General features: G+C 32.7%; 12 protein-coding genes and 1 long non-coding RNA gene across 19 annotated transcripts in view; 10 read left to right on the top strand and 3 right to left on the bottom strand.

Moving 5' to 3' along the window:
* Window positions 1-21,132: 21,132 nt before the first annotated feature.
* Window positions 21,133-23,264, top strand: LOC145316121 (uncharacterized). The gene is made up of 3 exons (XM_080156434.1): window positions 21,133-21,263; window positions 22,143-22,247; window positions 22,519-23,264. Exons 1-3 carry the CDS (start codon window positions 21,204-21,206, stop codon window positions 23,062-23,064), a joined length of 711 nt encoding a protein of 236 aa, XP_080012560.1. The 5' UTR covers window positions 21,133-21,203; the 3' UTR covers window positions 23,065-23,264.
* Window positions 23,265-29,764: 6,500 nt separating this feature from the next.
* On the bottom strand, window positions 29,765-34,370 carry LOC145318228 (vesicle-associated membrane protein 3-like). The gene is made up of 4 exons (XM_080159561.1): window positions 34,268-34,370; window positions 33,428-33,510; window positions 31,590-31,664; window positions 29,765-29,874 (listed from the first exon to the last, which is right to left on the bottom strand). Exons 1-4 carry the CDS (start codon window positions 34,301-34,303, stop codon window positions 29,781-29,783), a joined length of 288 nt encoding a protein of 95 aa, XP_080015687.1. The 5' UTR covers window positions 34,304-34,370; the 3' UTR covers window positions 29,765-29,780.
* Window positions 34,371-36,962: 2,592 nt separating this feature from the next.
* On the bottom strand, window positions 36,963-41,366 carry LOC145316119 (uncharacterized). 2 transcript variants are annotated; one of them, XM_080156433.1, is made up of 4 exons: window positions 41,207-41,366; window positions 39,030-39,090; window positions 38,462-38,520; window positions 36,963-38,428 (listed from the first exon to the last, which is right to left on the bottom strand). In XM_080156433.1, the coding sequence occupies exons 1-4, from the start codon at window positions 41,294-41,296 to the stop codon at window positions 37,049-37,051; spliced, it is 1,590 nt and encodes a 529-aa protein (XP_080012559.1). In that variant the 5' UTR covers window positions 41,297-41,366; the 3' UTR covers window positions 36,963-37,048. The 2 variants fall into 2 exon arrangements, with proteins under 2 accessions (XP_080012559.1, XP_080012558.1); XM_080156432.1 differs by having other exon boundaries at window positions 36,963-38,520.
* Window positions 41,367-44,599: 3,233 nt separating this feature from the next.
* Window positions 44,600-48,448, top strand: LOC145316128 (uncharacterized). Of its 2 annotated transcripts, none has more exons than XM_080156442.1 (8): window positions 44,600-44,736; window positions 44,947-45,007; window positions 45,415-45,494; window positions 45,638-45,700; window positions 45,883-45,918; window positions 46,807-46,850; window positions 47,427-47,604; window positions 48,068-48,448. In XM_080156442.1, the coding sequence occupies exons 1-8, from the start codon at window positions 44,716-44,718 to the stop codon at window positions 48,092-48,094; spliced, it is 510 nt and encodes a 169-aa protein (XP_080012568.1). In that variant the 5' UTR covers window positions 44,600-44,715; the 3' UTR covers window positions 48,095-48,448. The 2 variants fall into 2 exon arrangements, with proteins under 2 accessions (XP_080012568.1, XP_080012569.1); XM_080156443.1 differs by having other exon boundaries at window positions 47,427-47,614.
* On the top strand, window positions 48,416-51,319 carry mRpS25 (mitochondrial ribosomal protein S25). The gene is made up of 4 exons (XM_080156441.1): window positions 48,416-48,635; window positions 49,100-49,182; window positions 50,499-50,586; window positions 51,049-51,319. Exons 1-4 carry the CDS (start codon window positions 48,468-48,470, stop codon window positions 51,232-51,234), a joined length of 525 nt encoding a protein of 174 aa, XP_080012567.1. The 5' UTR covers window positions 48,416-48,467; the 3' UTR covers window positions 51,235-51,319.
* Window positions 51,298-62,091, top strand: AP-1mu (adaptor protein complex 1, mu subunit). Its single transcript, XM_080156438.1, has 13 exons — window positions 51,298-51,440; window positions 51,652-51,815; window positions 52,045-52,188; window positions 52,423-52,502; window positions 52,909-52,986; window positions 53,264-53,342; window positions 54,521-54,606; window positions 54,937-55,187; window positions 57,584-57,666; window positions 58,046-58,147; window positions 58,325-58,413; window positions 59,602-61,293; window positions 61,682-62,091. Exons 1-12 carry the CDS (start codon window positions 51,338-51,340, stop codon window positions 59,609-59,611), a joined length of 1,269 nt encoding a protein of 422 aa, XP_080012564.1. The 5' UTR covers window positions 51,298-51,337; the 3' UTR covers window positions 59,612-61,293; window positions 61,682-62,091.
* Window positions 62,048-71,984, top strand: LOC145316124 (nucleoporin Nup43-like). Its single transcript, XM_080156439.1, has 10 exons — window positions 62,048-62,174; window positions 63,177-63,227; window positions 64,295-64,358; window positions 68,001-68,091; window positions 68,545-68,689; window positions 69,345-69,451; window positions 70,019-70,103; window positions 70,695-70,801; window positions 70,943-70,994; window positions 71,715-71,984. The coding sequence occupies exons 1-10, from the start codon at window positions 62,091-62,093 to the stop codon at window positions 71,964-71,966; spliced, it is 1,038 nt and encodes a 345-aa protein (XP_080012565.1). The 5' UTR covers window positions 62,048-62,090; the 3' UTR covers window positions 71,967-71,984.
* A 266-nt stretch (window positions 71,985-72,250) lies between these two features.
* Window positions 72,251-77,988, top strand: LOC145316129 (uncharacterized protein C14orf119 homolog). Of its 3 annotated transcripts, none has more exons than XM_080156447.1 (5): window positions 72,251-72,309; window positions 72,941-73,101; window positions 76,854-76,929; window positions 77,226-77,281; window positions 77,708-77,988. In XM_080156447.1, exons 2-5 carry the CDS (start codon window positions 73,012-73,014, stop codon window positions 77,804-77,806), a joined length of 321 nt encoding a protein of 106 aa, XP_080012573.1. In that variant the 5' UTR covers window positions 72,251-72,309; window positions 72,941-73,011; the 3' UTR covers window positions 77,807-77,988. The 3 variants fall into 3 exon arrangements, with proteins under 3 accessions (XP_080012573.1, XP_080012572.1, XP_080012571.1); XM_080156446.1 differs by having other exon boundaries at window positions 72,251-72,310; window positions 73,027-73,101; XM_080156445.1 differs by lacking the exon at window positions 72,251-72,309 and adding an exon at window positions 72,516-72,637 and having other exon boundaries at window positions 73,026-73,101.
* Window positions 77,943-85,244, top strand: LOC145316126 (tRNA (cytidine(32)/guanosine(34)-2'-O)-methyltransferase-like). Its single transcript, XM_080156440.1, has 12 exons — window positions 77,943-78,040; window positions 78,611-78,689; window positions 79,113-79,190; window positions 79,479-79,565; window positions 79,900-80,014; window positions 80,763-80,856; window positions 81,044-81,140; window positions 81,441-81,466; window positions 81,706-81,792; window positions 82,714-82,788; window positions 83,094-83,174; window positions 85,090-85,244. The coding sequence occupies exons 1-12, from the start codon at window positions 78,000-78,002 to the stop codon at window positions 85,214-85,216; spliced, it is 987 nt and encodes a 328-aa protein (XP_080012566.1). The 5' UTR covers window positions 77,943-77,999; the 3' UTR covers window positions 85,217-85,244.
* On the top strand, window positions 85,239-101,255 carry park (E3 ubiquitin-protein ligase parkin). Of its 3 annotated transcripts, none has more exons than XM_080156436.1 (16): window positions 85,239-85,374; window positions 86,369-86,433; window positions 87,381-87,423; window positions 87,804-87,881; window positions 88,174-88,243; window positions 88,658-88,767; window positions 89,349-89,435; window positions 92,531-92,628; window positions 93,530-93,668; window positions 96,166-96,272; window positions 96,739-96,975; window positions 97,278-97,329; window positions 97,797-97,945; window positions 100,022-100,051; window positions 100,507-100,591; window positions 101,100-101,255. In XM_080156436.1, the coding sequence occupies exons 1-16, from the start codon at window positions 85,270-85,272 to the stop codon at window positions 101,142-101,144; spliced, it is 1,500 nt and encodes a 499-aa protein (XP_080012562.1). In that variant the 5' UTR covers window positions 85,239-85,269; the 3' UTR covers window positions 101,145-101,255. The 3 variants fall into 3 exon arrangements, with proteins under 3 accessions (XP_080012562.1, XP_080012561.1, XP_080012563.1); XM_080156435.1 differs by having other exon boundaries at window positions 86,369-86,437; window positions 87,385-87,423; XM_080156437.1 differs by having other exon boundaries at window positions 86,369-86,437; window positions 87,385-87,423; window positions 88,174-88,244; window positions 88,662-88,767.
* A 3,475-nt stretch (window positions 101,256-104,730) lies between these two features.
* On the top strand, window positions 104,731-121,144 carry LOC145318227 (uncharacterized). Its single transcript, XM_080159560.1, has 9 exons — window positions 104,731-104,814; window positions 108,111-108,185; window positions 108,578-108,647; window positions 109,925-109,988; window positions 112,480-112,579; window positions 114,769-114,843; window positions 116,283-116,326; window positions 118,456-118,545; window positions 119,666-121,144. The coding sequence occupies exons 1-9, from the start codon at window positions 104,766-104,768 to the stop codon at window positions 119,726-119,728; spliced, it is 630 nt and encodes a 209-aa protein (XP_080015686.1). The 5' UTR covers window positions 104,731-104,765; the 3' UTR covers window positions 119,729-121,144.
* Window positions 121,145-127,605: 6,461 nt separating this feature from the next.
* LOC145318226 (uncharacterized) lies at window positions 127,606-128,125 on the bottom strand. The gene is made up of 2 exons (XR_013879260.1): window positions 128,011-128,125; window positions 127,606-127,722 (listed from the first exon to the last, which is right to left on the bottom strand). It is a non-coding gene; the product is annotated as an uncharacterized LOC145318226 (long non-coding RNA).
* Window positions 128,126-143,515: 15,390 nt separating this feature from the next.
* The window catches only part of LOC145318419 (cytoplasmic dynein 2 intermediate chain 1), a 14,702-nt gene continuing 14,401 nt past the window's right edge, over window positions 143,516-143,816 (top strand). The window contains exon 1 of the mRNA XM_080159705.1: window positions 143,516-143,646. Within this exon, the coding sequence (XP_080015831.1) occupies window positions 143,530-143,646 (117 nt within the window). The 5' untranslated portion in view covers window positions 143,516-143,529. The remainder of the gene's footprint in view (window positions 143,647-143,816) is intronic.

Here is a 143,816-nt window from a genome sequence, read left to right as displayed (position 1 = left end):
CCTCCTACGTCGAGATGATTAATCCCATACTTGAATAAATATTAACACTTTGTAGGAACAATTCAACTACTTTATTGGTTTGATAGTACAACACATTTTAGATTAAAGTGAAGTTATTTTTTCATTATTTGATATAACTTGTCAGCTATAATTGTTGAATTATTATGATAAAGTTTCGCGTTGGGAAAATAATATCGCAAAAAAAATGCATTGGTTCTATTATAGGATTGAATCATTTGTGACTAATCATAAACCGAAGTCTACGTCTGAAATTCCTATTTGTATATAACTTTTGTAAATACATTTTGCAAGCTGAATAAGGTTATAGCCCTCTAATTTATTGACTGACCAAAGGCAGATTCTAAAGACACATTAGACTTGGGTTATAACATATGTATTACACTATAAAATGACAATGTTTGAGCTTAATTTTGATGTTATATTTTAATAGTTTCTTTCTTTAGAAACCAGAAAGTCTGGAAATTTTATTGGGTACTATGTATGCATTCCAGTTTAAATAGTATGCACAATGTCGTAATAGGCGTATCTACAAGAATAAAAAATTCCATAAAAACCGAAATCAATGCAGGTTAGTCTTGATTATAAAGGTCCCTAGAGGCAAAAGATTAGTATCGCCTTTTAGTATTTTTGTTCTGTTTTAAACAACAAAATATATCATTACCTTGATATCTTATACTCTTAGACTAGCGGCTACGCCCCTAGAGGCCTCTAGTGGCACTTTAAATGTTTTTGTTTGTTAAAGTTAATTTTTTATGTACGATAACTCTTTATTTGACGTTGAAGTCTCCCCTAAATTTAAAAAAAAATTAGATTTTTTTGTCATTTCTCTTGGGAGGGTGGTGGTACCCTCCCCCAAAATAGTTATAAACCTTCCCGGGACTTATGAGAAGCTACCCTGTTAAGGAAAACCCGATCGATTCAGCGGTTAGCGAGATCCTTCGGTACAAACACACAGACATCCTGTTACTTTAGTATAAGGATTGTAAGATACAAAATTACACTGCAGGGGGGGGGGAGGAGACATTTGGGCTGTTTATTAGACTAGTCCCCAAAGTTTTCTATGTCGTCGGCTCAACAAATTGGGGACTTTTATTAATTTTGATTGGTTGGTTCTTTATGTTGAGTATCATTACGTTTCAACCATTAATTGTAATCTTCAGAAAAGGTAATTTTGTGTATCATCACTAGGTATGTACGTTAATTTACTGGTCATTGTCTTATCCCTTTAGATCACTGATTACACTGTCACCAAAATATGAAAATATAAGTTAATGTAGTTATAGTTTCTTTCTAAGTTGATAACACCAATAAAATAAAACAAATTGAAATTTGAATATTTCAGTCATGAGCAAAAAATATTTTCTTACAAGAGCGCGTGCCAATAATTTGCAGTAATAGTTTTATGTTTTATTATTATTTGCATGTCTGCAAGGTTCTAGAGAGATAGATAGATAAGATAATATAGCGGGAGAGAGAGAGAGAGAGAGAAGTAGTTGAAGCAATATTAAAGAAATTCCAGTTTTGTATTAATTCATTGCTACAAAACATATATCCTGATATTCAGGGCGGGGTTCACACACTCACACACGCACACACACACTCACACACACAAACACACACACACACACATACATACATGTACAATGAAACAAGCAAAAAAATTCTTGGATTCGTCAGTTGAGAAAACCTACCCCAATCATTTATCACAAAAAGTTTTCTTTGCAAGAGTTTGAAGCTTAAACCCTGCGGGACCATGACCATGGCGTGCATGCCTAAACAAAAACTATCCCCACCCCTCTTTTTTTTCCCTCAAATTAGATAAGTCAAGGAAGGTGTATTTTCTACCCCCTCTCCCTTATGTTCACATAAAATGTAAATCACTTTTTTCTACAAATTTTAAGAGATAGGGGGGGGGGGTATAATTTATGGTGTATTGGGATTTTGTTAAAGTTTGTATAAAATGTATATTATGAGGTTGTATGTATATATATTTAAGTTTTACAGGTGTAAAAAGTGCTCTGATATAGTTTCTTTGTGCTATGTGTTAGCTAGGCAAATAAAAGCAGAGTCCTCAGCCAACTCAAATTTATCAAATTTTTTGCTCTTTAACAGCGAATCTATTCTTTAATTTGGTTTTGGACGAATTGTAGCTTTACTAGTATTTTTATAATGCGTATGTAATATCATAATTGCATAATCAATAACGAGTGTTTAGATGCCACTAGGGGCACTTTAGTTATCGGGGCGGAGGGGTAATAAAACTCTTAGTTTTAGTTTTTAAAAAAAATTTAAGGTGGAAATTTATTTTCCAGGGGCGATTTTTCCGCAAAGAGGTTTTAGGAAATATTAGGCCATTGTGTATTCTGTCATCCTTGTCTTATTGTTTTTATGTTTTATGTAACAAAATAATAAAGTTTTTCTTTATTTATATAATTTTTATCTTGGCGTGTATCGAAAATAAAATATCTTGTGTACTTAAAAGAAAAGTTGCACAAATTAACAGTTAAATTAAAACCTATTGTTCTAAATCTGCCATTAAAATTCATGTTATTTATATTTTAAAGAGGGATAATGTAATTTCCCAGTGAGAATCTCTCTCATTTTTACCCTAAAAAAATTTTCAACCCCCTTAAACCAAAATTGAGGGGGGGGGGTTTGCTTTCGGGGGATGTAATACAGACAAAAAAAGGGGGTTTATTTTTATTGTCAAAGGGGTGAATACACCACCGTAAATAATTAACTTAATCAAAAGTCAAACAAGCACGCAGATTTTCTAACTTGACACCCCCTTGGTAATTTTAGGGATGTAGACCGGACCCTTGTCAAAGAGGTTGTAGGGGGTGTATACAACCCCTTTCTTTACGCCTCTGCTTTATACAGTACAAGCAAAGCTGTTCTTTATAAAAAAAAGTCTCAAAATATTAGGAATTTTCATTTTTTTATAGACAAAATTCCAAAAAATTAATTAAGTATTTAAAATTCCAACCAATGTGTCTGCAAAAACACTGGCTTGGTGGTAACCATGGATGCAGGGATGGATAAATGGAAATAAACTATTATTCCACAACTGAAAAGAATAAAAGTTTGCCCTTAAAAAACAATATATGTATATATTCATAATTTTTCTTTGAGTTGACCTATTACCATGATACTGGCCGCGACAAATAAAAACTGGTGGCCTGCGGCTCTATATGAATCATTTGTGGATATTGGTACAATAATCGGTAATTTCCCATAAATCAAAGTTGAACCATCTAAATCCCTTGACTCCATATTTTCTAGTTTTAGTTTTGTCTTGCTGGTAATTCTAATCTTGTGGTACACTAGCTTTTTTTTATTGATGTTATGAACCTTATTTAACTTGGAATCAAACAACATTAATTTAGATTTATCATTGTAAGCAGCCAAAAAAGCATTATATTTCTAATAGCAGTCAAGACAAATAACTTTGCTCCAAAAAATTGTATTTATCCTCCAAAAGAATTACAGACTGACCATCCATCGAAGTAATTTGTATGGTACAAAAATATTTGTTATGTAAATCTTTACAAAAAAATACATTTTTTATGATATCAGTCAATTATCAATTTATCAAACTGGGATATACAGGCCTCTACAATAAACAAGATTTGTTATTCAAACGTATTAAAGGAAGGGCTCACTTATAGTCAGTTAGAAATGTAAGGAATATTGTTGAATAATCTAACATGCTTAAATCTGGATTATGCCCGCTCTCGTGTCATGCTAGAAATGCATCATTATGTGTGTTAGCTAACAAGGATAACATTGTACAAAGATATTATTGTACAAGGATAACATTGTACAAGGATAATATTGTACATGGATAACATTGTACAAGGTTAATATTGTACATGGATAACATTGTACAAGGTTAATATTGTACAAGGATAACATTTACAAAGATAATATTGTACAAGACATGGATATGTACAAGGATAACATTGTACAAGGATAACATTGTACAAGGTTAATATTGTACATGGATAATATTGTACATGGTTAATATTGTACATGGATAACTTTGTCCAATGATAATATTGTACAAGGATAATATTGTACAAGGATAACATTGTACATGGTTAATATTGTACATGGATAACATTGTCCAATGATGATATTGTACAAGGATAATATTGTACAAGGATAACATTGTACAAGGATAACATTGTACAAGGATAATATTGTACTAGGATAACATTGTACATAGCACTTAAAAAAAGTTTATCCTATTACCTAAAGTTCCAATCGTTTTGTTTTGTTTGTGCGTTAAAATTTCGACAACCTCTGAACTGATTATTTTCTACATGTTAAGGAATCTTCCAATTTCAAGATATTTAATTTTTAAATTACAGTATTGGGATGGGTTTAAGCTATCTTTCTACCCCCCCCCCTCAAATACAGAGCCCCTAGATGGTACATAGATGGTACATGGTACATAGTTAAGAGATCTTGTAGGTAAATAACATAAAAATTTAAAAAATATTCATGTAATAAACATACATTTATTTAGACAAAGTGTCTTAAAAAATCAGCCATGTGACGTCATAAAAATGAGGGATTATCTATCAATTTTTTAGGGGTTTTCTTTCCCACTCGTCCTCTCATCTCACTCATTTTTATGACGTCACATGGCTGATTTTTGAGACACGTTGTCCCCCTACTGTTTCTCGTTTTTGTTTGGCTGTTTGTTTTCAACAGGTCTCTTAAATGAGTTAATAACTTTAACTATATATTGTTTTATCCTTATGATTAAATGATAAAATCTAATCTGTTTTTAACATGATTTGCGTGCAATCTCTTAAGCATTATCGCATTGGAAGATTAAGGTGTTAAATACAGGAATCTGAAAGGATAAAACAATGGCCAATAAATTGATGTACAACATCCCCAATGATGAAACACAAAATTATCCCTTCTGTAGATTACAATTAGTGATTGAAACGTTTGGACACTCAACTAAATAAACCAACTAATTAAAATTCAATAAAAGTCCCCAAATTTGTTGAGTCATCGAATAAGAAAACGTTATTTTGAGACTTTGGGGACTAGTGTAAAAAAAATAGCTCATTATCCCCTCCCTCCATGTGTCAAATAATTACCTTAACAGAAAATTTTCTATTGACTCTTGGTTCGTTATGACACAAAAAATTTAAATCATTGTTATTTTTTTTAAGCGAAGCTTTTCTATAATTAGAGTCGGTCAGTCTGTCCGTAACGGATAGCTTTTTTCGTTAATTTGGGCATGTTAGAATTGTCCTATCGATTTCAAACTTTGCATGATGATTCCTGTAGTAGTTAGGTACGATTTAGAAAGCGTAGCAACTCTATAATGGTTACTAGAATGTCCGTACGTCCATTTTAAACATGTTGATTTTTTTTTTTACTTTTTAACAACAATTATGTGATAAAATCCTCCGATTGGTCTGATTTATGGATTACTGATTCCTATTACAATAATGTACAATAGGGTTGGGCCGGATATCCGGCCAACGCCGGATATCCGGCAAATGTCCGGTTATCCGGCCAAATTACCAGATATCCGGCCGGATAACCTGCTAAATTAACAGATATTAAAGTAGCAAAAAAATTTATTTTGAGATTTCATATATAAAATTTACATAAAGATAAACATATTCAAACAAGGATGACAACATCCATAAAAGCGAAGCTCTGAAACGGTAGGACAAACGGAAATTAACACTTGTATAATGTCAGAACTGAATAATCAGAATGCGAATGTTTAAGAGTCAAAGCAAAATTGTAAGTAAATTTGTTGAAAAACGGCTTGATACAGGATAATGATTATGGACATACTTACATTTTTAGGACTTGATTATAGAGTTGCTTCGCTTATAATATTGTACTTTGTTGTCTCAGGAATCAGTATACCAAAAATCAGACCAATCGGATAATTAGGTCACATACAAATTTGTTGTTAAAAATGTAAAAGAAATCAACATGTTTAAAATGGACGTACGGACATTCTGGTAATGATTATATAGTTGCTACGCTTTCTAACTCGTACCTAACTACTAAAGGAATCACCATGCAAAATTTGAAATCGATAGGACAATTCTAACATGCCTAAATTAACGAAAAAAAAACAATTTAAAAAAGTAAAAAAATCAACATGTTTAAAATAGACGTACGGACATTTTGGTAATGATTATAGAGTTGCTAAGCTTTCTAAATCGTACCTAACTACTAAAGGAATCACCATGCAAAATTTGAAATCGATAGGACAATTCTAACATGCCTAAATTAACGAAAAAAACTAATTAAATTTTTTTTAATAATCAACATGTTTAAAATGGACGTACGGACATTTTGGTAATGATTATAGAGTTGCTACGCTTTCTAAATCGTACCCAACTACTACAGGAATCACCATGCAAAATTTGAAATCGATAGGACAATTCTAACATGTCTAAATTAACAAAAAAAGCTATCCGTTACGGACGGACGTACGGACGGACCGACCCTAATTATAGAAAAGCTTCGCTTTTAAAAATGTTCTTCTAGCTTCAATAATAAGAAAATTATAGCCATTTAAAATTTTAAAAAGCAGAGATTTTTGGTGTAAAATATAAAAAAAAGTTATAGCCGGATATCCGGCCGGATAGTTTCAATATCCGGTATCCGGCCGGATATTGAAAATGGCCGGATATCCGGCCGGATATCCGGCCACACCGGATATCCGGCCCAACCCTAATGTACAATATTTTGAGCGAAGCTTCTCTATAATACAGTCCTAAAAATGTCAGTATGTTCTTAAACAGAATTCTGCATTTTGCAACAAATTTACGTATAATTTTGTCAAAACTTATATATTTATATGTTGTATATTCAGTTCTCACACTTTACAAGAGTTAATGTTTTATGGATGTTGTCATCCTTGTTAAAGTTGCGAAATATCCGCAAATTATGGATAGGACCTCGATTAAGAACAATTCATATTGTTGCAATGCTAAGACTTCCAGATAAATAGTGTACTATTAAAAGGTTGAATTGTTTATTTAACCTGGTAACATTGACATTCAGTGCTAAGAACATTAGCCAAATCCTATAAAATTTCTTGGGGTTTCCTTAGTCTCATGTGTTTCCTTTGTAAGGTTAAGGAAACTCTAACTCCTGAAGGCTATCCTAGGAAATTTTGAAGGATTTAGCTTATTGATAGCAGCCTCGATTAATAAAGAAAAGACGACGATATTTTCATTATTTCAGAAGAATAGGTCATTTCCCAGCTCAAACCAAGCCCAGCAAAACTCACCTTTTTCAATTTTGAAAAAGTATACTTTTAGCGTCTGTGTGACCGCTCTAATCCAGCCAGGCCCTATCTATCCCTATGGGGTACTATCCCATCCTATAACATTGCCTTAACCTAACATAACCTAAATAAAGCCATAAAACGCCCCTGTTCAAAAAAGTGTTTGACGCCCAAGTTACAAATTGGCCAATGTCTATACGGCAAGGATTTAATCTTTTTCCTAAAAACCTTGTGATGCAATAAAGATACAGAGACACAGTGGAGTACAACTGGAACTGAATGTCATTAGAAAATAAAAAAAATAATTATCTACAAGAAATTTTTTTTCGAATTTGGCCAAGTAATTTAATGTTATTTTTGACTGATTTGAAGGTTCTATCTAGAAATTTTCTTTTCTATTTTTCATATGGCTTTAAAACCGATTTATATCCGCTGGATTATTGTTAAAGGCTTTGCTAAGTTCAACAAAATAAAAAAAAATATACTTGTATTTCAGCAAGCTGTCTTGAAAGCAAAGTTGTTAAGCAAGAAAGGAATGTCAAATTGCATGTTTTCTCATTTACTATTTTTTTTGCAAATTTATAGGAATTCTTGATTCCACTGTAAATTAACAGTGCAGGGAGATAGAAATGTTGCAAAATTCCAAGGTCAGAAAGTATAAATTGCAAGTATGCAAAATTACAATATACACACATACACACACACATTTACATACACAAACACACACACACATACATACACACACACACACAATCTTCCGCAGCATATACAATTTCTGCAACAATTCTGGCGCTCCTGATTTTTTGGCTTATCATTCAAATTATTGAAATTTGAATAAATTCTGCAGATTCTGGTAAGTAATATGATATTTCATACTTGCCTACCTATGATATTCAGGGAGAGGGGGGGACATTGGACTTAAAATAGTATTCGTCCAAAAGTTTTATATACAATTTCTCTATTTCGTTAGCTAAAAAATCTTTGGGGACTTTTGATCACTCTTGATTAGATTGTAAAGACTTGCACCAATAAAATTAAACTTCAGATAGGTAACTTTTTGTGATTAAGGGGTGTACATAAATTTATCATCTTATGATCATCCATGAAGAGAATAGTTTTAAGCTAGTAAAAGTGACGGAAAAAAGGGAACAAATGGTACAATGTTTGGCCAAACTATTCCGAATAACGTGATATTAGAAGAGAAAATAGGACGTCTATCGGGATACTTTGGCCTAAAGTTTTATTTTATTTGTAATTTTACCAAGTTTGTATTAATGTATTTGTGTATGTTCAGAATGATCTCTATTATGGTTGTTCAAATGTTAGGGGGCTCTAAAAACAAACATATCTAACTCAACCTTAACCCTAAAAGAATAAAAAACAAACGTTTTTTAAATAAAGTCGGTTAAGGAAGCAAAGAATAATGAAACACTTTCTTAGAAGAGAAAACCAACCAATAATTTTACTCCAATGGCTATAATTTAAGTCTAAGTACTAGGGATGGGAGAGCGTTTTGACCGCTTCCCCCAACTCCTATATTAAGATCTTGATGGAGGACCAATCTGGGTTAATCTTTTTGGGGGATAAAAATTGAAATAAATGAAAAAAGCAAGCCCCGGTAAAATTGAAATCAAAATTAATGTTTTTTTTTTAATTTACACCCTGGTCCAATGTGCTTAAATATTCGTATGAGATTTCACAAAATTAAAATATTGCAATTTGTAGATTGAGGTTATCCACACTAAATTACAGTTTCTTGGTTAACAGGGAGAGAGAGAGAATAGTTGACACTAAAATAATTCTTTCTTCTATAAATATTTTTACCCTTCTATTATAATATTCAAGGACGTCCAAGCTTTTTGTTGGGGGGGGGGGGGGGCAAAATTCAAAATTTAAATTCAAACTGATTTTTCGTCAATTGTCAAATCCCTCTACCCTGCTTGGTTACTTATATAACAAAAATTTAGAATAACAAGACTGAAAAGACTGCCTAGTTGTTTTTATGATTTATGTGATGTAACTTAGAATCAATAACATAAATTTTTAGAGTGAGAGAGAGGAAGAAACGAAATATTGAATATTGATTTCCTTTTCGACTTTTGTTGTCATCTGTTATCTCCCTCCTGGGAAATTCGAAGAATACAACTAATAGGTTTGAATTTTTCAACGTTTCATATTGTACAATCTAATTAAAGGTTTGGCTCTTAGGGCACTCTAATAGCATGTACTTTTATTATGGAAGGGAAGTGGGTACTAATTTTACTCTTCAGAAATATAAAATTATCTTCAAAGCACCTCCGACAGACTGACGGATCAAAAAAATTATTGGGTGCTCATTGATCAGATGCATCTTCATTAAAAAAAAAATCGGCCAATGTCTATCTTAAACAGAAGCCTAGAAAAAGACATTTTTTGACTTTTTGAGTTTAAGAGTTGCTTAACCACTAAAATGAAGTAGAAACTTGTAACCAAATTAGGTTACAACCCGCACTTTCTTACCACAATGGTCTAACAGTGATTTCTAGTAGAATAGAAATTATTTTTATGTTCATTATGCAAAAAAATACAGTTTTGTTAAAGTCAGCATTTAGATTTAAAATTATTTTCTCTTCTTTTTTAACCCTTTCTTTTTAAAAGTAAAGCTTTTCATAATTAGGGTCTGTGCGTCCAACCGTACGTAACTGTTAGCTTTTTTCGTTCTTTAAGGCATGTTATAGAATTGTCGATTTTAAATATTGGATGATCATTCCTGTAACAATTATGTATGATTTTGAAATTAATTTTTTAGTAATTCTTTAATCGTTACCGGAAAGTCAGTACTTCCACTTAAAACATGCTGATTTTAAACTGATTTTTGACAACAGCTATTGTATGATATAATTATCCTATTTATCTGAGTTTTAGAAAATGCTTCCTAGGACAACAAGGTACAATATTTTAAGTTAACATTTCTTTAAATCTATCCAGTTTTAAAAATGTAAGCATGTTTTGTTTAATTTTATTGATATTTATTCCGCTTACTATGGTTTGATACTCTACAAGTATTTATGTTCGTTTGTTCTACTGTTTGATTTCAGAGCTGTGGTGGATAATGCCATCCTTGTTTTTATTTCATCATATACGTTCTATATACTTTGTTTTATGCCTTTTCGTTTTCTAATTGGACTAAATGTCAATCTTTCTAATATTGATAATTTTTTCATCTATAAATCGTTATTGTCATCTTTCTACATAAAAAAAATTATACTAATATTGATAAGACTTCCAGCATATAAATCGTTGGTTCATGGAAAGAAAACGAAGTAGCGGGTTTCGTCGTATTCTCACAATAGCTTTTGTTTGGTTATTTTAGTTTATGTTAATGATTGCCCCTGCAGAAATAGGAAATAGGCCAAGCAGAGGCTGGAAATAGGAGAAAAGCTATTGTAGAAATACGGCAAAACCTCTTACTTCGTGTTCTTTCCATAATCTAAATCTTTTGACTATAAAAATACCGACAAAAGACGATGAAAAGGAACAATGGCTAAAAAAATATGTATAAAAGTTTAATGATTCTGTCGGTTGTTAATTTGCAATGAAAAATTAAAATTTCAAATGCAATTGTTCTGTGTATGAACTATGAATACATAAATCACTATATTAATCAAGGCTCGGCAGCCGCAATTTCTGCAATATCTGCGGTTGGTAAAGCTGTGTCTGCGAAAAGGTGTGGATTTTAAAAAAAGAACTAGAACTAAGAAAGCAGCTTTTAGTGCCCATAAAAATGACGTCATACAATACAAATGACAAATTATTTTACCATTAGTTCAATTAAAGTGTATACTGGCCTCTCAATGGTCATTTATATTGTATGACGTCATTTTTTAAATGCACTCTTAGCTGCTTCATAACTAAGACAAACAAAAATCTAGGGTGCGGATTTTACCAAACATCTACTGCTGCAGCTTGTTTTAACATGGCGGCTGATAAGCATGTCAGCTATGGCGGCTATTAATACTCAAAAGATTGGATGCCAAACCCTGATGAATGCATTCCATATATGCATACCTAGAAATAAAAGGATAGGTAAAATGTTTGAAAAATAAATGTAGAAGTATAAATATATAATCCAGATAACTACCTGGATACAGTGTTTGGGTCCTTTTTTGTCTGCTAGCAAATTGTTTTCTCCTCTTTTGTAGCACTTGGCTGTGTTAATATTTCCGACGCTATTGGCTGATATTCAAATATCCAATTGTGAGTCGCCACGGGTTCCACGGAGTGGGGACATACAGTTATTAAGCCCCTTTCCCCCCTACTGTTTTACCTTAATGTTTAATATGCATTTTAAAACTCTATTTTTATTATTTGGGAATAATAATAAGAAAGCATTAATGTGACTGTGATTTAATTACACTTAATTACATTTACTAATAAATATATAAGATCATAATTTAAATAGCATAAAATAATTTGGGATCTCGGGAGATAAGTTAATGGAAGATTAATTAGTGTATATATATTCCCAAATACAATAAACAAAGTTACCCTTTTAATCATGGAAACTGCTAGTATTTGTTCAACCAAATCAAGATTAAAAAAGTCATCAAAGTTTTTATTTTAAGCCAACGAATAAGGAAACTTGTTTATCAACTTTGGGGACCAGTATAATTTACAGTCCAAATTTACAAATTCATATTTTCAGTTAGAATGACATTTCCTTTATATCAGCGTAGCTACTATACCTTTGCCAATTGCCGAACGTCCAAGACGTATTTGTCGTCAACTCAATCATTTCAGCTTTAATAAAAATTTACTGCAAAGAAACTAACAGTAGTAATAATATATATCAATAGCTGGTTCACCCCTACTATGTAGGAAAGCGAGATAGATAGATAGATGGAGTGAGGGAGGGTAATCAATAGCCTAAAACCATAACAATACATTTATACAGCTTCCCTGAAAAGTATTACACGATCAGACCAACCATATTCTTAATAAATCTTTTTTTTTTTAATTTGCAAATTGGAAATACATGAATTTATCAAATAAGACTTCATTAAATGCCGTATTAACTAAAATACATTTGTCTTAAACTTGCTGTCGCGCTACTCAAAGACATATTTGTCCTTGTTGATTCTATATTTGTAATGTATAGACATAGGATTATAGTAGTCGGGTAGCACAAACAATTCTATATCTCAAGAAAGATTTTTAAAAAGATAGAACTCAAAGGTGCCTTAAATAACTTTAAAGTAAATATCCAGGACTTGTATTTGTACCTTTTTTTACTTCCCACCCATATACAATTTCTAGGCTATTATAAGTATATTTATCGTATAATATTATGGACAGTCTTCCGGCCGCAATATGAATATGAATATTTTTTGGCCCTTGAATTTTCAGTATGGATCAGAACTGGTTTTAATTCCAGCGGAAATTAATCCTAATCTTAACCATACTGGAAACAACAACCAGCATTTTTGCACAGGGATCTTAAGGGAAAAGACAATGGCCGATAATGGTTGGAACGTTTGGACACTCAACTTAATGATCCAACCAATAAAAATTAATTGAAGTCCCCAAAGTTTTAAAGTCAACAAATGATAAAATACTTGTAAAACTTTGGGGACTAGTGTAATAAACAGACCATTGTCCCCTCTTTCTCTGATATTTACCTAATTATTGGTCGTATTTTAAAGAAATAATTTAAAATGGGGGGGGGGGGAAATAAAGTGGCACCATGCAATTCCCAAAGAAACTGGTTCCAAAAATAATGTCTAAGCTATAGAGGCTCGTGACAAAAGCTGAACTATTAATCATATTTATGGCACATTTTACAAATACCAGATCAAAACACAAATATGCCTAATCCTAATCTTTGACTGCCTTTAGCTTCTTCTTAGTAGCGAAGCTAAAATACAATTATAAAAGTCTGTCAGTCTGTCTGAATTTATTAAGAAAAAAATTATTTGTATTTGCAGGGGTTATTTTTCCTAGTAGGTTTTAACTACCCTCTCTAATTAAAGACAGTTAAGAAATTTCCTAGTTCGTATCTGAAGCTTCACTGTTTAGGAGGACCAAATAGAACCATCGGTTAGCAGAACTTTTTGTTTAGACATAAAAACATACAGTTACACAGAAATTAGACGGACATACAGACATCCCATTTTTATGTTTGTAAGGATATAATAATAGAGCACGTATTATTAAAATTTTATGCTTATTATAATGTCTTCTTATAAAAACAAGGATGACAACATCCATGAAAGCGAAGCACTGAAACGTCAGGACAAACGGACATTAACACTTATATAGTGTCAGAACTGAAAATCAGAATATAAATGTATAAGTGTCGAAGCAAAATTGTAAGCAAATTTGTTTAAAAAACTGCTTGATACAGGATAATGTTTATGGATATACTTACATTCTTAGGACTTGATTATTAAGTTGCTTCGCTTATTGCATTATACTTTGTTGTCCAGGAATCAACATACTAAAAATCAGATCAATCGAATGATTAGATCACATAAAAATTTGTTGTTAAAAAGTAAAAATATCAACACGTTTAAAATGGACTTACGGACATTCTTGTAATGATTATAGAGTTGCTACGCTTTCTAAATCGTACCTATCTACTACAGGAATCACCATGCAAAGTTTGAAATCGACAGGACAATTCTAACATGCCTAAATTTACGAAAAAAGCCATCCGTCTGTTACGGACGGACGGACCGACCCTAATTATAGGAAAGCTTCGCTTTTAAAAACACAGTACATTTATATACATATTTATCAATAAAAACCCTATAGCTGTTAAGAACTATGGATTTATATCATAGAAAGAGATGTTTTATTTGAAGAAATCTAATCTTCTGCCTCTTACTTTACATATAACTTTGTAAGGATGACGATTATCTATTTAACTTTAGGTCCAGCAACTAATTTTAATCTCCATTTTTAAGGTTAAGTACTATGAAACAGACAATGAATCCTTTGGTTGCATGGCAGTTGTCTGAATGCCCTAGCTTTGCATGGTAATGAGTTGTGCCTGTTTATGTATCAAGGCATTCATCCTTCTCTAACATGACTTAGCATCAGGTTCTCTTTTCAAGTTCTTTAATGTGACGCGGTGTTAACCAGTCTCGAACCCGACACCATCTTGGCAGCAAGCAAGCACATAACTTGTACAAATAAAATTTAAAAATAGTTTTCCTTCAGATTGCATATCCCTCCCTTTGTATAACCGTATAATACATATATATTTTGACCACAAGATTTGTAATTCAATCCTAAATGGTTGTTTCAAACATGAATAAACTTTTGGAGGTCTCCATTTTGAATTGAGTGTCTCCCAGCTGAATTTTTATGCCAGGGGGACATCAATCAAAATAAACAAGATTCCAATCACGAATACACAGGATAATATTTTAACATAAAAATATTATATCTTTAAATCAATGGGTCTAAACTCTATAAGAAAAAACATGAATTTGTCATTTGGGTTCGAATTATATCCAGTAGAAACTGAAAGTTAAACATCAAGTTGGTAATTTTCAACCTGGATAGATCTTTAAAGAACCAGTAACTGAACCAATTCTTACTTTATAAATAGCCATATTGACAAACGTCAGACAAAAAAAACCTTTTAATTGCGTATTTCTTTTCTGAAAGTGTTTAATTGTGTAGATATTGTAATACTACTGTCACGCGCTAGACTTAGCAGAAACCGCATCAATATTAATCTCTCCTTGGTTATGATGTTGTTTTGGCCCATTATATTCCCTACAACATACCTTCTCCCTGTTTTAACAGTGTGTGTGTGTGTGTGTGTGCGTGAGGGTGTGTTTAATCTATACATAAATATATGTTGTTTTAGGGATTTAAATAAATTCCTTAAAGCCTTCATAATTCAAAATATTTTTATAGGGCAAACAAAATTTGCTGTATTTTCTAAAATGAAATGTGTAATTATGTATTCCTTATAATTTAAAAGACGGAATGGCCCTGTTTGTTTGTTTGTACCAAAGAACCGATGTGGTTCTCATCCTGGGAAAGTTCATAACTACTTTGAGATCTCCCATAGAAAAAATTACCCTCACCCCCCCCCCCCCCAAAAAAAAAAAAAATATAGTAGTAATGTTGGTCCTTTATACTCAATTGTCCCTAGATGCTTCTATGGGCGAAGCCGCTAGTCTTAATACTTAATAGGTATGGGAGAGGGGGGTTGATATCTCAGCGAGGGATAACAACATTTGTGCATGTCTGTGCAAAAGATCTCGCTAACCGATAAACCGCTATAGTTCTCCTTTACAGTAAAGCATCGCCTAAAATTTTTCTTTTAAAACCAAAAAATTTGTTCGCGGAGGGTTGAGTTCCGCTTCCTCTCCTACCCCCCCCCCCCCCCTTAACTTTAGTATCCCAAGTCCTCTAGGGGCGTAGCCTTCATGGCAATTTTGAGTACAAAGAAGGGTGTATGGGTTTAAGTTTAGGGCTAAGCTCTAGCACGTAGTGAGAATCTGTCAATTAGGACAGATTTATACACTATCCAATGTCAACAATCACACAAAAATTCAAGGTGTATTTTAAAATAAAGAATTATCCAAGATAAAACTTACAGTACTCAAAAGAGTTTCAGTAAAAATAATTTGAAATAAATCAAAAACATCAAATTTTTGTTTTAAATTGTTAACCCTCTCAAGATTTCTCCTAGAGGCTAGGGATGCAGCTGCTATTGTTTAAATAAACCTATATATAGTAGGCTGATAGTAATCATTTGCCTCGTTTGGTCTTTTCTTTAGTACATTTCAATTTTCTAATTTTTATTGAGCTTTTGGAAAGATTAAAATTAATTTTGTTTGAAGCTAAAGATCTCGAAAAATGCTGGTTCGAATTGGTTGTACTTTTCATAAATGTCTTGGGATAGTTTTAGACTATTTTCTATACCAAAAAAATCCTACTCTAGAGGCTAGGGGCTATGATCAATAAACTTTTAACGAGTAATTTATAATGTTTGTTTTTTTAAGGCCAATTTACTTTCTTCATTGATTAAATTTGTTTTAAATTGACCTATCCCTGAAGAAATGAGTCTTGTTTGAAGGAATTTGAATCCTTGTTTTATAATTTGATTCTGGAACAAGTAAGTGCCACACCCTAGCTTAGACAGATCATAATAATTGATATATAAAATAATTCGTAATTTTAGCTAGCTACAAGTTTCAGTTTTATTAGTATACATTATAATCTGGTGTTTGATCTAAGTAATAATAAATCCATTTATCCAGTTCCCTATAAGTAACTATGGCTGACCAACGGACAAATCCCTAGTTATAGAGAAGCTTCGCTTTCAATAATGATGATATCAGCTAAAGTAAGAGGCAAGAAAACATCATTCATTTTAGGAAAGATTGATTTACTATTGGCCTGGGGCAAATCTTCATAACAGAGCTGTTGTGGGTTAACATATTATATATACTCAACAGAAACAGTGAGCAATTTCAGTGGATTATCAGTTGTGTGACATTCTTCGAATATATATTATAAATGTACAATATATCTATCTATTTATCGGTTTGTCTGTCTGTTTGTCTGTATATCTGTCTGAAGCGCTAGAAAGCTTCATTTGTGACGTCATAAAAATACGTCAATTTATTTTTAGGTGTTTCCTTTCCCACTTCTCATCTCATCCCCACTTTTTAGACGTATTTCATGACGTCACACATGATACTTTCTATTGCTTCTATCTGTCTGTCTATCTGTTTATCTATCTATCTATCTCTCTATTATGCATCTATATATATTTATCTGTAATTTATTGTGTAAAAACACTCACATAATTATTTAGAGACCCAAAATTCATGAAAAAAACAAAAGTAGAATAGTCACTTTAGTAATTAGTTATCAATCTATATACTTCACTAAAAGATACTTTTTAGTAAAAGATAAAGAGTAAATTCTTTAGTTAAAGAAATAAAGTGGCTTTTTATCGACATTTCATAATACAAAAGCTATGATAGAAAGAAGTGACATGAACCATAAAATACTTTTTTTCAGGTTGAATGGTTAGTCTAAATATTTATTAATATTGAACTTTTAGAGATTTTTTTGTAATACAAAATTTGTTTATAAAGGGATAGTCGTATGAAGGGCATTTCATGCGAAATGATTTCAATTATAAGTTTCAAGTATACCACCAAACCTATATCAATTTGTATAACAATAAATAACAAACTAGACATCACTAAATTAGTCGTCATGTTGTTTTTGTGAAAATAAAAATAAAAATAAAATACGATTTTTAAGTATTGATATTTTTAAAACTATATCGTAGAAAATTTAAATTCTTTTATATATAAGCCCTATAAATGTAGTTCAAACAATTAAAAATGCAAAAATATGCAGTTCACTAAATTCAAGTTTAAATGCATTTCGTGCAACTACCCCTTTAAATTTGATTATACTAGTGGTTGCGCCCCTAGCATATTGTTTAGGGGAGGGCAGTAATTGCCTAAAACAATCCCAATACTTAAATTTAGAATTAAAACATCCCAAAACTATCCCATGACCTATATAGAGCTTATCTAAAAATAGAAAAAGGAACAGAGTTTAGTAAGATCTTAACGGACACCTTACTTCTTTTTAAAAGTCCGTCCGTCCGTCCGAGCTTTTAAAAAAGCTTTCTTTTGGTAGTTCGTGGCTTATAAGCAATACTAGTTTACTGGCCCACAATCTTACATTTTACAATTTATGATTCTTATTAAAATAAACATTTATAAATTGTTTCATGAATTATAATTTAAGCAAGTATAATAAACATAATATACACAAACACACACACGCAGACAAAAAACGCACAGACCTACACAAACAAACACACCCCCACACTCGACATGCAAGTCTGCTAAAAATAGAGTTGTAAAAAGTAGCATATTAGTTTTTTATGTGTCTTAGAACTATATGTAAAATAAGCAAGTATAGCCAAGCAACAAATACCAATAACATTTATAGCAAGCCCAACAGCTTCACATTTTGTTGAACCTGAAGCTGTACGCAGCTTAAATCAACTGTTAGCAAGTATGCGGTTAGTATGTTTCGTAGACAGCACATAAAACAAGATATCTACACATCAAAATTTTTCATCATTATTTAAGCAAGAATGTTAAGTAGATCATATTATACAAATGTCTAAATGACCTGCAAAATGACTGGAACGATTGGATTCTCCTTTCACATAAGTTTTGCGTATCCATTGCTCCACATTATATGCCAAACAATACTATGGGCGCAGCCGCTGGTACCAAATCTTTAAAGTATATTTCTGCTAGTCTAGTTACACTATAACCTCTATTATTGTATGTTTGCATTTATCTGGGTTTCAATTACCAGACAGATAATCCCGCCATGGGTCTCAACATTTATAAAATTAGATTAATTACCACCAACACGACCTTACACTGATAACATTTAACCCTCACCTTGGGAGTAGCGCAGCGGATTTATAACTGAGGCATGTCCGTTCGTCCCTCCAGTAAAAGGGGTAGTTAAGAAAGTTTCATGGGTGTATATAAGATATATATGTGGATATATTGACAGGGAAAAATTTAGCTTTCCAATATGGACCTCATTTATTGGTCACTTATTGGTCAGTAGAAGAGGAAGTGGATGGGGTAAAGGGTGTGGATGGAGGGTATTTCAGCCAAATACACCAGAGAACATGAAAATCTGATGCAGCATCCAAGTAATAATATATTGATTGTTTCATGACACTTAAAAATATTTATTTCCACTATGAAACCATGAACAAGGTTTACAAACATTTCTGTAATAAAGATAAATAATGGTGGTTCCAAACGGTAATAGTAAATCAAATTAATATCTTTGTTGTATAAAAGTTACGGCTCAAAATATTATTTCAATTTACATTTTTTTAAAAGCGAAGCTTTTCTATAATTAGGGTCGGTCCGTCCGTCCGTCCGTAGCGGATAGCTTTTTTCGCTAATTTAGGCATGTTAGAATTGTCCTATTGATTTCAAATTTTGCATGGTGATTCCTGAAGTAGTTAGGTACGATTTAGAAAGCGTAACAACTCTATAATCATTACCAGAATGTTCGTACATCCATTTTAAACATGTTGATTTTTTTTACTTTTTTTACAACAAATTTTTATGTGATCTAATAATCCGATTGATCTGATTTTTGGTATACAGATTCCTTGGACAACAAAGTACAATATTATATGCGAGGCAACTCTATAATCAAGTCCTAAAAATGTAAGTATATTATTCTGTATCAAGCAGTTTTTCAACAATTTTACTAACAATATTGCTTCAACATTTATACATTTATATTCTGATTATTCAGTTCTGACACTATACAAGTGTTAGAGTCCGTTTGTCCTACCGTTTCAGTGCTTCGCTTTTACGGATGTTGTCATCCTTGTTAAAGTTAAATGTTTAGTACATTATTTGGTTACGTAAGGAATTTCTTAGACATCAATGTAGACCCATGAACCAATAGTAAAAGCCAAGAGAATTTTACTCGAACTCTGTCTCCACACAGCAAATATTTGTCCTTGCTTATGCTAAGTTATAATTCGAATATTTCTAGATCGGAGGTATGGCACCTGAATTAAAATATTTGACAAACCCCAAACTGTCCCAGTTTTGAGCAAGACGATTCCAGTTACGTCATATACGTTTCGGGAAAGAAAAAGGGAAGGGGGGAAGAAAATCTCTTCAAAAGAGATGGGAGAAAAGGGAAGAGATTTTCTTTCCCACTTCACTTTTTATATGACGTCACAGGAATCGTCTTGCTCAAAACTGGGACAGTTTGGGGTTCGTCAAAATATTTTACCATTACGTTACATGTCTGTAATAATTTTTATTATTGAGACAAATTTTTAAAGGAACTTATAGAGAAGCAATAAGAATATGTTGACAAATATTATTTGTGGATTTCTATCGCAAAATGGCCAAGCTAGCCGCAGGCAGCCACGGCTGACTCTGGTAAAACTTACTCGCAGACTTAAATTTTTAAAACATTACAGAGAGAATTGAAAATTTTAACTTTAATATTGCATAAAATCATAAAAATATGTAAGTAAAAACTATGACACGAAATGTTTTTTCCAGAATGGCAAAAAAACGATAAATATCCTCTGAAATATAGAATCGGTTCTCAGCCAAACTGATCAATCGTGTAAAGCATCGTATTTCCGACAATTTTCCACGAAAACTAAAATAAAAATCATAAGATTAATACAAGTTATTGTAATAATTTTACATTTTAATACATGAAGAAAGCTGTCTTTGAAGAACTATAAACTAAAAATGATAAAAAAGGCATTGTTTTATAATTCAATTATACTTTTAATTTTTTTTTAATATCCAATGTGAAAAAAATCTATTTAAATTTTTAACCTGTCAAAAAATTTGTTTTAAAACTACAAGTAAAATTTCTGAGCACAATTTTGAATAAAGAAGAAAATAAATTGTGCTGGATGTCAAATTATCCAAAATTCAACATCCCAAATTTGTTTCAATATTTTGCATTTTGGTGTGAAAGTTTAAATTTTGAGAGACCCGAAAATTTGACGAAACAATAAATTCAGTTAAAAACCATATTTGCGTCTCGAGGTTTTATCATGTGCGTGTGTGAGTGTGTGTGTGTGAGTGTGCGTGTATGTGTGTGTATTATTCACAATGGGCGTGGATTTTTTGGGTTTAACATACGCACCAACATCTGCATGGTATGGGCGGGGTACGAGAAGTGGGGGGTGGGGGGGGGGGGGCTCAAGATTTTCAGAGTCTCAGAGACGCCCCCCTCCAACCACCCCCCCTGCATGACGCAAACCCCGGCCACCAGAGCAACCACCCCGTGCGTCAGACACGAGAGTATATATGGATGGGAGTGAGCCATGATTCCTCAGTCTCTCACTGGATCCCTTCAAACAAACATACAGAAGATGGCATCAAAGGTGGCAAACACAATAATATCATTTATTAGACAAAATATGTGATTCAATACGCTTTTATATAACTTCAAGTGATTGAGAGAAAAAAAATCCTTCGGCAAAAACTGCGAAACAAACCAGTGAAGTCCAGTGAGTGGAAAATGTAAAAAAATAATAAAAGTTACCTACCCCAAATATTTGAAAAGTGATGGACTTTTAAACATCCCAATTAGAAAATAAATTTTCAATTCTAATTTTTTTTACAATTTCCACTTACTGTGACTTTATTAAGCTTGTTTTGTATTTTTTATTTATCCTTACAAGAAATCAAAACAGAAATTCTATCAAAAATGATTTTCACGTAATTTTGAAATTTTTTTAACAAACTCGTAAAAAGATTAAATATTCATAAAAAATGACAGCTAACTTAGCATTTTCTGCTTGAATAACCTTCATTATTATCTCATCAACAAATTAATTGCTATTTTCATTATCAGGGAATATTTCAATCAATTTCACGCCGTTTTACTTCAATAATTAACCCGCAATAAAAATATAGATAAAAAGATTTATCAAAAAAAATCTTTTGTTTAAGCAACAATTTGAGAATAGTTATTTTCTTATTAAATTTGATTATTAATAAATTACTATTAAGTTTCTGGCTGACTTTCTAACTGATTTTATTATAATTTGTCATGCCTTCTGGATATATAATTTCATTAAATCAATCATTTAGACAAAGTATATTAAAGTCTTATTTGCTTTTGATTGTAAAAATTTAAAAAATGCAAATAACCACTTTGTTCTGTCAAAAATAAATCAAGAACAAAATTAATGTCTGAAACTTTAGCAAAAAAACTTCGCCAAATTGTGTAAAAATAAACAAATTATTCTCTTGTTCAGGTTCTTTTCGCCGCCCTTGTTGGCGTAGCTTACTGTGCTGGCCCAGCTCCTGCTCCCTATGGACAATACGAGGATCCCTATCCCGCTGCCCCTGTCAACTACAACGTAAGTTCACCAGGGAGGATAGGACACTAGGCGTTACAATTTTCTCATTCCTAAATTTTTATTTGTAAAAATAAGTATTACTACTCCATACTTTTCTCTTCAATAAGATACGCTAAAAAAATAAATTCATAGTATTTTGCAATAAAAATTATTATAAATTCGTGACATGTTGTAAATTATTAATCTATAAATAACAATCAAACTCTTTTCTCACACAACAAGATATCCTTTTCTTAAAATAAAACCGCATAATGACAGAAATCTATTTCAGTACCAGTATGGAGTCAACGATCCTCATTACGGTCCCGTTTTCTCCCAGCAGGAGGAGAGGTCCGACTACAACACCGCTGGTGAGTACAGAGTGAACCTTCCTGATGGCAGAGTACAGATTGTTACCTACAGTGCTGGCCCTGACGGATATGTTGCCGATGTCAAGTACGAGGGAGAGCCCGTGTACCCCGAGACAAAGCCCTACGTCCCCGCCCCCGCTCCCGCCTACAAGGCCGCTCCCGCCCCCGCATATAAGGCCGCCCCTGCTCCCGCCTACAAGCCCGCTCCCGCCCCCGTGGCCTACAAGCCCGCCCCCGTTGTGTACAAGCCCGCTCCTAAGCCCGCCTACCACGCTGCCCCCGTCTACCACGCCGCCCCAGTGTACCACGCTGCCCCCGCCTACCACGCCGCCCCTGTCCCAGCCTACAAGCCCGCCAAGAAGTACGGATTCAGCATTGTCACCACTGCTGCCCCTGAGGCCAAGGCTGTTGAGGAGGTCGCCACTGAGGCCGCTACTGAGGCTGCCGTTGAGGCTGCTGAGGAGTAAACTGCCAGATGCAAATTTTTACCATTTTGTAGCTGGCGGGTAAAGCCCGCTCCAGTCCTCTAGTTTGCAATACCGGTTACCTTGACATAACATTATGATACCTAGTCAAAATCAACTATCTGATTATTTATTTATTTAATTTATTATCTTATTCTTATAGTTGTTAAATTCGGTTATCCACAATAAACAGTAAAAAGAAATTTGGATTTATTTTGTTTGCAATAGAATTTATAAAGAGCAAATGACAAAAATTGATACTACCTTCATTTAGCCAATGTTTTAAATCTAGATTTAAAACTATTTAAATTCTTGTTATCAAAATTTAAACGCTGACAGCCTTTGATTAAAAACTGTGTTTGGAGACTAAAATTGCCAGGCAGCCACATATATTATCATTTACTAAATACTCTGAACAGTTTGTTGACCAACCACACAATTAAAATTAATATTCTAACCCGCCCTCTAAACTGCCTCGCTACGGTAATTATCTTCCAACACAAAATTAAGTTCTCTGGTATCCTTAAATTGATAATTACTTTTTCTTCTTTGGATTAACATCTGCGAGATAGAAATATTTTACATATTTATTATATTTTTCAAAAGTTTATTTTACCCTTTTTATAGAAAAAAATCTAAAAATATCAATTGTTTTGAAATTGAAAATAATGACATATCAAAATGATTAAGATCTGATAAAAATAACAATGGCTTTTTTTCTTGTAAAAATTGAAGTACTATAGTCTATAAGTACAGATTATTGTAAGAAAATTTCCCCCGCGGGTCCAATCTTTTTTGGTTAACAGTTATCATACTTAGCGCCGTCGCCGCGACTTCTCATTGTTGTTGCAGCAGTTATGCCGCCGGTAGGGATGGGGGGGGGGGGGGGGGAGGGTATGTATTGTGCATCGGGGTGCGGGTCAAAGCTTTTATTCGTGTGTATTTATTATATAAGGGCTGGTTAATTGTATAGATCCACCGCACTGCGAGACAACGCCCTTATTAGTGGTTACACTAACTGAGATTTTTTACAAGAAAATTTGTATTCATAGTTGCGAAACAAAGAAGAAATTTTTTAGAAACTTTGTTATTTTGCAACATACAAAAATAAAATTATTTGTTTATACGCCCCGTGTCCATTTAGAACAAAAGATCCTATCACCTGCCAAATATAATTTTGGTTTCTGCTTCTGGAAAACTTCAGACTTATTAATACATAGTAGATCACTTATCCTACCATGGGTTTAAGCTATTTTATCCTGTTTATCAAATTATAGTTAAACCTTACTACATTGAAGAAAAAAAATTAATTAGGTCAAAATCTAAATATTGAATATTTCTAATCTAGCTATGCAAGAGGTTAGGGAAGAAGTAAAAATAGAATATTACTAAAATCTCTAAATCTTGGTGTTTGTATTTTTATTTAGTTAAGAGAGGGGTAGGTTTCTGGTAGAACTCGTAAAGGTGTGTGTTTTAAGGCTTAAAAATAGTAGTAGAACGATAATATTCACTAAATATATGTATTTCTTATTGAAAAGAACTATAGGCAAAAATTTTTTTTAAAAAGTTAATTTAAATTTTTATCGTTCTACTACTGTTTTTTACTTATAACACATAACCTTTACGGATTTTACCAGAAACCTACCCCTCTCTTTGTAAAACTTTTTGTAATTTTTTATTGTTAGCAAATAATCTGATCCTACAACATTTTTTGTCAAAACCAAAAGTAGAGCACCTAAAAAATAAATTAATAACATCCCAGTTTTTTCTAGTTCAACCATGATGAATGATTTATCCTATAATATAAAGCATTAAAGTTATTTTGTCTGTAGCTTAAGATTTCAATAACTACTGAACTGATTTTTAGGAAGGCTTGACATAGATCTCGGGATGGTTTTAGGCTAATTTATCTTTTGATTTTGATGGTTTTAGTATATTTTCTGCCCTCTTTCTTAACCCTTTAAACTTAGAGCCCCTAAATGCTAGGGACGTTGAGCGGATTAAATAAAAGTAGTCGCAAATTCAAAATAAATAAATTCAGTTAAAGGATATTTAAAATGAAAGAAGAATGACGCATGAATTAATTTTAATGTATTTTACAAATAGGCAACAAAAATGTTAAACATATTATGGTTTGCAAAGTCACCCTTACTCAATGTTAACAAGGCCGCACACGTCCAGAGATTCGTTTTGCACAATAATTTGTTGAAAGAATACAAATATCATTCAATAAACTATAGTATTACTGTTTGCAAATTTTTTTTTTACACAAATTGAAAATTGTGTAACAAAACTGTTTTAGATATTTAATTTAACTGTTATTTTAATAGACTCACTATTGCTAGCTTTTTGATGTTCTAACTTAGCTACTAGAAAAATTTTTGAAATTTGAAGAAAATCATTATAAAAAAAATTGTATTCAAACAAAATCAAATGAGAAAGAATAAGAAATATTATAGAAATACTACGTATCCATAAATATTTATGTCATTCATATTTTATTGTTGTAATAGTCATACAAACATAATTAATTATAAGAACAATTCGATATTTCATTAATTGGATGTTGCGCCAGATTTTCATCTACTCTGATAAAGTGATGCTCACAGCTGGCTAAAATAACGATACCCCTCCCCCATCCCATTCATGAGTTCGTTCTATAGGATGAACGAACTCATCATCAATAAATGAGGTCCATATCAGCATGCTAAACTAAAGAAAAATTTTCTTCTATCCTCTTATATCCTACTAGCGGTTTCACCCCTAGCCTCTAGGGGCTTTGCCCCAAGAGGTAATTAAAGAAAAAAAAATAATTACCTCTGGAGATGCCCCCACAAATTTTAAATAATTTTCAAAAAAATTGAGGGGTGATTTTTTTCATTTTTTGGGGGGTTGGGGGTGTCCCACCCCCTAAGAAAATAGCCTAAAACCACCACAGGACCAGTAGGTATATTCCCTGAAGAGTAGAATCTGATCGGTTCAGTGGTTACTGAGATCTTAAGGGACGGACAGACGGACAGACAGACAGACAGACGGACGGACAGACATCATTCTACTTTGTATTAGAAATATCCATTTAGGTACAATATCAGAGTAATTAATATTTGCTTTGCTTTGCATTCTTATGATGATTTATCTCAGTGTAGGTTAATCTATCTTATCAAATAGTTATATATACGTAATTCCACTTTTATCATTAAGTAAATCTATTAATTTAATCAGCTCTAGCTTAATGATTTTTTCAATTACCAAGCTATTAAATATTGTCCCGCCACCTTTATTTATTTATTTATCACAGCAACTCTAATTAATTAATCCTTTTTATAGAAGAGATAGGATGTTTGTCTGTCTATGTGTGTGTGTGTGTGTGTGTGTGTGTTTGTTCTAAAAGACCTCGCTAACTGGTGAACTCCTTTACTGTGAAGCTTCTTAGGTTCTAAGAAAGCTTAAAACAATATTTTTCATAACGTTTTCTTTTTCGTTTTTAAAACCATTAGGTAGGCCTTCCCTTTATTTATATTCATACTGATTTTCTATTTCTTTAATGTACTAGTAATATTGTTAGCTTGTTTTTGCTACGCTTCTATAGACAATATTGTTTTTGTATATGTATAATTTAATCCTCTGTTGTCTATAACAAGAACAAGTATATTAGAAATATCTTAAATGGAAATTCAAGGAAAAATTTATTAAAAAAACATTATTAGAATAATTTGTTGTTTTTATGTCTACGTAAGAAAGTAGTCATATAGATCTATGTCAGCTAGACTACTTTTATGGTTTACATAGATTTTGTAAATACAAAAAATTGCTCTTTAAAAATAATTTGGTATTTTTTCTGCAAACTGTTTAATAAAATATTTTTAAAAATATGTTTGAACGTCTAATCTGACATTATGTAGAAGAAGAAAAATTACAGACACGATGAAAGAAAAGTTGCTCCACTACAAATATTAAAATTATTGTTGTGTTGGTTTTCACACATTAATCATGAAAAATATTTTCTTAATCAAATTTTATTAAAATCAAATTTCCTTAAAAACAACGTAAATCTATTATGAGCAAAGCTACTTTATAGCTTCCAATGTTTTGTTCTGTACGTCTGTAACGGATAGTAGGATTAGGTTCAGAATTCTTTATAGAATTACCCTAAACTTTAAGACATCTAATCTCTAACAAAGTTTTATTTTTAGAAACATATATATAATTTTTTGTGAAGATTCCCTAAACCAGCAATTTGTCGATCTGTCTGTGAACACAAACTGTTTTTTAAAAGCGAAGCTTTTCTATAATTAGGGTCGGTCCGTCCGTCCGTACGTCCGTCCGTCACGGATAGCTTTTTTCGTTAATTTAGACATGTTAGAATTGTCCTATCGATTTCAAATTTTGCATAGTGATTCCTTTAGTAGTTAGGTACGATTTAGAAAGCGTAGCAACTCTATAGTCATTACCAAAATGTCCGTACGCCCATTTTAAACAAGTTGATTTTTTTACTTTTTTAAATAGCTTTTTTCGTTAATTTAGGCATGTTAGAATTGTCCTATCGATTTCAAATTTTGCATGGTGATTCCTGTAATAGTTAGGTACGAGTTAGAAATCGTAGCAACTCTATAATCATTACCAGAATGTCCGTACGTCCATTTTAAACATGTTAATTTTTTTACATTTTTAACAACAAATTTATATGTGACCTAATTATCCGATTGGTCTGATTTTTGGTATATTGATTCCTGGGACAACAAAGTACAATATTATAAGCGAAGCAACTCTATAATCAAGTCCTAAAAATGTAAGTATGTCCATAATCATTATCTTGTATCAAGCAGTTTTTCAACAAATTTAATTACAATTTTGCTTTGACTCTTATACATTCGCATTCTGATCATTCAGTTCTGACATACTACAAGTGTTAATGTCCGTTTGTCCTACCGTTTCAGAGCTTCGCTTTTATGGATGCTGTCATCCTTGTTTTTATATATCTAATATTTGTTGTATGACCTTCCTAATATGGATGTTGTCATACTTGCAATACTAATACTTTTAAAATCGAAGTCAATGATATTTCTAATTAGATTATGTAAGTTGATTTTGAATAAAGTTTGTATATTAAAACTATTAAAATCTTGTTGACGAGGTTTAGTGAGTTTTTCTCACAAAAAAATAAGTAGAGTTACTTATCGCGTCGTATTATAGAATGAAAAAAAAATGGTATTCATTTTATGATTTTTAGTAGCGAAGCTACTCTATAATTTCCTTTGTCCGTCAGTCCGTCCGTCCGTAACACTATGGGGGAAACGTTATTTTCTCGGCTCCAATTCAAGATAGACAGCTGAAATTTTTATTGAAGTTTCCTATGACATATACCCATCTAATCTCTACATTGTTTTGTCCATCTGTCTGTTATTTGGGGTGCTAGATCGATCTCTAGATTTTCAAGTTTTCGTGATTTTCTCAATTCCTTTTCAAGAATGATGGCTGAAAATTTCAGGGATTAATTAATTTTAGATTGTACTTATTTTCACGAAGTTTTGATAAGATTTGTATATTAATTGGGGTTCTTAGTCGATTCCTAGATTTTTAGGTTTTCTTGATTTTTTCGATTCCTATTCAGGATTGACGGCTGAAATTATCAGGCATTGAATATGCTCATATTACACATATTTCCATGAAGTTTCATTAAGATTTGTCTATAAATTGGGTTGCTAGATCGATTCTTATGGATGTTGTCATCCTTGTTTTTACTATTCGTTCGAAATTGTCTAAAACACGATATTATGATATACAGGTTCTAATCCAGCGAAAATTAAACTGTTTCGCAGCTTTATTGGGATATGATTTTGATATTGTTTATACATTAAAACTATAAAAAACCTCAAGTTAACGAGGTTTAGCGAGTTTTTGTCACAAAAATATAAGTAAGTTGCTTATGTTCAGACATATCCTATTTATAAAGTAGTAGGATTGTTTTTTTCTGTGGCAAAGAATCTTGCTAACCGCTGAACATGGTTTTCCTTTAGAGTAAAGCTTCTTATAGGTTCCAGGCCAGGTTGATTGTAGGCTGTTTTTTTAAAAGTCTTATGGTTTCAAGCCATTTTTTTAATCCCTCTAATATTTCTAGACACTAGGTGACTAGGGACGCACCCGCTATTATGATTTGAAATTAAACATCGAATTAATTAAAGGCCAATGGCTTGGCATTTGTCTAGCCGGGAATTATCAATAAATCAAAAACTACAATGTCCCTGAAATAAACTGTCCTATTCTTATATTGACATAAATGATAATAGTAAACACGAAATATCCATCAGAAGCACAGCTAATACAATATAATAACAGCCATACAGACGTACAGACAAAGTGCGTTATAGAGTAGATGATTATTGGTCTTTGGAATCTTGAAAACCTTAGTTTCAAATAGCATACGAAAAATTTACTTTTATCAATTTAAGGATTAAATATCTATATTAATTGACAAACGGATAGACAACGTGAGATATAAAGAAGATGCTTATTTATCATAGGAATCTTAATACAAATTTTTAGACATATTTCTTTGATAGCATATTTAAATCCCATTTTTTCATTTAATTCCAATCGCACAAGGTAAGGTGTAAAGCATAACAAAAGGTCATATGTATCCTTGTACAAATCTTCAGTCAGAAGGACATTCGGAATTATAGAGCAGCCCCACTATTACAAATAATAATGTTTGATTGTTTTTATTTTTTAGTAGAAACTACAATGATAACAATAATAATTATAGCCACAAGTAGTAAACCAGATCCAATTAAGCACCCTTTCATCTTCATATTTCTAAAACATATATAGTACACTAGCGGCTTCGCCCCTAGCCTCTAGTGGCTTTGCCCCAAGAGGTATAATTACATCTTTTATTACCTGGAGATCCCCCACTCCACCACTATTTTAAATAATTTAAAAAAATGGCGGTGGGATTTTCTGTTTTTGGGGGTTTGGGGGTGTCCCCTCCCCCCCCCCAAGAAAATAGCCTAAAACCATCACAGGACCAGTAGGTATATTTCCTGAAGAGTAGAATCTGATCGGTTCAGTGGTTACCGAGAACTTAAGGGACAGACGGACAGACAGACGGATGGACAGACATTATTCTACTTTGTATTATAGATTATTCAATCAAAAAAATGATCTGACGAAAAATATATAGTTTGATACAATTTCATAAACAAAACGCTCGAAGAATGGTGAAATGCATTGATTAAATGAAAGAATAAATACAGAAAATATTTTTTTTTTAAATAAACCAACCTGATTATTTACATACTTACATACTTACTCACGGTACGTAAGAAAGGAACCGAAAATTTATAGAATTACCTATTTTTTTAACTTAATTATCACTCCAAAGGTAAAATTTCAAAGGAAAAAGGAGAGAGGGAAGATTATAAAATCATTATCTGACCTATTCCTTCATTACTGAAAAAAAGACAATTTGATATATTTATAGCTCAAAAAATAGAATTTTAGAGTTGTCTTTTTTATATTTTGCATGATTTCGAACCTTTAAAGCTAAAAACAAAAAAGTGCTAAATAAATCTGATTTTTTTTATGAACAACAAAGTTGTTAACTAACAAATGTTACAAATAATGCATTACAGACAAACAGACAGTGTACGGGATCCAAATCTTTATAGAACACACTTTGAATGTTAAAATGGCTTACTGGTACCCATACTTCTTAAAAGCGAAAAAGCGAGACTTTTCTATAATTAGGGTTTGTTCGTACGTCCGTAACTGATAGCTTTTTACGTTAAATTTAGGCATGTTAGAATTGTCCTATCGATTTCAAACTTTGCATGATGATTCATGTATTAGTTAGGTACGATTTAGAAAGCGTAGCAAGTCTATAATCGTTACTAGAATGTCAGTACGTCCATTTTACTTTTTTTTACTTTTTTAACAACAAATCCGATTGGTCTGATTTTTGTTTTGTTGATTCCTGGGACAACAAAGTATAATGTTATAAGTAAAGCAACTCTATAATCAAGTCCTGAAAATGTAAGTATGTCCATAAACATTATCTTGTATCAAGCAGTTTTTCAACTTTTTAACAACAATTTTTTTGTGATATAACCATCCAATTGATCTGATTTTTGGATTACTGATTCATATTACAATAAGTTACAATACTATAAGCGAAGCATCTCTATAATCAAGTCCTAAAAATATCAGTATTTCCTGAAAAAGTATTCTGTATTTCAGAAGTTTTGAAACAAATTTAGGTAAAATTTTGTCAAAACTTATATATCTATATTTTGTAAATTCAGTTCTGACACTGTATAAGATTTAATGTTCGTCTGTCATATTATTTCAGAGCTTCGCTTTTATGGATGTTGTCATCCTTGTTTTTATTTAGCCGAACATACTAAATTACAAATACACCCTGTTTAGATAAACTACACTATGAACAAGGACGATTATGTCCAAGACCGACAGACCGACCGATAGAAAGACAAAAACACTTATAGAGTAGCTTCGCTACTAAATTGACTTACTGGTACCAATACTTCTTTTTTAATTTGGCAGAACTGGTTGCAAACATGTTACTGTTTGCCTCCAATGATGAGGCTCTAAATAATTTATTGGATTATTGGATCATGGAAAGAAAACAAAATAGCGGGTTTCGTCGTATTTTCACAGTAGCTTTTCTCCTATTTCTAGCTCCTGCGGGGGTCTCTAATCCAGCAGGCCAATTTCCTAACACTGCGGGGCAAACATTAACATTTATCTAACCTAACCTAAAATAACCTATCAAAAGCTACTGTGAAAATACGACGTAACCCGCTACTTCGTTTTCTATCCATGATTCGAATTATTACTAGAAGGAAATGCGCTCAATAACTGATAAACGTCCGTATGTCGTTATTTTGTCAAAACTAGTTAAAAGAACTGTATACACATTACTCATGCTGCAAAATATAATTTATCTAATCTCATTGTCATAAGTTTGGTAATTTTAATAACAGCTTTAATTTTTAAATTTTTGAAGAACATATTTCTAATATTATTAAACTCGACCTGGACTGGTTTGGTTCCGTTTACTTAATCCTTAACTATGATTTTTTTATATATCATATTTTTCTCATATTTTTTTGAATCTTATACCAAAAGTATGTTACGAATGGACAGACAAAAAAAGTGTTTAAATTGTAATTGATTATTTTGGAATGACAGACTAGTTTTAAACAGGAACATCCAAGCTTTTATTTTGAGGAGGGTGATTTCTTTATTATTTCTGGGTGAGTAGAATAAGAAATTCAAAATTTGAGAGGGATATAAACCCATTTACCCCCACATCTATGGCATTAACAATAATTTTTAAAAGCGAAGCTTTTCTATAATTAGGGTCGGTCCGTCGGTCCGTCCGTCCGTCCGAGATAGATAGCTTTTATTCGTTAATTTAGGCATGTTAGAATTGTCCTATCGATTTCAAACTTTGCATGATGATTCCTGTAGTAGTTGGGTACGGTTTAGAAAGCGTAGCAACTCTATAATCATTACCAGAATGTCTGTACGTCCATTTTAAACATGTTGATTTTTCTACTTTTGATTCCTGGGACAACAAAGAACAATACTATAAGCGAAGCAAATTTACCTTCAATTTTGATTCGACATTTATACATTTATGTTCCGATTTTTCAGTTCAGATACTATACAAGTGTTAATGTCCGTTTGTCCTACCGTTTCAGTGCTTCGCTTTTATGGATGTTGTCATCCTTGTTTTGCTTAAAATCAACAGAAAACTTCAACTTGAAATACAACCCACAATCAAAATGCTTTATTATAAACTAGCGGCTTCGCCCCTAGCCTCTAGGGGCTATGCCCCAAAAGGTTTGATCAAACCAATTTTTTTTGTAATTTAGATTTTAAAAATAAACCTAAAAAAAAACATTTTCTCTTGGGGGGGGGGGGGGGAAGTTTTTTTTTATGGGGGGGAGTGGTAGTCGTCCCCACTATTTAAATTTGAGTTTTAAATAAGTGAGCCTCGACTCGTATCGATGGAAAGTTCATCGATACAAGTCAAGGCTCACTAAAGAAAAGAAAAAAAATTTGGTGGGGGAGTATTTTCAATTTTTTGGGCGGGTTTGGGGGGGCCCACCCCCCAAGAAAATAGTTATAAACCTTCCCGGGACCTATGAGAAGCTACCCTGTAAAGGAGAACCCAATCTGTTCAGTGGTTAGCGAGATCCTTCGCTACAAACAAACAGACAGACACACAGACAAACAGACAGACATCGTTCTACTTTGTATTATAGATATAACAATTTAAAAACGGATCGAATGGATTGACGAAGAAAATAGAATGAAAAAACAGCTAGATAATCTGTCATACCTGGAATCTAGGTCAGATAATTTAGAATCTCTTTCTAATACTTTATCAATATTATTCTTCATAATTCCAACTACATCATTGACCTAAATACAGACAGATTTTAGACAGAGAGGACGATTTTAACGACCACAAAGAAATTGGCCAAACATCATTGAGGGAAGGAAAAATGATATGTTATAATTTTACTAATGGATATAGAATATACGTGGACATTACGACAGGGGAAAAACTGTCGTCAATGTTTTACTAACATGGCATCACTTATTGGTCAGTTTGTTCAGAAAGTAGGGGATGGGGTAAAAGAGAGATCGTAATTTTAGCCAGCTACTAGGTTCACTTTATTAGATAATCTGGTGTAAGATCCAAGTAGAAAAAAACCATTATTATACTAGTCTCAAAAAGTTTTGAAAACTTTTTAAAACTTAAAATTTTAAAATAAAATTATTATTGGTTTGTATAAACCATCATCGTCCAATTATTTTAACATCACTGATCTTATGGTATCCCTTTAGATCCCTGGAGACAAAGTTACCTGCCAGGGGCATCCAAGCTTTTTATTTTTTTTTTGGGGGGGGGTAAAATTTTTTTAAGGGGGGGGGGGTAATTTGTTTTTGGGGGGATAAAATGGCGCGCGAAGCGCTGCGCAAATTTTTTTTACCCTCCCCCCCCCCCCCAAATTTTTTGTTGTTAGGGATTTTTTATTTTTGGGGTTATTTCCCCCAACAAAATTGTCTGGGGGGGGGGAGTAAATACCCCCTCCTAAATGGTTGGGGTAAATTTTAAATGGGGGGGAGGGGTAATCACCCCTTTACCCCCCCCCCCCTTGTACGTCCTTGTCACCTGATTTCTAGCATCCTCTACAGCTTTGTTGTCCATTTTTATGTCTAATTTAAAACAATATTTGTCTGAAATCACAATATCTGTCTGCCGTCTATATTAGCTCAGAAAGAACACAGTAAAAGTGTCTGACTGATTATGACGTAACAAAAAAAATTAGCCAATGAAAGGCCACTATAAATTTTACCATTGGTCAATAATGGCTGGCCTCTCATTGGCTAATTTTTTTTGTTACGTCATAATCAGTCAGACACTTTTACTGTGTTCCTCAGAAACAAACCAGATGAAATCTCCAATTTAGATAAACATCTGTGATTAGATATTTTTTTGTACAATCCATATTACATGGTATACATATTTTAGCTCTCTTATTTGACGTTTAAAGCGTGCGATCGTTTTATCCGTCTAGTCTATAAATAACTTAAAATAAAAGATTTTATAAATCTTAAATAAAAAACAAAAAAAATTGACAGTTTCAATAGCTTATCAATACAGGATTATTTCTACATAGTTTAAAATTGGTAGGACGATTCACAAATACGCCAAATCTGTAATTAGATCAATTTGTTGCGGGAGGACGGATCTTAAATGTTAAAAAGATTTACTGTTACAAGTAAATTTATGAAAAATGATATTTTAAAAAACAGTGATATGAATGTATATATATATCTGCAACAACAAAGCTAACTATATACTAATTCTAGTCAGCTATATAAAAATCATAACTCCCACTTTACACACATTTATATATTTTCATATCTTACAACTTGGATATCATAATCAATCAATAACAATAAGTTTAGAATTTGATTGGTCTCTAGTGTCTTTTACAAAACTAGCGGCTACGCCTCTAGCATCTGGGAGCTCTATATTCGAATGGAAGGACATAAAATAGCCTAAAACCACACCCAGACTAATTTATAAAAATAATATAGCCTAAAGCCATCTTAGGACCTATAAAAAGCCTCACTGTAAAGGAGAACCATATCGGTGCAGTTGCACGACCTTTGCCTAACAGTCATAACTGTTGCACATGTTTTTGTACCAAGACATTCTCCCTACTTAGTCATAGCAGCAGAGGATATAAATATTAACTTAATTAATTGCACAAGATTTCTCATTTCATATTTGCATATTATGACCCAAAAAAGACTTGTTTTGATTTCACTTAAACTTTACGTTTTTGGGCATTTTTAAAATAAATTTTAAAATAAATTACATACTTTTTTTTAGGCGAGGCTTTTTTATAATTAGGGTTTGTACGTAACGATCAGCTTTTTTCGTCAATTAAGTCATGTTAGAATTGTCCTATCGATTTTATACGTTGTTTAATGATTCCTTTTACAGTTAGGTATGATTTAAAAAGTTATACAGAATTTTGTTTATACCTTTTTAATTAATATGTTGCTTATAACGTTGTAACACTTTTTCGTTTATTCCACCGTTTGATTTCAGGGCTTGGCTTTTATGAATGTGTCATCCTTGTTTAAAATTCAACATTAAGAGATATAAGTTTTCCGGAATTGTAATGTAGGGAGTAGATTTGAAATCTGCATCAAATTTTAAGGATTTTTTATAACATTCGTTTTTTGTAAAATTCTTTATCTAAAAGCGGAAATACAAATTAAGTTAATTAATTTTGGCATCTGTGATTGGTGGATTTAAAAAATCTGCGCTCTGATTGGATGTCGTACATCATTCAACCAATTAGAGCGCAGGTAGTTTAAAATCCACCTATCCTATTGGTCAAAATTAATTAACTTAAAATGTATTTTCGCTTTTAGATAAAGAATTTTACAAAAAAACGAATGTTATAAAAAATCCTTAAAATTTGATGCAGATTTCAAATCTACTCCCTACATTAAAATTCCGGAAAACTTATATCTCTTATTCAACATGCCAACATCCATAAAAGCGAAGCTCTAAAATCAAAAAGAAGGACAAACGAACAATAAATCTTGTAGAGTATCAGAACTTTTAAAACACAAAAGCACAAAATTAATTTGTAAGGCAGAACAAAATTGTACATAAATTTGTTGAAATATTGCGAAAATACTGGAAACAGTAAAAGGACTTTCATTTTTATGAGTTCATTATAGAGATGCCTCGCTTATAATATTGTACTATGTTGTCCTATGAATTATCATTCCTAAAATCAGTCGAATAGGATAATCATATCACACAAAAAGTAACAGCATTTTTTACTAGAAGTCCGGACTTTCTGATAACGATTATACCTTACTGTCATAGAAATCATGCAAAGTTGTCTTAATCAACGAAAACAGCTAACCGTTACGGACAGGCGGACCTAACCTTATTATAGAAAAGCTTCCCTTTTAACAAGGGTATAATAAAATACTTAAAAGCTAAGCCCAGAAAATCACACTGACAAACGAACATTGAAAAATGTAGAGTGATTGCTACACACACACATGATATTTACAAAGAACGTAAAATCTGCAGAACACTTTTTCCAGCATGGCTTTGAAACCGCTGGATTATAATCAGTTCTCAGCTATACAGAAAAATCCTGTATAGCATCATATGAAAGATTTTTCTCCACGAATATTAATATGAAATCCTAAAATTTTTATATCTTCTATTTTTAAATCTGCGGAACTGTCTGTGATACATTGCGATAAATAACTATTATACATCTCAGAGTTTTGTGCTTTACTTTTCGAATTAATAAGATCTATTACATTGACTGTTTTTATTTATTTGAAATCAGCCATACAATAAATCATTACTTGTACAAATAAAAAATATTGCATCATAATTAATTTAATATTCATCCATGGGCATTGAAAATTCTGATTTGTAGTTTTTTCTTCTGCAGCAAATAAGTGCAATTGTTGCCACAACCCCCACCAAACCTCCCGCGGCTAGACATCCATAGATGAAAATTGGCCAATCCCATTCATCGGTTTCGCACTCGCAAATGTAAATGTAGTCATCAATTTCACGTGTGTAAACATGTTTGCTTGTGGAAAAGGCACTTGAAATGAAGTGGAGGGCGTTTGATTGGGCATTATGGAGGAGTGTAAATGATGCTTCGGACTTTGGAATCTTTGATTTAGTGTTTTGGGATTTTTGTGTTGCTTCGTTTTGTAGGGTTGTTGTACTTTCTGTAGTGTCTGTTGTAGATTCAGAAGTTTGTATTGAAGTTGTTGAGGCTGCAGCTGTAGTTGTTGTTGTTGTAGTTGTTGTTGTTGTAGTAGTTGTTGTACTTGTTGTAGTTGCTGTACTTGTTGTAGTTGTAGTAGTTGTTGTAGTTGTTGTTGTTGATGATAGGGTTGACGTATCTTCTGTAGTGTCTGATGTAGATTCGGTAATTTGTGTTGAAGTTGTTGAGGCTTCAGCTGTAGTTGTTATCGTTGTAGTTGTTGTTGTAGTTGTTGTTGTAGTTGTTGTTGTAGTTGTTGTTGTAGTAGTTGTTATTGTTGATGATAATGTAGGTGTTGAGGCTTCATTTGTTGCACTTGTTGGGAGTGATGAAGAAACAGTTGTTGTTGTAGTTGTTGTTGTAGTTGTTGTAGTTGTAGTAGTTGTTGTTGTTGATGATAGGGTTGACGTATCTTCTGTAGTGTCTGATGTAGATTCGGTAATTTGTGTTGAAGTTGTTGAGGCTTCAGCTGTAGTTGTTATTGTTGTAGTTGTTGTTGTAGTTGTTGTTGTAGTTGTTGTTGTAGTTGTTGTTGTAGTTGTTGTTATTGTTGATGATAATGTAGGTGTTGAGGCTTCATTTGTTGCACTTGTTGGGTGTGATGAAGAAACAGTTGTTGTTGCTGTAATATCAGCTGTAGTTGTGGGGGCTGAAGTTGTACCTGTTGAGGGTGATGAAGGAACAGTTGTTGTTGCTGTAATATCAGCTGTAGTTGTTGGGGCTGAAGTTGTATCTGTTGAGGGTGATGAAGAAACAGTTGTTGTTGCTGTAATATCAGTTGTAGTTGTTGGGGATACTGTTGTAGTTGTTGGGGCTACATTTGTAGTTGTTGGGGCTACAGTTGTAGTTGCTGGGGCTACAGTTGTAGTTTCTGGGGCTACAGTTGTAGTTGTAGGCGCTTGTGTCGTTGTCATTGGTGAGACTTGTTTGACCCTGGTACATGTACACTTTTTATCAATGAATGCAGGTGTTGAATACGTTGTAGTAGTAGTAGTAGTAGTAGTAGTAGTTGTTGTTGTAGTAGGAGTAGCTGTTGTTGTTGAAGAATCAGTTACTATGGTTGTGTCTGAGTCTTGATCCTCTGATTCATCTAACAGTTTAGTTTATGATTATTACGCAGATTTTAAAAATGTTTATTGTATTTACAGAGAAGGGACAATCCGCAGGGAGAAAGGGGACATTGAGCTGTTTGTTACTTTAGTCCCCATTGTTTTATAATATCGTTGTCTTATTCATTGGCTTTACACGTTTGGGGACTTTTATAGAATCTTTATTGTTGGGTTCATTAAGTTGAGTGTCCAAACGTTTCAAATACTAATAGTTCTCTACTGGGGAGTAATTTTGTGTATCATCAAATTGGATGAACATTAATTTATCGACCATTGTCTTATCCCTTTAGATCTCTGGACAATCCTTCTGAAAGAAATATTGGAGGATAGGCATCTTTTATTATTTTTGATAATATTAGCAGAGAATCAGAGCTATTTATTTCAAATTTTAACAAAGATGACAACATCTATTTATGAGTATCTTCTATAATTTACAAAAATAATTTAAAAATTCTTTTATAATGATGTTGCTGTAATAATTGACATATGCCTTGTAGAAGTATTTGAAAAGGTTCTTCTTTATTGTGAGACAGTTTCTCAATACTCCTCTCCTGAAAAAATATTGGATATTCATTTTTAATAAAACTAGCGACTACGCTCTAAGATACCTTTAAGGGCACAAATCGAAATTTTAAAAAGAAAAGTGAAAACATTTTTTGGGGGAGGAGATTTTTTCTACGCCCACAACTACACTAACAAGACAACTTTTTAATGGGATAGAGGGGGGTATTTATTTTGTAGGAATTACCTCCTATACCCAAAAACAGAGTATAACATTTCCATAACCTGTATGCAGGTTTCGTTTATAACGAGTAATGAAATAATGAGATAAAAAGGCAGACAAAGAGACAAAATACATCCGATTTCCTATTTAAGTGACTTTTAATTTCAAATAGATAAAACATTCTTATTATCTTGTTATTCTACTTGTTGGTCTGTTCGACACAAATTGGTAATAATTTATTTTCTCGTATTCATTCGAATCCGGTGGATATGAACCGGTTCTCATCCATACGAAAAAACTATGTCTAGCATCATATTATATCCAGTTTTCTACGAATATAGAAATGTACAATCATAAGATTAAAACCAGTTTTTTTAGCCGGTGCCTCCGGCACCTCGGGGCTAAAAAAACTAGTTTTAATCTTATAATTGTACACTCTATATCCGCGGAAAGCCGTTTATAATACGATACGAGAAATAACTATTCCAGTATGGCTTCAAAACCGATTAACATTCGCTGGATTAGAACCGGCTCTCAGCCATACTGAAAAATCATGTCTAACATCGTATTACAGAGAGCATATATGCAGAGAGCTGTCTATATTACGTTGCAATAAAATAACTTTTCATTAAGCTAAATTTGTCCTTAAGAATTTATTTCTCTAGTAGTAACCATCTGTCTGCCCTTCAGTCTGTCCATCAGTCAGTCTGTTCGTCAGCACGAAACTTTACTGGGGGAAATGTCATTATCTCAGCTTGAGATAGACTGCTGATTTTATAAAAACAAGGATGACAACATCCATAAAAGCGAAGCACTGAAACGGTAGGACAAACGGACATTAACACTTGTACAGTGTCAGAACTAAATAATCATAATATAAATGTATAAGAGTCAAAGCAAAATTGTAAGTTAATTTGTTGAAAAACTGCTTGATTCAGGATAATGTTTATGGACATACTAACATTTTTAGGACTTGATTATAGAGTTGCTTCGCTGATTACATTATACTTTGTTGTCCCAGGAATCAATATACCAAAAATCAGATCAATCGGATGATTAGATCACATAAAAATTTGTTGTTAAAAAAGTAAAAAAAATCAACATGTTTAAAATGGAGTTACGGACATTTTGTTGATGATTATAGAGTTGCTACGCTTTCTAAATCGTACCTAACTATTAAAGGAATCACCATGCAAAATTTGAAATCGATAGGACAATTCTAACATGCCTAAATTAACGAAAAAAGCTATCCGTTACGGACGTACGGACGGACGGACGAACGTACGAACGTATGGACGGACCGACCCTAATTATAGAAAAGCTTCGCTTTTAAAAATACCCATTGGTCTAATAAAGGTTTCATGATTTTACATTATCTATTAGATCCTTCATTTTATGCACATTGAACATTTGATCTATAATTGACTTTGTCCGTTAGTAAATCCATGATTTTTTTGTCTCTACTTCTCGTTGTCATCCTTGTTTATAAATTATACTAGTTTATTCGTCCCTAGCCTCTAGGGGAAGGTGGAGGAAGTCATAGAAAATAGCTTAAAACCACTCCAAAATATTTCTAAAGTTTCCCTTACTACCCCATCGGATCAACCATTTCCAAGATCTTAAGCTTCAGACAAAAAAAATGACTACTTAATGTTATTGGAGGATATAATTTTAATTTAGCCAGAAATAATTTTATATTATTCTATTATATAAAGTAGTAAGGTTTTTGTTGTTGTCTGAAGCATAAGATTTCAATAACTACTGAACCGATTTAGTTATCCATTTTAGGGAAGATTAACATAGGTCCTGGGGTGGTTTTAGGCTATTTTATTGTTAAGATTTAATTCTTGAGATGGTTTTAAGCTATTTTTCTTTACTTTGCTTCTTTTTCAAATACAGAGCCCCTAGAAGCTATAGGTGCATACACTAGTTATTAAATTTACCTTTAAATATGAAGGAACCCTTGTCTGCGAAGGAAGAACAAGGCAAAGTGCGAGCAAAACAATAATTTTATTCATTTTTAAAACTATCATCGACACACAAATTTATTTTCCTGTAATAAATAATATTTACTCTTGAGTAATGGCGAGGTGTGACTGATATGTTAATGTTTGATTAAGCTAAACCACATTATCTATTATCATTTTGTTCATACATATATCCTATGTACATATAAATATGTGTTAACAAAATACTTACACCATCAAAGCTAGTGCAATTTAGAGGACAGAATAACAAGGACGAAAAACTGCAGGACATCTAGAATTAAAAACATAATTAAAAAACAGTAATTCAAAATTCATTTGTTTGTGTACACTATGTACTACGGCTTATAAACGTAATCCCATTTCATAATAACGGAGGATCGTGTCACCATTTTCAGGAAAGCTTAGTATCAGTCCAGGGCTGGAAAACTATTTTACAATAAATTTTTTTTTTAAAAATTGGTTGGATAGTATCCCCCATCTAAATCCTTAAGCAAAAATATATATACATACTAGAATCTACTCCCCAGAGGCCTCTATGGAAACTTGAAGGAAGAAGGGTGGAAATCGACCCTCTTTTTAAGTTTAGTTTTTAAGAAAGGAATTTTTTTTAATTTGTGGTAAGACTTTTTCTCTAATAAAGCTTCCCTGGACCTGTGAGAGGCTTCGATCAAGAATTTGGCGGTAAGCAAAATCCTTCGCGTTTAAGTGTTTATAGAATAACATGTGCGTGCTAAAATTAGAGATAGGGAATTTGTATTATCATACTTTTGACACAGGTATTAGCACATCAATACAAGGATGACATTTTCCATAATTAGCAACAAACAACAAAAATCATGGATAGACTAACGGACAAAGTGATCTATAGAGGACATATCCAAAGGTTATAAATTTGAAGGAGATGAAAAGAAAAAGGGGAAAGATTGAAATTAATGGCCGGACTGATGGACAAACATAGGAACTTATAGAGAAGCTTCGCTACTAAAAACATATCGTTTTAATATGTGTAAATGCATAAAAGTAACAGTATGTTTGTTTGTTTGTTTGTCTGTGTATCTGTGTGTCTCGAAGGATCTCGCTAACCGCTGAACCGATCGGGTTCTCCTTAACAGGGTAGCTTCTCATAAGTCCCGGGAAGGTTTATAACTATTTTCTTGGGGGGTGGGACACCCCCCCCCAAAAAAAAACGAAAAATACCCCCCCCCCCAAAAAAAAAAAAATTTTTTTTTTTAAATTTCCACCCCCCAAAATTTTTTTTTTTTACTTTTTCTTTTAAAATCTAAAATAAGAAAATGGGTTATCAAATTCGACTTCCCTCTCCTCAAGTGCCCCTAGAGGCCTTTAGGGGCGTAGCCGCTAGTATGTATAAAAGTAACAGTATGTTTGTTTGTATGTACTTTATTCACTTAATTTAAAGCTACATAACCAAAGCACAATATCAAAATTTATCGGAAATTATCGTATAAACTATTTTTTTCTTTCTTCATTTCATTTACGTTCATGCATATATTAATTATCCAATGTAATATTTCCAAATAGTTATTGAGCAATCAATAAGTTTTCAAATATTTCAAAGTTCAGATTATCTATAAGAATCTGATAATATCGTAGATTTTTATAGAATTGCTAATTTGAATTAATATGTTATTTTGTCTGTCGGTAGTTGTTAAATTTTTATTGTATTTTTTTTATTGTTTCTAGTCGAATTTTGAAAGTTTTTTTTTAAGCAAAGCATTCCTGAAATTTAATCCTCTTTCGATTTCAATTTTAAAAGCGAAGCTTTGCTAAAATTAGGGTCAGTCCGTACGTCCGTCCGTCCGGAAAGGATAGCTTTTTCCCGTTAGTTTAGGCATGTTAGAATTGTCCTAGCGATTTCAAACTTGTAATGGTGATTCCTGTAGTGTTTAGGTACGATATAGAAAGCGTAGCAACTCTATAATCATTACCAATGCCCGTACGTCCATATTATAAGCGAAGCATGTCTATAATCAAGTCCTAAAAATGTAAGTATTTCCATAAACATTATCCTTTATCAAGCAATTTTTTAAAATAAATTTACTTACAATTTTGCTTTGACTTATACATTTATATTCTGATTATTCAGTTCTTTCACTATACAAGTGTAAATGTCCGTTTGTCCTACATTTTCAGTGCTTCGTTTTTATGGATGTTGTCATCCTTGTTTTCACTATGAATCCTGTATCTAAAAGATATGCAATGTTGTTTTCATGATAATTTTTTTTTTATCAAAGTCTCTTCTATTGCAAAGTTTGAAAATTGAAAACGATATACGATTCTTACAACTTAACCCTAAATTAACGTGATAAGAGTTGCCATTTTTAACATACATACGGGCGGACTGATTTTATATAGGAAAGTTTAACAACTTTTTAAAAATAGTATAGTTTTTACATTTTAAAAAGTATTCTATAATAAGCCAGCTTATACTAACAATTAAATCAATTCGGAAAAAAATCACGAAACCTATACGTTATTTCAGCTGTCGTTGGGGGCCAACACTTGACGACCTCTAATCTGCCCCCCCCCCCCCCAAATATTCTTTTAAATTTATATCGCTTGTTGGCTATACCTTATACCTTGGATGAAACCCTTAGAAACTAAGCCACTAGTCTGTAATACACAAATTAGAACAATGTCTATCTTTTCGTTTGTAATCTGTATGTCCGTCCTCTTGTTCACATCACTAACCGATATAAAGATCTGCTTTTCAGAAAATATTCCTACTGGCCAAATCATAGTTCTGGTTTTTTTTTCTGGGTGTGAGACACACTCCTGCTGAAAAATCCCCCCCCCCCGCCTGCCTCACAGAAAAAAATATGACGCTGATGATATAATTATGTTTTGAAGGAGAAACTTGTCCCCCGACCAAATTTTTAATTTTGTGGGTTACCCCATACCAATGGGATTTTTATAGCTTATGTTATTACACAACAGATTTAGCTTCCAAAATGAATTAGTACATTTAAAATTCAACGATTTAAGGTAATCCAAATAAACGAAGTGTTGTCGTTGCCTTATTGTAGTAATATTTTTTAAAAACTGTGTTTTGCCGCGTATATTTATAACAGCTGATTTTGTAAACATTCGTTTGTAGTACGTATGTACGTTTTAAAGATAGCAGCATCTAATAATGTAACCAATCAGTCAAAGTAGTAAGGTTTTTTGTTTGTCCATGAAGATCTCGCCAACCACTGAACAGATCGAGGTTTTAAATTTTAATGAAGCTATGCTCCTGGGATGGTTATAGGATGTTATTTATATTTCTAAATTAAAGGTTTTCTGGTTTTAGGCTATTTTTCGGCCCCTTTCTTCCCCCTTCAAATAAAGAGCCCTCAAAGGCTGGGGCGAATCCTAAGTTTTGTATTATTACGCTAATTAATGCTGTAAAATATGATGGAAGTCCTAAAATTTTCTAATTTTATTTCAGAATATTGTTTGTTGAAATGGACAGACATAAGAACAAGGTTACAAAATTTATTAAGAAGCAATAAACTGTAGCTTGTGATGTATAGTTTGTTACTTAAAATCTCAAAACAGTTAAGCTACCAACCTTTAGATTTCCTCCAACCCGCATTGCAAAGCCGTTTTCTATCGTGTTTATTAAAGATCGTTGCTTCACTTAGATCTTTTCAAGTAACGTTTTTTTTAAATTATTATTTATTAATTCTTTTTAGGCGCCACCAGCGGCCTCCCTGCTATTTGTTCGAACTCCAACTGATTTAGTTTCTCCTCTAGGAATTAATATTTTTAGTTAGCAATTACAAATGAAAGAATTTCTGAACAGGAGTGGAGACTTGTTCTATCTCTACTTGTTAAAAACGCTCTATTTTGTTTATATGTGAATTAATATTCCTGAAATGTTATGGTTTAATCTAAGAATCGTAGCCATTCTTTAGTAATCTTCTTCGTTAGCACAAGTTGGTTCAATCAAATGGTTGATTGTCTTTTGGGCTAGGTTTATCGGGCTGTTACTTAATCTAACATTTTTTCATTTAATGTACAGCAACTTTACACTTTTTAATTAGATGTTCTTTAAATTCAAAGGCGACCACTCTGACTCTTGCTTTCAGGTTAGAGGCCATAAAGTTAGCACTCTTTTAGTCATTAATGAATGATGCTAAAAATATTAATTATGATTCTAGTGAGCCCAACAGTTAGATTTTCTTTTGATGAAATGGATTGGAAACCTCAGAAATCCTCACTGAAGAAACCTGGCATGAAGGTAAGCTTTTCAATTTTAGGATGCATTAATATCGCCGATAGAATTATTCGGTACTGATTTCTACGGCTGGTTTGTTCAGGCATGTTTTTTTTTGTAATTCGCTACTTGTGATGTTGTCATCCTTGGTAATGGTCCTATTTTAGAATTCCTGTTCTTCAACTCCTAGCAAGGACAAGAGAGTTAGATTCAGCAATGTGTCTGCTAAGGTGAATATCATTAGAAATATCGCTACTTTATAATATTGAATATCCGACTGTCTGTTTGTTTGTCCGTCAGAAACGTTATTGTTTTATTGGATGTTAATAATACTTCATAGTTTTAAAATATTTCTGTGCTTCGCTACTTTTGGTTAATGTCATCCTTGTTATATTTAATTGTTTAATTTCAGATATTTTATCCATCGGCTGTTTCTAATTTCTACCAGGCAAGTTTTTTTGGTTCCTTCGTAATAGCTCCGTAATTTGCTAGCTGATCAACCATAAATCATCCCTTACTTCGTTTATTTTATTTTAAAAATCTTTTAGTATCAAAGCCACCCGCGACCGTGGCTCAACACGTAGCACATCCGCTCGTCGTCGGGAAGGTGTTAGGTTCGAATCTCGGTCCGACACCGCGTCATAACTAAAGACGTTAAAAATGGTTCCCACTGCTACTATGTCAGATGCGCGACGTAAATAGTTAGAGTGGGGGGAATGCCTTGGCCCAAAACAGGCGCAACTCGTTACCATGCACAGTTAGGACTTCTCAGACAAAGGTCGTGCATCACAGAGAGTTGGTTGTCTGTAATGTACTGTACCACGGGTATGAGGTGAAGGACCAAGAGTCTGGCCTTGAGTTGACAAGTTGACTGTTCAGTCCAGGTGCAACTCACCCATACGACATTAGCACATTAGTATCAAAGCTAATTTATAATTAACTTTTGCTGTCCGATCGTAACTCTAATATGATTTTCTCGGATGCTATTTAAGATACTGCTTTTTTTTGAAGATTAGGTCCGTCATTTATGTTTGAAAAAACATAAATTTTCTGAAATTAGCTTTCTTTTTTTATCACGATTATCTACCCCATAACATTACTTTGTTGTCGTTCATCCATGCTTTGTTACTAGTTCTTATGGATGTTAAAGTCATTTTTTGGTTTAAAAAGTCAAGAAAGTCTGCAAGTTATTGAAACTAGATTAAGATCAATGTCCATTTATGTACGTCTATCCAATGAAGAAATTGGGTATTGTCTGTCAATTTCGTGACATCGCCTCTTAAGGGGTGTTCATCGTATTTTCACAGTAACTTCTGAATGTTATATAACTGTTAAGACGAATGGTGGCTTATTCATCACTCCAGACAATCAGATAACCAGGTACCATCTCATATTATTTGGCCTGACATAAAACATAAGATTTTGGAAGAGGACAATTAAAGCTATTTTATTCTGACCCTTAATTTGTGAGGGGGGGGGGGGGGGAGGATTTTTGTAATGATACCGAAATCCAAGTATCTATAACAGTTAAAAAAAACCAGGAATATTAAAAAACTAAAAATCATAGGATGGAAAAGAACTACGTTTAGCATTATATGGATTGGAATTATCAGGGATCTAAAGGAATATGACAGTTGACGATAACTTGATTTACATCCCTAATGATATTATATAAAATTACTCTTTCTGTAGATTTATAAGTTTTTCGTTGAAAGTTTGGACATTGCTAATTTGAACCAACCATCAATATTTGATGAAATTACCCAGAGTTTATAAACCAACAAATGAGAGCGCATGTTTTTACCTATACTTTAGGTCACCAGTATAATTTTCGGTCCATTCCAATTTGGGTATGAGGAAGGTGAATTGCAATTCTAATATTTTCTTCAAAAAAAACTTAATTAATTCTAGTACCAGAAATGATATCTAAGTATAAAATTCATTATTTGATTTCAGGCCCGGCATGTTTATGATTTTATTCATCTCTTTCTGTTGTGTTGTGTCCGGGTGCCTGGCCTACTCTGGTGGACTTGTTCTACTGGCTGTTCTACTATTTGGCCTGTCCTTCCTACTGCTGCTTGTCATAGTCACCCTAATCTTGCATGATATTGCCCATAGGCGCTCTAGTCTTAAGGTAATTTAAGGTAAAATTAGTGTTATACAAAATTGCGGTGTTTTTTCTTCAAAATTTTCAAAATTGAAAATAAATTCTAAGGGGATAGCGCCATTTAATGGTTTAAACTACATTTCTGGTCGTATATTTTAAAGAATTTCAATTTTCTACCATGTAATTTTAAAATATTACGACTTGAAAATCGTATTCTTGTGACAAATGCAATTTATGTAGCTGGCTTATTTTTACAAAAATAGCATGTCGAATAATTTAGTGATGTCCATTTGTTTGTTATTTTTTGTAATACAAAATTATATATGTTTGAGGGTATACTTGTAACTTATGCTTGAAATCATTTTTCTGAAATGCACTTCATGCAACTATCCCTTCTAGGGAAAAACCATGCAAAATGTCCATCTTTTATACTGAAGTAATTTTTTATTAGTTTTTGCCTGTATTCACTATTTTCTCTTCATATTTTCAGGTTCGCTGCCAGAAATTGGGACCTTAGCATGACAAGTGATATTATGTTATTGATTGATTTACAAAATAGGAAGGGAATATGATACGTGGCATGCGCGCGTAATCTGTCCGCAAGTGTGTTCGTGTTGTTATTTCTTTTTGAACTAGTTACAAGTTTCACAATTTTAGGTGATAAAAACACGAAATTTATGTATTTAATGTTAAGAAATAATACCTCAAAAGTTTTATGTAATCTAAATTTTTATAGACGTTTTATTATCTAAAAAAAAAGTTATTGTATATTAAATCTATTAAGAGAAACATATGTCGCCCAAATATTTCTAAAATAATCTATCTAAAATTATTGTATATCGCCTGTATTTTAATTATATTGACTTTCAGACTTAAAGAAAGGACATAAAATGGTGTTTATGAAAGGAATATCGCCTATACGAAGAACAACAAAATATTTAAATTCCACGCCGCTGGTATTTAAGCCGCGAGTAAAAGTTATGACAGTTAATTTTAATGACCAGGGGGAACAACACCATGAAGGAGCCAGAGATTTTGTTTTCTGGAATTTACCTCAGGAAAATTATTAACTTCTCACTCCATATTTTTATATTAATTTTAGTTTCATAAGTATATATCTTTAAATGATCTAATAGAAACTTTGACATGAATTAACCTATAATTTAGTTTGAACTAGCAGCTACACCCCTAGAGTACTCAAGGGGAGTGACACTATAAAGATGAATAAAAGGGGGAGTGGAATGATGCAACACATTTTAACTTTAATTTAAAATACATTTTTTTTGGGAGGGGGGGGGGGGAGTTAATGAACTAACATTTATTCATAACAGGTTGGAAGTAATACCCTCCTTCGAAATATACTTAAAAACCTTCATGGGACCCAATTCTAGATGAGAATTATCGGTGCAAGCGGTTACCGCGATATTTTGGTACAGACAAGCATACTAACCTCCTGTTACTCTAACATGAGGACAAAGTTCTAAAGAATTTACAAAGAAGTTGATAGATTATTACTGTTCAGATTCAATATAAAAATCCTGACGTTCAAATTGTAACCTTCAAAAATATGACTCCAAGTCCATTTATTACCTGTCTTCTCGAGGAAAGACAATTATTTTCTTATTTTAGAATCCACCATTTTACATCCCAATGATTACAGAAATTTCATATTGCTTTTTTATGGATAATTCATACAAAATCGCATACTTACAGGGTGTGCCACATATCCTCGGACTTTTTCTATATTGTAAACAAATGAACATAAAATCGTCAATTTTAAAGATTTTATTATATTTTAAAAACTGGGAAGCAAACTAGGTATATGACTTTTAGATCATTGATTAAAATCGCCGCCAGCATCAATTACCGCCTTTACCCGCCTCCTCAACCGCCGGCAGGCCCAGGTCAAAATGTACCTGTCCAAGATAGCGAAGTTCTCCTTAATAGTGGCAATGAGGGAGGCCTTTGTGGCATGGGCACGTCTATTGGTGCATGCTTCAAAGTAGCCCTAGGCACAAAAGTCCATTGAATTAAGATAGGGCTGCTGGGAGGCCCACTTTCCTTAGGAATGTGAGTAACCGCAGGATCCTAATTCACCCAACTTTCAAGCTACCATTTGACACGGAGGCCTTTATATAGACCACAGTTGAGCTAGAACGACGTTCTATACCTTTTAAGAAATGGCATGAAGATTCAAATAGGGTTGTCAGCACAATCCATAGTCTAAAATAAGTTTTTAAGTTCCATATGGGTCTCTAAAGTCGACAACCGAGAAATTTTCACGATTTTACATGATTTTTGACGTTTTTGACATCTCTAAATCTGTTACGTTTCACTTTGCCGGAGTACTACAGCCAAGCCATTTTAGATAAAGAGCTCTAGTCTTTTCTAGTGTCTTACTTATGTATCTAACAGAATCCCCAGCAAGTTGCATAACTCTACCTCATCTACAGATGGGCTGAGGTCCAATTTATTGGGCCCTAGTCGAGAATCCAGATTATACCACCGGCGCAACTCGAATCTGCCTTGTTGAACATAAGCGCGGCCAGCTCGGAGTACGAGCCTATCTTCGTACAAAGATTTTTTTGTGCATAAAGGTCATTACCTAAGCTTTTTATAGTGGGGTCAAACGTCCTGATTGGTCAAGTAGTTTTGACGCTATGGCCGTTTAAAGAATGTCCGAGGATATGTGGCGCACCCTGCACCTCGTCATACATTTATTTTTTGTCAACTAAGGTTGGCTATGGCAACGGTTACTTTAAAAAAATATATATATGATTCTATTTTTAGTAGAAGGTTAGTTTCATCTTATTCACTTGCTTAATTTTGTACAAAAATGAAAATAATTCTAGTTAGGTACTTACTGTTTGAAATTTAAACTTATGTTTAAAGTTAAAAATAATTGTTTTTGTAAAACAGGACACATCTAAAGTATATTTTGATGTAGATTCACAAACCAATAAAGAAATTGTTGACAGATTAGTTAAAACTCTTGGTAAAACTAAACAGGTTTGTTTATTATTTGTATAAAAATAATAAGAGTAAATGTTATAATAGTTATTTCTCGCATCGTATTATAAACAGCTTTCCGCGGATATAGAATGTACAATTATAAGATTTGAACTTGTTTTTTAGCCCCGAGGTGACGAAGGCACGGGCTAAAAAAACTGGTTTTAATCTTATGATTGTACATTTTTATATTTGTAGAAAGCTGGATATAATAAGATGATAGACATAGTTTTTTTGTATGGATGAGAACCGGTTAATATCCACCGGATTCGAATGAATACGAGAAATACGTTTAATGGCTGAGTAAATAACTTTTTCCTACATAGTATTACCTATGGATACATAGTCGGACGGATGGAAGGAGTTATAGTGTAGGCTCATTTCGTCATGACAATCCTAAAATAAAATATTTTACAGTCCTACCCGTTTAAATGTTTAATTTGATATCATTTTGTTATGTAGGTTTTGGAACAAGAAGCTATAGAATCTGAAGCCAAATCTAACCCTGCAAATTTCTGTCGTCGTCTTGGGTTTGACCGTCACTGCATCTGTGAAATGCCAGGTCAAGTTCCGTGTCCCAGCATTGTTCCAGTTCCCAGGCATTGGAGGGGCAAGTGGTGGAACTCTGGTCATCGTTGGGAGGAATAAACATTTTATATTATTATTTAAGTTTTTCAAACTATTTGAATTCTTTGTTAAACCTTAACTTTTATTTGTATTTTGAAATTTCAGAGGTGAAAAGAGTTTAAAAATGGCTTGCAGTGCAATTTACTTTCTGGATATGAAGGGGAAGGTGTTGATATCCCGGAACTATAGAGGAGACATTGATAATTCGGTTATTGATAAGTTTATAGGTAAGTTTCAGCCTTTTAGTAATGAAGAGGGAGACGGGGTGGGAACTCTATTGAACTCGGCCTAATTGTCTAGAAAGGGAAGTGAAAAAAGATAAAAATATCCCTTCCTCATTACACCCACACAATCTCTTTTCCTAGACAAATCACATCAAATATAAATATTCCTCCATTTCCTCCTGGATGTAAAAGTAATTATAACAATTTGTTTTAGGTCTTGTAAATGAACTTGATGATGACAACAATATGACACCCCTGATCAAGACAGAGGAGTGCACCTTTGCGTTTATCAAGCACAGCAATGTTTATGTTGTGGCCACCACGAGAAAGAATTCCAATGTTTCCATGCTTTTCTCACTACTCCATAGAATATGTCAGGTAAAGATTAGAGTTTACTTGTTCTCCTGTATACAGGGGTGTATATTCTGCATAAGATTGATTTTTCCCACGGCTGCAAAATATTCCCTTCCCAAAAAAATTTTCTTTCTCAAAATACAATTGAAAGTAAGAAGACGACTACTTCCCCCCCCCTCCACCCACCACCCTCAATGGCCTCTAGGGGCAAAACCACTAGTATTACTTAACTTATTAAATGATTATTTTTTAGGTGATGAAAGAATACTTCAAGGAAGTAGAAGAAGAGTCAATAAGAGATAATTTTGTCATCTGCTATGAATTATTGGATGAACTACTGGACTTTGGATATCCACAGACAACGGACGCAAAGATTCTACAGGAGTATATAACACAGGCGAGTTTTATTCAAATGAAAATATAGAAAAGTTTTCTAAATAATACTTAATCCTAGCCTATGTACTTTACTCATTAGTTGTAATCTTGGGTATTTAAAAATTTAAATCTTGAAAAAAATCCGGTAATGAATCAAAAATAATAATATAATGAATACCTACCTAATAATTTATAATCCTTAGTTTCAATAGGTACTTTTTCATTGTTCCTTAATACATTTTGATTTTACTTTTAGGAGGGTTACAAGCTTGAAGTAGCTGCTAAAATTCCTTCCACCGTTACTAATGCAGTCTCTTGGAGAAGTGATGGAATAAAGTAAGATTTGTTTATTTTTTGTTTATGTTTAAAGAGGAAGGAATACGGAGATTAAGTATGTATGTTATTAAATAAGTAAATATTTTCTGAAATTTGCTCAAAAGCTCCGTATTAATATTGGTTAGAATTAAGATTATAAACTATTGCTGTAGAAGCTCTATTTTTCTAACACTCTTTCTCTTTAAAATGCCATGTTGTTCAATTGTACTGTTTTTTTCTTATATGGAAGGTGTCATATTAATACTAAATAACGCCCCCTGCAGGCGTAATGTTACTTAAATGGATTGTGTGTCTCTAAATTACTAGTTTATATCTGTACATTACTAAGAGATATTGTTTTCCTAATATGAGTAATATAAGAGTAAAATATTGAATGTTTTTCTAACACGTTTTCTCTTGTATTCAGATACAGAAAGAATGAAGTATTTTTGGATGTGATTGAGAGTGTCAACTTATTAGCTGGGGCCTCTGGTAATGTTCTCAGGTCTGTATTAATCTTCCAGTTACCTATCTCTCCAGTCAGTGTTCATATTAAATGAGGATATTGCGACAGAGGAATTTTTGTCGTCAATTTAGTTTGCTAAGTTAGTCCTGAGATATTGGTCTGTTCGTTTCTCCATGGTTAGGGGGTGGATTAGTTATAAGGGGGAGGGGTGTCATTATAGTAGACAGCTGGGAAAAACATTTTATTAGGGTTTGCGAGAATCTCTCATAATATCCGCGTATTTTTTAAAATTAAATTAAAAACTTTTTTATCTTAGATCCGAAATCGTTGGAGCAATAAAGATGCGAGTGTACCTGTCTGGTATGCCTGAACTCAGGCTAGGTCTCAATGATAAGGTAAATATATATGAGAGTGTACCTGTCTGGTATGCCTGAACTCAGGCTAGGTCTCAATGATAAGGTAAATATATATGAGAGTGTACCTGTCTGGTATGCCTGAACTCAGGCTAGGTCTCAATGATAAGGTAAATATATATGAGAGTGTACCTGTCTGGTATGCCTGAACTCAGGCTAGGTCTCAATGATAAGGTAAATATATATGAGAGTGTACCTGTCTGGTATGCCTGAACTCAGGCTAGGTCTCAATGATAAGGTAAATATATATGAGAGTGTACCTGTCTGGTATGCCTGAACTCAGGCTAGGTCTCAATGATAAGGTAAATATATATGAGAGTGTACCTGTCTGGTATGCCTGAACTCAGGCTAGGTCTCAATGATAAGGTAAATATATATGAGAGTGTACCTGTCTGGTATGCCTGAACTCAGGCTAGGTCTCAATGATAAGGTAAATATATATGAGAGTGTACCTGTCTGGTATGCCTGAACTCAGGCTAGGTCTCAATGATAAGGTAAATATATATGAGAGTGTACCTGTCTGGTATGCCTGAACTCAGGCTAGGTCTCAATGATAAGGTAAATATATATGAGAGTGTACCTGTCTGGTATGCCTGAACTCAGGCTAGGTCTCAATGATAAGGTAAATATATATGAGAGTGTACCTGTCTGGTATGCCTGAACTCAGGCTAGGTCTCAATGATAAGTAAATATATATGAGAGTGTACCTGTCTGGTATGCCTGAACTCAGGCTAGGTCTCAATGATAAGGTAAATATATATGAGAGTGTACCTGTCTGGTATGCCTGAACTCAGGCTAGGTCTCAATGATAAGGTAAGTATATATGAAGTGTACCTATCTGGTATGCCTGAACTCAGGCTAGGTCTCAATAAATATGAGTGTTTACTTTTAAACTTAAACTAAACTATATTTACAGGAAAACTTTATTTTCATTTAAATAGTTTTATAGATCATTTTAGTTACCTACCTATTTAACGAATATAAGACCAATACGTGGTTCCTCGTTTTGTGATGGGATGTCTGGCCAAAATTATTAGGTAGTTCTTATTTAAATATCACTCGTCAGACAATTAATTCTTATATATCTTGACTTTTGTCTGCTTTGTCTGAGGGTCCTAACAGAGCATGGTAAATGCATCTGACTTAAAAATATTATCTAGGTTTTGTTTGAATCTACTGGACGAGGAAAGAGTAAATCTGTAGAATTAGAAGATGTCAAATTTCATCAATGTGTAAGGCTCTCTAGGTAATACAATTCTATATTGGGCATTGCTTACCAAATATTTGTGAAACATGCCAATACAACAGGCATTATAAATTATAACTATAACCAAACTTTCAAGTCCGGTTTGATTTACTTATTCAGTCAAATAAAAATAGTTTATGTTAAAACCATAAGACATACACATTTTATTGTTAATTTTATTTAAATTGCCCACGGATTCGCAAAATTGTGAGCGAAATATTTATATTACTAGACACTTTGGCTTTGGGAGCCAATAGTTCACCTATTCATGTCTATTTTATTTTCATTTGCGAAACCGCGGTCAACTATCTTAAAATAAACAATGTTTAGATTTGAGAACGACAGAACCATATCCTTTATCCCACCCGACGGAGAGTTTGAACTCATGTCCTACCGACTCAACACCCACGTCAAGCCTCTCATCTGGATCGAGTCTGTGATAGAGCGCCACGACCACAGCAGGATCGAGATCATGGTTAAGGCCAAGTCTCAGTTCAAGAGAAGGTCCACGGCGAACAATGTTGAGATAATGATTCCAGTGCCTAGCGATGCTGATTCACCCAAGTTTAAAACAACAATAGGTACCTATATTATCAGTTATTTTTGTCTCTAAATTTTTATTTAAAAGTATTGTTTAAATATGTATAGGTATTAACCTTTGAAGGTGATTTAACTTACTCCTAGTTTACTGGATTATGCACAACGTTAACAGTGATGCTAATACAGACTCAAGTGATGCTAAAACAGACTCAACTCTTTCATATTTATTAATCGCATAACCGTTTTTTTGATGGTCAAAACCTATTTATATATATTCTGTTGTTGTTGTATTGGTTGCTCATAGTCCATTTTCGTGTCCAGGGTCGTCATCAGTAGGTGGGGGAGGGGAGGCTTATGGGGGAGGCTCTGGAGGGGGGCGTTGAAGAGGAGGGAGCCTGGTGAAACTTGGGTGTGATGATAGGAAGGCAGCTACAAGGGCGGGATTATGCCAGAGGTCAATGGGATTAAGGTTGGTGGGGTTATTAGGGCAGGAAAAGAGGTGTTGGACATTTTCAGGGGTAGGATTGTTGGGGCAGGATGGGCAGTTGGGTGAAAGAGAAGCGTTGATGGAATGCAGGTAACTTTGGAGCTTAAGACAATAATTGGATCTCAATTGGGAGAGGATGGTTCTGTAGTGCCTAGGAAGTTGGATCTCAGAGGGGTTGATGTTGGGAGGGGCGAGGTTAAGGACAGGATTAGGGGGATAGGAATTGATTGCTTGGGTAACTGCAGAGGTGTGGAGTCGGGAGATGGTGGATTTGTAATTTGCAGGGAGGAGGGTGTTCTCAGGGGTGAGAAAAGGTTGGAGGGTCGGGAGGAACACAGAACGGAGGGTGGTGAGGGTGTGCCAGGAGAAGTCAAGTGCAAGGTGGGCAGAGCATAGGGAAAGGTCGGGGGAGGTAGGTTGGCCGTTGGGGGGGAGGCGAGTGGGGGAGTCCTCGTTGAGGAGGCAGAGGCTGCTCTCATTGAGAGCTTCCAGCAGAGCCTCCCCACGATTCATGGCAGATTGGTCAAGGGTTATGGAGTTCCAGGCAGGGTTGTGGGCATTGAAATCACCGACTAGGATAAGGTCATTTGGGTTGTCAAAGAGGAGGTTAAAGTCAGGGGTGTATTGGGGGGGACAGGAGGAATGTGGAGGAAGGTAGAGGTTGATGATTTGTGTAGGAGAGCCATTGCGGGAAATTTGGATACCATCAATCTCTAGGGGGCCATTGGAAAGGTGATAGAGGTCAAGGTGGGTGAAGGGGATGTCATCGGCAATGAGGAATGCTATTCCTCCACCAGGTCGGTCTTGACGATCCTTCCTGAGAAAGTTATAGCCAGGGAGGGGTTTGGGATTGAATTTGCTGGAGAGTTTGGTTTCTTGGAGGCAGGCGATAGGGATGTTATGGGTAGAAATAAGGTTGTGGAGTTCATCTTGGGTGGTAAGGAGGCCATTACAATTGAATTGAAGGACAAAAGGTTTACCAGGAGGTTTTCGGAGGGCAGGGGTGGGTGGGGGAGGGGGCGGGGGTGAAGGAGGAGCTGAAGGGGAAGGTGGGGGAGACGGGGAGCTAGGTGATGGGGGTGTAGGGGGTGATAAGTTAGGAGAGGGAGGGGGTGAGGTTGGGGGGGAACAGGAAGGGCAGAACCAGAAAGGAGAGTAGTGGGTGGCAGATGGGAGGAGGGAGCATTTGGGGTGGATCCATTGGAGGCAGGAGTTACATTGGAAGGAGCCAGTGGATTTTGTAACACCTAAGGAACAGACTGTGCATGGGAATTTAGGACCGCGGGGTTTGGATGGGGGTGTTGGTGGTTGGGGGGAGATAGGTGAAAAGGGAGTTGTTGAGGCAGAAATGCAGGGTGGGCAGGACCAGTTGGAATTGTAATCGGATTTGGATGGAAGGAGGGAACATTTAGGATGAACCCAAAGTTGGCAGGAGTTGCAGAGGAAGGCACCAGTGGAGCGGGTAATATTGCGGGAGCAGGTGGAACAGGGGTATTTAGGGCCAGGATTTGGATGGATGTCGCCAGAGAGGATGAGGGGAGGAGGGGGAGGGATGTTGGAGGGTTGGAGTTGAAAGGCCTCCGAGGCCTCCAGAGCTGACAGGGGCTGACTTAAAAGCCTGTTAGGCCGGCCCCTTGGTGGAAACCCGGACAGGGTGAATGGTCAAGCAGGTGTGTTTGATGCAGGTTTGCCCGGGGACTTCTTCTCCATCTCCCCGGATAGGACCACTCCGGAAAAGCTTGCATCCTCGGTCCTTCTAAATATATTCTAAATTATAAATATAAAATATAAATATATTCTAAATTATAAATATAAAATATAAATATATTCTAAATTATTTCAATATGGCCTTCTAATACCTACCTACTTATCTTTTATAGGCAATGTTTTTCAGTGTCCTTGATTATGTCATCTGTATAATAGTAATAATACCTCCCTAACTTATTTAAGGACACTGCAAATATGCACCTGAGCAGAATGCTGTTGTGTGGACCATCAAATCTTTCCCAGGAGGAAAAGAGTACTTAATGAAGGTAAAATATCATCTATGGAAATGTATTTTCTATTACTTTATGCCCTCCTCAGCTCTCCTACTGGATGAACATACTTATCAATAGATGATAAGTGAAATAGCAACCTAAATTGATGTCAATTTTTTCCCTGTCATAATATCCACGTTTATATAACATCCATTTCTCTATGGATTTCATGGCTGTTCTTTAGAACTGCACAATGAGAAGATTAGTTTTCAGTTCCAAGAAGATATCCTATTATATTAAGTAGCAAGATTTTTTATCTAAATGTTGGTTCAGCAGTTAGCAAAATCCTTTGAAAAAGACAGACAGATATCATGTTACTTAGATATTAGGATTCAGATTGTTAATGTTTATTGTTTAAATATTCCTTGTTTAGGCTCACTTTGGATTACCCAGCGTTGTTGGAGATATAACCGAGGGAAAACCTCCCATCAACGTCAAGTTTGAAATTCCTTACTTTACAACTTCTGGTATCCAGGTATGTATTCTAGAGTATATTTGCTGCTTACAAGATTTTGTTTCATTACATTAATACATATTCTTTAAATTATTGTTTATTAGATTTGAGGATAAATCGGGTCCCAACTATTTTCCATTTTACACATATTTTAGAACTTTTTTTTCATAATCAATAGCTGAATTTTTCCTTGTTTAGGTCCGTTATCTGAAGATCATCGAGAAGTCTGGGTACCAGGCCCTGCCCTGGGTCAGGTACATCACCCAGAATGGAGAATATCAGCTCAGGCAGAATAACCAATACAAAGTTGTACGATAACCCAAGAAAATTGTAATACTAAAGCCGATTCAACGTGTAGCTCATTTCTGTATGAGTGAAGAGATCATAACTTTTATCATGGTGATTGGGAAAAAAACAATTTTTAAGTTTTAAGCTTTTTCCGGGGTGTATATTTTGCATGGTTGACTTCGTAAAGGGGGGGGGGGGGAATAAAAAATATGTGGTTGGATGAAAAAAATGTAAAAATTAAGAACTGAAATTTTATTTTTTACATTTTTCTCCTTTCCTTGGTGAAAAAAAACTAAAAGAATATGTGGGAGGGGGGATGATATGAATAAGGGGGGGGGGGGAGTTCTGACACATTTGCGTAAACCTGGTGTATAGGCTTTATCTTTGGACTGAGAGGATAGGCTATTAGGGATAAAATCATTCTTATATGATAAATTTCTCCCAGATTTAAGCTTTTTTGGATAGGCCTCCAGGTTCCGGAGCTCCAGGCCTCCAGGTGGTCTCTGTACAGGTAAAAATTAAAAATAAGATTTTTTTTTTTGAAGAGTTAGAGGTTAACTTATAAAACAAAATATGCTTCTTTTTGATTGTTATTCACATATTTGAAGAAAAAACATACATATTTTGTCTCATAAGCTGACATCTAACTCTTAAAAAAAATTTTTTTTTTTCATTTTTACCTGTAGAGAGACCACCTGGAGGCCTGGAGCTCCGGAACCTGGAGGCCTATCCAAAAAATCTTAAATCTGGGGGAAATTCATCATATAAGAATGATTTTATCCCTAATAACCTATCCTCTCAGTCTAAAGATGAAGCCTATACACCAGGTTTACGCAAATGTGTCAGAACTTCCCCCCCCCCCTTAAAGAGTTCTGAAAATATTTTTCCATTTTTTCCCCTTTCTTGAAAAAAAAAACTAGATGAGGAAAAAATTCAAAAATTTTGCAGCAGGGGAAGAAAATGAATCTTGTGCAGAATATACACCCCTGAACTTTTAAAAAGTCTACCGCAAAACTTGGGCTATTTCAATTTAGTTGAGAATATATTATTTCGGTCTGACTCTGACTAGGAGGAGACTTAAAGCCTTTGAAGTTTATCTAAACTTCTTTTTATCGATAAAGCTTTTCGACTAAAAGCTAACTATTTTCTTTCTTAATATTTTTGTTACTTGGCAATTCTGAAACTAGAACTCAATGATATAAGATGATTCCTGCCAACTGGTTCAAAGATTACACTGAAGCAGAAAACAGGCGCAAGATAGAAATCAAACAATTTCTTGAGGAGAACATCATAAACTCTCCGCTATTTTGAGTGTATGTTGTACTTGTTTTCCAGCGTTTTCTTGTTCAGTGACATTTGTAAACAAAAATAGCTCTTCTCTTGCAAAATTGGTACTTTTATTATGATAAACAAGTTAGATTATATTTCAGTGTGTTTTGTGATAAATGTATTTATAATATATATAAAAGGCATCAGCTTGTGATTTTAATATTTGGTGAAATCTGGATGGTAGAACTTTTTTATCAACTCCGTTTATAGATAAATATTTATTATTAAATTGTTAATATAATTTTTGTTTTTTAGCCTTAGTTTATGATTAATGTTATGATTTTATTGCTAGTATACCTAATGTATTTTGAGTATCATTATTATGATTTTTTTCTAAAAGGCATATATTTTCACTTCATCCACCAATTCAAAAAAAATTTCAATACTTTCTCGTCATTTTTAGGGACTTCGGGACATCTAAGGGTCTATATAATAGAGTTAGAAGAATAGTTTTTATAGTTTAGCTTATAAATTTCATGAAAAGATGATAATATTTTTTCTTTTCAAAAAGCATCAGTTTTCATGAAAATTAATCTTGTTTTTCTGAAAGTTACATTCCTTTCTTATACCAGTTCTTTTAAAAATGTCGGGATTTAAATAACTCTCTTATTTGTTCACATAAATTGCATTTAGGATAAAACCAGTATGAGTATTTTTTGGCCAGTAAAGGGATAGTTGCATGAAGTGCATTTCTGAAAAATGATTTTACGAATAAGTTACAGGTATACCTCAAAAATAAATAATTTTGTATTACAATAAATAACAAATAATAAGACATCACTAAATTAGTCGTCATTCTGTTTTTGTGAAAATAAGCCGGCTATATAAATTGCATTTATCACAAGAATACGATTTTCAAGTCTTGATATTTTAAAACTCCATGGTAGAATATTGAAATTCTTCAAATATATGCCGTATAAAGATAGTTTAAACCATTGAACAGAAAAAATATGTAGTTTACTAAATTCAAGTTTTAATGCATTTCGTGCAACTATCCCTTTAAGCTAATGTTTTTTTTTAATTGTAAACATATTCATAATTTATGTACTTAAAACTTTTGTATTCTAATTATAAAAAGTATATTTATTAATTTAAATATGTACATTAATTTAAGTTATAATTTATGGTTTAATCATGTTATAGCAGTTTCTTATTATTTTTTTTATATTTTGGTTTGCATAATAAAATTAACTTAAATGGGCCAACAAACAAACAAATTTGGTATAGATATTTCTCAGTAAATCAAGCAAAAACCGCAAATAGATGGGTCGTCGTTGATATTACTGTTTTTTTGGCCTGGCTTTTCGAGCCATAAAATCCAAATGTAAGCTGTTCGGATAGTCGTTTTTGCTGCTAGTGGTCTTTAGGTTAATATAAACAGGATTAAAGGGGAACCTTCGTATTGCCGGGGAAGGAGGGGACATTGGACTGCAAAATATACAGGTACCCAAAGTTTTGCCATCACTTACATATTTATTTGTTGGCTAAAAACATTGGGTACTTTGGCTTGTTCAAGCTAACAATTTACTAATAATTTTAATGTACAGAAGGTCAGGGTTTCGGATCCGCATTGATTTTATGTGGATCCGGATCCGGATCCTCAAAATTTGGTCAGTGCGGATCCGGATCCGGATCTTTGACAATAAAAATAAAATCACCAAATTTTTCAAAAAAATTTTATTCTTTAATTCGAAGTCAAAAATACTTTTAATTTTCAAGTCTGAACCTAAACCTTAAAGATTGGCTCTCATCAAGAGAATGTCTGAGATTTTATATAAATTTAGGTAGATTTTTCCATTTTTTCCGCATTTTTTGGAGTCTAAGGATCCGGATCCGGATCCGCATTTTTTTGCGGATCCGGATCCGGATCCTTGGACTCAAAAATATGCGGATTCTTGCGGATCCGGATCCAGATCCGGATCCGAAACCCTGCAGAAGGTATAATTTTGGTTATCATCATTGGGGATCTACAAAATTTATTAGCCATTGTCTTACCCCGGAGTATTGCACTTGATTTAACTCAAGATTAATTTAAATGTGTACAATTTTTATTTTAATAATATAAAACATTTTTCAATCAATAAATAAAGACTTTTAAAAATTTTTGGAAATATCTTGAATAATTTTTGTTTTGTTCTATTTAAGTCACTAAATTTGAATAGTAATTGACAAGACAGTAGTTTAATCTGTATTTATTTTTATGTAAAATGAAGAATAATAAATCATTACTATAATATATCACTTACATATTTTTTAACATTTCATTCTAGATTCCAGTTGTTTTAAGCTTTTAATTTTTATAATTTTATTTATTGGACAACTAAACAAGTTTCAGATAAAACCAAAAATGACAGTGTCCGGTGGAACGAGTAGGTTTGTTTCTAAAAAGTTGAGGAAATTACGTTGGAAACCAAAGTCAGATTCTTTACAGGAATGGAGATCTTATTCGGAATTATTGGAGAAAATGCAAAAATGGATATATTGTCACTTGTATCTTAAACCAGATTTTCATGTTCTTTAATAGTGATTCAGTGAAACTTTATCAATTCCCCTCCAAAATTGACGACAATTTTCTCCTTGTCATAATATCTATGTATGTATTGTATATATTATACATCCAAATATGCTTATCATACTTTTCAGAAGATGACAAACTTATTCGGTATGTTATATATTTATGCTTTACCTACATTGTTCACTATTCTGAAATAATATGTGAAAATATAACGAGTTTTATGTTTTCATTGAAAAGGTTTAAGTTAATAAAACTTTTACAAATAATAAAATTAGTCTTAGGTATAGGTATATTAATTTGAAATCCAAACATTAACAAATATCTAAAGAAAGTCATGTTTTTTTGGCTTTTAAACCATTACCTAACAAATCTGGTGAACAGAATATATGCGTAATTTTAATACTTTTTGTTTCTGGAATAACGTAGTAATAGAAAAAAAACCTATCAAGTTTGAAGGGGGAGTGAAATAAGATTTAAATATCTTTTTTTTGAGAAAAAAATCTCAACCTTAGCGAACTAAATCTTGTCTATAAAGGCAGCTTATACTAATAACGAAATTAATTCGAAATATCACGAAACCTATACGTGTTTTTCAGTTGTCATTAGAGGGCAAAATAAAGTAAAATTGACAACCTCTCCATTTGCCCCCCAAATTATTTAAGATTTATTTCACTTGTTGGTTATACCTTATACCTGCTATTAAGGTCTTGGCTCAAATCCCTTTTTTATTTATATTGGAAGGTTTTAAAACTATAGTTCTTAGATTTGAAAAGCAATCAACTGAGTAGAGAACAAGTTTATAACCATCTTTGAAGCTTTTCATTTCATTCTCAACAAAAGGTAAATTGCACCAGCCCAGAACTGCCCTAAATACAAACATGTATTTAAACCTTGAAATAAACCCATTAAAATGATTAGACGAGCACAGATATATTTTCAACTGGATCCTGGGACGATGAGGTCAATCAGGTGTGAATTTAAACAATTTAAACAAGAAGTGCAACTGCTCTATGATTATCTTTGAAAATTCATTGTTAAAGGGAGGGGGGTTTTTAATGCAACCATCTCGTAATCAGTGAGCAAATGGCACTTAGATTTAGAATTTCCATCTGAAATTTTGCATGAGTAATCCTTGGTAGGTCTATTTTCCCTAAATCGAACAAAAAGTTGAAAAAGTAACGGCTGGCGGCTCAGCCGTTTTGCCATTTTTTTGTATCTATATAGTGGAAATTAGTTACGAAACCTATCTCCCCATAATGCTCTTTGCCACTCCAAAACACTATCAAACGGTTCTAGACGGTAGCTGTTGGTACTAGAAGTTTTAAAAATGAATGGTTATTGCTATCATTTAACATGAATTAAACCAAAAATATGTTTTAAAAAGTTGATTACTACGTAATTGATGATGGATTTACCCTGAAAATAGGCAAAAAACGGCTGAGCAGCCAGCCGTCACTTTTCCAACTTTTTGTTCAATTTAGGGAAAAAAGACCTACCAAGGATTACTCATGCGAAAGTTCAGATCGAAATTCGAATTCTAAGTGCCATTTGCTCACTGATTAAGAGATGGTTGCATTAACCCCCCCCCCCCCCCCTTCATTTTTGTAATAATTAAATAGGTAGGTATTAAACATTACAAGGTGCTTGCAAATATCTTTAACAATAGGTACCTCTTACAACCTTTCCTTTTTATCGTAAAATACCTTAAATGTTTCTGTTTGTGATTATTTTATTGTCACATAACGTCCCTTACTCCCTGTATTTAGAATAGGTTAGGGGGGAGGGGGGTGATACCATACAACTGAAAATAATACTGGTACTCAAAGTTTTTAAATGAATTTCCTCATGTGTTTGCTTTGGGTGCTTTTATTAAATCTTGATTGGTACAAACTAACAGTGTCAAAATTTTTTAACTAATTTTAATTTTTAAAGGTGTAATTTTGATATCAACATTCGGGATGTAAATTTTGAGCCCATAGAGGTTAGGTAATAAATAGTTATTGTTGCAAAATTAATAAACTAATAAATATATTTAGGTTTGTCTATGGAAAACTACAAACACTGGAGAATCTCAGCTTATCACAGCGTTGGATCATAGAGGTATCTCTTTTTCAGGGGTGCATACTGTATACCTAGTTTGTATGGGATTCCTTGATAAGGGGAGCGGGGAGAATGAAAAATATTTGAGAGCTAGGGGGAAAAAAAATAAAGAGTACTAAAAACATTTTGAACTAAAAAAAATTGTTAGAGGGAAATGAATAAAATAAATAGTATTGAAAACCTTTTTCAATTTTTCCCCCTCTCTTGGAAGACTAGGGAGAAATAGGGGGGAAGTTAATGAAATATTTTATTGCAGCAAAAAATTATAAACCTGCCCATGCCCTCGAAAATTGCAATAATTCTATTGAGCTCCTTAGTTTGGAACTTAAGATTATAAGGGGGGGGGAAGTTCTGACACATTTGCGTAAACACTGATTATAGGCTTTGTCTTTGGAGTGAGAGGATAGGTTATTTGACAAAAAAGTTTCCTTTTGGGATGTAGTTTTCCTATTTTTAAAAAAATTTTGGATTCGGCCTCCAGGTTCCGGTACTCCAGGCCTCCAGGTGGATTCTGGACAGGTAAAAAAAAAATTTCAAGTTAGAACAAAACTTATTTAACAAAAGTTGCTACTTTATGGATGGTATGAACTAATTTGAAGAAAATTTTGAAATCGGGCTCCAGGTTCAGGTACTGCAGGCCTCCAGGTGGATCCTGGACAGGTAAAAATTGAAAGTTTTTACTTTAAAAGTTAGAACAAAACTTATTTGACAAAAGTTGCTACTTTATGGATGGTATGAACTAATTTGAAGAAAATTTTGAAATCGGGCTCCAGGTTCAGGTACTGCAGGCCTCCAGGTGGATCCTGGACAGGTAAAAATTGAAAGTTTTTACTTTAAAAGTTAGAACAAAACTTATTTAACAAAAGTGGCTTCTTTATAGATGGTATAAACTAATTTGAAGAAAATTTTGAAATCGGGCTCCAGGTTCAGGTACTGCAGGCCTCCAGGTGGATCCTGGACAGGTAAAAATTGAAAATTTTTAGTTTAAAAGTTAGAACAAAACTTATTTAACAAAAAATGCTTCTTTATGGATAGTAGGAACTAATTTGAAGAAAATTTTGAAATCGGGCTCCAGGTCCAGGTACTGCAGGTCTCCAGGTGGATCCTGGACAGGTAAAAACTGAAAAATTTTTCTATTAAAGTTAGAACAAAACTTATTTAACAAAAGTTGATACTTCATGGATGGTATTAACTAATTTAAAGAAAATTTTGAAATAGGGCTCCAGGTTCAGGTACTGCAGGCCTCCAGGTAGATCCTGGACAGGTAAAAATTGAAATTTTTTACTTTAAAGTTAGAACAAAACTTACTTAACAAAAGTAGCTACTTTATGGATGGTATTAACTAATTTAAAGAAAATTTTGAAATCGGGCTCCAGGTATAGGTACTGCAGGCCTCCAGGTAGATCCTGGACAGGTAAAAATTGAAATTTTTTACTTTAAAGGTTAGAAAAAAACTTATTTTACAAAAGTTGATACTTTATGGATGGCAGGAACTAATTTGAAGAAAATTTTGAAATCGGGCTCCAGATTCAGGTACTGCAGGCCTCCAGGTGGATCCTGGACAGATAAAAACTGAAAATTTTTCCTATTAAAGTTTGAACAAAACTTGATTTTGTCTTTTTCTTCAAATTAGGTAATACTAGCTAAAAATTAACAACTTTTGTTAAATAAATTCTTGATCCTACCAGTACCTTGACCTGGAGCCCGATTTTAAAATTTTCTTCAAATTAGTTCCTACCATCCATAATGAAACCACTTTTGTTAAATAAGTTTTGTTCTAACTTTTAAAGTAAAAAAATTCAATTTTTACCTGTCCAGGATCCACCTGGAGGCCTGCAGTACCTGAAACGGAGCCCGATTTAAAAATTTTCTTCAAATTAGTTAATACTATCTATAAAGAAGCTACTTTAGTTAAATAAGTTTTGTTCTAACTTTTAAAGTAGAATTTTCAATTTTTACCCGTCCATGATCTACCTGGAGGCCTGCAGTACCTGAACCTGGAGCCCAATTTCAATTTTTTTTTTGTATTAGTTAATACCATCCATAAAGTATCAACTTTTGTAAAATAAGTTTTGTTCTAACTTTAATAAAACAAAAATTTTAGTTTTTACCTGTCCAGGGTCCATCTGGAGGCCTGCAGTACCTTGACCTGGAGCCCGATTTCAAAATTTTCTTCAAATTAGTTCCTACCATCCATACTGAAGCCATTTTTGTTAAATAAGTTTTGTTCTAACTTTTAAAGTAAAAAAATTAAATTTTTACCTGTCCAGGATCTACCTGGAGGCCTGCAGTACCTGAACCTGGAGCCCGATTTCAAAATTTTCTTCAAATTAGTTAATACCATCTATAAAGAAGCTACTTTTGTTAAATAAGTTTTGTTTTAACTTTAAAACTAAAAATTTTCAATTTTTACCTGTCCAGGATCCACCTGGAGGCCTGCAGAACCTGAACCTGGAGCCTGATTTCAAAATTTTCTTCAAATTAGTTAATACCATCTATAAAGAAGCTACTTTTGTTGAATAAGTTTTGTTCTAACTTTTAAAGTAGAATTTTCAATTTTTATCCGTCCAGGATCTACCTGGAGGCCTGCAGTACCTGAACCTGGAGCCCAATTTCAATTTTTTTTTAAATTAGTTAATACCATCCATAAAGTATCAACTATTGTTAAATAAGTTTTGTTCTAACTTTAATAAAAAAAAAATTTTTTTTTTACCTGTCCAGGGTCCATCTGGAGGCCTGCAGTACCTTGACCTGGAGCCCGATTTCAAAATTTTCTTCAAATTAGTTCCTACCATCCATACAGAAGCCACTTTTGTTAAATAAGTTTTGTTCTAACTTTTAAAGTAAAAAAATTCAATTTTTACCTGTCCAGGATCTACCTGGAGGCCTGCAGTACCTGAACCTGGAGCCCGATTTCAAAATTTTCTTTAAATTAGTTCATACCATCCATAAAGTAGCAACTTTTGTTAAATAAGTTTTGTTCTAACTTGAAATTTTTTTTTTTACCTGTCCAGAATCCACCTGGAGGCCTGGAGTACCGGAACCTGGAGGCCGATTTCAAAATTTTCTTCAAATTAGTTCCTACCATCCATACAGAAGCCACTTTTGTTAAATAAGTTTTTTTCTAACCTTTAAAGTAAAAAATTTCAATTTTTATCTGTCCAGGATCTACCTGGAGGCCTGCAGTACCTGAACCTGGAGCCCGATTTAAAAATTTTCTTCAAATTAGTTAATACCATCTATAAAGAAGCTACTTTTGTTAAATAAGTTTTGTTTTAACTTTTAAACTAAAAATTTTCAATTTTTACCTGTCCAGGATCCACCTGGAGGCCTGCAGTACCTGAACCTGGAGCCCGATTTCAAAATTTTCTTTAAATTAGTTCATACCATCCATAAAGTAGCAACTTTTGTTAAATAAGTTTTGTTCTAACTTGAAATTTTTTTTTTTACCTGTCCAGAATCCACCTGGAGGCCTGGAGTACCGGAACCTGGAGGCCGAATCCAAAATTTTTTTAAAAATAGGAAAACTACATCCCAAAAGGAAACTTTTTTGTCAAATAACCTATCCTCTCACTCCAAAGACAAAGCCTATAATCACTGTTTACGCAAAAGTGTCAGAACTTCCCCCCCCCTTGTTATAAGGTGATGTAACTGGTATGTGCTGGCAGACATCAGATATCCTGGTCACGGCCTCTTCTGCTGGACAAGCTCAACTTTTTAAATATGAACACAAGTAAGAATTTGACATTTATAAAAATTTATGAAAAATCACATTATAGATTATTACAAGTGTTCCACGATTTATGTCATAAAAATGAAATATGAGCTCGTTAAGTACCAAACCTATTGCATTGAGGTCTCAGTTTTAGAGAAGCTTCACACTAGTACCAGGATGGTTGTAGGTTTTTTTTTTCTTCAAGTTTTAAGTCTTCCGTTGGTTAGAGGCAAATAGTCTACTCCACTCGGCCATCTCCCCCCTTTTTTAATACAGGGCCTCTAGATGCTAGTAGCGGCTGCTAGTATTAAACATTTTATTGATGGTCATAAGTTTTACCAGGCAGTTTTCAAAATATCTTGTAGGTTGTAATAATACCATTTATATTCTAAAGAAAGTTTTCAAATCTTCAAATTTATATCTTCATGAAATTGCACAATTAAAACAAAATATAGACTAATTTTATTTTAGTCAGTTGGTATCGAGTCAAGTATGGTCTGACCTGCATGGATCAGGAGGCGCATCCTGTGTGGCCACGCATGGAGAAACTCTGGCAACAGCTGGGGAAGATGGAAAAGTTAATGTTATAAACATCAGACAAAGAAATCCGGTTAAGGTATATTTTTTGATAGGGTACAGTAATCGAAAATAAATAGGTAGGTAATAACATGTTACCCAATAAAGAGTTAGGATATGTTTTTTTTTGGGTATTGAAACAGTTTTGGCAGGGAGGAGTAGATACGTGCATTGTATTTTTTAACTTAATTTTATGCAATATGTGTATTTGTTGGTGTGTTGGCGATATTTTTTCAAGGTATAGGGATAAAACAGAATGTTATGGAATGTTTTTGGAATTTGCAACTTGTTACTATGCACTTAAAGACTTCTAGATAAAAGTCGTGCAATCAAAGAGTTTGTTGTTTGAAGGACGTTTGGACCGTATAATCATGCACTTAATTACCAAAATTTTGTTCAGGGTTCACCAAAATAAGATCTCTATAGTGTATATCTATAGGTTATCCAGGTTATTGGCTCCATCGTTGACTTATGAATATAGCAACTTGGCAAGTGCCCTATTTTATAAATCATAAATAAATGGTTTTACAGAAAGACTTTGGGGTAATTAAAATAATCATGACACATCTTTTTGATGCTCTGTGTAGACTCGAACCATCTAACTCCACAACTTTAAGCTAGCACTCTAATCACTGGCTCAATGAAATCAAATGCATTGTATTTAAAATCTTTGCCTAAGATTTATTTTTCATCAGGTATTTGAGAAAGCAGACAGTTGTTCCATCAATGATATTGTATTTTCAAGATCCTCAGACATTCTGACCGCAAACATGCGAGGTCAGATGAAATTATTCGATCTCAGGTCAATTTTCAAAATATTTTGTCTTACGCAAATTTAATTTCCAATAAGTCTTCATTGTTTGTCTATAAATAAAGTAGAAGGTTGTTTTAACCTATGTGAGAGTGAGTGTCTTTCACAATTAAATTTTTTTGTTTATTCTTCATTTAAAATTAATGTTTCTAAGACTGTTACTTGTGTAGTTTGTATGACTGTACATAAAGGGACAGATGATGGCTTTATTCAATTTAAATGATACAAGTTTTCATGAAAAGGGATTGTTAATCGTTTTTTAATAGTTAACAATAATACTTTGATTGCATAAGAAAAAAACCTTCAGAAGCAATTTGAAAACAAACTGTTCTTATTATGAGAACAACTAAAAAAAATGTTGGATCATGGGAAGAAAATTAAGTAGCGTGTTTCTTCGTATTTTTACAGTAGTTTTTCTCCTATGTCTAGCCCCTGCGGGGGGCCCTAACCCTGCGGGGCAATCATTAACATTTACCTAACCTCGCTATGAAACTCGCTACTTCTTTCCATGATCCAAAATGATTAAACCACGATCTCTAACTTGAACGTATGTGACAGGTCAAACAAGCAGGAGGCCAGCTCTATATACTTGTTATCCAATGACCAGGTGTCCATCAATTGCCTCTCAAAGCATCCCTCACAGGTAACAGTTTATAATTTTATTTTTCTTATTAACAGGGGCCGTCATTCCATTTAAAATTGCAAAAAAATGGATATTTTTTTGGAGGTAATTTTATGTTATTAGGTATTAAAATCATACTTTTAACCATAAATTAAGATTTTTGTAACGATTCGGTTTTAATCTTGGCATGGTTATATCCAGGACAATGAAAAAATAAGTTTTGATCTAAGCTATTTATCACAAAATCTGACTCGTATGGGATTGTCACAATACTGGCAGATTTACAAAAATCGTAATCCTAGCAAAACCCAAATTATTCAGATCTTGGAATTAAAATCCTTGGTTATAATAGTGCTTTCCCTCAAAGTGCATAGCGATCACAGAACCTCTCTCCCCTTTATTTTTAATATAAATTGAAAATAAGAACGGGGGTATTTTTTATATCATTATTTCTAACCCAATTGCGGGCGGTCTAACCTAGCCTAAGGTAAAATACAAGCCTACGAAAAAACTACCACCCAACCCCCCTTATGTTCAACTAATTTCAAATAAGAGGGTGGGGGACAATGAACTGTAAGAAAACTGCCTTTAAAATAAAAAAAAATGATTTAGGGCCACATAGTCATTACTGGAGCAGAGAATGGATTACTGGCAGTCTGGGATCTGAGACAAGGAAGGCATCCAACAACCATCCTCTCTGCTCATAAGTCTCCTGTCAGGTAAATATAGCTATTCTACTTTTATCTACAATGGAACATGCAATACAATAAAATGTTGCAATCCATCACCAATTTAAAGATTGTATTATCTTATAAAAATTCAATAAGTAAGCTTTTATTCTAATTATATATAAATTCTAGTGAGGTGAAGTTCCATCCTGATCAGCCCGACCATATTTTTACTTGCTCCCAGGTATAATATTTTATTATAAATCTTTCAAATTGTCTCCTCTTTTAACTGGGGGGGTAACCACCATTCCTAATGTGTGGCCCTGCACTGGGGGAATTAGAGAGTTCCTCCCAAATTTTCAAAAAAAAAATTGCCCTTTTGCTTGAAAAACTATAGGACTTTGATTAAATCTTAATTATTACAAACTAGAAGTGTCAAAACTTTTCATCAATATTTTAAGCGACAATATAGACATTTTTGTTTAATTTAATTGGTTGGTGAATGTGGTGTTTTATTTATTGATTCATTACTTATTGTCTTATCCCTTTACATCCTAGGTTATAATTTATGTATTACCCTTTTCAGTAAAGTACCCCTTAGATTTTTATCATAAGATTAAAGGGGTAGTTTCACGAAATGCATTTAAACTTAATTTAGTGAACCGCATATTTTTTGCTAGCTAATGGGTTAAACTATATTTATATGGCATTTATTTGAAAGAATTTCAATTTTCTACCACGTAGTTTTTAAATTTCAAGACTTGAAAATCGTCTTTTTGTGATAAATGCAATTTAAAAAGACGATTTTCAAGTCTTGATATTTTAAAAACTACGTGGTAGAAAATTGAAATTCTTTCAAATATATGCCATATAAATGTAGTTTAACCAATTAACCAGGAAAAAATATGCGGTTCACTAAATTAAGTTCAAATGCCTTTCGTGAAACTACCCCTTTTGATATTAGGGAGGAGAATTATGGCACTGGAATGGATCAAGCATCAGATCAGCCGGAGTCCAGGTATCCTCCATGAATGCCAGCCTGGACACCACCAGCTCTCCCTGGTTGTCCAGCGAGGCTGTGAAGCACAAGGTGGAGACCACCAGCCTGGTCACCAAGCAGCCTCTACCCATCAACAGTGTCGATGTTTTGGGACACTCGGTTCTTTTCGGAGGAGATAATGAAGCCTTTTATATCCTTAATAATATTGTCATGTAAACATCACATGTAAAGCATTTTTAATAACTAAGGGGCAAAGATTCTGTATGTAATATTTTGCATATCAACGCTAAATTATGATATTCTCATTTACTCTTTTTTCTATAGAAACAAGTCAACTTACTTTTTTCCTACCTTTTTCCCTTATTATTATTTTTTTTATGCCAGTTTTAAACTCATGATATCTGATTTCTCTGGTTATGTAATTATTATATTCATCACGAAATTATTTACTTTAAAATATAAATAAAATAATAAAAATATGTAATTTTTCTATTTTTTGTAGGTAGCATTGATATTCTTTCAGATTTAATATGTGGAGAAGATTGCCTTATGATATTAGGAAAGAAGAGTATTTTATTATTTTAGGTTTACATTACTTTAATAAAAAAAAACGTATTACATTAGAGGGGTGATGGTACTATCAACAAATAGAAAAGAAACTTAATGAGTTACCCAGTATAATGCTCTGGACTGTAACGTAGCGCATCCGCAGGGAGATGATGGGTTCGAATCTCAGCCTAAGCTTAACTTGAGGTGTTAAAAGTTGTAATATATGCTTCTATGTGGGACGCGCAGATTACTAGATTATTAGTAAGTGAAGGGGTAATAGATCTATCTTATTACCATGCACAGTTAAGACTTCGAGACAGTGGGCGAGCAATCAAAAGGTTGGTTGTCTGCAATATTTGGGATGTCAATGCTTTTGGATATACAATAAATTTTCGTTATCAACCGTCCTTAGAGGTATTAATCGTAGGTACATCTAGTTTCAATTGCAGTTCCAAGCGCTACTTTCTATAGCTGAGCTATTCACAAAATGATTAATTTCTTGTTCGATTCTTGGTACCTAATCAAATCACCTAGTTAATTTTTGCATGCTGGCCCCTTTGTGATGTATGCCTTTATTTTAAAAGCAGAATAAAAAAGAAATACCTTTTGATCTAAGTAATAAATAAATATGCCTTCTCCAGATGAAGAACCAAAAATCACGATAAATAAGACCTATAAGGAAAATCTAGTGTTTTATAATTGATGTAAGAGAATGAATTACGGCAGGTGTAGCACCCAGCAACTTTGTATCCTGTCCTGGAGGGAGGGATGGTCTCCAGACCAGCTGGTCACATTTAATCAGGTACTGGCTAAACCTTTGGAGATTTTGTCTTTGTAGTAATGACGACCTTTTCATCTGCCCCCAAAATTTGATGTCTCATTTAAGGGGGGGGGGGGGGAAGTTCTGACACTTTTGCGTAAACAGTGATTATAGGCTTTGTCTTTGGAGATAATGGATAGGTTATTTGGCAAAAAAGTTTCCTTTTGGGATGTAGTTTTCCTATTTTAAAAAAAAATTTGGATTCGGCCTCCAGGTTCCGGTACTCCAGGCCTCCAGGTGGATTCTGGACAGGTAAAAAAAAAAAATTCAAGATAGAACAAAACTTATTTAACAAAAGTTGGTACTTTATGGATGGTATGAACTAATTTGAAGAAATTTTTGAAATCGGGCTCCAGGTTCTGGTACTGCAGGCCTCCAGGTGGATCCTGGACAGGTAAAAATTGAAAATTTTTAATTTTATAGTTAGAACAAAACTTATTTAACAAAAGTTTGTACTTCATAGATGGTATGAACTAATTTTAAGAAATTTTTGGATTCGGCCTCCAGGTTGCGGTACTCCAGGCCTCCAGGTGGATTCTGGACAGGTAAAAATTGAAAATTCAAGATAGAACAAAACTTATTTAACAAAAGTTTGTACTTTATGGATGGTATAAACTAATTTGAAGAAATTTTTGAAATCGGGCTCCAGGTTCAGGTGCTGCAGGCCTCCAGGTGGATCCTGGACAGGTAAAAATTGAAAATTTTTACTTTAAAAGTTAGAACAAAACTTATCTAACAAAAGTGGCTTCTTTATGGATGGTATGATCTAATTTGAAGAAAATTTTGAACTCGGTCTCCAGGTTCTGGTACTGCAGGCCTCCAGGTGGATCCTGGACAGGTAAAAATTGAAAATTTATAATTTAAAAGTTAGAACAAAACTTATTTAACAAAAGTGGCTTCTTTATAGATGGTTTGAACTAATTTAAAGAAAATTTTGAAATCGGGCTCCAGGTTCAGGTACTGCAGGCCTCCAGGTGGATCCTGGACAGGTAAAAACTGAATTTTTTTACTTTAAAAGTTAGAACAAAACTTATTTGACAAAAGTGGCTTCTTTATAGATAGTATTAACTAATTTGAAGAAAAATTTTGAAATCGGGCTCCAGGTTTAGGTACTGCAGGCCTTCAGGTGGATCCTGGACAGGTAAAAACTGAAATTTTTACTTTAAAAGTTAAAACAAAACTCATTTAACCTAAGTGGCTTCTTTATAGATGGTATTAACTAATCTGAAAAAAATTTTGAAATCGGGCTCCAGGTTCAGGTAAAAATTTCAATTTTTACTTTAAAAGTTAGAACAAAACTTATTTAACAAAAGTGGCTTCTTTATAGATGGTAGGAAGTAATTTGAAGAAAATTTTGAAATCGGGCGCCAGGTTCAGGTACTGCAGGCCTCCAGGTGGATCCTGGACAGGTAAAAATTAAAAATTTTTACTTTAAAAGTTAAAACAAAACTTATTTGACAAAAGTGGCTTCTCTAAAGATGGTAGGAAGTAATTTGAAGAAACTTTGAAATTTCAAAATTTTCTTCAAATTAGTTAATACCATTCATAAAGTATCAACTTTTGTAAAATAAGTTTTGATCTAACTTTTAAAGTGAAAAAATTCAATTTTTACATGTCCAGGATCTACCTGGAGGCCTGCAGTACCTGAACCTGGAGCCCAATTTCAAATTTTTTTAAAAAGTATTTAATACCATCCATAAAGTATCAACTTTTGTTCAATAAGTTTTGTTCTAACTTTAATTGAAAAAAATTTTAGTTTTTACCTGTCCAGGATCCACCTGGAGGCCTGCTGTACCTGAACCTGGAGCCCGATTTCAAAATTTTCTTCAAATTACTTCCTACCATCCATAAAGAAGCCACTTTTGTTAAATAAGTTTTGTTCTAACTTTTAAAGTAAAGAATTTCAATTTTTACCTGTCCAGGATCTACCTGGTGGCCTGCAGTACCTGAACCTGAAGCCCGATTTCAAAATTTTCTTCAAAATAGTTCATACCATCTATAAAGAAGCCACTTTTTTTAAATAAGTTTTTTTCTAACTTTTAAAGTAAAAAATTACTGTTTATCTGTCCAGGATCCACCTGGAGCTCGATTTCAAAATTTTCTTCAGATTAGTTAAAACCATCTATAAAGAAGCCACTTTTGTAAAAATAAGTTTTGTTTTAACTTTTAAAGTAAAAGTTTTTTACTTCTACCTGTCCAGGATCCACCTGGAGGCCTGCAGCACCTGAACCTGGAGCCCGATATCAAAATTTTCTTCAAATTAGTTCATACCATCCATAAAGAAGCCACTTTTGTAAAAATAAGTTTTGTTCTAACTTTTAAAATAAAATTTTCAATTTTTACCTGTCCAGGATCCACTTGGAGGCCTGCAGCACCTGAAGCTGGAGCCCGATTTCAATATTTTCTTCAAATTAGTTCATACCATCCATAAAGAAGCCACTTTTGTCAAATAAGTTTTGTTCTAACTTTTAAATTAAAAATTTTCAATTTTTACCTGTCCAGGATCCACCTGAAGGCCTGCAGTACCTGAACCTGGAGCCCGATTTCAAAATTTTCTTCAAATTAGTTCATACCATCCATAAAGAAGCCACTTTTGTTAGATAAGTTTTGTTCTAACTTTTAAATTAAAAATTTTCAATTTTTACCTGTCCAGGATCCACCTGGAGGCCTGCAGTACCAGAACCTGGAGCCCGAGTTCAAAATTTTCTTCAAATTAGATCATACCATCCATAAAGTAGCAACTTTTGTTAAATAAGTTTTGTTCTAACTTTAAAATTAAAAATTTTCAATTTTTACCTGTCCAGGATCCACCTGGAGGCCTGCAGTACCAGAACCTGGAGCCCGATTTCAAAAATTTCTTCAAATTAGTTCATACCATCCATAAAGTATAAACTTTTGTTAAATAAGTTTTGTTCTATCTTGAATTTTCAATTTTTACCTGTCCAGAATCCACCTGGAGGCCTGGAGTACCGCAACCTGGAGGCCGAATCCAAAAATTTCTTCAAATTAGTTCATACCATCTATAAAGTACCAACTTTTGTTGAATAAGTTTTGTTCTAACTTTAAAATTAAAAATTTTCAATTTTTACCTGTCCAGGATCCACCTGGAGGCCTGCAGTACCAGAACCTGGAGCCCGATTTCAAAAATTTCTTCAAATTAGTTCATACCATCCATAAAGTACCAACTTTTGTTAAATAAGTTTTGTTCTATCTTGAATTTTTTTTTTTACCTGTCCAGAATCCACCTGGAGGCCTGGAGTACCGGAACCTGGAGGCCGAATCCAAAATTTTTTAAAAATAGGAAAACTACATCCCAAAAGGAAACTTTTTTGCCAAATAACCTATCCATTATCTCCAAAGACAAAGCCTATAATCACTGTTTACGCAAAAGTGTCAGAACTTCCCCCCCCCCCCTTAGTTATACCACATTCATGTTTGGTGTGCCACATCTACTAGAGTCGTATACGCGATTCAAAAATAAATATGGAACTAATTGGTGCTTTCCCTCTAAGTACCTAACAAGCACTGACCCCCCTCCACCCCACCCTTATTTTAGTAACAATTTAATAAATAGAAAATAATTGGGGAGGGATTTTTTTCCTTATGCATAGACCCAGCGGCGGGGTTACTATAAAATATCTTTAAATTGGACTTTTGAAGGTAAACAAAAACAGATGATTTTATCATCAGACATAAGAGAATTAAATAAATACATATCGTTTTCTTTTATTAAGACTCTAGTAGAGGAATATATTTACTCTGGTGACCAGAGTGATCTTATGGATGGGTTAGAAAATCTAGATTTATCAGGTAAATCAAAACAATATTTGTAATTATGTTTTAATCAAAATAATTCTGGAAATGTATCTGTACAAGTAACAGGATGTCATTGTCTGCTTGTATTCTGTTAGGGATCTCACTAACTGCCAAACCGATTTAGTTCTCAACAGTTTAGCTTCTTATAGGTCAATAACTATCCCCCCCTAAAAAAGTTACCTAACCTCCACAAAAAAAAATGGTTTTCATTTAATTTTATTATACAAACGTGCAATTTCGAAACATGAAGAAACTAAAACTAATTGACCAATCAATCAATCATGATTTAGGAAATGGCCATGAAATGTTTCCCTGTCAATTGAGGCTTTTCCGTGCTTGGTTTAAGGTATGTAATAAAAACCATTTAGGAAATAAATTATACCTTATTCTTTTCTTCGAATGTTACCTACATATTTTCGAAGAAAAAAATGCATCAAGTGTTTAGGTAGTCCAATATTGACAACTTTATTACACTGACACAATTCTCCGTTATTCATTTTATATAAAATGGATGTAGAATATACGTGGATATTATGACAGGGGAAAATTGTCGTCAATTTAGGTTGCTATTTTTCCTGTCATTTATTGGTCAGTTCGTTCATCCAGTAAATGATGAGTGGATAGGGTAAATGGAGTGGAGGAGGGAATTGTTATTTTAGCCAGCTACGAGTTTCACTTTATTATAAAATATGAAAATATGGTGTAAGATCCAAGTAATAGTATACCTATCCTTTCACATAAGATACAATTATTTTAATATTTTTATTTTTAGTCTTGGACAGCTGAAGATAAACAAACTTTTTTGAGAACATTGACCTCTATGGATCAGGATTTTGCGCAATTTCTTCAATTAAGAAATGTTGTTGTATAAAAATATTTTCAAATGATACAAAAATACATTTCAATTGTTTTTGAATACATAGGTACCTACCTACTTATTGTAATTGCATTTACTTTATATTATTTATGAAATAAACTCGTTAAGATCAGATCTCATAATTACTTTAATTTTATCCATTTTTTATTTTTACAATTTAATATAAAATTTTCAGAGTAGATTAAAAATGGGAAGGTCATCAAAAGACAAAAGAGATGTTTACTACAGGTATAATATTTATTACATTAAGATGTATTGTAATATTACCCTTTTTTTCAAATGAGACCTAAATACCTATAATAATAGTTTGTAGAAAGTTTTTTTTGGCGGGGGGGCTAATAATTGCTAGGTATAATACACGTAGAAATTATGACAGGGGAAGTTTTGTCGTCAAGTAAAGTTTACAATTTAGTGTTCATTATTAGTCAGTTTTTTCCTTTAGCAGGAGGAGGGGAAGGGATGGGGTAAAAGGGGTGTATGGAGGGTAACGTTATATAAGCCAGCAGCAAAGACCATTTTATTAGCGTAGGCGAAACTATAGTGCGACATCAAAGTAATTATATATCGATTGTTTGATTGCACTTCACCTCCTTCAAACATTATTGACCAACAAAATTTGGGATATTGGTATTTTTTCCAGTGCCAAATTTACAAACCAAAATCATGCCTAGTTTAATGTAAACTGAATTAAAAAATGTGGATAGCTGTTTAGAGTGGACTTACATAGTGACTGACAAGACATCCTGTTAATTTTGTATAAAGAATTGGTTCCATAGTCCTAATTGTAATGTTTTTCAGGTTAGCAAAAGAAGAAGGATGGAGGGCTAGGAGTGCTTTTAAACTTATGCAGATTAATGATGAATTTGACATCTTTAAGGTAAGCAATTCTTTAATCACACCCGAAAGTTTAAAACTCAAATAATTAAATTACCTAATGGATTTTAGTTTCTTTCAATAATGTTAATGTCAGATGGTTCACATGATGTTTGTAGTACCTATGTCGTAGAATTTGGTTTTTAAACATATTTCCAAAATATTTTTTACATAACATTCTAAGCTGTAAATCATGTATATGCTTGCAAATGCAGGAGTAGGTATTACCAATAAGTTTAATACATAGAAATAAATATTTTGGGTTCAGTTATAAATGTCGTCATTATTACTAAGGTAGAACCCCTAAAATCAAAACCATAATAAGTTAAGTATATATTTCGATTAATCAGTTGTTTTCCTGTTGCAAATGAGTAATTTAGAAGGTTATCTCGCCAAAACAAGTTAAAAACTTTTCTTATTTTCATAGGATGTTAACAAAGTTGTTGATTTATGCGCTGCCCCAGGAAGCTGGAGTCAGGTTTTATCCAAGAAACTTAGAGGACAGGTAAATATTTTGTAAACTTTCTATATCAAAATTAATTGCCAACTATGAAAGGGAAACAAGATTATATAATCGAAGTTTCCAAGTAGGTAGTAAATTTAGAAATATAATAATAGAAGGCTAAAAAATCGTGTACTACAAATTCTTAGAAGCGGGCATTGGAAAACTTCTAAGAAGAAGAATAAGGATTAAGACTTGATTTAAAAGTTGAGCTCTTATTTCTTTTTGTTAAACTTACCATATGCAAATCGCCAGGCAAGGTATTTCATTTTTTGAAAATAATTATTTTAGGTGAAAGAGGAAGAGAAAGATTCCGTAAAAATTGTTGCTGTCGACCTTCAGGCTATGGCTCCTCTTCCTGGGGTCATTCAAATACAGGTTGCATTTATAATCTTAATAGTACTTTATAACGAACTTCTATAGGTAAGACATTAATTTTGCAAATAAAAGCGCAGATACTCAATAACCGTACTATGTTCGTCAGTAAGTTCGATACTTTCATTGGCTACTCTGCTGTTATGCCAGTTTGAACAAAACATTATGCTTCTTATGCTATGTAAGATAAAAGTTAGTTTTGTGGATTTTAATGGATTTGTGACATTTTTCTTGTTGCGCTAAATTGTTATTACTACCTACCCACTTTAATAAGACTAGCTTTAATAAACAAAAAAAATGAGGATAAGGAGCATTCATGAAAAATCATACTTTCCAGGGTGATATAACCAAGTTGTCTACGGCCAACAAGATTGTGGAGCATTTTTCTGGCGAGCAAGCTCAGCTGGTTGTCTGTGATGGAGCACCGGATGTCACTGGCCTTCATGATATTGGTAACAATACAATTTTTACAGATTAGGTATTGGTGCATGAGGGTTTTTACTAGGGAGTAAGGTGAAGATCAATACAGTTTTTACAATTTCTTTAATCAAGTTAGTAAACATCTTAAAATATCAAAATGGGTGTTTCTAGATGTTGACGAGGCGTAAACAGAATATTAAGGGGGGGGGGGGAGCAGTCTTGAGGTGTAAGTTGAAAATTGTATAAAGCTTCTTTTTTTTTGGGGGGGGGGGGGTTGGACATTAAGAGATATAAGTTTTCCGGAATTGTAATGTAGGGAGTAGATTTGAAATCTGCATCAAATTTTAAGGATTTTTTATAAAATTCGTTTTTTGTATAATTCTTTATCTAAAAGCGGAAATACAAATTAAGTTAATTAATTTTGGCATCTGTGATTGGTGGATTTAAAAAATCTGCGCTCTGATTGGATGTCGTACATCATTCAACCAATAAGAGCGCAGGTAGTTTAAAATCCACCTATCCTATTGGTCAAAATTAATTAACTTAAAATGTATTTTCGCTTTTAGATAAAGAATTTTACAAAAAAACGAATTTTATAAAAAAAATCCTTAAAATTTGATGCAGATTTCAAATCTACTACCTACATTAAAATTCCGGAAAACTTATATCTCTTAGTGGACATGGTGGCCGCCTCAACACGCACGCATATCAACGTTTCTCCCTTTAGTTATATTTATAAATATGTATCATCAATAGGTAAATTTAAAATATTTGTTTAAGATGAGTATATTCAAGCCCAACTGTTGCTGGCGGCTCTTAACATCACAACACATGTTCTATGCAAAGGAGGAACTTTTGTGGCTAAAATATTCAGGTTACAAATTGTTGGTTTCTTAAAACAAGAAAAATTTGTAGAATAAATGTAAATAGGTAATAGAAAAGAAACATAGATTAAAAACCAATAAACAAAAAGTAATGAAAAAATTGACATGTAAGCATTTTTTCCAAACATATTAACTTCGTTTATATTATAGAAAAATCATCCTTGCTATTTCAATTAGAGGTCGTGATGTAAGTTTACTGTACAGCCAGCTACGACTATTCTTCCCTAATGTTACTATTGCCAAGCCTAGGTCCTCCAGAAATTCAAGTATTGAGGTACGTATCATTTGCAGAAGCGCAGCTATATAATGTGTATGTCCGTCCGACTGATCTCAACCAACAAATAATGAGATGAAAAGGTTGCGTGAAAGGAGGGGATGGGGGGGGGGGGGATTTGTGAATTCTACTTTTTTGACTTGATAACATTAAATTTGGCACGATAGTTGCTCTAATTTGGCATAATTTGTAACTCTGAACAAACGGCGGCCGAACTTTGCCTTTTCTCTCCAAATTATACAATGTTGAATCATTTGAAACAAACTTTCTTTTATTTATCTATATTTTTTTTCTTTTTAGGCTTTTGTTGTGTGTCAAAATTACAGGTGAAGTTTCATATTAATAATTTTTAACATTTTTCTTGAATTACTTTCTATTCATTTTTATAATTTGAAAGTATTTTTAGCCTTTTTTCTAATCTCTTTTGAAAATCTAAAAACCATTTTATTTTGAGGTAAACTTATTAGTTTACTTTATAAGTAACCTATTTTATTATTATTCTATATTACTAGGTTATTTAAAAATCCAATTAATTACAATACTCTGAAAACATATTTAAATTCAGGCCACCAGATGGATATGTTCCCACAATGGTGAACCCCCTTCTTGATCACTCATATACAGATTTTAACCAACTGGAGGGTATCAATAGGTCAGTCAACATTTTAATTTAATATACATACAATACAAGTTACAGGATGGATGTCTGCAATACATTTTAGTATTCCTTTTTTGGACATACTAACTCAATGCAGAGGCGTACAAAAGGGGTATGTACTATGTATCAAGCCCAATAAACTCCCCTTGACAAGGGTCTACATGCCCCTAACACAGCCAAGGGAATGTCAGGTTAAAAGAAGTCACACCCACCCTCTGAGTTGGACTTTTAAGTATGTTTATTATGTGAATGGGTGTATTTAACCCCGCTATACCCCCATAGAATTTGAGTCAAATGAGGTGTCAAAAACTGTAAGGCGTGTGTCAAAATCCCCCTGGCAAGCCCTTTGCACGCCACAGGAATTACCATTTAGAAATAAAAAGTGTCAATTTAATGGTTTGCAATATATTACAATATATTAAAGAAAGTTATGGACGTAATGTAGTAAAAAGTTGAGATAAAAATACTGATGGAAATAAATGATGTCCTAATATACTTTAAAGCGGGTGTCCGAAAAATATGTGTTAGCATAGTGTTTAAAGTAAATTTTAGGAATTTTGAAGGTGGTTGAAGGGCTTTTACATCCAAAGCCCCCCCCCCCCCCCCCCCATCATCTGAGTTATAGAATATGGTTGACTGTCCATTAAGGTTTTATTCCAGTGTTTAATAACCATTTTGCGATCATCTCTAACGCGATAATTTATCATTGTGCATATATGGGATACAAGCCGAGTTTTAAATGGACTTCTTTAGATATATCGTGATTCTAGATGTTTTAAAGTTATCTTTATACTCAGAATACGACTTTCCTACACCCATTTATCGTATCCCATTGACCAATCCCTCATAAATATACTTTTTGTTAAGAAATATTTTTTTGATATTTTGTTGTACAGCTTATTATATGATTATTAGGATTATTGTTCCTTTTCTGGCTTGCGGAGATCTTTCTGCTTATGACAGTGATAAAACATACGGCCTGGATATTAGGTAGGCGTTTACTTATAATAAAAAAAAAACATTTTACGATTTATATTTTGTACAAATTAATGCTCTTTAAAAACTGTTTTACCTCCAAAGTTTCCGTTAGTATAGAATAATAGATTATTTAAGATTTTTAAAAAGGTAAACAAACAATTAAAACGAATTATCATTATATTTGCACGGCTTATATTAAATTGCCAATTCGCTATTATGGATGAAATCATCCTTATTTAAACAATGTTTATCATGATATATGCTACAATAATTTTAAATACTAACTTGATGAATTTATAATGCAAAGTTGATTTTAGAGAAGGGGAGGAGTATAAGTATTTGCCACCAACCCAAGCACCTATAGATCCTCCTTATAAGAAGGCTGTTGATATGAAAAGGTGAATTTTTAATGTTTTAATGTTAATTTTAAGACAAGACAACATTGTGAACGTGAGGAACGGAAAATTATTTATTGTTGGTGAGTGAGTGTACATCGGGAGGGAGGGGACATTGGACTGTAAATTGTAATGGTATCCAAAGTTTATCATGTAGGTACGTTCTCTTATTTGTTGACCTTAAATCTTTGGTATATTTATCAAATCTTGATTGGTTGGTACACAATAACATTGTCCAAACAAAACATAGAAAAGTCAAATAAATTAAAAAGAGGTTTGAATAGTAGACAAAATAGAGTATGAGGTCAAGAATGAAGAGAATCAAAGAATATACCTAAACTTTTTGGAAATTACAATCAGTGATGGTAAAGCTTTACATACATACTTTGTCCTTACATACCTAAACCCTGAACAAACATATTATGCAAATCTGAATTTTCTAAATAGCAGCTTTATTATTCATTTAGGATGATTTTACAATATATATGAAATGTAGATGCCTCTTTTGGTTACAAAATTCCACTGTTATTTTTTGATTAATCAGCACCAATAAAGCACAAGATCTCAAAAACAGCATTTGGGGTAATACTGGTGAACAAATATATTATGCAAATCCAAAACAAAGCAACAAAAAAAGGTTTTTTGGCACTTTTCTCCTCTTTTAAAGATTGATTATGATAAAATAATATTTTTTTAAGGGATTTATGCATTAATTAATATGAAATATAGTATAAGGTAGAAATTAATGATTTTTCTAAATAAGAAATGATTGAAAAAAATAAATTCGATCCCTATCACTTTAGAGGACAGCTGCTGACCCCCAGTCTTATGGATGAACCTAAATACATGTTAAAGATAAAAATTACCCTAAAAATTATACAAAAATGTTTTTTTATGTGTTAAAAAAATTCATTTTAAAATCTTGATTTTGAGGATGATGACCTTTCAGATGCTCCTGTTGGTGGTGATGGTGAGCCAAATGTTATCTAAGTACATGCCCATTACAACAACTTGTCTATTAACCTATGTACCATTTTTTGTAGTCATAGCAGCCTCCAATGGAGCCTTCCGACAAGAAATATAACCATCTTCTAAAAACTACAGTATTCACCTTATGAATTGAAGTAAATAAAATTGCAATTCTTTTCTTTTTTTAATAATGCTGGGTTGAAGGATGCTATAACTACAAAAATTGGATCATAGTTTAATATATAAGTTGTCATCATGGATATGCACTTTGATAACATTTGGCTCACCATCACCACCAATAGGGGCATCTTAAAGGTCATCATCCTCAAAATCAAGATTTTAAAATAGATTTTTTCAACACACCAAAAAACATTTTTGTATAATTTTCAGGGTAATTTTTATCTTTAACATGTATTTAGGTTCATCCATAAGACTGGGGGTCAGCAGCTGTCCTCTAAAGTGATAGGGATCGAATTTATTTTTTTCATACATTTATTATTTAGAAAAATCATTAATTTCTACCTTATACTATATTTCATAATAATTAATGCATAAATCCCTTAAAAAAATATTATTTTATCATAATCAATCTTTAAAAGAGGAGAAAAGTGCCAAAAAACCTTTTTTTTGTTGCTTTGTTTTGGATTTGCATAATATATTTGTTCACCAGTATTACCCCCAAATGCTGTTTTTGAGATCTTGTGCTTTATTGGTGCTGACTAATTAAAAAATAACAGTGAAATTTTGTAACCATAAGAGGCATCTACATTTCATATTTATTGTAAAATCATCCTAAATGAATAATAAAGCTGCTATTTTGAAAATTCAGTATTGCATAATATGTTTGTTCGGGGTTTAGTTTCAGAAAAAAAATGAAGGCAAGTAAGCTATATAATATAGAACGCGCTTCATATTCTCAAACTAAGAAAATAACTGTTTTGTTTTTTAGGAACGATGGGAAACCTAAAGCTACTACACCTGTGACCAACAACACCATAGAGGAAGAAACAGTTGATGATAACACCAATACAGAAACAGTACAACAAAATTTAGACGCAATGCATTTGGACGCTTGAAACTCAGATTATTTTTGTTAATTTCAGATAGATTGTTAATCATATGATGCTCTATGGTGCTGCAGTGGATATTCTCGCCGTTTATCTCCTTGTGGGACTGGCTCGCTGTACTGCTCGGGCTTAAGGAGAGTAGAAAGGCACTTTGCTATGGCACCCAGGTTTTTTTCTTTCTAAAGTATAATATTGTCCATTAAAATTTATATGGTTTTAACTAATTCCCCTGCCCACCTATTTCCCCTTGTTTTATTCCATTTAGGATATATTCTAAAGCTAAAAATAAAAAATATCATATTGAATGTGGTTCAAATGGAATATGTGCTTGTTTGTTAGTATTAATATTCTAAACCCACAATTTTAAAGAATATCACAAAAAATTTTCTTCAGTCAAATAATGATTAATTTTCTTAATTTTATTTTACTAGCGGTTTGGCCCTAGCCTCTAGAGGCTTTGCCCCAAGAGGTGATAAAAAAAAATTTGGCGAAATACGTAAAAGGACCAAGGAAATCCCCTACAAAAAAAAAAAAAAAGGGGGGGGATTTTTTGTTTTTTTGGGGAAAATAATATTTGTAAGAAAATAGCCTAAAACCACCACAGGACCAGTAGGTATATTCCCTGAAGAGTAGAATCCGATCGGTTCAGTGGTTACCGAGATCTTAAGGGACGGACGGACAGACAGACGGATAAACAGACAGACAGACAGACAGACATCGTTCTACTTTGTATTATAGATATTCTGAATTCATGATTATGTTTTATTATGTATGATGTCATGCAATATCAGGAATATTAAGGTATACGACAACTGACAATTGATGTACGAACCCGATGATGATGAACAACATTACCACTTCTGTGATGAAAAATTTGAACACTGATAGTTTAAACAATCTAATCAAAATTTGATAAAGTTCCAAAGGTTGAAGCCAGCTAATAAAGGGATGTGTTTAAAAAACTTCATTACCTCTATTATTTACAGCTCACTGTCCCCTTAATATCATTATAATGATTAGAGAGTTAAAGTGTACATATTGTGTAAAAACCTTAAACAGGCCAGTGATCTCAACACTTTCTATGTTTTTTACTTCCATCAAAGCAATATTGATAGACTGACCTATTTTATAATCAACAATTTTTGATATCTTTCTTTTTAGGTATTTATAAAGTCTGTTAAAGGAGAAAGTATTTCAGTTTTCTTACAGCCTGGATGGACCATAAGGGATATATACAACATTTTTATATGGATTAAAATATTTAAAGCAATAGGGTTAGTGAAAATATCAATCAAAAAGTCTGATATGATAAAATAACACAAATCCTTAGACACGTTGGCTTTGCATTTTGTGTGATTAATACAAAAATAAAGAAACCGCCGCCTCCAAGAATTTCTAATACAAGGGGACAGAAAAAAAAGCCTTAAACTATCCTAGGATCAATGTTAAGCTTCTCTTAAAATGGGGAACTCGGTTTAGTGGGTAACGAGATCTTAATGGACATACAAAAAATATAAGATTAACTTTTTTTTTAAAATCCAAGGAAAAATAGCATTTATTTTATCACTGAATAATAAAAAAATAACAAATGTAATAAGTATAACTATTAAGATATATAAGTTTTCCGGAATTTAAAAGTTTGGGGGAGATTTGAAATCTGCATCAAATTTTGAGGATTTTTTATAAAATTCGTTTTTTCTATAATTCTTTATCTAAAAGCGGAAATGCAATTTAAGTTAATTAATTTTGGCATCTGTGATTGGTGGATTTAAAAAATCTGCGCTCTGATTGGATGGCGTACATCATTCAACCAATTAGAGCGCAGGTAGTTTAAAATCCATCTATCCTATTGGTCAAAATTAATTAACTTAAAATGCATTTCCGCTTTTAGATAAAGAATTATACAAAAAACGAATTTTATAAAAAATTCTTAAAATTTGATGCAGATTTCAAATCTCCCCCTAACATTAAAATTCCGGAAAACTTATATATCTTAATAACTATGGAATGTAAAATATTACAAATAAATGTTAGCTAGCTATGTATTGCTTGCAAGTAATGTAATAATAAAAATCCATACAATATTTTCCTAAGGAAAACTTTACAATTAATAAAAATATACATAAGAAAAGTATACCAGATATTTTATAAAAATGTTTGTATTATTACTTAGAGATGTGAAAGAACATATATCTCCAAAGCTCAACCTTAAACCTGTAAGTTTTTTTTTAGTTGATAATTTCATCAAGATAATTATGCGCTGCTGCCGAGCCCTGTACTCCTACTTTGCAATGACCAAAATAAACATGAATTGTAATAACCAATCCAAGGTTAATAGTTCTTTATTTCGTCGAATTAGAGACAGCTTTCCATGGATATCAAAGTGAAAAATTTTGAGATTAAAACCAGCTAGGTTAGGCCGAGGGCACTTTCTAACAAAACTGGTGTAAATTTTATCATTTTTATTTTATTATTCGTAAAGATTTGTATATATGATATGATACATGATTTTTCAGTATGGCTTGAATCCGGTTCTAATCCAGCGGATATTTCGAAGGCATACTGGAAAAATAGTCATGAAAAATTATTATTTTAGAATGAAATCAAGATAATATTTGCTGGGAAGGAGCTGAGCGACTCTGTTAGTGTCTCAACTTGTGATCTAGGCTCCCAGGTAAAATGAATGCTAAGATTATTTCTAATCACAACATTCATCGTTTTTTTTGCTAGGTTAATTTCTCTCTTATTGATTTTTATTCTTTTTCTTTTTTTATAAAGTGAAGCTTTTCTATAGTTATTGTCGGTTCGTCCCTACGCCCGTCCGTAACGTATAGCTCTTTACATTAATTTAGACAATTTAGAATAGTCCTTTAGATTTAAAACTTTGCATGATGATCCTATAGCCTCGTAAGTCTTGATTAGTTGAAATTTTGTTGCTGGGACCATTTTAAAAATTTAATATTTAGAGTATACTGCACGCTGTAAGGGTTGTTGCCAAACCAAACCTACCGGAAACATCGACTACTAAACCAACAGGAAAATAGGCTTTAACGAGTTAAAATAGTTTGTGTTTTGTACAATGTAGAACGTCAGCTTTTAAGAAACAGCAATCCAGATATCATTTTTGAGTTTCTTTAAACATTATGAGACTAGCACATTCAAATTCCAAAATCGACCCATCCTAATTCAAAATGAGGGGAACTTAAAGTATCCTAATCATGTGGGGGGACTATAACCGTCTGACCCTACGGGGATACCCTGTACCCAATATAACCTGACTTGAAGTGAAAAATTAACACCCGATAAACAACCCCCACCCTTTACCTTAAAATCTATTTTTAAAATGGAAGGTTGGCTGTTCTTTGCTCTATAGGCACTTGAGGGGAAACCACCAATATAACACTAGGTATGTAATTCTTCTAAACTTTTTGATAAAGCAAGTCTATGAAGTAGGGAAGGTGAATGATGATATCAAACCTAAAGAAGATGAATCTATTGAACAGCAGGGACATGGAGAACCTCTCTGTGAAAGTCTTATTGATCTACAGCTCAGTCCAGAAGTAAGTGATATATTTATTTCTCGTATTCATTCGAATCCGGTGGATAGGAACCGGTTCTCATCCATACGAAAAAACTATGTCTAGCATCGTATTATATTCAGCTTTCTACGAATATAAAAATGTACAATCATAAGAATAAGATTAAAACCACTTTTTTAGCCGGTGCCTTCGGCACCTCGGGGCTAAAAAAACTAGTTTTAATCTTATAATTGTACATTCTATATCCGCGGAAAGCCGTTTATAATACGATGCGAAATAACTATTATCTTCCTTATATAAAAGTAACAGGATGTCTACTTGTGTTTCTGTACAGAAGGATCTTGCTACCCGCTGGACTGATGTGGTTCTCCTTTATAGTGAAGCTTCTCGTAGATCCAGAGAGGGTTTATTACTATTTTTGTGAATAAATCGAATGAGAGAAATCACCCTTGTAAAAAACATTCCTCGTGTAAAAAAAATAATGTTGGAAAGTTAGTAACTTTACTGGCTTTAAGCTGTATAAACAATCTTCAGAAAGATTTATCAAGTTGAATTTTTATCTTTTAGGTAATTTGAAAAATAATTGTATACATTTTATTTAGGAAAGAATGAGCATAGATCCAAGCCAGAGAGAAACCAGAAAAGCTCATTTCTATGTCTGGTGTAATTCTCCTTGTGGTGGCCTACAGGTTTAGTAATATTTCTATGTCTGGTGTAATTCTCTGTATGGTGGCCTACAGGTTTAGTAATATTTCTATGTCTTGTGTAATTCTCTGTGTGGTGGGCTACAGGTTTAGTAATATTTCTATGTCTATTGTAATTCTCTGTGGTAACCTACGGGTTTAGTAATATTTGTTTCTATGTCTGGTGTAATTCTCTGTGTGGTGGCCTACAGGTTTAGTAATATTTTTATGTCTATTGTAATTCTCTGTGGTAACCTACAGGTTTAGTAATATTTTAAATCTTGTGTAATTCTCTGTGTGGTGGCCTACAGGTTTAGTAATATTTCTATGTCTTGTGTAATTCTCTCTGTGGTGGCCTACAGATTTAGTAATATTTCTATGTCTTGTTTAATTCTCTGTGTGGTAGCCTACAGGTTTAGTAATATTTCTATGTCTTGTGGAATTCCCTGTGTGGTGGCCAGGGTTGTCATTTTGGGCGGGCGCTTTTGGGCGGGCAGTTTTGGGCGGGCGGTTTTGGGCCGCCCAATATAAGGACCTTTTGGGCAGTTTTGGGCACCCCCTTTTAGGGGGAGAGAAAAAGGGGAGGGGGTTAAAAAAGAGGGGGGGCGGGCCTATTTTTTGGGTGATATCCTTATACTAAAGTAACAGGATGTGTGTCTGTTTGTTTGTATGTCTGTGTATTTGTACTAGGGTTGGGCCGGATATCCGGTGTGGCCGGATATCCGGCCATTTTAATATCCGGCCGGATACCGGATATTGAAACTATCCGGCCGGATATCCGGCTCTATAATTTTTTATACTTTACACCAAAAATCTCTGCTTTTTAAAATCTTAAATGGCTATAATTTTCTTATTATTGAAGCTAGAAGAACATTTTTTCTGAATAAGTTTAACTTAATGTAAATTTATATAAGATTTCTGAAGAAATTTTTTTTTTACTACTTTAATATCTGGTAATTTGGCCGGTTTTCCGGCCGGATATCCCGTAATTTGGCCGGATAACCGGATATTTGCCGGATATTCGGCCAAAAAAGCATCCGGCCCAACCCTAATTTGTACCGAAGGATCTCGCTAACCGCTGAACCGATCGGGTTCTCCTTAACAGGGTAGCTTCTCATAGGTTCTGGTAATGTTTATAACTATTTTGGGGGAAGGTACCACCACCCTCCTAAGAGAAATCGCCCCTAGAAAAAAATTACAATCCCCCAAAAACTTTTTTAAAAAATTTTTTAAACTAAAAATAAAAATGGGGGGAGGAAACCCATCCCCCCCCCCCAAAATTCTTTTTTACTTTTTCTTTTTAAATCTAATATAATAATAGGATTATCAAATTTGACTCTCCCCTCCTCAAGTGCCCCTAGAGAGGCCTCTAGGGCCGTAGCCGCTAGTTAACTATATAAATTAGTAAGCTTTTTGTATCTAGAGAAGGATTTCACTAACTGCTAAACTGATATAGTTCTCCTTTCCAGTGGAGCCTTTATAGGTCCTGAGATGGTTTTAGGCTATTTTATTTCTAATAATAAGTCTAGGTATGGTTTTAGGCTATTTTATATCCTTTTTATATGCTTTTTACGACATTTGCCCATAAAGGGTGCCCAAAACCACTTTTGGGCGCCCAAAACCCGCCTAAAACCCTTTTGGGCAATTGGGCCGCCCAAAATCAAAAAAAGTGCCCAATTCGACAACCCTGGTGGTGGCCTACAGGTTTATTAATATTTCTATGTCTTGTGGAATTCTTTGTGTGGTGGCCTACAGGTTTAGTAATATTTAAAGTAATTTTGTGTTCACTTTAATGAAAGTTATGTTAGAAAAAAGAAAAATTGCCCAAGAAAAAATATTTGTAAGATATTTCTTTATATGATTTAAGTTTATCATCTAAAGAAATATCCATATTTTTTTCTATTATATAAAGTAGGTAGTAAAATTTTTGTCTGTATCGAAGGATCTCGCTAACTGCTGAACCGAGCTTCTTATTGGTCCAGGGAAGGTTTTTAAATATTTTGGGGAGGATATCTCCACCCCCCCCAAGAGAAATCATCCCTAGGAAAAATGATTACCCTATACCATCAAGTGTCTCTAGAGTTTAGAGTTAATATAATCTTATGTCTTGTATTTTTCTTATTTCTGATGTTTACTATCATGTGTCCCTATTGTAACTTACCGCTGTGTTGAATACTTGATTAAAACCAGACACATTAAGACTTTACATTTTAGTACATCCAACATTTTTTATATGATTTACATAGTTATTTTAATTGATAACATAAAATTGTTTCTAAAATGGCTGATATAATCTTTGGTTGCTCTTTTTGAATAGTCTAGTATTGATTAATAAAAAAAAACAATATAATTCCGCTTTTAAGACTTATGACTTTTTGAAATGTTTTTTTTAATGTTTAGACGGACAGACAGATACATTTGTTTTAGAGATCCCCGTTATCTTAATTTATAAATTGCCGCGATATTATGCATATCTTCATTTCAATGTTTTTCAATCCGGTTGAATCATTTACAAATCCGGTTACCGTTAAATTATTTAAAGAATCATAGAAATAAACCGTAACGAATACTGTCTCGGAATGCCTTTTTTTTACTGAAAACACAAATCCTTAGTAAAGTCTGAGCATAATGTTTTGATTAATACATGTTGTGTACGCTCAGAAAACAAAAAAAATATGTTTGGAGATACAAGAAAATATTTATTCGTGACGCCATTATACATTTTGTCTGTGGTACAGAAAAAATAACCCAATAAGTAATCATAATCAATCACATAGTAGATCAGATCTAAATAATAGCATTATTGTTTACATCTCCTTGGAATTAATCTTATAATTTTTTTCTATCCGTGGAAAGTTGTCTATATTTCTTTAAAAACCTAGGTTAACTACTTCCAAAAATAGGCTATATTACAAACGCAGAAGTGACAAACGTCGTAGTGGACAATCGCAGAAGTGTCTAAAATATTAATTTAATTAAAGTATTTCCATACAGGTTAGGTTAAGGTATGCAGGGGCAATGCATTTAAAAAACCTAAATATGGGTTAAAATAGGTTGACTAGTATGTTCCCAAAACTTTTAAATAATACAATCTTTTTCAGGGTGGTAAATTGCGGGTGAATTGTTCCTCATGTGGGGAGGGTGCCATCACCCTGGATACAGATCCCTGTGATTGGACGGATGTTCTACAACCTAACAGGTTAATTTTTTCAAGTAAGGAACCTTCATCTCGAGAAAACTATGTTAGTCTGTGTTGGTCAACCTTCTTATTAACCTATTGATCCAGGTGATCATATGTAAATACTAGGGATAGCAATCCGTCAAATTTTTGGAACGGATACGGATTCTTACAAAAATCCGTCCAAAAAATGGCGGATTCCAGATTCTTATTTTTAGCGGATTCCAGATTCTAGCAATATTTTAAAAGGCTTTTTTTTAAATTAAAAGATTTAAGTGCCAAATATGTCCTAAAATTTAATGTTCTTGGTGTTCTCTATAATTTACTTCCGAGAATTGAACCAGATTTTAAAAGATATTATAATAATATATAATGATGATAATGACAAGTATTAAAAAACTCAAGACGCTAATTTTAGCCTACCAATTAAGAATCCGAATCCGCTATTAAAAAACGGATTCCGGATTCGGATTCAAAAATTAGGCGGATTCCGGATCCCGGATGCGGATACGGATTGCCAACCCTAGTAAATACATTGCATTGAAAAGAAGTAATGTACTTTAGACCTTTACAAAGCATTTGACTCGTCAGTATATTTAAGCTACTCTTATATTGACTCATTGAACTAAACAAAACATTTGATACATATTTTACAAGGCTTTAGTTTCTCTGAAAAAATCTTAATAATGAAGTGCATAATTACGTGCACAAATGTCCTAGAAACAACTCTTTGGTTGCACGACCATCATAGTGTTGTTGAGTTGCGCCAAGGCATTCCCCCTGTTTCATGTCACATTCTGACAACGTGTTGCAGTAACATTTGCAGGTTTTATCGTTCGTTATTCGCATCAATAGTCAACTTTTAGATACCAACCTGCTTCTTATTTTTTTTACAATAAAATGTAATGAGATAAATTTTTAGAATAACTGGACACTGTGAGAGTGCTAGTTGTCCGGCAGTGACGTATGTCAAGTTTTACTTCAAATGTTCTGGTACAGATCACACCCCGGGTTCAAACAATGCCCCTCCACTTTTCATGGTCAAATCTAATATTAGAGAGGTAGGTTTTTAGTACCTTGCAAAGTCACCCTATAAATCATGTCCGTCCGTTATCAGTTAAAGGATTTTTTTCATTGCATGTGATATGTAATCAATGTATAGATAGATAGATATTAATACAAAAATTATTCATATAAATTCTTTGTTAAAAATATTCTCGTATCAATTAATTTTAATTGGAAGTATATTAGAAACAAGATATCCTTAAGCTTTTATCTCTAGTTCATTCTAGTTTTATCAATAGATTAAAGGAGTTAGGGGAGGAGGGAGTTCTCATAATATGTAATCTTAACATGTTAATATTTTTTTTATGGGGTCAATTTTCTTAGGTTGGGAGAGGGGTTGTGTAGACCCAACTTCAGAAACACAGTCATAATCTTTTCATATGTAGAATCAATACCAAGCTTCCCTGAAAATTATATCACACATAAAAGCCTTACTACTTAATTTTATACATATTTCGTTTTTTTCTATATTTAAAGCATTTTAACCTTATACCTATTTTTTTGATACATTTCACAAAATTTTCTAGGTTTATTTAAAAGTTTCTTGGTGCATTTTCTAATTATAAATAAATATGCTTGTTATTTCTACTTATACCAATATCAACTATTTAATCCTATTTCCTGTTGCATTTTTTGCCCTCTGCTTTTTATATAGTTAAGGAAATTTGTAAGCACGACTACTCTTCTCTATAACTCGATCATACACCTGTCCTAAAAATAAAAAGGTGGACACTTTCAATGTAATGTATGACACGATAAAGAGGGAAGTCATTTTCAAGTAAATCCCGTAAAGGTGTGTGTTATAAGGCCTAAAAATAGTAGTAGAACGATAAGGTGCTCTATATAGTGGTATTCCCTATTGAATAGAACAACAGGGAAATTTTTTTTTTTTTTTTGATAACCATACCTGGAATATCTTTAAAAAATAAGAAATTTCTATCAAACGCTTTGTTTGGCTCAAACTGACAAAAATTAAAAAAAAATATAATTATAATAATAATGTTTTCTATAGGTACAAGGTAAAGGTTAAGAACAATCTATACCATTAAACAAAGGAAGAAGTCATTCTTTACAGGTTGATTTATTCAAGGTGACAAAAATTTGTTTTATGTTTGTGGAATTTCATGTTTGTTTGCTTTGAAGTAGAAGGTTTCAATGTGCATTGTTTCATTTCAATTTCACTACAGCGAACAACTACATTTTAGAAAAATTTTTTCTGTAAATTAAACTTTCATTATCAAAAAACTAACTTGTTTTTCAACTATATTTTGGTCAATCTTTATTATAAAAAAAAAATATTCTGGCTTTAAAATAGGATTTGAAACTAAAAATGACATACTACACAACAAGCAAAGAAAGAATATGACATGCAACCTCCACTTTGAATCTCTTACCTTCTTATATAGATTGTATATCTGAATGTTTTCAAAATTGTCTGTATGTAACTTGTTGTGTTGGTTTGTTTCACTAAGTCATTGTATTAATGATTTGTTAAAGTTTCATTTTAATGTTCACTGCTCGTACAACCTGTAAAGAATGGCTTCTTCCTTTATTTAATGGTATAGATTGTTCTTAAGCTTTACCTTGTACCTATAGAAAACATTATTATTATAATTATATATTTTTTTAATTTTTGTCAGTTTGAGCCAAACAAAGCGTTTGATAAAAATTTCTTATGATAGATATTCCAGGTACGGTTATCAAAAAAAAAAAAAATTTCCCTATTGTTCTATTCAATAGGGAATACCACTATATAGAGCACCTTATCATTCTACTACTATTTTTAGGCCTTATAACACACACCTTTACGGGATTTACTAGAAAATGACTTCCCTCTTTTTTGAAATTATCTACATATATTTCTACTAGAATTATTTACATTTTATCTCAAAATCCCACAATATTTACCCTTACATATAAGATGCTTTCTAATATTATCATAATTTTCAAATCGATATTACTGTTATTTCTAATTTGAATTTCTTTATAATTTAATATTATTTTGATTAAATACATTTCTTGTTAAATTAAACAAAGCAAAATTAATTATTTTATAATATGTATCTAAATTAAATAATGTATTAACAAAATTAAAATAAGAAGAACTACATAAAATGACCAGGATTGGAACAACTAGCTCGTAATTAAAGTATCCTTAAGTTACACATTAAATGCCAAAAAAAAACAATCGTTTATAGCTTCCTAGAAATAGATATAAGTAAGCCTAATTAAAATTTAATATTCTCTTACTGATATTTTTTAGATTTTTTTTATCGATGAATAAAAAAAATATGTTTTATAAGATTTGGATTTTAACTTTTTGATATTAAATTCAATTTAGATCCGTAATACCTGTTACTATGAAGCTAGTTTGAATATTAGATTATTATTATTTTGTAAGATGTTCTTAAATATGGTATTGAAATTTGATTAGGAGATAGTAGTTCAAATCCTGCATCTCTTTTCAATTTTTTAACCTACAAACTTCTTAAGGTTCCATGTTTGGCATGTACAGAAGAGAATGATCCCGTTCTTGTATTTGAATGTGAAGACAGACATGTCATATGCCTCTCCTGTTTTAATGATTACTGTAAATCCAGGTATTGTATTAAGATATCTAATATGGCTTCGAAACCGAATAATATCCAGTGGATAAGAACCGGTTTTCAGCCACACTGAAAAATCATGTATCGTATCGTATAATATCCAGTTTTCTACGATTATAAAAATGCACAAGCATAATATTAACACCAGTTTTGTTAGCCCGTGCCGTCGGCATCTCGGGGCTAACAAAACATGGTTTTAATCTTATAATTGTACAATTTTATATCCTCGGAAAGCTGTTTTATATTATACGAAGTAATAAGTAACTTTCTAATTCAATTGTGAAGAAAATAAGTTTGTACCTATTGCTTTACTGATAAAAAGATATTTTTAAGAAATTTTAGTTGCCAAGCTTTAGCTACCATAAAACCATCTGCATGTATCTCCTTAATTTCAACCATGTTGCACTTTTCTTCTTTCGTTTTCCACTTTGAAAATTTGATGTATGTTGGAATTTTTAAGGTTGAACGAGAGGCAATTCTTGCTGGACCCAGACATCGGCTACACCCTGCCCTGTCCAGTAAGATGTGAAAACAGTCTGATCACAGAGACCAGGCACTTCAGGCTCATCGGCAACACAGACTACGACAGATACCAGCGGTTTGGTGCTGAGGAGTTGGTGCTTCAGTCTGGCGGGGTCCTGTGTCCACAGCCTGACTGTGGCGCTGGAATTATACCTGATCTTACGGAAAAATGCAGGTTGCTTTCAAATATTACCTTTTTCAATACCTAGTAGGTTTGTTCATACGTCTTGAATTATTAAAAAAACAAAAATACTTTTTTCTGGTTTTTGTTTAAATTATGCTGTACCTATTATTGCTGTAACAGAGATTTCTTACCTTAACCTTAAACAACATAACAATTTTATACATATAGCTTATATATTGGCTTTTTTATGTTTTATTTGATGCACTATAAACTCTAAAATTAATATACATATATATTATATAGTAAACCTTTCTACAAATTTTGAATTTAAAACAAATTCTTGTAAATTTTAGACGTGTTGGCTGTAATGAATGTGGCTTTGTTTTCTGTGGAGACTGTTTACAGGTAACACAAATATAATAAAATTTTCCGTATTCATTCAAAACCGATTAATATTCGGAAAAATTGTTTCTAGCATCGTATTATATCCAGCTTTCAACGAATATAAAAATGTACAATTATAATATTATTACCAGTTTTGTTAGCCCGTGACGTCGGCATCTTGGGGCTAACAAAACTAGATTTAATCTTGTCATTGTACATTTTTACATCCGCGGAAAGCTGGTTATATTACGATGTGTTAAATAACTTTTACACCTAGATATTTAATTGAACATAAATGGATGATTTTTAAACACAATCTACTGTAGAATCAGTGAAGAATATTGAAATATTTCAGTTTCAGATTACCAAAAATGTGCTTATTTGCATGGGGTTTATATTTATTTCTTTTCTGAATACAAACATGATTCAGTATTAATTTTGAAAAGTACCGTTTATTATCTTGGCTTTCATTTTGATTAAACTTTCAGGGAGCCCACATAGGACCGTGCCTGCCCTGTGGCCAGGAAACTGTTGGCGGCAGTGCTGGTGGAAGTGAGCTGACCCGCCCAGAGCCTGGTGACCCCCGAGTTGTCCGTGCCAGCTGGGTCGGGGCTGATCCTAGCTGTGTCACTATCAGGTACAACTTTTAGATAAAACCCATTGCTGCATAAAAAGGAGAAGTTCGGATGTGCCACTCCCCCACCCCCATAAAAAAATAATAGAGTTTTGCTTAACGGTTGTTTTATTGTAATACAATTTGGATTTTAAGAAATGGCGGCGGAATCAGTTTATATGATTGGCAGGAGATGATGGTTTCCGGCAGCAGCGACGGTCACGCCGCAGTTTCTTCACAGATCTACAAATTGTACAACATTTAGCAGTCATTGAAATTTCTAGTTTTCTTCTTTTAGGTTGAATTCTTAAGGTTTTTTTCTCGAAAAGTGGCACATTTGCACGCCCTATTTAATCGCGCAAACCTTTTGGATGGGAGACAAATATGACCTAAGCAAAGTATTTTGAATAGTAATGAAGCCAAATTTATTTAATTCGTTTACACATTGAATTTCTTTTTTTTAATGTCAAAACTATATTACCCTAGAACCAACCAAAGTCTTATTTTATAAAATAAAAGTGTATAAAGTTTAATTTTCTAGCAATGAATATAGTTTCCAAGTTTTAAATATCCATGGATTATTTTAATTAAGAATCATTATAATTTGGCAGCTCGGGGAATAAAGTTGGCAGAGTGTTTAAAAGTCTGGCTCCCTCATGAATTTAAAGTTTCAATTTGCCAAGTAAATCGATGGTTTTCCTCGAAGTGCCTAGTCGAGCACAAGAATCCCCCCCTCCCTGTATTTTGAAATTAATTGAATTTTAAAGAGTTGGGGATAGTTTTTCTTTTTTTGTTTAATACTTTAGGTTAGGTTATATTGGGTACTGGGTATCCCCGCAGGATGGGGCAATGCAGGGTTAGGGCCCCAACCCTGCATGGGTTAGGCATAGGGGAGAAAAAACCCTTCTAACCATGTTCTTTATTTATTGCATTAAAGGGAGGGGGTGTCAATGTTCGAATGACTTTTTAAGGGAGGGCACCAGTAAATCTCTCTTGTTCATTCCTTCAGAGAGAGATTTACTTATATTTATAGTTTACACAACAAATACAGGATGTAGCCTAAAAAATCCTCAAATTTCCTTATGGGAATGAATGGATTGTTTTTAAGAGCGTATATTTCCTAGGTCCTTTTTTTGCTGAATATTTCCTTGGTCCTTTTACGAATTTCGCCTTCATTATATAGTAACTAGCGGCTTCGCCCCTAGCCTCTAGGGGCTTTGCCCTAAGAGATGATAAAAAAAAGTTAAGGTGAAATTCGTAAAAAAAAAATTAGAATATCTAAAATAAGGATATCTCCTACAAAAAAAGGACCAAGGATATCCTACAAAAAAAATGGGGGGGATTTTTTTGTTTTTTTGGGGGGGGTAAGGGGTGTTCCATCCCCCAAGAAAATAGCCTAAAACCACCACAGGACCAGTAGGTATATTCCCTGAAGAGTAGAATCCGATCGGTTCAGTGGTTACCGAGATCTTAAGCTTCAGACGGACGGACGGACAGACATCAAGCTACTTTGTATTATAGATTATATATTTTTTCTACATTTTTGCCAAAAAGTTAAAAAAAATAATTTCAATTGAACCGTTTAATATAGAAGGACAGAAAGACCATACGTTTTTAAAGTAGCATCGATTCCAAAAATTGTATAAAATGTATTTTTCCTATAAAGAAAATCTTACATTTACAGGATTTTAAATAAATTGAAAGACTTTGTTTTTCTCAAATTCTTTGAATTAAAAAGTGATTTTCTTGTTTCTTCAAAATTGTGACTTACATGTTGTGTTTGTGTTTGGTTCAAAAAAAGTCCAAAAACTTTATAGCATTAAAGTTAGTTTGGAATAAAAAGAAATATAAACATTAAAGAGAGGGAGAGTTCGAGAGATAATTTGTATGACATTAGCACGGACAAGCTTCAAAAAAGTCGAATAAATGCTTTATCTTTATTAACAGTCCAACCATTTTGAAATTCACAATTAGGACTTTGGGTTGGTTGTTTGAATGCTGACTCTGAAAAAATTTCTTTCTTAAATTTCTTAATGTTACATTTTCAATAAAAGTAATAGATAAAGTTAAATAATATGAAATAAATTCCTTTTGTTTTAGGGTGATCAGTAAGCCTTGCCCTGGATGTAGGTAAATATTTAATTTCTTGTAATTTATATTATAAGTAATTTTAGATTTACAAAATATAGGTATGCTTGTTCATTTGAAATTACTTGCTCAATTCTAATGCAAAAAGCAGGGCTTGTCAGGCACGCCGCAGCCGTAGCCTCAAATTTGAACCCGAATGTGCGCCAAAAAAATTTAAAAGAAAAGATAAATTGTATGTTTAGGAATAGGCTTAGACATCTAGCTGGATTTTTAAGTTATTATATAACTATCTCACTGAGGCTTGCACGCGGCTGTCGCCTGGCTGCTGAGCCCTGCAAAAAATGTAGGTACTTATAGTTGGAATATATTTGAACTAACTTAGATTTTTCAATTTTATGAATATGAATATGTTTGATTTCGTGCACAGAAGAACTAAATTCAAATTGTTATTTATTGGTTTGTGGCTACTGCGGCTGCTCATTATGTTTTATATACAGGACTGCAACAGAAAGAGATGGCGGGTGTATGCACATGGTCTGTACCAAGTCTGGGTGTGGTCTACACTGGTGTTGGGTTTGTCAGGTTTGTTGAACCTAATTTTTTCTTTGGAAGAAAAATATAAAAATAATGCTCGAAGAAAAAAAATTATTTGGGCTGGCAAATTTTTCAAAATTGGGTGACACCCATAAAAAACCCCTTCATTTTGCCAATATTAGCGTTGGGCCTGATATATGGCCAACGCCGGATATCCGTAAAATTATCGGATATCCGGCATTTTAAATCAGCCGGATATCCGGCCCAACACTGCCCAATAAATATAATCCCTGAGAAGCTGAGCCCAATCGGTGCAGCGGCTAGTGATCTATCTTGAGCTTAATCCTGACAATAGATGGTCGGAAAGACATCGTTCTTCTTAGAAATATAGATAAGTAGACTACAGTGTACATAGTTAATAGTCGATAATAGTTTTTTCGAGAGGGAAAAACAGTTTTTGGTTAATAGTTGATGTTAAAATGCTACGCAACTAAAATTATGAATACTTTATATTTTTTAAATATTTCTTAATAAGCAAGTTTTATAAATGTTTCAGACTGAATGGACTCGTGAATGTATGGGAGCTCATTGGTTTGGATAAATTTTGGTCAACTTTAATCAAAATTTAACCAACATTTTTATACATTTAGTAACAAATTTAGATAACAAATTAAAAAAAAAAATACTTTCCTCTTCAAATGATATTAATATATAATAAAAAGTTAATTTTATTAAACTGTTAAAACATATGTTTTTTTTTATATTTGTTAAAATACTTGACATTTATACATGATCCATTATAATATAAAAACAGAATTTGAATAGTACGGAATCTAATTTTCCGTCACGGCTATAAATCGATTATTTTCTGCTGGATACAAGCCGGTTTCGAAAAATCATATGCCATATGATTTTAATGAAAAACAAATAATTACCATAGAGCCAATAAAAAAGGGACAATTTTTATGATTTTTAAAAGGGATAAGTCCTGTGTTTTCAGCATGGTTTAGAACCGGTTTTTATCCTGCGAAATTGAATCGGAGCCTTCAAAAATTTGTAGTTCTCAATAATAATAAAAAAAAACTAGTCTTAATGTGTATATAGATATGTGAAAATATTGTTATAAAGGTGCTAAATGAACAAAAATAAATTTATATTAAAACTTTTTTTAATTTATTTTTAGTGTACTAGCAGCCACCCCCTTGAGGCCTCTAGGATCACTAGATAGATAGGGAATGGGGGGGGGGGGGAGTCGACCATTCACATTTTATTTTCCTAAGATCTTTTTATAAGGAAGCTTCGCATAGGTCCTAAGATTGTTTTATGCTATATTATTTTTAGATTTAAGACTAGCAAAGGTTTCAGGCTAGCGGCGCAACTACTGGTTGCAAAAATAAAGTAGTAAGGGTTTTTTTTAGCTTAAGATCTTTGGAATTACTGGTCAAATTTGGTTGTACTTTTCAGGGGAGACTTACAAATATCTTGGGCTGGTTTAAAGCTATTTTCTGACGACCTAAAAAGTTATGTAGAAGCTTTGTTATTAATAATGTTTTGTACAGACAGGTAAAGTTTTATTCTAATATTTCACAGGACGAGAAATGGAACCCGACACTTTTCTTAGATCTGAATGTCAAGTACACTAGAATTCTAAAGTTATAAAACTAGGCTAATGTACTAGTAATGGATATAGAATACACGTGGATAAAATTGCATTCAATTTTTGTTGCTAATATGGAAATCTTTTAATAATCAGTTCGTTCATCTAGTGGGAAGGAAAGTATCTGCAGGTTTGCCTTGATAATGAAAATCTGGTGTAACATCCAAGTAATAATATATCCATTGTTTTAATACAGGGTGCAATAGAAATATGACAGAGAGCTTTAATTTTGTTTATTACCTTCATTTCATAAGTTAGTTATATTTCATTTTTTCTAGCATAATGAGTACGCTGTAAATAGTCGAATTTCTGAGGTAAATTGTATCGTGTGAAATTGTCTTCGCTCGTGTAATGTAAAGCATATGACAAAATTATACAAGTCAGCTATAGAAAGTATAAATTTATAGGATAAACCTAGTTTTTGGATATTATATCGTAAAAAAATTTCTTCCTTTTTGAGTTTTTAGATGGTAATAATATATTCTCCACAATCACATGCTATAAAAATCGACTCAACAAGTTCTAAAAGAAATAAAATAAAGGCTCAGACAGTGGACACGCGTGAAAAAGCATAGTTTTTTGCCATTCATTTTTAAAGATCTTACATAAAAAGATATACACTTTACCTAGATTTATGAGGATTATTCTTCACATTTAAAACTAGCTGAAAACCTGACCATGAATGTGATATATCAAAACCCAGCAGTTAAAGAGATTCTATTGTACATAAGTTAACTAGAAAGTTACAATTCTCAGTATCGACATTTCTTTATGCCTAAAACATACATCTACAAATCATCTTTTTTCCTCCCGAAATCTATAAAAAGAAACCTTTATCCAAATCTAAACCAATAAATTTGCGCACAGTTCTATCTCCTCTCGGAGTTGGAATCTAATGTGAACGGAGATTTTGTTTGCTCTGACGGATACCAAGCCCTCGGAGATTTATTTCAGATGATAAATATTTTATCCGAAAACTTATTTTCTGTTTTTTTTTAGATGTTTAGTCTGTATCTATCCTTCTTTTCGATAAGTACTAAGTACTAAAATCAGAATCATTATAGCCAGAAAATTAACTTTTTTTCATCTTTAAGCAAACTTTGGGTTATTAGATATAAGTTATAAAACTTAAAAGAACATTGCAACATAGTATACTAGGGAATATTAAGTAAATTGTTCTATTAAAAAATACGATGTTAGGATGTTATAATCTTATCAATTTCCTTACAGGATGCTCAATATGGACGTACTCACATTAAAACACTCAGTTATAGAGATGTTATGATTAAAACTCCTGGTTTAAGGATTATCATCATTCAACTAAGACTAAAATAATCCACTTCTTTCAAAATGAACCAACGGACTCTCTAGCAGTGATTATATTCATAGTTACAATTTTTCACATATTGTACATTATACAATACATATCTAATAATTACAGGAATCTTCTTTCGAAAATTAAAATATATAGTTAGGTTTAAATAAATTCTTCATTTAAAATCGTTCATATTTGCTTTGCTTTTAGAAAGTGGCGTAATAACAAGATGTTTGATATATCTTAAAAGACACAAAAGTTACATGCTTTATATATCATTGTGTTCTTATGCATAGTTAAAGATATTTGTCTATGTTTCCAAAAGGAAAAATCTTATAATTGAAAATACGGATTATAATATTGGCAATTATCATAATATATGTCCATACATGATACTAATTAATCCTTTACTACAAATTAAGAATTGGTGTTTGACAAGTATGATCTCGTGTATGGCTCTGAACTGATACGTTAAAAACATTCAGTTTATTATTAGTTCAGGGCAGGTTTTAGGCTTTTCGCGTGGAAGGTGTTTCAATACCCCAAGAACCAAATAATAAGGTACCAAGAAAAATAAGCAGAAACCAACTAAAAGTTTCTTGATTAAAAAAAAACATACTATGTATGTTTCCCTCTCCTCTAGGCTATTGGGGAAGTCACCAATAATACAAATATTAATAAAGATTACCAATGAATATTTATCTAATTGTTTTTCTCCAGCTTATACCAACAACGGAAAAACACGAAACCTATACATAATTTTCAGCTGTCGTTTGGGGTCAACACTTTTATTTATATGCCCGTTAAATATTATTTTAGATTTATTTCTCTTGTTGGCTATACCTTATTCCTGGGTCGCTTACGGCCAAACGGTTAACTTTAGTCTTGTTTGATGATGTCTGTAACGATTAGTTGTATATGAAAACATATATGTACGTCCATTTTATTATAAATGTTACTTTTCTCGTATTCATTCAAAACCGGTGGTTCTAATCCATACGAAAAAAATATGTCTAGCATCGTATTATATCCAGTTTTCTACGAATATAGAAATGTACAATCATAAGATTACAACCAGTTTTTTTAGCTCGTGCCTTCAGCGTCTCGGGGCCAAAACAACTGGGTTTAATCTTATAATTGTACATTCCATATCCGCGGAAAGCTGTTATAATACGATGCAAAAAAATAACTATTATTGTTTTTTTTTATTACTTTAGGTTAAATTAAATAATTGACAGTTTGAACTAAAAATGGCGTTGGATAGAAAAATGTTAAGTCGGGCAAATGTCACCGTTTCAGGTGAGAATTTTTTAAGGAACACGGTTTAAATCCATTTAGTATAAAATCAATACTTGTAAACACATTTGTTGTATCATTATCGGGATGTAGTCATTGACACTGTAAGTGCAGGGATCTTAAGGGATAAGACAATGAAATATAAATTTGTTTACAATTACATAGATTATGTTTCTAGATAGAAAAGTTTGGACACTGCTAGTTTGTGCAAGATTTGATAACCAGTATAATTTACAGTTCAATGTCCCCTCCATCCCTAAGTCATAACACAATAAATTTCTGTAAATATTATAGCTTTTGACCACTTTTATTTAAAAACTTACATTTATTAGAATTAATTTCATTTCACTAAAAATTGGCGTTCTTTTATTTTTTGCTGAGACAACTTTGATTAATACCAAGGAAAAGATAATTTGTTATAAAATGTACACTGTACATAATACATATGCATAACAAACATCAGACAATAAAGTTTATGAAATTTAAAACAACATCTAAAGTTCTTTTGCATATTTGTTTCAAATTAAAATAATTTTAACTTTAACAAAAGATCTCTAATTTATTAAATATCCTAAACTTGAAAATCTAAAAAAAATTCCTAAAAACTAGGTTAAATCCACAAAATTAGTTTTTGAAAATTTATTGAAGGCTGCTTCATAGCCTTCAGACAGAATAGGAGAAATTATTAGACAGAGAAAAAAAGGGTACTCCGACAAATTTACTAGTACTACAAATCCTCTTCGGGACAAACGTACCTAGAGGACATCTTTTAAAAAAAACCTATAGGATTTTTATATTTTAAGCATCGTCTTGGATTACCAAATGGAAATGCTTTTTATTTTGTATTGCAAATTTAAAAAGTTATAACTTATTTTTATTTAATTTTATTAGATTTGTTTCACATAATTTTTTGGTCCAACAATAATTATAAAAATGAAGAAAAAAACCTTCTAAGTATAAAAACAAAATCTCCTAATTCTTAAAAATCCAAGATTCTTTTACTTAAAAGGTCCCCCCCCCCCCCTTATACGTTAGTCTCCCTAGTACGTTTGTAGGTTTATACAGTAGCTTAGCAATTTCAAAAAAATGTAAAAAATATAATGTACATATATTTTATATTCAGATTATCTAGAATTAAGATATGTTTGTTTAATATGGAATCATTACTGTAATATTTTGTAATTATTATCCAACAAGGCCGATGATCGACTTTTAAAACGCATGGTTAGAGCCCCCCCACAGGCGCTTGAAGAAACGCTACCGTGAAAATACGACGAAACGACCCTTAAGAGGCAATGTCATGAAACCGACAATACCCATAATATTTACTTTGATATGATTAGATAAATTTTAGGGGGAAGCAACCAGGGGCGTCCAAGCTTTTTTTTTTGGGGGGGTAAAAAATTTTAGGGGGGGGGGGTAATTCGTGTTTGGGGGGGGTAAAATGGCGCGCGAATCGCGCCGAAATTTTTTTTTACCCCCCCCAAAATTTTTACCCCGGGGGTAAAATTTGATTGGGGGGGGTAATTTCCCCCCCCTAAAGTCTGTTGGGGGGGGTAAATACTCCCCCCAAATCTGTTGGGGGGGGTAATTACCCCCCCCCAAACTAATTTACCCCGGGGGTAAAATTTTTTGGGGGGGTAATTTAATTATGTAAAAAAAGCACCTACCTAATCTATTAAGTTAATAAGTACTATCTTATAACATAAAGTAGTAAGTAAGGTTTATTTGACTATAGCTTCAGATTTCATTACTTTTAATACTGAGTTCTCCTTTTTAGGAAATCTTCACATAGATCCCATGATGGTTCCACACTATTATAGGTCAATCCTTTGAGTGGTTTTAGGCTATTTTTCTCCTCCCTTTTTACCCTTTAGAAAACACGAGTTCTTAGATGTTAAGGGCGCCACTACTATTCAAATATATAGTAGTATCTCATTCTTTAGAACATAAAAATACAATAATTAACTCACTAACCAAAGAACCAATATGATTTTACTTTAAAGTGAAGCGTCTTATAGGTCCTGGTAAGTTTTATAACTAGTTTTGAGACACCCTGACATCCTCCCTAAAGAAATCGCCTATAGAAATTCTTTTTCATTATTTAATGAAATATTTAATTTAGTTAGGTATCTATTTTATGGAATCTTCAGTGCTTTACAATTACATCATAGATCCCCGGGATGGTTTTAGCCCTTATAAAGGCCCAAGCAAATAAACATGATCAAACTATTAAATTTTTTGTTATCATGGTTAAGAACTGTTTTAACTGGTTGGACAGTAAAATTTTTTTTTTAAGAACATTCAATTTGGGGGGGGGGGTAAATACCCCCCCAAAAAAATTTTTTTAAAGAACATTTATTTTGGGGGGGGTAATTACCCCCCCCCCCAAATGGGTAAATACCCCCCCCAAAATAAATGTTCTTTAAAAAAAAGGAGAGGGTAATTTTTTTTTGGGGGGTATTGTTCACAAAATTTTGGGGGAGCCAAATGGCCCATTACCCCCCCCCTTGGACGCCTATGGAAGCAACTTATATAGATGCTACGCTTCTAAATAATTTAAAACTAATAATTGTAATCCTTAGAACTAAAAATTAAGATAACTCTTCAAATTAAAGTAGCATTAGATTTTACTTTAAAAATCCTTTTTTTTTCTTCAAATAATGGATGTAGAATATACGTGTATGTATATTATCACAGGGGTAAAATTGTCGTCAATTTAGCTTGCTATTTCCCATGTTATTTATTGGTCGCGCCGTTCATCCAGAAGGAAGGAAGGGAATGGGGGCGATCGTTATTCTAGCCCGCTACGTGTTTAAATTTATTAGAGAACATGAAAATGGAAAATCCAAGATCCAAGTAATAATAAATTAAATTTTTTTATCACAATGATTTTAATAGATTTAGTACCAAATTTAAAGTACTCTGGCCATTTAATAATATTTATTTGATCACAGATATTTGTACATATTTATCTTCATGTTATTAAACAGTATATTTTAAGAAAAAAGTAAAGAAATAATTTTTATACTTAAATATCTGTGTATTTTTTATTAAATTATTAAAGTAAAAGATTAGAGGGGACAGGAATTAAATTACTGTATGTCCATGGGGCGGGGATCCTATGCTGAACTTCAATTGGATCTTTGAATATCAGCCAATAGCGTCGGAAATATTAACACAAGTAAGTCGCTACAAGAGAGCAGAAAGTAATTTACTAGCAGACATAAAAGGTCCCTACCACTGGAATCAGGTAGTTGTCTGGGTTATACATCTATTCATACATATTTATTATTAAGGTGACGAATTTGAAAGATACAGCAGAGCCTTTTCTAGTATTGATGCAGATAACAGCGGAGAAATTAACGTTCAAGGTAGGTATAGACGGACGGACAACTTTTATAGTGAATATATTGGCTATTTTTTTTTATGGAAAAAATATCAAAAGTCAGAAAGAAGTAACAGGAGAAATCCATTTGAACACACTTTATATAAATTTTTTAGATATAATAGAATTAAATAGTAATTAAAAAATTTTAAAAGTTGTTTACTCTGCGATCGCAACGTATTTTTATCTCATATGAAATTAAAACAATGGCATGCGGTCATGAGTGTATGGGGTTGTCAACACCTAATTAAATTGAAATAGGAAAGGCCTACCTTACCATTTTTTTCTTTAATGGTTTCAAAGAACCCTGACAAATACCAGTGCAATCCACAGCAACCATAGTCATTTTTTCTATTTTTTTAGTCTTTTTATTTGTAGAACTTTGGGACATGTTGAGATGGTTGGGCAAACCAATGGATCTACAGAGGGTCAAGGAGATTGTTAAAAGGTAAACTAGAGTTTTAAACAACCCTTATAATAAAGTAACAGGCTCTCTGTCTGTCTCTTTTTGTCTTTGAGGGTCATCTCAAAGAAGTCTATTTTTAAAAAATCTTAGAAAACGCCTATCCTAGAAAATTTCTAAATAACTTTTTCACCACTAGGAGAGTTTACAAATAAAAGTCCTTCCTGTCTTAAAAGCTACTTGAGTTTTCACAACAGTGTTATTTTTGCATTTGCTTAGGTTTCAGTTGTCTTGATTTGTGACTCCATCTGTTTAGGAGTTGCGGGATCTAGTGCAGTTCACGGTAAATTGTTCCTAGGATCGATTATTTCCAAAGATAATAATAAACGACATAAGAAGACCTATAAATAATCTGAAATAGCCATGGTCCATTAATGGCTATTCTATTTGTTGGCCTTCTCTTGTCGATTAATTTTTGTCTAAACATAATATAATAGCCGTTAGCAGCCTTTAAAATTCATAGATTTTTTGAGATAATCGATCCCGGGAACGTTTTAGCGTGAACTGGACCTGATTCAGATTGCGTAGACATTGTGAATAATCTTGGACAGTACATGAGCAAGTTTAGAAATGTTCAATAATCAATTTGGTTCATAATATATAATGTTACAAGATTATCATCAGGAAATCAAGGTTAAGACAATGGAAAATAAGTTTTTCCCCCAATTAGCTTAAACAAAATCATCTTTTGTGTGGGTTGATGGATTATTATTTTTGTTTAATTATAATCTCCCAATCTCCTTTAAGCTCCCTAAGGCAAAATGTTTTTTTGGGGAATATTTATTAATTGTTCCTTGTCTTGTCCCTCCCTTATTGGGTCTACCCCTAGCCTCCAGTTATTTTGCTTTATAATTGGCTACTCATTCTTTAAAAATATATTTAAAATCTGTTAACGTTCATGGATCAATAAATAACAAACTTCAAATGTTTTTATTATTGATATGTTAAGGAACTCAGACCTTTATCTTTTTTTTCATAATAATTGTTATATTTAGCAATTTTTGTTAATTTCGTTTTTTAGACTGTACAAAATAATGTCGGTCCTACTGTTCGTCAAAAGTTATCAAAAATCTGATTTTATCAGATGCTATCAAGAAAGAGACTCTTTCTCTCTTTCTCTCTTTCTCTCTCTCTCTCTCTCTGTCTCTCTCTCTCTCTCTCTCTCTCTCTCTCTCTCTCTCTCTCTCTCTCTCTCTCTCTCTCTCTCTCTCCATGTCTGTCTCTCTCATGCGTTATTTGTGGATAAAATTGTCCTTGTTTAGGTATGATGAAGATTCTTCGGGAGAAATTGGATTTACAGAATTTGTAATACTCATGAAAAAACAGGTCAATTTGATTTCACAAATTTAATCAAGGCAAATTTGAATCCTTGTAGAAAAGTAACAGGACATGTGTCTGTCTCTACCTAAGGATCTTGCTAATCGCTAAACCGATATGGTTCTCCATAGGTCCTGGGAAGGCTTATAACTTTTTGGGAGAGGGCACCACCACCCTCCTAAGAAAAATCCCCCCCAAATTTTTTTCTTTTTGTAACTAAAATTAAAAGTGGGGGAGTCGTTATCTACCCCCCCCCCCTGTCCCCACCTCAAACGCCCCTTAGAGGAGAAACTCCTAGTAAATCAGATAAAGTAAATGTAATCTGAATCAGTTAGAAAAAGTATTAAGGTCACAAATATAACTAATGCTTCTCAAATTTTGAGTATGTTAAAGGCGTTGTCAAAGACAAAAATACATTAATTATGCTCCATATTGATTGGAGTGTTGACTAGTGTGGCCCAAATGAAGGTCTAAATCGCTTTTCAATGTGCGGAATGTAAAAATAGGTTATGTATTGTTTGTAGATTTTAGCCCTATAATTGATTTTAAGAAAAAATCTATCGCTATCTCGTCCAATGTATTTTTATTTTCATTCTTTCTTCCCCAATTAATATAGCCTTACACCAGATATAAAGCAAAACATCAAATTTTCTGTCTGTTTGTTTACAAACATTGAAATAAAATATTAAAATCACCAGGAATAAACATATGAAGAAAGAAAGTATAAAAATTTATTTATGTACAATTACAATAATTTGGGAAAGCTAATTCATACTGCAAAATCATTGAAGAAAAATAATTTAAGATAAGCCTTACTCTTTATTCCTGGTTTAATAAAAAACAATCAAATTATTTTTTGCAATATTAATTTTTTTATTAGTATGTTTTTTTAAACAGTTAAATATGAGAATAAGTATATTACATATTTTTTACCTTCATTTAATTTTTTATTTTATTAAATTGTCTCTTTATTGGCGACAATGTCTGTTGAGCCATGAAATTTATTTAAAACACTTTTTCCTATTTTATGTCTTTAAAATGTATATTTTTTAGAGTTTTTCATCATTTTTCTTATCATAAGACTAATAGCTACTGTTTTAGTTCAATTTCTTACACAAATTATCAATTTAAATAAAACAATGTTTTTAGACGTTTTTCGGAATTATTCGGCAGGAATGGCGGTTCTGCCTACTTTTTATAATTGCTTCATATTTGAACTCTTGTTACATTATTTTAGGTTGGCAGTTCTTTAATTATTTCTTGTTAAAATCATAAAAATATGAAGTTTTTGATAAAAAGCTTAAGATTGAAATTTCGAGATCAATTCTCATTGTAGAGAGGTCTAGTTTTCACTAAAAGGTCTACATTTGAGCCGGTAACAACTTCAAGGTATCCGCAAATTGATATGGTAAAGATTTAAAAATTCATGTTTTTTTTGGGCCAGTCTAGTGTTGACAAGAAGTTTCAGCCTGCTATAGGAGTCGAGAAAATCACGAATTTCGAATTATATAGTAGCTTCTCCACTAAAAACTTATTACGTATAGAATGTAGTATATTATGTATATATTAGAACCTTAATTTGTGTAAAAAGAGTGCTAATGAAGAAATGATAACTATATATATTTGGAAAATATAAATCATTATTTTCACATATTACAATATAGGTAAATTTTAATTGTAAGAAATACTTTAACAATTTAAGCTCTAAGAATTTTTTTTTTTTTAAATTTACATCGAAAAGAATTATAGAAATGGGTTCAAAAACCCTTTAATTATTCTATTTTTTACTCGAATTAATTAAAACGTTGCAACTTTGCTTTTTTTCTGTCCATTATACAAACTAAGAATCCAAATTTTTTTGAAAAACATTTCCCGGATTCCTAAAATTTTCAAGTTGTATATCGTCAAAAAAGAAAATATCTAAATTTTCTAAATTGGTAGGGTAGACATAATTTGAATTTGCTAGTTGCGAATCCACTCTACAAGTCTCAAACGTCAATAAGTGATTCTTTTCAAAACTAAAATAATATTTTGACGTTTTATGACGACTAAACAGCAGTAACTAAAAGTGACATATTCTGATCAAATTATGACCACTGTCTTGATGACATAATAACGATACAAGCGAGTTTAAAATACATTTTGTTTTATATTCTATACGGAATATCATTTTTTACAAAAAAAATATTATTTAATTTCTGTTTAAAAGCTGCGCTAGTATTGATGTATGTTGCTTGTGGGTGCTTTCCAACAAATTACCTCTTTGAGCACCCCACTCCCTCTGTCATATCTGTTAATATAGATTGAAAATAAGAGAGAGGGGGCGTAGTCTTTTTCCTTTGTCTATACCAGCTGCGAGGGGCTCTAGCAATGCAGGGCTACACATTACACAATATAACCTAACCTAACCGTATCTAAATCGTAAAATAAGGGGATCGGGGGGTGGGGGGTATCGATGTTCAACGAGGCATTTTGATGGAAAACACCTGTTTGTGTGTAGGGTATACCCATGGGGGAATCTGAGCTGAGGATTGTTGAGGCTCCACAGGATCTGAAACCAAGCATGCTCTTCCTACACAAGGCGGGGCTTAATTTTACAGGTAAACTATTTAAAATAAAAGACCAAGTTTCTGGATTTGTTTTCATACGTTTTTTCTTTTTTAACTTCATTTTTTTTGTCTCCGTCTTTCTTCACTACTATTAGACTTATTCGTATTATCCAGAGCCTCTACAAAATTCTCAACAAAAAAGTGTAGGTTAAAACACAACTTTACTAGAATATTAGTTTTTAGATATTTTTTGAGGAAAGAGGGAAGGTCAAAATCAAACATAAACTTCTCTGAAAACACATTTTCGTTATAAAATGAAAAATGAAATTGTGAGCATTTCTCTTTTCAACCTCTTTCTATTCTTTTAATAAAATAGCTTCAAACCCTCCAATAACAAGTCAAAGCTTTCTTAATAAAAGTTGCTCTGTACATTAAGATATATAAGTTGGAAAGAATTTTAATGTTAATGGGATATTTGAAATCTGCATCAAATTTTAAGGATTTTTTTTATAAAACTCGTTTTTTGTATAATTCTTTATCTAAAAGCGGAAATACAATTTAAGTTAATTAATTTTGACATCTGTGATTGGTGGATTGAAAACTATCTGCGCTCTGATTGGAGAAGCTTAAGTGTCGTACATCATTCACCCAATTAGAGCGCAGGTAGTTTCTAATCCACCTATCCTATTGGTCAAAATTAATTAACTTAAATTGTATTTCCGCTTTTAGATAAATAATTATACAAAAAAAAACGAATTTTATAAAAAAATCCATAAAATTTGATGCAGATTTCAAATCTCCCCCTAACATTAAAATTCCTTCCAACTTATATATCCTACTGTACATACAATACATACAAACAACGTAGTACTTTGAAATACAGATCTATAAATGTAAAGATTTACTATGAGTATTTCCTTTCTATAATGAATAAAACAGCGAGACGGGAGTATAAGCTTACAATACACGGTATTCCACCATTGTATTCCACCATTTTCACTCAATTTTATATAGAGCAATGAGTTTTGTGCAAAAAGCAGATAGGAAGGGGTCGAAGCCATTCTCATTATACCCCCTTTATCATTTACTAGCGATGCACCCCTAGTGACTAGGGGATCTGTATTCAAAGGGGTATATATTTGCCAAAAAAATAGCCTAAAACCGTCCAAAGATTGAAATCAGCCTAAAACCATTCCGGGGCCTAAGTGAAGCTTGCCTAAAAAGGAAAAGTCAATCAGTTTAGTAGTTAATAAGATCTTAAGCTTCAGACAAAAAAAGCTTACTTTTTTATATAATAGGGTTTAGTCCATTTTGAATGTACTTGCATAATACTTTCGGATATAGTCCCTTTCGTGGCAACGAAACCTTAAGTGGCGATTCTTCGTATTTTTCACGGTAGCTTTTCTCCTATATCTAGCCCCTGCAGAGGGGCTCTAACCCTGAGGGGTCAATTGCCTAACTCTGTGGAGCAATCACCTACCCCAATATAACCTAACCTAACCTAAAATAACCTATAAAAAGCTATTTTAAAAATAAGACGAATCGTGCCTTAAGGGGCGTTGCCATGAAAGAGACTATTCCCAGAGTTTCTAAACCATTCCCTTCCCTCGATAAAGATTTTGAGTATTGCATTTTCCTCAAACAAATTTCAAGGGTAAACTTTATTGGATAGAATTTGGTGTATTTGTGTGCACTCCTAATACATATCAATATCATTATTACTATTTTTATTTTTACACTATGAAAAATTAGATAATTTTTTCCAGGCAAAAAAAAACAAAAATGCAATATAAAGAAGTATTATTGAGAAATGTTCCTTAATTGCCAGCTGTAAGTGTCACTTTATCAGAGTACATGGAAATCTGATGCAACATCCAAGTAAAGATTTATCGATTTAAATAATCAAGTCTAATTATATAGGATATTTAAGACAGAATCTTTCTTTTATAAAATAAACTGTGCTAGCTAATATTTTGTTTTTATGGCTTTAAATCGATTAATACCGCTGGATTAGAACCGGTTCTAACAAATACTGAAAAATCCTGTATCGTGTCGTATTATATCCACTTTTCTACGAATTTAAAAATATAGAATTATAAGATTAAAACCAGTTTTGTTAGACCGTGCCTTCGGCATCTCGGGTCTAACAAAACTGGCTTTAATCTTATAGTTGTAAATTTTTATATCCGCGGAAATCTGTTTATAATACGATGCGATAAATGATTATTCCTTGTATTTAGATGACGAGGTGATGCGGCTAAGAAAAGTTTTTCTTTTGCTTGACACAGACCACAGCGGAGAAATGGATATTGATGGTAAGGAATAATTTTTTATAGCATCGTATTATAGACATCTTTCCGCGGATAGTAAAATTAAAAATTATATTGTTAACATTATATAATAATACGGTACAATACATGATATTGCACTAAGGCTCAGAACTGGTTCTAACCCAGCGGAAACTAATTGATTTCGACAGGAAAATATTTTTTTAACAGCTACTCTATAGCACAGTATTCTGTCCGTCCGTTTGTCCTACTTAATTTTTCTCCGAGGTAGGCAGCTGAAATTTTCCGTGAAGATTTCCATGATTATTGTGAATCTGACTCTCCGTTATTTTTTCATTCAGTTTGTCTATTTCTTTCTTGGAACACAGTAATAGTCTGACTGATTATGACGTAACAAAAAAAAATTAGCCAATGAGAGGCCGTTATTGACCAATGGTAAAATTTATAGTGGCCTCTCATTGGCTAATTTTTTTTGTTACGTCATAATCAGTCAGACACTATTACTGTGTTCATAGTTAAACATATTAATAAATTATGTAATTTAGAAAGATTTAAATGCATTTAAATGTATTATGATAATGGATGTAGAATACACGTGGATATTATGAAGGGGAAAAATTGTTTTAACTTGCTAACATGGAAAACGTTTATTGGTTAGATCGTTCATCCAGTAGGAGGGGAGGGGATGGGGTAAAGGTAGCCCGCTGCAAGTTTTACTTTATTAGAGAACATATAAATTTGGAGTAAGATCAAAGTCATAATAAATCCATTATTATAGTTATTTTAAAATTACTAATCAGTACCAATTACTGAACATATTTTATATCTTGAAGTTGCTGCACTACAAAAATTAAGATTCTATGATCCTATATTTATCTTTCTTCTCCAATTCTAATTTTCAAGAATCCACCTCTAATTAGTTTTGAGAGGATAATTGATTTATAAGAATTGCTACTTAGTAACCCTATATTTTTATTCTTTAATTATAATCAATTCAACATTCAATTACAATTAGTAAATAATGTTTTTTTCTATGATGCCCTATTTTATTTTTCGCAGCGAAGATATAAGTCTTACATGTCGGTCTGTTGACCTTTTTGACGTTAATAAACAATGCTTCCTTATGAATTTAACTTTGATTGATGACAGGCATATCCAAAGTCTGATTTTGTACACTATTTGTTCTGTGCATATGGGGATTTCTTGTGGTTTACAAATGTACAAATGAAGGATTTTTAAAACAAAACTTTAATTAAATTTTTATAATCAGTATATAGTGCTGATTTACAGGTATCGGCAACCGCGCGTAGGCCATATTTGGGTCAGGTTTAGACTTCCAGCTGATTTTTTATTATGCTTAAAGTTTGATTTCCCTTATTTGTCCTTGTATTCTTTAAACTTAGTTGTATTTGGAAATTTTACTATTATTAGAATAGCAGCTTGACCTTTTTTCTTTCTTTTTTAAGAATTTGCTCTTGTGTTGAAGTATCTTGGACTTTCTCATAAACAGGTAAAATTAAATTATCTAAATTTTAGACGCAGCAATAACAAGCTAACAAATACACTTTTTAGTAAAAAAGGAAATCTTTATTTTAAGCAGCTTATACCACGAATGAAATTAATTCGAAAAAAAATCACGAAACCTATACGTGGTTTTCAGCTGTCGTTGGGGGGCAACATATAGTAAAATTTAAGAACTTTCCATTTGCTCCTTCTGACACAAATTTGACCATAAACAAACTTCTAAAAAAGAAACATAATTGTTTTAAGTAAGGGATAAAAGAGACTCGCAGGAATATTATCTCTCAGGGATAAGGCCATTTTCATGTATATTATTTTTAACCCTCTAAAGCTTCCTCTAATAACAAAGTCCTTAAATCTAAGAGTTCATCAATTAAACTTTAAAAAATAGTTCAATTATATAATAAAGATTTCTTGGTATATTTTTTCGGTGATGCTTTTAAAAAATCTTAATTGCATTGAGAGATAGAGTGATGTATATTGTTTAGAGTATACAATATACATTAGACTATAAAAGTTTTAAAGATTTTTAATCAATATAATAGATTTGAAATCTGCATAAAATTTTAAGGATTTTTTATAAAATTAGTTTTTGATATAATTCTTTATTTAAAGGCGCAAATACAAATTAAGTTAAATAATTTTGAGATCTGTGATTGGTGGATTGAAAACTATCTGCGCTCTGATTGGAGAAGCTTAAGTGACGTACATCATTCAACCAATTAGAGCGTAGGTAGTTTCCAATCCAGCTATCCTATTGGTCAAAATTTATTAACTTAAATCGTATTTGCGCCTTTAAATAAAGAATTATATAAAAAACGAATTTTATAAAAAATCCTTAAAATTTTATGCAGATTTCAAATCTATTATATTGATTAAAAATCTTTAAAACTTTTATAGTCTAATATACATAGCAGGAATATAAGGAATTAGACAATGTATGATGTAGTTGTACACCCCCAACTATGAAAAACAATTATACCCCTTCTGAAGATTAAATGATAAAAATGTTTGGACAACGACAAGATTTAATAATAGTCCCCAATTTTTTCCCCCAAAAAATGAGAGTCGTCCTTATAATACTTTGGGGACCAATATAATAAACTGTAGAATGTTCCCTTCCTCCCTGATACATAGTAATTTTCCAGTTGGGCAACATGTCTTAATTTGTTACTCTGTAATAGGGGTGAAGCAGTTCAAGCCCTATTTGGTGAGTCCGTAAAGAGCCCCTAGCCTTAATGATTCTATCAATAAAATACTCCAAGTAGTTACAGTTTGAAGATTTATTTAGAACTAATTATACATGATAAGATAATCGCTTTATATACAACAAATTGCAGATATGGGGTTAGGTAGACAATGGGTGTGGAGAGAATGGGGAAGTGCTGTCCAGGTGAAAAACAGAAGGGCAGGCCATTGTGGGGGTAAGGCTGGCGTCCCCCGGAAAAGGGTAGGTTAGCTGGAACATGAGGGGGGAAGGGCAACCCCTTCCCCCGTCGGCGGCTGGTAGTGTTGACCGCATTAAGCAGGCGGTCAAACAAAAGAAAAGGGTTTGTTGAAGAATGTGCTGGGTGTAGCTTTAACACCTGCGTGTTTATCGGGAGTCTCGGAGCGTAGTATGCTCTAGGAAGTGACAGTCTGTCTGTCCGACTACCACAACTCAACAACTGGGAAAACCTTTTCTTTCACAAAGTAACAGGAGATGTGCGTCTTTGAATTGAAAATTAAGATCTCGGAAACATCAAAAACATTTTTTTATTTACCAAAAAAATCTTTATGTCCTATGAAATAAAATCATTAAAAAAATTTAGTTTGTTATTAAATTTTGCTAATTACTGAACCGATTAAATTCTCCATTTTAAGAAAGCTTTACTTAGGTCTTACGACTCTTTCAGGATATTTTATTGTGTTCTTTCCCTACATTTTCGAATTTAGCAGCTTGGAACATAGCAGTAAGTTACAAATAAAAAGACAAGCAAATTCTAGACAATATCTGATAATACCATGTTTGCGTGTGTTTACTGTATACTGTGGTCTGTTGAATGAGAAACAATGCTCTACAAAAAAAATATATGAATTAATATAATAGTTTTTAGGCTGTGATATTGTACTTTTTAGGAGGATACAGTCAGGGTATTCCGTCAGTTTGACCAGGATAACAGCGGGACCATTCAATTTAATGAGTTCCTCGTCCTTATTCATCAAAAGGTAATATATATATTACATATTGCTAACAATGTACAGGAGGAATTTTCAGAGCTACAAATTCAACCTGACATGCAAATACAATCCCCTGTGGCAAACCACTAATTTCAGCTTTCCTCTAGTGACTCAAAGGGATAAGACAATGGACAATAAATTGATGTACATTCCCAATTACAAAAAACATAATTACAATTACAAAGTTTCTGCAGATTAAAAGTATTGTTGGAAAAATTTAAACACTGATAATTTGTACAACCTAATCGGTATTTAATGGTACTTCCCAAAGGACACACAGAAAACTGTCCCGAATTTGTATTAATTTTGAGGAACAAGACTCCAGTGACGTCATATTTTTCTTTCCCAAAAAAGGGAAGGGGGGAAGAAAATCTCTTCAAAAGAGATGGGGAAAACCCCCTTTTCTCCCATCTCTTTTTTCTTCCCCCCTTCCCTTTTTTCTTCTTTCCCCCTTCCCTTTTTCGGGAAAGAAAAATATGACGTAACTGGAGTCTTGTTCCTCAAAATTAATACAAATTCGGGACAGTTTTCTGTGTGTCTTCCCAAAGTTTGTAAGCCTACAAATTTTCATGCCAAGCTTTCTAACCCTCTGAATGAATTTAACCCGCGACCGTGGCTTAACACGTAGCGCATCCGCTCGTCGTCGGGAAGGTGATAGGTTCGAATGTCGGTCCGACACCGCGTCATATCTAAAGACGTTAGACTGCTACTATGTCAGATGTGCGACGTAAATAGTTAGAGTTGGGAGAATGCCTTGGCCCAAAACAGGCGCAACTCGTTACCATGCACAGTTAGGACTTCTCAGACAAAGGTCGTGCATCACAGAGAGTTGGTTGTCTGATGGATGTTACATTACCTAATATCCTTGGGTGTTTGGACATAGAAGGGTGCGTATTAGTCACCCTTAGTCTTCCTGGATTGCTGTACCAGGACTTGGACAGTACATCAAGTCGAAAAAGTCCTAAACTGCTATCCCGCCCGTACGAGGTAAAAAAAACTTCTGAATGATTCTTATTCATTCCTATTAACTTTGATTTTGTTTGATTTAGGGGATTGTTCTTCATACACCACCTTGACCAAACCAGTATTAAAATTTAATTTGTTTTAGGGGGTGAAGATAACCAACACTGACATTAAAGTTATTGAGACAATGCTAAGAGTTGAACAGTAGATTGTATCACCAATATGAAATTAAAAATGTTAATCAACTAACACTCTATAAATATCATTATTATTCTTCAGTTTAATTTAATGATATAAAATAGTAAAATAAGATAAGTAAGTATATATATTTTAAATTGTTCCATCAATTTCTCATAAAAGCAAGTTAAATAACATCGCCAAAAAATAGCAAATAATTACATGCATGCAAAAATGTATGTATATAATATTCAATAATCATAATAGCATTGTTGTTATATTAGCTGGTTATCATATAGGCTAATAATCAGAATTGAATATAATAGTTTTGAGCAGGGGATGTGATTCAGCAAATTGATTCCGTTTGCAATCGATGAAAATTTGGATATTTTGTGGTACGACACTTGGCATTAAACTTGTTTTATTCTATAACTAAAGGGAAGTGGGTAAGAAGGATGTGGGATATTGGGAAATTTTCAATTAGAATTGTTTGTCAGAATCACTGTCCCTTGTCCCTGGTTTTGAGACGAAGCCCAATCTGTCCCACTTATGAGCATGACGATTCCTATATGACGTCATATAAAGGGAAAAGAAAAAGGGAAGGGGGGGGGTGGAAGAAAATCTCTTCAAAAGAGATGGGAGAAAAGGGAATAAGTGGGACAGATTGGGCTTCATCGGTTTTGACATTGAAGATTGATCTATTCTGATATACTTTTAAAAATACAATTAGCTTTTAAATAGATTTAGGAGGAAATGATGGAAAGCCTATACAAAAAATTAAAGTATAGTTCTTTCTCGCATCGTATTATAAACAGCTTTCCGCGGATATAGAATGTACAATTAAAAGATTAATACCAGTTTTTTTAACCCCGGGGCTTATGATTGTACATTTTTATATTCGTAGAAAGCTAAATATAATACGATGGTAGACATAGTTTTTTCGTATGGATGAGAACCGGTTCCTATCCACCGGATTCGAATAAATACGAGAAGAAAAAAAATCCTAGAGTGTCCATTTAACAAGAATGATATTATGCAAAACTAAGTAATAATCATTACACATCTAATTAAAAAATAATATATATAACCATTTTCATTCATAAATTAAGATATTAATTCTAAAAAACCTTTATACTGTTTTATTGTCTTCATGTGTTTTAGCAAGTTTCTGACCCAAAAAAGAAATGTTAAAATGTTTAAAGTTAGTTCAAATTTCAAATTCTTTTCTAAATACATTTTTTTTTGTAAAATATTAAAGTTTATTTGGTTAATTCAAACTCTAAATTATTTTATTACAATCTTCTCATATATTTAAAATTTTCCTATATAATTGTAATTGTTGTAACCTATTATATGGTTGTCATAGAAAGCTATTGTGCTAATTGTTGCCTTTTAAATGTAAACATATATATTATAATAGAGAATAAATATTTTTAGTAGAATCAAATAATGTTTTTTTTTAATTTCTAAAATCAACAAATTCATTTGAATTATTGTGTTTGTGGGCCCATATATAAGGAATTAATCTTATAATTATTATTTTTTGAAACTGCGAACAATTTCAACAAATCTCTGTGATATTTTGATCCGAACCAGTTTTTATCTAGCGGAAAATCATCAGATTCGGAGCCGTGATGGAATTGCTATTTATCGTATTATTATTTATTAGGGTGTTTCAATTTTCCTCTATCATTTTTAGAAGTTGTATCAAGAGATAAAAATAAAGGGGAATTTGAAAAGAAGGGTATTAAGTAATTACCTCGTAAGGGCGAGGCTGCTGTTAAGGTTGCACTTAACAGACAACCAACTCTTTTATTACACTACCTATATCTCGAAGTCCTACCTGTGCATGGTAATTAGTTGCGCCTGTTTTGGGCCAAGGCATTACCCCCTACAATAAGTATTAAAGTCTGATATAACAGATATTTTTTTCGTCGTGGAGTTGAGCAGAGATTCAAACTTGTCACCTCCCAAACGACAAGCAAGTGCGCTATTTGTAAAGCAACGATCTCAGGTACGACTTATAGAGAAACTTCGCTACTAATAAATAAAGATCATACCAAAGGTCTAAAAATAAAAGCAAAAAAGAAAAACTGTTTGAAATGCAAGGAACATGCTTCTTTATGTGTGTGAGTGTTTGTGTGTAAGTACGAAAAAGGCCAACGTTAAAGCCTTAACAAGAATGGCAATTTGCATAAAGTGTGTTACCTTTTTTTATGTTTTATTATTATTTAGCCACAACTTGGTCAAAAATGCTCACAAATCAGACCTTTTTCGACCGAAGATGCTCAAATGGTTCCTTTACAAGCCCAATCAATCAGTTTTAAGATATCTTTATATTTCAAGGAAAATTTATGAAAATACTAAAAAACGGCAAATTTGGGTGTTACCTTTTATATGCACAGATACCATAAAATCAACAGAAAAAATACTTATTTTTACTTTTCTGTCATTTTTAAAGTTTGATTCTGTTAAATTTGCTATTCTTGAAGGGATTTATGCATTGATTATACTGAAACATAATATTGGACAGAAATTAATGTATTTCAAAGAAAGAAATTTTGGAAAATAAGAAATTCGACCTCTATCACTTCAGAGGACAGCTGCCAACCTCCAGTTGACAGGATGTAGTTAAATACTTGTTACTTATAATAATTAGCCCAAAAAGTAAAACAAATTTTTTTTTAATATGGTAAAAAAATGATAATCTAAATCTTAATTTTGGGGATGATGATGATAAAGACGCTCTTGCTGTTGGTGATGATGACCCAGATGGTATCCAAATACATGAGCATTATGACAACTTATCTATTAAACTATGGTCCAATTTTTGTATTTGTAGCATTCTCCAATCAAGAGAAATCCCAAAACATACAATCATGTTTTTTAAATTCTCCAATTCATAAGGTAAATATAGTAGTTTTTAAAAGATGGTTATATTTCTTGTTACAACTTTTGGGTATAGTCCTTTCCACGACATCCCTCCATAAGGAGCGATTCTTCGTATTTTTCACTGTAGCTTTTCTCCTATTTCTAGCCCCTGCGGGGGGCTCTAACCCTGCGGGGCCAATTACCTAACCCTGTGGGGCAATCACCTAACACAATATAACCTAACCTAACCTAAAATACCTATAAAAAGCCATTTTAAAAATACGAAGAATCGCTCCTTATGGAGGGATGTCGTGGAAAGGACTATACCCCAACTTTTAATTGGAGGCTGCTACAAATACAAAAATTGAACCATAGTTCAATAGATGAGTTGTCATAATGCTCATGTACTTGGATACAATCTGGGTCATCATCACCACCAGTTAGAGCGTCCTTTAGATCATCATCCCCAAAATTAAGATTTAGATTGTCATTTTTTTACCATATTAAAAAACTTTTTGTTTTACTTTTTTGACTAATTATTATTGCTAACAAGTATCAAACTATATCCTGTCAACTGGAGGTTGGCAGCTGTCCTCTGAAGTGATAGAGGTCGAATTTATTATTTTTAAAATTTTCTTTCTTTGAAATACAATAATTTCTGCCCAATATTATGTTTCAGTATATTTCAATGCATAAATCCCTTCAAGAATAGCAAATTTAACAGAATCAAACTTTAAAAATGACAGAAAAGTAAAAATATGTATTTTTTCTGTTGATTTTATGGTATCTGTGCATATAAAAGGTAACACCCAAATTTGCTGTTTTTTAGTATTTTCATAAATTTTTCTTGAAATATAAAGATATCTTAAAACTGATTGATTGAGCTTGTAAAGGAACCATTTGAGTATCTTTGGTCGAAAAAGGTCTGATTTGTGAGCATTTTTGACCAAGTTGTGGCCAAATAATAATAAAACATAAAATAAAGTAACACACTTTAAATTTAATGCTAATTTTTTTTAAAGAAAAAATAAAATTCATAAAAATCAACAAAAAACATCCACAACTAAGCTGGCCTGTCTCTAGAAAAGGTAGTAGACATCCTTTACTCTTTATTTAACCCAAAAATAATATAAAAGGGATTATCCATTTCTTTTTCAGGGGTTTTCTTTCCCGCTTCTCCTCTCATCTCCCTCATTTTTATGACGTCACGTGGATGATTTTTAAGTGACTTCCTTCTAATATGGATATTTTACAATACTAATAATTATAGAGACTCTACTCAACTAAATACCAAGTATGGATATTTTACAAAACCAATAAATCAAAGAAATTTGTGTAGGAATTTTCATATCTGAAACTTGCAAATGTTACCTTTATACACACGACATACAAATAACTTTTATTTTAGATTTGTTACACAATATTTATTTGAAAGTTGTAAATTTGTAATTCCATAATAATGATTGACATCCATTTAGGATTTTTTAATTTAGGTAATTTTAATGAATTTTGTAGATAAACAAAAATATAAAACCTTTAAAACCTCTTAATGAATTTGTAAACCGCTCTAAATAATGGTTGTGTACTGTGTAGGGGTCTAAAAATCAAGGGAGTGTAACCCCCCCCCCCAAAAAAAAAATTATTGTCGTCAATAATGTTTTATTGGACCAGATCTTTACATTGAATAGAAGATAAAGATTTCTAAAATTAATTAATTTCGATATGAATATATCATTTCTGATTTTAATTTATGTAGTCCACATAAACCAAAAAGAATATTATATACGTCGATATTTTGATAGGGAAAAAAATTGTCGTTAATTTAGGTTGCTAACATGGACATCATTTATTGGTCAGTTGGTTCATCCAGTCAGGGTGCATGGGGGAAGTTGTAATTTTAGACAGCTGCAAATTTCACTTGTTTAGAGTACATGAAAATCTGGTGTAAGATCCAAGTAATAATAAATCCTTTAACGGCTATGATAGGGAGGCCTTTATTATCCCCAAGCTTTTTACTGATGAGAAAAGTAACGTCTCTCTTGTCACCTCCCTTTCATAGTTTAGATAAATGTATTACAGTTTAAACATAATAATATTACACGTTGATGATATAAGATGATCAAGGACGTCCAAGCTTTTATTTTAGGAAAGGGGTGAAAATCTCGATGGGATGGGGGGTAATTCGCCTTTGAATGGGGAGGGTCAAAATGCCATTCGACCAAATTTTTATTTTTTTTATTCTAAAACAGCTTTAATTTCTTTTTTAAAGAAGCTTCTCATATTTAATGTCAAAAAAATAAATTTTTATTAATTTCCCTATAAACTTACTTTTTCGTTACTTATTTATATTTTAGATATTTTTGGACAAAAGTATTATTATTAAAGACTGCTCAAAAAATACATGTATAAATAAAACAAGCATATAACAAAATACATTTTCTTTTTTATTTACAGACATTGGTGGGGGTAATTTATATCCATAAAGCTATCTTAGATATCAAATGAATCTGTTTCCCTGATTACCTACACTTGGTTTACATTACAGCTATCCAATATGTATATACAAGATTATTCAATGTTTCTGCTAGGTGATTGAATGTATGTTCTACACGTGTGTGTGTGTGCTGCTATCATACAACTAACATTAATCTATTCTAACTTTTTATACTTTTCTGTATTACAAGATTAAGCATTGTAAATAAAGATAAAGAATAAATAGATGAGAAGATGAGATGTGTAGTTAAAACATATAAAGGGTATTAAAAAAACAATCGCTTTACTTTTTCAATAAAAACTCTACAGTTTTGGTAAAAAAATAACAAAAAATGACCCAAATCATGTACAAGCAATGACAATGAGAAAACACTATTGAATTTTGATTTCTACTCACCTCTGCTGAGCACTACAGCTCGAGTCCTAGACTTGATTAAAGACCATAATATAAAAAAAATATTTTGTAACACTTATTTTCTTTTGGGCCATCTTTTCTTTTTTCCTACAATCGAGAGAGATCTGCAGTTTTAAATGACATCCAAGCTTTTTAAAATATTTAAATTTGTTTTGTGGAATTTAGTAAATTTAAAAAAAATTGGAAATACAACCCCAATTTCTTTTTGGCGGATGCATCCATTCTTTCTTCTTCGTCATTGGCATTTCATATTCTTTTGTACATCTAATCTTATATGTCTATTGCATTTACAAATAAAAACTATACATAAACTAATAATCATTATTAAAGCAATATATATAGATCTCGCTAACCGCTGAAACGATCGGGTTCTCATAGGTCCCGGGAAGGTTTATATCTATATTGGGGGAGGGTACCACCAACATCCCAAAAAAACCGACAAAAACAAATTAAATAAAATAAATATAAAAAGTTATAAAGATGTATATTAGTGTTATATAAAGTTATAAAATACAGAAAATAAAAAATGTAAAAAAAAAAGAAATGTAAACAATATTTTCCCCTGAACCTTTAGGGAAAATCCCCAAGAGGCTAGGGGCGAAGCGGCTAGTAATTATAAAAAGTTTCAATTTAAACGTTTGCTTCCAAGAAATTTTCTTCTTTATATTGCAGGATACTAGTGGATGTGACCCTAGCATTTATGGGCTATTCTATTTTTAAAGTAGTAAGTTTTTTTGTCTGTAGCGAAGGATCTTGCTTACTGCTGAACTGATATGGTTCTCCTTTAAAACGAAGCTTATTATATGTCCGTTGAAGGTTTTTAACTATATTGAAGGAGGGTGTCACCTGCGTAAAAAAGGGTCAGGAGAGGTAAAAAAATCAAAGCTCAATCCCAAGAATAAAAGAATTTATTACTAATAGATAATTAAGTTTTTTGTTTTAAAAAAAAACATAGAAAAAATCAAAATTTTTAAAAATCAACATCATTTTTGAAATCTACATAAAAAAATTCTCAAATATATTATACAAACATATATGAGAACTCAATTGGTTTTAAGGTTAAGATTAAATCCTATTACATAAAATACTAAGCTTTTTTTGTCTGTAGCGAAGGATCTCGAAACCACTGAACTGATATGGTTTTCCTTTAGAGGAAAGTTTTGTATAGGCCCTAAGATGGTTTTAGGCTATTTTTATATTTTTATAACTAAGTCTTTATCATAAGAAAAAAGGATAAGAGGATGAATACTCACCCCTTTTTCATGGTAAAATACTACTTCCCCATCCCTAAATTTAGAAGCAGACGAAAATCAAAAACCGCCCAGGGCTTTTTGTAAGTCAATCATAAATAATAATGTGAATAAAAAGAAAGGCGATATTTAGCAAACAGCCGTGGGCGGTCAGAATCAGCTGAATGTTCATTATGAAAAAAATTTCCCCCTTTTTAGAAATAGAAGGATTCATCTTTCATGAACAAATTTTTTTAAATAAAAATAAAATTCTATGTAATTCTTAATTAAAACATTAAAACGAAAATATCTAATCTAATATTCTTGCTTTAAATATGGAAATAGTAAAAAGTAAAAAAATATTTTTTAAAATAATTTTTAATCCTCCCATTTGAAAAGTAGTGGAATAACAATAAATTTTAGCGCGGCAACAGCGCTAAGTAGGCCTCTAGGCCCACTGCCTATTTTCGTCTTCTAGTTGCTTCGATTCCTCTCTTTTATTTTTTTCTCTATGGTCTTTATATGGTTTTAAGCTATTTTGCTGCCCTTCTTATCCCTTCGAATTGAGAGCTCCTAGATGCTAGGGGCGCAGCCGCTAGTTTATATAATAGGATTAAGAAAACGTTCTAAATTTTAATTTTCTATATCGATAAAAATAACCTAAGAAACTAAGTTCTTGACTATATGGTTGACAACATAAAGGAATATATAGCTGATGAGGCTAATAATTCTACAAATATAATGTACTAGTGAATCGGTGGTGCAGGCACCACCTAAAAAATTATATTTTACGTTATCTCACTTCTGAATATTAACCCTATTCTTCCATTGACCTATCCCCGACTATTAACTTTTTTTCTTCCATTGACCTATCCCCGACTATTAACCTTTTTTTCTTCCATTGACCTATCCCCCCCTATTAACCTTTTTTTCTTCCATTGACCTATCCCCGACTATTAACCTTTTTTTCTTCCATTGACCTATCCCCGACTATTAACCTTTTTTTCTTCCATTGACCTATCCCTGAATATTAACCTTTTTTCTTCCATTGACCTATCCCCAACTTTGAAACTTTTTCTTCCATTGACCTATCCCCGACTTTTAATTTTCTCTTCTTCCATTGACATATCCCCGACTATTAACCTTTTTTCTTCCATTGACCTATCCCCGACTATTAATCATTTTTCTTCCATTGACCTATCCCCGAATATTAACTTTTTTTCTTTCATTGAGCTATCCCCGAATATTAACTTTTTTTCTTCTATTGACCTATCCCCGAATATTAACTTTTTTTCTTCCAATGACCTATCCCCGACTATTAACCTTTTTTTCTTCCATTGACCTATCCCTGAATATTAACCTTTTTTCTTCCATTGACCTATCCCCAACTATTAAACTTTTTCTTCCATTGACCTATCCCCGACTTTTAATTTTCTCTTCTTACATTGACATATCCCCGACTATTAACTTTTTTTCTTCCATTGACCTATCCCCGACTTTTAACTTTTTTTCTTCCATTGACCTATCCCTCAATCTCTCTCTCTCTCCGAACCATACTACAAATCAAGTTACTCATAAAGATTACTACGACTTTCATAGTTTCTTTTATTCATCATTTTTTTAAGATTTAATGTCCCTCTCTCTCACTTCCCTTTTCTTCCGTCTTTATTTTAATTTCATTATTTTTATTTAAAACCGTATTTATAATTTTGTCTCTCTTTCTTTAAAATATTTTAGAATCCCAATATTTTTTGTTTAAAATTATCGTCTTGAAAGGGTTAAACTATTTAGCTAAATGTTAAATTTTAGTTTAATATCTGAACACATTCGGGCGCGTCGCTAGTATCATATTACATTAAAACTTAGTTTTCCTTGATTTACTATATTATAAACTTAAATTTTCTATTTTATGAATAGAAATTTAATACTTCAATATAATTCAAATAGCAACATGAAATAAAAAATTTAATTTATTCTTCATAGAGTAAAATAATGGGTCTTATCATTCTGGTCATTGAGAGTTTATTATTGATTATTGAACCAGTATGAGTATTTAACATCTGACCTTTGGAAAACTTGAGCTCATTTATAGACATTTATTTCCTATATAGATCTGTCATGGATCTTGATGCAATACAGCAGGCCGTTTTGTAAATGTTAAAAATTGGAAGATTTCATTAAATAAAAGTAATCGCAAATATAAGTATTAACTAACCAGACATCTACCTAGGGGACCTTTTTCGTCTGGCAGCAAATTGCTTTCTGCTTTGTTGTAGTGGCATGACTGAGCTTTTTACCGCCATTGGTTAATTTTCAAAGACCCAAATTAAAGTAGGCACAGGGTCCTCGGAATGGGGACTTACAGATATTTAATCCCTTTCCCCTATATTGTTTTACCCCAATATAAGGCTAACCGACATCATATCATAGGCCCCACTGTTATATTTGCAGGGAGGGATGGGATATTAAATTGTAAATTACTCTTGTACCCAAAGTTTTGTAACCTTCTCTCTCATTCGTTGCCTCATTTACCATTATTGAGAATGTAAATCAACTTATCGTCTATTGTCTTATCCCTGTATGTTTAAATTTCAACAAAAATATTAAAGAGGACTATCCATGAACAAGAGCAATTGATTCTAAGCACCTTCCAGCATTGATCCTTTGCATTTTTTTAGTGAATATACTAGGTTCATGTTTATTATTTGGTTTATCGAATAAAAAGTTAGATTTCACCATGGTTTTATATGAAAAAAATCTTTTAAATGTTAAGCATAGTTTAATGCAAATTCATCAAATGTTTTGGTGAGTTCAAACTGTTGTTTAAAAGCTTTGATACAAAAGTATATCATTTTGATTAAAAATGTATGTTTAGAAAAGGGTTGGTAGCTTGTAATATTTTAAACAGTTTAATTAATGTACTTTTGCAATTTACAGCATTTGATGCTTTTATTTTATTTTGTCCTCTGAACTTAACAAAGCAGTTGATGATATTGTATCTAAAAATGCTTAACATTTTAAAGTTTTTTTCATATAAAACTAGGGTTGGGCCGGATACTTTTTTGGCCGGATACCGGATACCGGATATCCGGCTGATTTCAAATGCCGGATATCCGGTAACCGGCCGGATATCCGGCCAACGCCGGATATCCGGCAAATATCCGGTTATCCGGCCAAATTACCGGATATCCGGCCGGATAACCGGCCAAATTACCAGATATTAAAGTAGTAAAAAAAAATTTCTTCAAAAATCTTATACAAATTTACATAAAGTTAAACTTATTCAGAAAAAATGTTCTTCTATCTTCAATAATAAGAAAATTATAGCCATTTAAGATTTTAAAAAGCAGATATTTTTGGACATCCGGCCGGATAGTTTCAATATCCGGTATCCGGCCGGATATTGAAAATGGCCGGATATCCGGCCGGATATCCGGCCACACCGGATATCCGGCCCAACCCTATATAAAACCATGGTGAAGCATAATTTTTTAGTCGATAAACCATATATTTAACATAAACCTAGTATATTCACTAAAAAAATACTATGGATCAATGTTGAAAGGTACTTAAAATCACTTGCTCATTTTCGTGGATGGTCCTCTTTAAAATTATTATTAGAAAGGAAATAGCATCGAGTGTTTTGGAAATCTTAATTTGAATTTTCCATTTATAAAACATATTAAGGTTATGTTTCTTAAAATAATATTTCTTTATCCTTATTGATAGAGAATTATCGACAGATTTTTTTAGTAAAAATCCAATATATGTAATATGGAATGTAAGGACTTATCCTAAAAGAGTTTTAAGTACAATCTATTTGATTTAAGAGGGAGTCAATAAGTGATTATTTTAATATTTTCTACGACATGTTAATGCTTAAATTTTGGTCAATCGTTTGGTTAATCAATATGGCAATTAACTAATTGAAATCTCACCCCTCTAGGGGTAAAGTTCCTAGAGTAAGGAGCAAAGCTTATTATGTAATAGCATTCTGCCATTTTCCTTACAAAATACGTCCATCATGATTTTTTTTCTCTGCCTAATTGAAATTTCACCTGAGATTCAATTCATCTGACACAAAAAGTAATTTAATGGATGGCATTTAAAAAGGAATATTTCTTTTGGAGAAAAGGTATGTAAAACGAAATATTATATTTCAAGAATATCAATTAATGGTTTGAAGATTTTTTACCAGTTTAGATTTTGTAATTTTTTAACGCGAAGCTTTTCTATAATTTCTAGTCGGTCCGTCCGTAATGCTTAACTCTTTTCGTTAATTGAAACAGGGTAGAATCGCCCTATCGATTTCAAACTATGCATGATGATTCTTTTAACAGTTAGAAGGTACGACTTCGAAAGCGCAGCAACTCTATAATCGTTACCAGAAAGTCCGTACGTCTATTAAAACACGCTGATGTATTATTTTTTGACAACAAATTTTTGTATGTTAAAATTATCCTATTCATATGTTTTTATATAATCGAAGCTTCACTGTAATCAAGTCCTAATAATGTAAGTATGTCCTTAAACAGTAAAACTATTTAAGCAGTTTTGCAATAAATTTAGTTACAATATATCGTTAATACTTTTGCATTAATATTCTGCTTATTCAGTTCTGATACTCTACAAGTGTTAATAATGGTTTGTCCTTTCATTCCAGAGCTTCGCTTTTGTGGATTTTGTCATCCTTGTTTCTCTATTGTTGAGACTCTTCAACTTTTTGATTTAGAATGAATGGAAAAGGTAAATGGGAAACCCTCTAAAAGAAATGCAAAGATAGTTCACTTTCTCTACCTAAATACCAAGGACATTAATCTGATAATCTCTTCAACTGCATTTGAATATAAAAAAAAATATGTATGGAAAGAGTATTAAAACTTTGAAATGATCCAATTTCAAGTTAAAGATTGTGTCAATATTCTCAATTTAATTATTGGATTTAATAGATTAGGTTAAACACTGATCAAAAATTGCTTGAAAATCCAGATTTTTAAAAAATAAATGGATTAGAATTTATCTTTAATTTTGACCAATCATTAATTAACACTTGAAAATGGTGGATTTTACAATTGCTGTAAATTTCTTGTAAAAAATGCCATAATTAAAAAGCATCATTTCCATATTTTTGTCCGTTTGTCTGTTCTTTTGATTTAAACAAATTGTTTTATTTTTTATGAGCTTTTGCTGCTCAGGAATGTTATCATCCTTGTTCTTTATATTATGATTCAATTATGATAATACTCTTTTTTCCCCTTTGTATTTGTGAGAATAATTAAAGCTGGCATTAAGAGTATGAACACTTTTTCTGAAAGGATGATGTATGCACATGAGAGCATCCACGGATTTATTCGTGTTGGAATAGAAAAACCAAACCATAATATGTGAAATATAGTGTGCATAAATAAAACTTAATGTGAGATGTATGTAAAGTACAATTCCTACCTAAAATTTCTTTCATAGAAAATGACATTATAAAAGTGCTACTTTTGGAGACATATATAATATTACTAGGTCTGGTTTCTGTAATCCAACATGTCAAAATCCGTGGGTCCTCGTATGTACATAAATTGTATATGCCAGATACAAGATACGTTTGCAGGAGTAAAGAGTTAAGGTATCGTCGTATAAATTGATATTTAATTAAGAAATACAATTGTCTATTGCTGTTTTATTTTATGGATGAAATAAAAAAAATGCAGTGTACCAAAATTTACACGATTTCTAATCAATTTTGTAGTCTGATTGTTCCAACTCTGTGTTACTATTAGTAAGATAAAGGGGTCACTCATCTAGATTTTAAATATTTATTTAGAGTCCTTTTAAACTGAAAAATTGCCAAAAATAATTAATCAGATGAAAGGTATCTATATTCTTGAGGCATAGGTTCTGAAGCCAACATATTGTCAAAATATTACATACACAGACGATACACACTCCACCACTATACTTTCTTCATTTATATTCACAGATACTAAAGCTGAAATTAGTCAAAAGATAGATATTGATGGATTTTTAAATAGTTTATTTCAATAAGAAATATAAATTATTTAAAATGAACTTTAATATTTTTGGATATGATATCCTATTATATAAAGTACTAAGCTTTTTTTGTCTGTAACGAAGGATCTCGCTAACCACTGCACTGAACCGATATGGTTCCCCTTTAGAGAGAAGTTTCGTATAGGCCCTGAGATGGTTTTAGGCTATTTTATTATTTTTATAACTAAGTCTTTGTATGGTTTAAGCTATTTTTCTGCCCTTCCATATCCTTTCGAATTTAGAGCTCCTAGATGCTAGGGGAGCAGTAAATAGTAAATACATAAAGTGATCAACACAGCAGTTAATAAATTCAATACAGGGTGATCTTTGAATGGCAAATAGATGGATAGTTTAATAATTAGTTATTAATTTCAGGGATCTGAAGGGATAAGACAATTGCCGATAAATCAATGTAGATTTATAATGATGATACACAAAATTATACAACTTATGTAGATTACAATTAGTGGTTGAAATGTTTGGACACTCAACTAATTAAAGAAATAAACCAATCAATATTCAATAGTCCCCAAAGTTGTTAAGCAAAAGAATAGGAAAATGTTATTTAAAAAATTTGGGGACTAGTGTAGAAAACAGCTCTCTCTTGATAAGTTCAATAGTTCTAAAAGGTAACATTTGTTGCTTTGAAACAAAAATAATAATATACGTGGATATTATGACAGGGAAAAATTGTCGTCAATTTAGGTTGCTTATATGGACAATATTGGTCAGTTTGTTCATCCAGTGAGAGGGGAGGGGATGGGGTAAAAGGGGTGGATGAGGGGGATCGATATATTTCAGCCAGCTTTACATAATAATCTGATGTAGGATCTAAGTAATAATAAATTCATGAGGTGATTAGATTTAAGAATAAATAAATGAGTGACTTTTTCTCCGATCTGTTTAACAATCTCATTTAATTTGTCTCAGTTGTAGTAATGTTTGTTTTTTCTAACTGATGATAATGTTTTGTATATCTGTAAAGATTATTTTATCTGTAGGTAATGATCCAATTTGGATGGAGAGATATTAGGGTGTCCCATACATTTCTACCAAAGTATCATAACTGCAAAGCTTTTACATTGAAGCCTAGATTCTCTGAAGTTAGGATTGATATGCACACGGAAATTGGAGGTAAGAATCCTTTGACCAATCTTGGATAGGTAAGCTACGCGCACAGCTGATTGTGTTCAATGTTACATTACAAGCTGACCCGCAATTCTCGTGGAAGCTAATCAATTATTATATCACCCTGGCCTAGAGTTTTTTTTGCAGATGTTCCATATTAAGCCACCCTAATTAAAGCATGGTTAAAGTTGCTTGATAGGTATATAGAATCCTAACTTTCTACAAATTTCCCTCCTTACAACCTAAGGGCATTTCAGCATATTCAACCGAGTGTAAAATCTATCCCCTTGAACTCGGTTTACCCCAACCAGAGCGTAGTGTGCTAACCAATACGCTTATTGTTTCATGCAGAAATGATGTCTCAACAAATATTCAGGGAGGGAGGGGACAATGGTCTGTTTATTACAATAATCCCCAAAGTTTTCTTTTTCGTTGGCTTAACAACTTTGGGCACTCTTTAATGAATTTTGATTTGTTAGTTGATTAAGTTGAGTGTTCAAACGTTTTTAGTGTTTTTTTTCGTATCATCATTAAGGGTTACATCAATTTTATCGCTCATTGTCTTATCCTCTTATAAACACAACTTATATTTCTCAAATTAAAGATTTTAAAAATTATAGAGATACTGAGTAGGAAATAAAAATTATGAATTAATTTTCTACTTCCGCGCCTGCATTTTTATAAGTTTATCCTGATAGGGCTGTGGGAATATGCAACAATAGATTTTCCTTTGGGAATATAGGTCATGTCTTTTAACTTAAATGCAATAAAATTATTATATTTATTAACATTATCATTATATAGAATTTAAAAATTATTCCTTGCAACACGCCTACGGATCTATTAAAACATGTATTATGTAATATATCTTCAATCTTTATTTCTTTATTATACAATTTTTACATTTATTTTCTGCATTTTTTTTATATTAATAGACCAGTTGGAAATAATAAAATTCTGAAAGTTATGGGCTTGGGTTTAATTTTTTTTAATTTATCGGGACCTTGGCTCAACGTTGCGCAGCCGCTCATTGTCAGGGAGGTGATAGGTTCGAATCTAGGCTTTACACCCCGTCGTAACTAAAGAAGTTAATATTGGTGCCTATTGCTGCTATGTCAACTGCGTGACATAAATAGTTAGAGTAATGGGAATGCATTGGATCAAAACAATTGCAACTCATTACCATGCACAGTTAGGACTTCACAAACAAAGGTCTTGCAATCAAATAGTTGGTTGTCTGATGGGTGTTACCTATTCTAATACCTCGGGTGTTTGGGCAGAAAAGAAGAGATTTCTGGCGAAGCTACTAACAAAATAAAGCATAAAGAAGCAAAGCTCTATAAAACAGGGTTTGGAAGTAAAAAAGACTAAAGGGGGTCATTTTTTTGTGTCTTTTCCGTAAAGTTGTATGTTACCGGTAAGTCAAATGCGCTCATTAAGTCAAACTGTACTTATTTATGACCAAATGTATATATATATATATATATATATGAAATGGTTTTAATTAGGAACGCATTTGCATAACGGTCACGCACAACTTTAAGGAAAATACGCAAAAAAATACCCCCTTTAAACGTTCATAACATATGCAGAGTAAGTAAAGCAAACCTTTATAGAACACGAAGTGCATGTTATAAAACAGAGGAAGGAAATAAATTGTTGTTTCTGCCATTTTCACATCATTTGGGATTACACACCTGTCAATAACAAAATTAGATATTTAATATTAGATATCATAGTTGTAACATCATACACAAAAAATGGAAATATTAAAGTAAAACAATAGAGGGGAAGGGGTTAAATAACTGTATAGCCCTGTGCTGACCTTCAATTGGGTCTTTGAATATCAACGTCGGAAATATTTAAGCAGCCAAGTCGCTAAAAAAAAGCAGAAAGCAATCTGCTAGCAGACGAAAAAGGTCCTCATCCTGGTAGTTATCTGGATTATATATCTATTTGAAAAAATCATAAAAAAACAAGCAGTATATACAATACTAATTACATCGCTAGTTGCGGTGGGGGAGGGGTTGTCAGGATATTGCCTAAAACTTTAAAAATAGCTGCATCACCCCCTACCCCCCCCCCCAAAAAAAATAATATTGATATTTTTAATAACAAATATTTGGTCTTGGTCTGAATCCACTAATCTCTAATACAAAGGATTCATAAAAAGAATCACCCACCAATATAAATTTTAATCCTAGGGTAAATGTTTAGGGGAGTACATACTACATAATTCCCATCCCCCCGAAAAAAAAAATATAAAAAAGCTTGGACGTCTTTGACTTAGATGCTAGGTGCGCAGCTATTATTTATTAAAAAAATAACAAGGTGTTTTGTGGTAAAATAGATGATGACATTAAGGGCAGGGATGTAGGATATGTAAAAAATAGATAAATCAACCCATCTTTTTCAAATTTCTTACTGTCTTAATGTCTATAGTGTTTAAGCAATTGATCTTAAGGGATAAGACAATGAACGTTAAATAATTTGCACAATAAATGATGATAAACAAATTAAGATTTAAATTATTGGTTGAAAAGTATGAACAATGCTTGTTTAAGGTACCAGAGTGTAATATAAAGTCCAGTATTCCCTCCCTCCCTGGTTTAATGAAGAGAAAATGCTTAGGGTAAAACTTTTCTTCCGTTTAACCATCCTTGTGTCACTGGATCCTCAAAGGTTTCTATTGTAGTTAATGTTGTGGAATTGTGATTGTGCCTGAATAATTGACAAATACATAGGCTTATGAAGATAATATACGTGCAAAAAAGTACATTTGATTACCATTTTTGTAAAAAAAAGTTGACCAATTGTAAAATTTTCTTGTAAAGTTTTTGAGTTTCACCGATTTTGCTTTCATGCAAATGGTTATATGAACTGAATGGACCACCGATCTCTCCCCCTCCCCCTCCCTCTACTTGTTTTACATTTTACAATACATTTTTCTTGGGGCCCATTTTCCCACTAGGTACTAACTCTGTAGGGCTATTCTAACCTTTGCCTAACCTAACCTAAAAAAGCACCACAGATATTTTTTTTCTTTAGAAATTATATTGGGTTCTAAATTGGGGGGTGGAGGTTAGGGGTTTTTGGGATGTTTATTACACTAGTCCCCAAATTTTTTTAACGTTTTCTCTTTCATTGCATCAACAACTTTGGGAACTTTTACTTAATTTTGATTGGTTGGTTCATTAAGTAGAGTGTCCAAACGTTTCAGTCACTAATTGTAATCTACAGAAGGGGTAGTTTTGTAAAGCATAAGGCATATACATCAATCTTCGGCCATTGTCTCATCCTTTTAGATCCCTGGGTCTAATTACTATTTGAGGGAAAGCACCCAATGTTCAGAAAGTACAATTAAAAAAGGCCTTGTTGTACTTTTTTTTCCAATAAAAAATTCTATAAATTTCTAGATACAAAATCCAAAAATGTAATTCTGTCCACAATAAATCATTTATACTTCATTGATTTATCTTCCGATTAAGATATATGTGGCGGTGTAAAAAGTTAGAAACGAATTTAGAATCTTTAAACATATTATCATTGAACATTAATCATGGTCAATGTCATCCATTCTTGTTTTGCAATGAACAATGACAGCGAAGCAGCAGACAATCGAACATTCACAATTTTTAACTGACTACACTTAAAGAAATAGGATATTATTAGATCTAAAAAATATGTACATGTAAATCTGAAGCCTAATTTCTAAAAAATTACGTAGGACTAACACTAAATGTAAATACGCATCATTAAAAAAGTGGGATTTTTCTTAATAATAACTTAAAACCTCAAAATAATCACTTTAGCCATTTACGAAATATTTGAGGAAACAAATATCATACTTCAGTTTATAGAATACATTTCTTTTTCTAAATACAAGCTTCATTGGAAAGAATACTTGAGACCAGACACACTGTTTTAGGGATCTTTAGAAACAGACAGCCAGATATACAATATACTAATTGTATTATTCAGTCTCAGAATATGTTGTTGACAATTCTTGTGAATAATGAGTTGGCACAATTCCAAATCAAGTCTACCAACTCATAATAGACACCATAAACAACCAAGGATAACAGGGATACCATGTCTACCATGTCATAATAGACACCATAAACAACCAAGGATAACAGGGATACCATGTCTACCAACTCATAATAGACACCATAAACAACCAAGGATAACTGAGATACCATGTCTACCAACTCATAATAGACACCATAAACAACCAAGGATAACAGGGATACCATGTCTAATAACTCATAATAAACACCATAAACAACCAAGGATAACAGGGATACCATGTCTAATAACTCATAATAGACACCATAAACAACCAAGGATAACAGGGATACCAAGTCTACCAACTCATAATAGACACCACAAACAACCAAGGATAACAGGGATACCATGTCTAATAACTCATAATAAACACCATAAACAACCAAGGATAACAGGGATACCATGTTTACCAACTTATAATGAAGCTCTTTATAGTGCCTATAAAAAAGGGGATGAATTTGAAAACTTCTTTCCAAAGTATCCCGAATGACGTAGTTTTAGAGTAAGTGATTATTCGGATCTAGGCACTTTTGCGTCATCGCCTCTTAAGGGGTGTTTCGGCGTAGTTTATCTCCTACTCCTCTTTATATCCCTGATAAAGAACGCACAATGGTCTATTTATCAATTACAGAGATTTACAAATATTACACCTCACACAATTCTGGGTTCTAGAAATGGATATAGGATATGCGTGGATGTATTGGCAGGAGAAAATCTGTCGTTTATATGGACCCCATTTAATGGCCAGCTCTTTCATCCAGTAGGAGGGAAGGGGATGGGGCAAAGGTTGATAGGGCCGGGTATCGTTATTTTAGCCAGCGGCTAGTATCACTTTATGAGATAACATGAAAATCTGGTGAAACATCCAAGTATTTGAATTTCGATTGTTCCAGATCTAAACTAAACAGTTCTGGATGTAATGGAACAGTCAGAATTAATATCGATATGACAAAATATTCATATGATACTTATGTTGACATAACAAATAAACAAAAGTGTGATACTTGATATTGAGCGAAAAATTATCGGGTTACAATTTTAGTTTTTCGAAAAAGATTGTTTGTATTTATTTCCAGGGATGATTTCTCTTTTAGCTTTGAATGCGGAGGTACCCTTCCCCAATTAGTTGAATTCCTCTCCGAGACCTAAAAGAAGCTTTACTGTAAAGGACATTCATAGAGGTTTAACGGTCAGCGATATATTTCGGTACAACTACAAACATTAACACACATCCTGTTACTTTTTCATGAGGATAAAATTGTTGCCATTTCTGATGATTATGATTATTGTCTGTATATTTGTCTAGACAAGGATGATTCTAATATATCCCGCGGAGAAGGAAAAGCTTTAAAAACAAATTATATCCATGATTGGCGCATGTTAATAGTTTACAAAACTAAAAAGTAATACAAAACAAGGATGAAAACAAGTGAAGCACAACAATTCAGACACATAGCATATTCATTAAGACGTACTAACATATTTTGACTTCATTATAGAATTATGGAGCCTAGTTATCCAAGAAATCATCATTAAAAAAATTATGGTAGTAGGAAAATGCATAGTAAATTTTTTTATTAAACGATGTAATAATTATTAAAAGCTGCTATGCTTTTTTAGTTTCATTATCCTTAATTTAAGGAAAAAAGCTTAACTAAAAACAAATATTTAAATCTCGCATTTACTAACAGAAGCCTTTATAACTGATAAAAATAACAAACTATTTGGCTAAATCCCTTATTTCATATTTATCACACTAGTCCCCAAACTTTTATAGTATTTTTTCGTATTCCTCGGCTTAACAACTTTGGGGACCTTTCTTGAATTTTGATTGGTTGATTCATTTAGTTGGTTGTGTTTAAACGTTTCAATAACTAATTTGAATCTAAAGAAGGGGTAATTTTGTGTAACATTATTAGGATATACATCAATTTATCGGCCAATGTCTTATCCCTTTAGATCCATGGAATAAAAGATAGGAGGAAGCTGGGTAGTAACTTGTACTCAACTGGACATAACGAGATGTTGCCGACTATTCATCTTTCTGCATATTGATGCAGTAAGTTGCGACAGAGACTCACAGCTGTCATAAAGCTGCAAAATGGCCGCCGATATGTAGCTCATTAATGGTATTGTAAGAAATTTTGTCTATAAAAAAACAGAGAACGGAATTATATTTCTTTTTGTAGCAAGACTACTCTATAAAAGGGGTATGTTCGTTTGTCTTCTTAATTGCTTTTTGGACCTTTTTCCAACTTTGTTTACACAAATACAATACGCTCACAAAAATGTGTTACACCTAAGAAGAAATAAATAACAACAATCAATGTACTTGTTTAAAGTTAAAAGACGTCATTTTAATTGCGGCCATTTAAGAATTGTTGACGGTTATCGACCTCTATTAGTTAGATCCGTATACACTCATGCAAAATCCTCTACTAAGGACCTAGATAAAAAAAACTTAGTTTCCCAAAGTTGTTGGCAAAGGCATTATTTTTTATGGCATGCATCAAAGTGGTTTGGGGGTGAGGGGTGGGGCCATGACATGGGATAGCGTAAAATTATTTTGATATTTATATATGGAAAGGATAAAGATATTAAACTTCTTAAAGGGACATTTTTTAATATCGGCGATGCTCTTTTCCTTTTGTCGTTTTGTTGGTATGTGTTATTTATAGTTTCCACAATTTTAGAACCAAAGCTGCTTTTTAATTCCAAATGTTCCTCCGTTTTTTAGGTTTAATGATGGCTACTAATCATATATGCTCGATTAATGACATTTTTTTCTCTCTTTGTTTTCCTCAATTTGTGGATTTAGTAAAGATTGCTTTTATTCTACTTGTCCTTTATTAAACCTATTTTGTCAAAAAGCATCGTGGCCATTTATGTATTCGTCCTTGAGTAATATTAAAACCTAATTTTTGTTTATAATTATTTTTATACAAGGATGACAACATGAGGAGCAAAACAATTCAACTCATTAGTGAGTTATAAACCAGATATTAAGGAACTAAGTAAATCATACAATGGATGCTATTTCGTATAAGGAATTTTCACCAAAAAAAATCAGTTGTACATCTTGAATATTCTGTTTTTTACAGTCAGACGAACGTTTAGACATTTCGAATTATAGAGTTACATAGCTACTAAAAAGGTATAATTGTAGAGGACATCAATTACAAGATTTTACATGAAATGTAAAATCAGACGACTTTTGCGTTTGTCTTTGTTATTTCATATAAGGTATATTAAATATTTTTCTTCATACATAAATATTATTGGCTTCGTCTCTAGTCTGTGAATGGAATATATTTTTTTTTATTTTTTTTTTTTTGGGGGGGGGGGGTAGAAAAGTCCCATTCTAAACAAAATAGCTTAAAGCCAATAGTTTCAGAAAGACAGGCGAACGAATGAACAGACATCTTTCTACTTTGTATAATATTCTTTATGAACGGTGTCCGCTACTTCATGAATTAATTTTTAGTTTTTCTCTAATAAAATGTTATTTTCTTGGCTTTTATAGAAGATAGAGCTATAAAAGCTTGTGAACTTAATTTTTCACCCGTCTTTCCTTAACGCAGAGAAAAAAATCTTTTTTTGTGTGGAGATTCTTAAGACCTATGACATGAGCATCTCATAGATAAATTACGTACATTGTGTTTTAACTAAATTTCATGAATATTAATTATTTAGTATATCATAAACTTAATAGCGAATACGCCCCTAGAGACCTCTATTGAGCCTTAAGTCTCCCCCCCCCCCACTTTCATTTGTAGTTTAAAAAGAAAAGGTTTAAATTTTTTGGAGGGGGGTTCATTTTTTCTAGGAGCTATTTGTCTTTGGAAGTCGGTGTTACCCTCCTCCCAAATCGTTAATAAACTTTTCCAGGACCAATTAGAAGCTACCTTGTAAAGGTGAAACATATTAGTTCGCAGTTAGAGATATCCTAACACACACACACACAGACAGACAAACATCATTTTACTTTATTATTAGGATTATCTATTTTAATACATCATTTCTAATTAACAAGGATGACAACATCTATAAAAGCGAAGCACTAAAACGGTAGGACAAACAGACATTAACATTTGTTTAGTGTCTGAACGGAATAATCAGAATATAAAAGTAAGATAGTCAAAGCAAAATTGTAAGAGTAAATTTGTTGAAAAACTGCTTGATACAGGATAATGTTTATGCACATAGTAACATTTTTAGGACTTGATTATAGAGTTGCTTAGCTTATAATATTGTTCTTTGTTGTCCCAGGAATCAATATACCAAAAATCAGATCAAACGGATAATTAGATCACACAAAAAATTTGTTGTTAAAAAAGTAAAAAAATCAACATGTTTTAAAAGGACGTACGGACATTCTGGTAATGATTATAGAGTTGCTAAGCTCTAACTACTACAGGAATCACCATGCAAATTTTGAAATCGATAGGACAATTCTAACATTCCTAAATTAATGAATAAAAGCTATCTATCTCGGACGGACGTACGGACGGACGGACCGACCCTACTTATAGAAAAGCTTCGCTTTTAAAAAGAGAGTCGAATACGTAAGTTGGCTTTCCTATTTTATGCATATTAAATGAATTATTTGACATAACGAATGTATATTTAATGGATTTATTATTAATTGGATGTTACACCAGATTTTCATGCTCGCAGTGGGCAAAAATAACGATCTCCTACCATCCACCCCCTTTACCTATCCCCTCTCCTCCTACTAGATGAACGAGCTGACCAAGAAATGAGTTCAATGTTGGCAAGCTAAATTAACGACAATTTTTCCTCTGTCATAATATCCATGTATTTTTTATATCCATTATATTTTTAACTTTGTATGGTAGAAAGCTGTATTACACCAATATATTAGTAAATGGTTTGAAAACCAGGTAGAAAGAATTAGAGGGAAAGCACAACACAATATATACTTTTTCATAAACAGTAAATATGACATACCAATTCAAATATTTCGGTATACTTATGTTTCATATAAAAAGTGATAATAGTTATTTTCAGTATGGCTTTGAAACCGATTAACATCCGCTGGGTTAGAACCGGTTCTCAGCCATACTAAAAATCATTTCTAGTAATTTCCACGATTATTAAAATAATAATTATAAAATTAATACCAGTTATGTTAGACTAGATTTTCGTCCCCTCGGGCCTAACAAACCTGTTTTTAATTTTACCATTTTTCCTTACAATAATCGCGGAATGCTGTCTTTAATACGATGCAATAAATAACTATTATAGTCAGTAAAATTTAAAAAATATTAAATCATTCCAGTTTTGTTGACCCTTAATACCGAAGTCCCGAGCGAACAATACATGGAATTATTTCATTGATTTTTATTTTATCACTCCTGAGAAAATGTCTGTAATACAATATGATATATGTTATTTTACAGTGGGGCTAATAACCGGCTCGAGACGGCTAGATCTGATTTTAAATTTAGCAAGTTTGAATTGTCATATTGTTTTGAAACCTTGAAGTTATCTGTGTGTAAGAAGAGCATCAACTAAACTGAAAACAAAAGAAAATTTTAATTTTAGATCACTAAATGTATAAAAATGGATAAAAAATCTTCTCGGACCTCGTCAAGCACAAGAGATAAGACTGGCAGGGAAACCTCAACTTCAAGAAAAAAGAAGGAGGAGTCAAAGTCATCTAGTAGCTCCACAAAAAAGGTAAAAATTATAATATTTTTGAAAACGATAAATTTACAGAAATGCATACATATAGTACCTACCAATCGTCATGTCTGCAAAAGTTATAGGAGAGTTAATTGTACAAATTAAATCTGCGGCAACTTTACAAGCAGACATATAAGAGTTTATAGAGTAGCTTAGCTCCTTAA

Source organism: Acartia tonsa, chromosome 4 (genome assembly GCF_053477335.1).
Source record: "Acartia tonsa isolate MP-2025a chromosome 4, ASM5347733v1, whole genome shotgun sequence".
In the NCBI taxonomy this organism is placed as follows: domain Eukaryota; kingdom Metazoa; phylum Arthropoda; class Copepoda; order Calanoida; family Acartiidae; genus Acartia; species Acartia tonsa.
Note: the sequence above shows the minus strand (reverse complement) of the source record. Positions and strands in the feature narration are given on the sequence as shown.

Coding starts and splice junctions, on each gene's coding strand:
- LOC145316129 (XM_080156445.1), top strand. CDS start 72,531: ATGTGGGACGCGCAGATTACTAGATTATTAGTAAGTGAAGGGGTAATA. Junction 72,638..73,025: donor AGTGGGCGAGCAATCAAAAG/GTTGGTTGTCTG, acceptor GAATTACGGCAG/GTGTAGCACCCAGCAACTTT. Junction 73,102..76,853: donor AGCTGGTCACATTTAATCAG/GTACTGGCTAAA, acceptor TCTTTTATTAAG/ACTCTAGTAGAGGAATATAT.
- LOC145318227 (XM_080159560.1), top strand. CDS start 104,766: ATGGCGTTGGATAGAAAAATGTTAAGTCGGGCAAATGTCACCGTTTCA. Junction 109,989..112,479: donor TAATACTCATGAAAAAACAG/GTCAATTTGATT, acceptor GTTTGTGTGTAG/GGTATACCCATGGGGGAATC. Junction 112,580..114,768: donor GGCGGGGCTTAATTTTACAG/GTAAACTATTTA, acceptor CCTTGTATTTAG/ATGACGAGGTGATGCGGCTA.
- LOC145316121 (XM_080156434.1), top strand. CDS start 21,204: ATGATTCCTCAGTCTCTCACTGGATCCCTTCAAACAAACATACAGAAG. Junction 21,264..22,142: donor TACAGAAGATGGCATCAAAG/GTGGCAAACACA, acceptor TCTCTTGTTCAG/GTTCTTTTCGCCGCCCTTGT. Junction 22,248..22,518: donor CTGCCCCTGTCAACTACAAC/GTAAGTTCACCA, acceptor AATCTATTTCAG/TACCAGTATGGAGTCAACGA.
- LOC145316128 (XM_080156442.1), top strand. CDS start 44,716: ATGGACAGACATAAGAACAAG. Junction 45,701..45,882: donor TCAGCAATGTGTCTGCTAAG/GTGAATATCATT, acceptor GTTTAATTTCAG/ATATTTTATCCATCGGCTGT. Junction 45,919..46,806: donor CTGTTTCTAATTTCTACCAG/GCAAGTTTTTTT, acceptor ATAACTGTTAAG/ACGAATGGTGGCTTATTCAT.
- park (XM_080156436.1), top strand. CDS start 85,270: ATGGTGCTGCAGTGGATATTCTCGCCGTTTATCTCCTTGTGGGACTGG. Junction 92,629..93,529: donor GATGTTCTACAACCTAACAG/GTTAATTTTTTC, acceptor ATAAATTTTTAG/AATAACTGGACACTGTGAGA. Junction 93,669..96,165: donor TCAAATCTAATATTAGAGAG/GTAGGTTTTTAG, acceptor AAACTTCTTAAG/GTTCCATGTTTGGCATGTAC.
- LOC145316124 (XM_080156439.1), top strand. CDS start 62,091: ATGACAGTGTCCGGTGGAACGAGTAGGTTTGTTTCTAAAAAGTTGAGG. Junction 69,452..70,018: donor ATGAAATTATTCGATCTCAG/GTCAATTTTCAA, acceptor CGTATGTGACAG/GTCAAACAAGCAGGAGGCCA. Junction 70,104..70,694: donor TCTCAAAGCATCCCTCACAG/GTAACAGTTTAT, acceptor AAAATGATTTAG/GGCCACATAGTCATTACTGG.
- LOC145316126 (XM_080156440.1), top strand. CDS start 78,000: ATGGGAAGGTCATCAAAAGACAAAAGAGATGTTTACTACAG. Junction 79,191..79,478: donor CCAAGAAACTTAGAGGACAG/GTAAATATTTTG, acceptor TAATTATTTTAG/GTGAAAGAGGAAGAGAAAGA. Junction 80,015..80,762: donor CACTGGCCTTCATGATATTG/GTAACAATACAA, acceptor TATTTGTTTAAG/ATGAGTATATTCAAGCCCAA.
- AP-1mu (XM_080156438.1), top strand. CDS start 51,338: ATGGCTTGCAGTGCAATTTACTTTCTGGATATGAAGGGGAAGGTGTTG. Junction 52,987..53,263: donor GCCTCTGGTAATGTTCTCAG/GTCTGTATTAAT, acceptor TTTTTATCTTAG/ATCCGAAATCGTTGGAGCAA. Junction 53,343..54,520: donor GGCTAGGTCTCAATGATAAG/GTAAATATATAT, acceptor AATATTATCTAG/GTTTTGTTTGAATCTACTGG.
- LOC145316119 (XM_080156432.1), bottom strand. CDS start 41,296: ATGATAGTTTTAAAAATGAATAAAATTATTGTTTTGCTCGCACTTTGC. Junction 39,091..41,206: donor GGGTTCCTTCATATTTAAAG/GTAAATTTAATA, acceptor ATATTTTTTCAG/GAGAGGAGTATTGAGAAACT. Junction 38,521..39,029: donor TTTTCAAATACTTCTACAAG/GCATATGTCAAT, acceptor CTAAACTGTTAG/ATGAATCAGAGGATCAAGAC.
- LOC145318228 (XM_080159561.1), bottom strand. CDS start 34,303: ATGGACAACAAAGCTGTAGAGGATGCTAGAAATCAG. Junction 33,511..34,267: donor TAGAGGATGCTAGAAATCAG/GTGACAAGGACG, acceptor GTCTGTATTTAG/GTCAATGATGTAGTTGGAAT. Junction 29,875..31,589: donor AAAAAGAAGTATTGGTACCA/GTAAGTCAATTT, acceptor TATATGTTTTAG/AAATATGAAGATGAAAGGGT.
- mRpS25 (XM_080156441.1), top strand. CDS start 48,468: ATGGTGTTTATGAAAGGAATATCGCCTATACGAAGAACAACAAAATAT. Junction 48,636..49,099: donor TTTTCTGGAATTTACCTCAG/GAAAATTATTAA, acceptor ATTACTGTTCAG/ATTCAATATAAAAATCCTGA. Junction 50,587..51,048: donor CTCTTGGTAAAACTAAACAG/GTTTGTTTATTA, acceptor TTTGTTATGTAG/GTTTTGGAACAAGAAGCTAT.